General features: G+C 38.4%; 2 protein-coding genes across 3 annotated transcripts; both read right to left on the bottom strand.

Annotated features, from left to right (window-relative positions):
* Positions 1–51426: 51426 nt before the first annotated feature.
* paqr5b (progestin and adipoQ receptor family member Vb) lies at positions 51427–61421 on the bottom strand. The gene is made up of 8 exons (XM_084404256.1): positions 61322–61421; positions 60925–61052; positions 58937–59142; positions 58031–58157; positions 57012–57056; positions 56644–56740; positions 53641–53785; positions 51427–52645 (listed from the first exon to the last, which is right to left on the bottom strand). Exons 1-8 carry the CDS (start codon positions 61373–61375, stop codon positions 52386–52388), a joined length of 1062 nt encoding a protein of 353 aa, XP_084260382.1. The 5' UTR covers positions 61376–61421; the 3' UTR covers positions 51427–52385.
* Positions 61422–68120: 6699 nt separating this feature from the next.
* On the bottom strand, positions 68121–127750 carry glceb (glucuronic acid epimerase b). Of its 2 annotated transcripts, XM_084404255.1 has the most exons (6): positions 127606–127750; positions 91552–91666; positions 81319–81824; positions 76256–76495; positions 76128–76155; positions 68121–72137 (listed from the first exon to the last, which is right to left on the bottom strand). In XM_084404255.1, the coding sequence occupies exons 4-6, from the start codon at positions 76373–76375 to the stop codon at positions 71113–71115; spliced, it is 1173 nt and encodes a 390-aa protein (XP_084260381.1). In that variant the 5' UTR covers positions 76376–76495; positions 81319–81824; positions 91552–91666; positions 127606–127750; the 3' UTR covers positions 68121–71112. The 2 variants fall into 2 exon arrangements, with proteins under 2 accessions (XP_084260381.1, XP_084260380.1); XM_084404254.1 differs by lacking the exon at positions 76128–76155.
* Between the last annotated feature and the right edge of the window lie 16429 nt (positions 127751–144179).

The following is a 144179-nucleotide window of genomic DNA, read 5'->3' as shown; positions in this document are numbered from 1 at the left end:
CCTTGGAATAGTATTCAAGTGTCCAGGAGGTAGAATTAGATTTGATAATCAGTTTTTCAACCACAGATGTATTTGTGAGTAAAAAAGTGTCTAGCGGACGACCTATCAGATATGGAGTTGAATAGGAAGTGGCAGTTGGAGAAAAAGCTTGATAAATGTTATACATTTTTTGTAGGAAAAATGACTGAAAACTTTCACAGAGATCAACAGAGCCAGTAATAGCTACAGAGGATGGTTTGACCAGTTTGTTTATCTCAGAGAAAAGAGCTTTAGGTTTGCACTTGGCTTTGTTGATAACAGTAGAAAGATAGTCAGAACATGCAATGTTAAGTGCTTCTTTATTTTTCACTACTGAATCTGAAAAAGCCATGGCATGGACAAGAAGGGAAGATTTTTTGTAAAGTCTTTCAAGACGCCTACATTTTGTTTTCATAACTCTAAGCTCAGGGGTGAACCAAGGAGAGGAATGGGTAGACGGGACAGTTCTAGTTATTAATGGAGCAAGATCATCCAAAACATTACAAATAGATTCATCATAAGTTGAAACTATCTCATCAGGACTCAGGAGATTGAGTGAAGAAGGAAGAGCAGAAACGGCAATAGTAGCAGAGAAATTGTCAACAGTTATAGATCTCAAGTTATGGTAAGATATAGTAGTTTTAGTTTTTGGTTTTACAAGAGGAAGTGAGAAGTCGAAGACAATTAGTTTATGATCAGAGATGCCAAAATCATGACCCTGAGCATGCACATTGTCAATACCAACAGTACAAAGCAAATCGAGAGTATGAGAGTGAGAATGTGTGGGAAAATCAATTTGATGAGATACTTCAAAATAATCCAAAACAGACATAAAGTCTTTTGCAGCAGTACAATCAGAATCAACATGTATGTTAACGTCACCTAGCATCATGATTCTATCATGCCGGGCACAGGCGAGAGTGAGAAGTTCAGTCAGTTCAGAGAAAAAGGTTGTATTACATCTAGGGGGTTTATAAATCAACAAAATCAGAAGCGGAGCAGGACCAGCAAATTTAAGTGATAGACATTCAAAACATCAAGAACGTCGTATTTAGTCACTTTATAGTTGTTCTTAAAGAGCACAGCCAGACCACCACCTCTGCCACTAAGAGGTTTTGTCAGATAACTATATCCAGGAGGGGTTAAAAGGTTCAGTTCAATGAAATCATCAGGCGTTTGCCAGGTTTCAGTCAGAAATAGTAAATCGAGGTTTCTCTCAGTTGTAATTTCATTCAGCAATGTACCCTTGCCAGTCAAGGAACGAGTGTTCTAGAGCGCAATTGTGTCGATGGGGAACATGCGTTGACGCATAGACCGCATCTCTGGTTAGTGGTATCACTATAGTTAGTGGTATCAATCATAAAACCATCGACGTTTAGCAGACCGATGGATATAACGTGCATGACGTGCAATTCCGAGGGTAGTACACCAATCAAATGTAGAGGTTTCCAGTCGGGAGGGACGATTTAGGTTATACAGTTGCAATGAAGTATAATGAAAATCCATACCGTCAATGAGAAGCAAAACAAGCCCGACAAAGCCCAGGGCCAGCGGTCTCATAGTGCGACCTCTTGCACTTAATGCAACAAATATAATGCTAATAACCAAAGTTATGCCCTTTTTATGAATTCCTATCTTAACTCAAGGGTTGTCAAACTTTTTGATTTGAAATTTGATCACAGAAATTTGTGCCGCATTAAATCAATCCACAGCACTGGGTGAGAGTATCCCTATCGGTCATAGATGGATGTTATGACGATGATTGCCAATTTACAGATGCCTGATTATACTACCCTGTCATGATTCCTTGAAAAATATTATTTATTGTAGCCTTGAGCAAATGTTTAGAAAAATAAAATAGATGCAGACTTGATTCCTTTGCAATCAGTGTTTTTTCAATGATTTGCTGGCAGAAGTGAAACAGAAATGCAGCCAAGGAAGTTTAAGAAGGAAAAGCAATGAAGAATCAAAGGGATTTGTACTGGCTTTGTGGTGATGGTAGGTCATCAGGCAGTCATTGAAAACAGACAGTGCACATGATACAGGCATTTTGCAACAAACAACAGCTGTAATCTGATGGCTCGCTCTCACTATATTTATGCTTCTTTTTTTTTTTTCTGATTCATACATTTTCCCAGTACCACTTTTGCTAATTTGAAAGGTCAAAAGAAAAGAAAATACATTTTATTGTTGTGTTTCTACTGTGGATCCACTGCATGTAGACTGTTCATCTCCCTTTCATTGTTTTATATCTCTCTCTCTTATATTACATTGATGAGGAGAAAGAACAGTTTTGGAGGACGGCGTGATCTGGAGAGAGACTGGAATTCATTAAGAATAAATGATTGCTAGACGATGACTTATTTAATCACAAATGAGCACTTTGGGCCTGGAGTAGCGAAGCAAGAAGAGGAGAGGGAGTGAGAGAGAGATAAAGGGTAGAAGTATTAAACCTCCTAGGCTTTATAGTATTCTGATTTTTATCTCAATTCACGAGCTGGTGTTAGCATTTGAACTTTGCTAAGACTCGTTTGAGTGTTTTATAATTTGTCAGCCAATCAGACCCTTTTTAAATATTTCAGAGCCCTCTGCATGTAATGATGATACTTTAATGTCTTCGGGTTTTTATCGTCGGCTGTTGAATTATTATGCAGCAGGTCTGACTGGCAGAGTGGCCTCCCCTGGTTTTCTGCTCTGGAAGAATTGTTTTCTCTGTTTACCGGAATATCTGAAGACGTCCTCAATCTCTTCCACAGGGCCCCTCTTCACAGTCTTTCTTTATGCGTTTGGCAGAAAGAGTCAGGAGAGCTGGCACCAATCAGACCAGGAACTGAGGATGCGGGAGAGTGGATGCCAGGGTGCCCGGGCCAAGCCACTCACTAGGGCATTGTTTTGTTCTGCCAGAAGATTATTGTGTGTATGTGTGTGCATGCATTTGTACATCAGTGTGTAACTGTGCTGTCAACAGACCTCCTCCTTAACCCTAACACACCCCTGTTGTGTCTGAAAGTGTCCTGTCATACGGATAAAGGGATGCAGGAGGAAGGACAGTCTCAAAAGGCTGACTCTCTTGCCAAACTCTAGTGTATGTGTGCGTGAATAGCTTCCTCTTCTCTTTCTTTACACCTTTTTTGCATCTCTAATAAGATCCTGTCTGTGTTGAAGAAACACCCTCTTGATTCAGCTTGTAAGTGTTTATATATTTCCTGTTTGTTTGTTTTTTTCGCAGAATTGCTTCACAAGTCTTCTTGTGCTTACTTAAAACTTCTAAATTGGTCTGATGTGAATTTGTAACAAATAGCATAAAATAACTAATAAAGTTATTTTAACCCTAATTATGGAAATGTATATATACATGTCAGATATATTAAAGTAAAAATATGATCCTCATACAGTGATGTATGAGATGTTAGTGAGGACATGCATTAGATAGAAAGGTGTTATATGATTGAAATGCATGTCATGTATTTCGGTGTGTGTAGGTTTAGTTTTCTGAGCTGATGAGTGGTTGAGTGAATGAAACCGAATAAGTGGCTTTAAGCGGATCAGACTACAGCATGTCTGACACTCTCATCAGTAGTGTGACTTCAGACTGATATCTCTATTCCTCTTAAACACACACACACACACATTAATCCACACACACTTAAACGCATACATGCGACACAACCCTACATTTATCTCACAAACTCTTACAGATTGTATTTCTGAATTTCAGTTTCAAAATGCTTTATTGCCATGATATATTGTGATACAATATTGTTATAGATACAGAATAAAAGCATGAACAAAAAGAAATGAAATGAAGAAATTATAAAACAATGATTGTAATAATGATATTAATAATAAAATGCAATAAAATAAAATGGACATTATCAATTACAAATAACAATAACAAAGAATGTGATTACAGTAACTGATTTCGATCTGATTTCTGGTTTCTGACAGTGTGTAGCTCAAAAATGAATTTTTCTGCAAAACGAATTATGTTTTCTATGTCCACTTACTCGAGAAATACACACGCTGTAAAAAAAGTAATGTGTAGACAGTTTAGTCTACATTTAATATACACAAGGAGCATACAAAGTGGTCTGAAGAGGTGACCCAGCTAGGAATTGGCGAGGTGGCAGCCTACTAAGTGTAAATCTAGCTGGTGTTAAACTGGGCTGCAAATATGAGGTCCCCTGTTGCTAATGAGGGGGTTTAGGCTGAGAGGTCCTGGCATAGCTGGAAAGCTTTAAACTGCCCTGCTGCTAAAAGGTATTTACCGAGGCAAGGGATCTTATTTTCACACCCGAGACAAACATGACCCTCAGTGTGAGAGAGTGTGTGTGCGTGCGTGCCAGATGCTTTTTCGTGAGGGGCTACAACGTAAGCATATTTCTGGGAACTATGATTGCCGCTGGCGGAGTCCCAGCATGCTACTGGTCGCTCTGATGGAGAGGGGAAGGACACGCTCTCCAACACCAGCTACACACTGCGACTAGGATACTGGCCAGGACTGTGATTTGCACTATGTTTGCTTATGGTTGTGTTTGCGTGGGGTAGGCGTACACGGAGAACATTTGAGCAGGGTATTTACAAGGGTCATAATTAACAGTACATTAGCATTCTTCCGCTCTCATGGTAATGTGGTCAGTGTCCCAAAAGAGTAACACTATCCCGAGCTCACATGAGCGACGTGACACTTTATTACAGAGATGCCCCAACCTCATGAGATGATTTTACTTTTATGTCTAATGGAAAGTCATTGCATTCACCACTTCATTTGAGTATTTTCATCTTTAATCATGTCTCGATACACACAATGGAGCCCTATTTGGACAGTAATTGTTTTATATTGAGAATTGCTGGCAGAATCTGTAAGGGGGGTTTATTTACCCCCAGTGAGAATTTTCCTGGCTGATTTTTTTTGGGCAAACACCAAGGTTGTTCTGTAATTTAATTCCCGTCTGAATCCACGACTCTGAATATAAAGTAAATCTAAAAGTTGCTTTAAAAATAATTTTATGCAAACTCTTGAAATGATGGCAACAAGTATGTCAATTTATGAATATAAATATTATTGTACTCAATATTATTATATACATGCATATTGTACTCCTGTGTTCAGTGTTGTTTTAGTATTATTTTATACTATTGTAGTATTTATTCATATTTTTAATTACCTTTTATTTTCTTCTAGAAAACAGTTTGTTTTTTAGCTTTTATATTTTATTTTATTTCAGCTTTATTTCCATTACTAAAACAATTTTTGGCAGTATTAGTTTTACAATAATGCTTCTAGGGTTATATGCTCATCATACTCCTGTTGTTTACTATGTTAAGCACATTTTCAGGATATTGGGATGACACAACCCAATCTTCCCTTTTAGCTAGTTGTCTTTTGTATATAAACGTTTATCACGGTGCAAGTTTTCTTTTACATATGTCAACCTGAATAGTGCATTTTATCAATATAGATGCATTTTATACAATGGTCATTTCCAGCCTAATTTGATCAATTAATATAATTTAAACTTTTGAGCAAAATTCTTCAAAGTCAGACTTCAGCAATTCTCAGATAAGCAGTATATTATTTATACAGTGCTCTTAAAGAGAAAAGTCATTCAGTGCATATTCAGTCTGTGGCACTTGCCCTTCTATAAATGTTACTTGGATGTGAGTGTAGCAGTAGTTAATGTGGCACATATTGGATGGCTCATGTCTGTGTGAGCTGGTGGAGCCAGCAGGAATAGCATGGCATTTTGCTTAGCATGGAGTAGAGAAAATGGCATTGGAGGACAGACCAAAAAAAAAAAGAAAAAGTGGTGTTGGTAGAGTGTATGGACAAACAGACAGATGGACTAACAGATGGATCAGTGTTTGGTGGTGGTATTTGTATTGCTGTGGTATATCCTCATATCTCACTGCACTCACTGTTTCTTTCTCTTTCTATCGCTCTTTCCCTCAGTCTCTGACAGTAGATACCAGAAGCAGCTGAGGCCGGTGACACATGTCAGCACAGAGATAGTGTATCCTCTCTGTCTGCCGTCCCCCTCTCTCTTTCTCTCTTCTACCTCCACTTCCTTCCCAGTGGATAATAAGTACCATGTTGCTATGCCATCTAGGGACAAACTAGGTCAATACTCACAAACACACACGCACTGACACATTCAGATTGCCTTTAACAGCGTAGGTTTAGACACAGCAACAGTTGAAGCAACCGTAATGGGACATTATGAGTGTTATTGAAGCTAATAGCTTACCAGCGACTAAATATGTGCTGATCTTACTGGGTTTCATTTAGGCTGTGTATTCCTGGCTGCTATAGATATAGTTATAAGTGTGAGCCAAGTGGGCTTTAGAAGTGTGGAAATGACAGTTCAGGGTCTTGACATATACAGCCGGGCCTCCCCAGCCCTTTAATTTAGCCTAAGTGTATTTTGAGAGAGCTCGTTGGCGCTGACACCCAATACCTCGACTGGACAGAGCCGGCCTCAGGAGACTGGGGTCAGGTGACATGCTGACTTTAAGCAATGTCAACACAATCATTCTGACAGCCTTTTATTTCAGCAGCTTCAACACCACCAGCTCAACGCAGACACTCTTTATCTGAAACTGTCTAATGTGTTTACGGGATAATGTGTTCTGTAATGCTGTGGAGAGATGTAACACAAGAGAACACTCATGACCTTCACTATTAAAACATCTCGCTCGCTACATAACACTCAGTATGCTCACATGCACTTTAAATAATAACAATTAAAATGTTATATAAACCTTAGGCAAGGTAGAGGTATCATGGTGAACACTAGGAACACAAGCTCTCGATCTGATCCGATTTCAGTGTCACATGATTCTTCAGAAATAATTCTATTATGCTGATTTGGTGCTCAAGAAACATGTCTTATTATTATTATCAATGGTGAAAACAGTTGTGATGCTTAATATTTTTGTGGAAACCGTATACATTTTTTAGTTTTTTTCAAAGCAGTAGAATCAAACTCCGCTCCTGCATGGAGGGCCACTGTCCTGCCGAGTTAAGCTCCAACTCATCTGCCTGGAAGTTTCTAGTAATCTTAAAGACCTTAGCAGGATCAGATGTGTTTAATTAGGGTTGGAGCTAAACTCAGCCCTGCAGAGTTTGTTACACTATGTAACTTTTTTTTTTCTTTTTTTTTTTATGTAAAAAATGTAGCCTATAATAAGCGATTACATCATGAATCCATCTTCCAAACCGCTTTTTTGTCTTATCCTGAATCACTACGGTACACTTATAATAAGTGTTTATATTCAGACTATTCTAGACTGGCGGGACGACTCGTCATATCCATAAACAGAGAGAAGTGGCTACAATGTTCTTCCGCAAGATGCAGGCAGTTTAGTTTATTATCCGCTATAGAGTGGCAAAGGTTATACCTTTAAGTTCAAAATGCTTTTGATGCTGAACATACTGTCAGACATACACAGTAGTGGTCCAGACAGGACACATCATTCAGTGGCTCGCTGCTAATTGCCTGGTCGTTAGAGTGACGCTATTCCTGGAAACAGAGGAGCTCTGGGAGTTGCGGTTTTGTTTTAATTAGTGAGCAGCCCATGCAGTCAGGCAGGTGAAACTGAGAACTGCGCTTGTTTTCTCCTCTTCTCTCTGTTTGTTCATTTAACTGCCGGCAGCGCTTGTTTTTCACCCCCTCTGTCTCTTTATCTATCTTACCATCTCTCAGTTTTTCTCTTTCTCTCGCTTGGTGTTCCCTGAAAGCACTTTGCAGCTTGTTAGTGCGCAGGAGGGTTGGTGCAGTGCCCTCAGGACTACAGCAGCAAGGTGACATCTATCAATTTAATGTGTTGGCATGCTATAAATACACCTGTCAGCCCTCCCTGCACTCCACCCTCCTTTACTCTCTCTCATGCTCGCACAGCTTGTGACAGCAAAGGGAGGAAACAGCTGAGCTCGGAGGGAGGGTGGGGGAGAGAGGGAGCGAGCAAGAGAGAGTTTTATGTCTCCAGTTCATGCTGTCACTTCCAGAGAGGTCTTAATTACACCGCTACAGCTGTGAGGAAAGGAACACAGACTGCCAGAATCGGCAGCCTCCCGCTATGATACAGTGCTACTGCAGGGCCGCACGCATGCAATCTTACAGTGAATGTGCAACGTAAAATAGTTTGGTAACTTTTTTTGCAATAATATTCATTTTTTTAAACATTAGTTAATGCATAAGGTATCATGGTTCGTGAAATAGTGAACATTTCAAGTTACATTTCATGTATAATGAACTATAATGAATGAACAATGATAGATTCATAAAATTAACTTTAATATTTTATATTCTATTTGCAACTAAAGTAACAAATTTAATAGTTATTGTTAAGTGTTCCCAGTACTTCCTGCAAAACATTTTTGAAATATATAATATATATTATTATTATTATTACATTTGTACATAATAGTTAGATACACATTTTGAGCTTTATGCAGTTGTGTTCTGAAAATATTAATGAATTAAATAGGTTATCATATTTTTGTGAAATAGAAATTCAGCCTATTTTCTATATATTTTTTGGGGGATTGATTCATCCATTTATGTTTACTTTTCTTGGACCATGTAACACTTACTCAAAAGATCATAACCACAACTTCTGACTTGTGATGTATGCTGGACTTCTCCAATCATCAGTCCGCTTAAACCCCGTCCCTTTTTTACAATTGACTTCAAGCTCTAATCTTAAAACACAGTTTTTATAGAGGAAAATAGCAGACGTACAAATCCTTTGGGGCCAATAGATATTTCAATACCATCTCTATTTTAATCACAAAATTGTCACGAATACTTAAAGTGCAATGTTATTCTGTGACTGGCACCCATTCTCTGGAATCCCATGCACTTTTAAGCTTGTGACTCTTAAACTAGAGTGAGGCCCGTTAGCATGTAGTAAATGGTTATTGGAAACCCGCAGTGCCTGATCTCACTGCAAGGTGTGAGCAGCACATTTGACCCAACCCTTCTTTAATGCTTTCTGGGAGAGAAGGGCATTCTGACACGATGGGCCTGCTGAGCTGTGACGTCAGCTGACATTCTGATGACACTCAGAGGGTATTAACAGATGTGTCTTTGTCACAGTCACTGGCATGGTAATAGCTTAGCAGCTGATTGGGTTGCAGGGCTAGTGTTACAGTCGCCCCGAGCACCTGTCTGTTTAGTGAAGGGAGGGGAAGAGCTGAATGGGGTGCTTTTGGCTGCTCTCTTAGGTACTTACGCATTAATGCGCTTCTCTCATTGAGGAGATGAACTCTGCTGTGAGTCATCTCAGCTGATGTAATTCCATAACATTCATTTCCCATAAGTTGTATGTGGCATTTATAAACAGATGCTGGTTAGTGTAATGGTTAAATGTGATCCCTGGCACTTTAGAGTTAGCTGAACAAAAATTCTAAAAGTGATTCCAATGATATCATTCCTCTTATGTTGTTATCATTGTAGTTGTGTGGTGGACTCTTCTTATAGAATTACAGTGGAACGATTATTAAAGCTTTAATCGTTTTAGTTATCGTGCAAATATTGTCTTTCTTTCTTTCATTCTTTCGTTCGTTCGTTCTTTCTTTCTTTCTTTCTTTCTTTCTTTCTTTCTTTCTTTCTTTCTTTCTTTCTTTCTTTCTTTCTTTCTTTCTTTCTTTCTTTCTTTCTTTCTTTCTTTCTTTCTTTCTTTCTTTCTTTCTTTCTTTCTTTCTTTCTTTCTTTCTTTCTTTCTTTTGCGGAACACAAAAGAAGATTGAATGAATATCCGCTTGGGTAATGCTTAAATATTGTAGATAATTTAAATATATATAATTATTTTTAATATGAATTATTATAATAATAATTAGTATTCTATATATTTATTATTATTTATTAATAATAATATTAATTCATTATTATAAAGTATCAAAGAATTACGAAAGTATTATTTCCCTTTTGGGTGAACTATCCCTTTAAGAAGGTGTTTAATAGAATATGCTTATGGATAAACAACCTTTGTTGTTCCTGGAAGCTTCCAAACATAGTCTTAACCCTAACCTTAAAACGATTGGATGAGAGGAATGTTATTCTTGGAACAAAAAAAGGATGCTAATCCAGGAAAGTGTCCTATTTGTGTAAGTCATGTTAAGTGTTCTTAACCTCAAAATGCTCCAGGTGGGCTGATCCTGTAATTAACTCATTTTTCTGGTACAGTATGCTCTCTTGACAATGGACACTAGCCTCTTATGATTCCCTCTTTGTGAGAGTGTTTTGGTGTGTGGTTTCATGAGCGTTTGTCTAAGTTGCTATCTTTGCTCATTATTCCATGTGAAGTGATCAACTGAAGCAGGCTGGAGGAGGGATTCAAAGCGCACTCACCTTATACCTGATTCCGGACAAGCAGATTTCTACCCCAGTCTTATGTTTTCAGCCATAATCAGATGTGGTGAAATGTTTACACCATTCTCAAAGCACAGTTATGGTAATTACAAACCAGTTTTTCCTCATTTATAGGGAGTCATGAGATGTCATCTAAGTGTGGTTGTTTTCTGGTTCTCAGCAAACAAGTACAACAGGTGCTTTACTGTATCTTTTTGTCCCTGTCTTTTGTTATTTTCAGAGGTAAAAGAGAAAGTTCTGAGCAAATATTCAGAACCATATGCATCTTCCATAGATGGTTGTTGTAATAACGTGAGTGGTAATAGCAATAATTATAATATACACACTATTATGTGTCAGTTTTACTCTGCAGAATAAAGCTTTTGGCTCAGACCATGAGTTGGCTCAGAGTATGCATAACAATTCAGTGAAAGTGAGGGAGTAAAAGAGAAAGAGATGTGAGAGTGACTGAGAATGTTAAAATGTGGATAGACGCTGAGGTTTGGGGATTCCTGCCAGGAGCTGTCAGAGGGGAAAAAAAAACATCCAGCAGAATGGTAAGAAAAAAAAAAGCCTCTCTTAACATCAGGAAAAAGGAAAGCTCTATATTTAATATTCTCCTGGCTATATCCTAAGGTGTGTTGTTGTTTGGTTTCAGATAATGTATCCAAACTTTGCTTAGTGAGGGCATTTCTGAAGCCTCAGGAAGCCCCCTAGCAGCATTCACAGAAATACTCTAAACATTGTGGTTTCAGTACACTGCTCATCTCTGAGCTGATGACTGTTTTGCTTTTTTATGGTGTTGTCATGAAAATGCAAATAGTGTCCACAGGCATGTAGTATGGAGAGATTCTTGGAAATAGAAATATACCCACATATGAAGTGTTTTATTTTCTCTTCTTTTTTTGTTCTTTTTTTTTCACGAATGAGCAAGTCATTCTTGAAAACCTATGATAAAACAGTTTCTTTGTAAACAAGTTAAAGTGCCCCTATTGTGGTATTTTAAAGTCTCCTAATTTTGTTTTGGAGGTCTCCTACAACAGGTTTACATGCATCAAAGGTTTCATTTTCATAATATACATTGCACATCACCACATTTTTCAATGATTCTCAAACCACTCGTTGGATGAATCAAATGCTGTGTTCGAAATCGCCCCCCTATACCCTCATTCCCTATTCCCTATTCCCTACATTACTCCACTAATATAGTCCACTTGAAGGAGTGAATGAAAACACTGTGAATTCGGACACTAAGTGCGCCGGAAGGGCTCCTGCTTGCATATTTTGTGCTTTGTTGTTTAATAATTAATTGAAACGTAGCAAACTGGCAGCTCCAGTAGTAATTAAAAGATTTATCCTGAACTCTGCTATGGAAACTAGCATGTATAAACCGTAATTAATTTTAATAATCAATTAAAAAGGAATTTATACCTGTATGATAATACGCTGAACCAGCGCGGTTTGGAAAATGGATGGATGATTGATTCAGCTGAGGCGCCATCTCCTGGCGAGACGTGGGAATTCATTCAGCGCGCGACTCTCACAGTGCATTATGGGTATTCTCTAGCAGTTGAGCGTACATCAGTTGTACAATCGTTATTGCAGTGCATTATGGGATTGAACGAGCTCACTCAATAACGTCCACTATGGTTTTGGACACCACTACAAATGGCTGTCCCCTCAAATGGTGCCCTATTTAAGGGTATAGAGCTGGTAAGTCCCGCCCCTTCCGTAAAACCCCGCTGGACCTCAAAGTTGAAAAACCGTCAATGCAAGTGAATGGGAGAAAATAATTATTTTCTGGTCCCGTTTGAATTGTGCCATGAATGTGAACATATGTTGTCTGTGAATTTTTTATATAATCTTTCATGTTACAAGTTTGACAGTATATGGTATGATTCGTCGGCTAGCAGTTGTGGAAAAGACATAACGAGAAAGACTACATGTCGCCTATGTGACGTCACCCCATAAAGTTGACTTACCCGTGGTTTTCACCAACCTCAACGATTTTGTCCTCTCCCTGAAAGAAGGTGGTGAAGTGCACCAAAGACACAGTCATGTTTAGCGGGATCCGTGAGCTAGTGTCTGTGTGCTAGTGGTGGTGACGTTTCAAACGCGTCGAAAGCAGCGAAGAGTTGTAGTCCACAAAGTGCTTTCACACAAAGTCTAACCGTATCAAACTTCTACCCGCTAAATTGTAGCATTCTTTACACGAAAAGTTCTATAAAAAATTCACAGACAACATATGTTCACATTCATGGCAAAATTCAAACGGGACCAGAAAATAATTATTTTCTCCCATTCACTTGCATTGACGGTTTTTCAACTTTGAGGTCCAGGGGGATTAGCGGAAGGGGCGGGACTTACCAGCTCTATAGGGGGCAATTTCGGACACAGCCAAAGTCTCTAAATCCCTCCTTTCCGAGAGCTTCTCTGCTCTGATTGGCCAGACAGCTCAGTCTGTTGTGATTGGTCTATCGTGCACACCGCATGTCGGAAACCAACACGCCCATTGCTCTATCCGGAGGCTTCCTACCGTAATCTAAAGACAGTAATGAACGATGATGTCGATTTTACCATATCAATCTGAGCGCGAGTCCAAAGATGAAACATTGGAAGAACTTATTCAACCCGAACCTCCATCGCAAGGACGACTTGAGCAGAACGTTTCTCAGTGATATGCTACTCAGTTTGTCGTACATTATGAGATACTGCAACTGTAATTCCTCACCATTAGTATTAACAGTGTATGTCCATCAACAAACTGATGTGTATATTTCGATGAACATGCGGGAACTGTGTCAATAACGGTGCATAGCCTACGCTAGCCGAGCTCTAATGTGAATGACTGATGTAACATAAACGTTGGTAAAACAAATCTTGCTCCATCCTTTATCTTTACTCAAAGTAGTAAGAACAACAGACAATCTGCATTAATACACAGTTTTAGGTAATAGTGGCTCACAGCTGATTAGCAGAAGTATTTCAGTAAGACAGTTAGCAGGAGACTTACACAATATAAAAAACAAAACTATGTATTTTGAACACCTGGTCGAAAATATATACATCAATAATTAGTCATATTTACAGGTTGTGATTCTGAAGAGCAAACTGGTCCAAATAAACCGTACTGACCCATCTTTCTAGAGGAAGCGTTTTGCGAATCCCGCATTGAACTGAGATTTGAGAGGCAGTCGTCAGTAAAATGAAGGGAACACAGCTAAAGCTTGGGATTATACTGCTGTGGTATCGTGGTAAAGATTAATTTTAACCACCGATTCTTCACAGCCTCATCTTTTGGAAGTGAAAATAAATGGAATTTACTTTCACAGCGGAGAGCACAGCGTCTTGACGACATGATATCCACACAAACAAGCTACAGCAAGATGTCCTGTCCACACAGAACGTAGGCGGGCATTATAGTAAGTAGTAAGTGTGAACTATAGATTCAAAATCCATGACTCCGGTATGAACATAAAAGGCGGAACAGTTTTTGACATTTTAGTGCGTGTCTGCAAGCTGCTAAGAACGAGCTGTTGTAAGCTCCACCCACTGTGCCGGGAGCAGCAGCTCATTTGCATTTAAAGGGACACACACAAAACGACGCTCACCCTCAAAAAGGGACCATTTTAACATGCTATAAAAAATTATCTGTGGGGTATTTTGAGCTAAAACTTCACGTACACACTCTGGGGACATCAGAGACTTATTTTACATCTTGTAAAAAGGGGCATTATACCACCCCTTTAAAAGAAAAAAAATACAATACAATCTTACTGCCCCCAGACTTTTGGATGATAGATTAGAAGAATGATAAAATGCAATATAATGTCCAAACTCCTCAATTCCAGTGTGCATTTTTGACTGTTGCTATATGTACCTCAACATGCTATACTGCAAAAGCACTGGTGTCTGCATTTTCCTAACTTGAACTATATAAAAAGCAATCATTGTGCAAAATGATGTTTCAGATTGGCCGTTTTCTGATTGGCTAAAAAAAGTGCAGACCACTCCCCCTGACTATTTAACAATAGGTGTCATTGCTACTGCCAAGGTCTCCCTTTTGCATATCTTGGCACTCTTTAATGCCTGCTGCGTCACCATATTTAGCTCAACATCCATTGAGAGGGCCACACCTGCTCATACAGGTACAGATAAACAGATAATACATAGAAACAGAAAATAGATAATAAAGCAAATTAACAGCAGTGACTAATTCCCACACATTATTTTAGTATCATGCGAAGAGTATGAATCTTTTGTTTGTATGTTAATACAACAATGTGATCTTTGTGCACAGTTTTTATATAAACTAGGAAGTATTAGATGTTAGCATTTGGTTGAGAGCTGTGGAGAGTTACTTCTAGCTGAGTTTGTTAATAAGCTTGTGGTATGTGGCTTACTGCCACTTTGCTTGTGGTGGGACAGATTGGGCAAGCCATGGTGAGGTATGATTGCTGAGGAGACCAAGCGTCACCTGGCAGATGGGCCAACTGTGTGTGTGTGTGTGTGTGTGTGTGTGTTATAGTTGCTCTCTGCTCTTCAGAGCATTAAGAAACACAGCGTCGTATTTCTCCTTGACAGAAAATATAAATACAGTTTAATAAAAAGCCAATTCCTAGAGTCAAAGAAAGTGAAAACTAACTGTTATTGTTAACTACACCTATAAGAATATCAAAAATCATTAATCAAATTTAATCTTAAATAGAATATAAATAAACTTAAAAAAAAATTTGAAATGTTGCATTTCAAAATTATTTTTGAGTACTAAAATTACTAAAACTGAAATTAAAACAAATTATTTGAAGCTAAAAATAAACATTTACATAAAATTACATACAGTAGAACATAAAAACGTAAACTAAAATTAAAATGAACACTTAAAATATAAAAATAAAAGCTAATTTAAAATATCAATAAATACTAAAATAATGTTTGTTTTCCCCAGAAGTGTAAATGCTACACTCTCTGTGGTCACCAGTGAATGAAGTAGCTCTAAATTCAACCATGCACCATTGGGCTTCAGTAATGCTTTACTGAGTGCCACCGACTCAGCTAGTACGCCTGGTGCCGAGTATGCAGTAGAAAGTGGAGTAATATTATACCCTGGCCACAGCTAGCGGCCTACAAAGAGACACTCAGTGTCCAAGAGCATGAAAAGACCATTAAGAAATCCAGGCAGCTGCTGCTGTGGGAGGTGAAGGACAACTGCTGTGGACATCACTCTATTTCCCCCTCATGCCCAAACATGTCCTGCCCTCTTCTCTAGGTCTGGTTTCTACATCGTGCACATCACTTTGTCTGTTGAGGACCCAAACATAAAAATAACTTTCATTGCTAATTTTTCATGTAGTGTGTGTGTGTGTGTGTGTGTGTGTGTGTGTGCGTGCGTGCGTGCGTGCGTGCGTGCACCAATTTTTTTTTTAAATTGTAAAGTTTACGATATCAGTTATGATATCAGGACTGTTGTATCACCCTGAGAATTTTTACTTAAAAAAACATCAAAATAAATTTTACTTCAGAAAATGTTTCTCATAGAAGAGATGTGTTCAAGTTATTGTATATATATTTTTGTGTGTGTGTGTGTTTTCTTAATAAACTCTTGTGACATGACCTATAAATACAAATTACCGGGCAAAACACAACATCAATATATTTGTAGTGTTGTCAATAGAATAATGGATAATAAAATATGTAATATAATATAGTGTATAATCAAATAAGTATTAGGAACATGTTAGTAGAAGTGGTCAGAAATTATGGTTTATTTTTATTTTTAGTTATTTTTAGTGTATTTTTTGGGCTATTATTATGTTGTAATCTGTCCTGTTTGCATCTGCTAGACATGTAAAACACGTCAAACACTAGATAATAGCCTTTCTTGTCAATGTACCATCTGAACCTGAAAAAATATTTCTTATAAGATCTCCCTGTTATATATCCTTAATAATGCTTAAATGTATATAGTCATTGTCTTTGTCGTAATTCTGGCTGCAGAACTAAACAGTTGTACTTGGTTTCTAGCTAAAAGTCTTGCAAGACATGTATTCATCTTATACACTGCCTACACAATTGCACCCCCTGCCTCCATAAATACCATTCTTTGAATGGCAGGTAATGAAAAGTGTTGGCTGGCTAATCCGTGACGGAAGGCAGTTTCATGCTATTTTAGAAGTGATGAGGGTCCGTATCTTTTCTTGCTCCCCAGTCTTGTTGACAGCGATGCCTCTCGCTCTCTCTGATGAAGGAGAGAGAGAAATGTCCCTTATCCCTTATTACGCACAGATGTCTGTTACATATGCCGGTAAAACTGATAAGACATGTCAGTGGCCTGGTGTGTCATTAGTGAGCATTGTTGCGATGGATGACAAGCAGACCGTGGAAGTGATTTGAAGTCAGGACAAGCAAGCAGCAATGATAGAGAAACGTGGGTTGGAGTTCTCTGCTGCATGTTTGTTTGTCTTAGCTTCGATTTATTCTTCTCATACCTCAAAAAACATACAATTTTGGTGAAAATGTAGACTGTTTGTGACAGATAAAGTTATTTATTTTCCAGTTCATTTGATAGGTTGTGCACTAATAATTTCTCTGACACTAAATTTAGGAGAGGACAAAAGCAAGGCATAAACGTTAGACCATTAAGTGGCACATTATGGCCACATATTTCATTTTTAAATGATCAGTGGCAGTGATGCTTTGTCACATAGCATTGATTTGTTTGCAAAAAAGTGTGTGTGTGTGTGGTTCTGGTATACCCTAAATTATGAGGACATAATGACATTTTTTGGTCCCCATGAGAAAAACTGCTTATAAATCACAATTTGATCCACCTGGACACATCATCAGTGATGTTACCTGGGTCATCTGGTGTTTCGGGTCAATGAGACAATCAGACACCTAGGCGACCCAGCCGGGGTTGATCACACCCCGAATTGTGTCCAGGTAGCACTACCCCAGCCACAGCTCTCCTCTCCTGATCCATAGCCATCTTGAAGCGACTTCCGCTGCCTCAGTGGCCGACTTAATGCCACTTTGGCTACTGGTGCCTTTGATGCCCAGCATATTACTGGCCCTGCAGAGAGGCTGGGCTGCGAACCCTCTGCATCCCACCTCAGTGGGCTCGCACCTTGCTTGCCAGCCGTTACTTAGGCACTCTTGTACCAGCTCAATGTACTTGGTCCTCCCAGGGAACTGTAAGTTCTAAGAGGATAATTTGCATGGAGCATTCTGAGATCAGCACCCTATCTGGCCTTATTGATGTTATGGCAACAGTTTCTGGAAACTTAATTTGCTTTGACGTGATTCAGCATCATCAACTGCCATTTCTGCCCTGTCCTGACATGAAACTTTGAGACTTTTGGGTCACAGGACTCACGGTACTGCAGCACCTCCCTAGTGCGGGTCAGCATAAATTCTTCATTTAGGCTGCTGATGGGGAGTTTCAGCTTCTGCTCAGGCTTCAAGGTAGTCCCTACCACTTCTGCAAGAACCTACTTGATCCTTCGCTAAAAGCCCTCCACTGTGGAGATCGGGATGTTAAGTGATGTTAAGATGATACTAAGTGATGTTTTTTGAAAATCTAAAAATGCATAAAGGTTTCTGTGATGGGCAGTTTTAGGGTTAGGGGATAGAATATACAGTTTGTACAGTATACAAATTATGATGTCTATGTGTGTATGTGTGTGTGTGTGTGTGTGTGTGTGTGTGTGTGTGTGTGTGTGTGTGTGTGTGTGTGTGTGTGTGTGTGTGTGTGTGTGTGTGTGTTCAAAAGTTTCAGGTCTGTACGATTTATTTTAAAATAATTTTTTGTTTTCACTAAAAATGTATCATAGCTTCCACAAAAATAATGAGAATAAAGTAATAATAAGAAATGCTTATTGAGCACCAAATCAGTACATGTCATGTGACACTGGAGAGTAATAATGCTGAAAATTCAGCTTAGACATCACAGGAATAAATTATATTTTAAAATATATTTAAAAAAAAAAAGTTATTAAAGAAGAGTTATTTTAAATTGTAATAATATTTTATAATATATCTGTTTTACTGTATTTTTGATCAAATGAAAGACTTCTTACAAAAACATTTAAAATCTTACAACCCCAAACTTTTAAATGGTAGTTTATCTGTGCTGTCCTTTGTTATAAAAAGCTGTTGCACTGTGAACGTCACTGCGATGAAGTGTCAAGCGCTGCTATTCTGACAGTATACTGCAGTACTCTACTCACTTGTTGGAATATTTATAGCTTTATAAGACAGGCAGATGGATTTAAACACCATGATTTTATTGAGATTTGAAGAACACCTGTGTCACATCATGTGGATACTAAATATCACAAATAATGGCACTTATGGACTTATTTTGATAGGGCAGTTTTAAAGAGCTTTTACTAGACTATTTAAAAAAAATCTTTTTGTTGAATCCCATCACAGTCCTCATTTTTTCTCTGGGAATTTTGCGCTATCTTGTGCATCATGCATGTTTTTCAGGCTGTATTAAAGAACTCGCCTGTGTGTCTTGATGGAAGCTAGCTTGCATGTAGCTTGGCAGCCCTTCCAACAGAATAGGTAATACTGAGGGAGACTTGGCTCAAAAGAGTGAGAGCACATTAGCAATTCAAACACAGAAGAGGTGTCTGGAGAGCTAAAAGACTGCAGGATGAAAGTGCTTACATTGTTTTTGCTGGGGATTTGACAGCCAATGGTCACTGCTTTATACAGCAGTGTGTTGTAAAGTCATTCACACTGACAGACATTTCATCGTCCTTTCAGTTCTTTCTTTCATGCATTAGCAACTAAATAACACAGTCTGCCCTTTTCACTATTCAAGATTCAAAAGATGGAGAACATTAGATATGTGATCACAGAGAGCAAATGTTTGTGATAAACAACGACAGTTTCATCAAAGTGTACAAAGCTGCAAAGAGCAGAGGAAACTTAAACTATGATGTGTGTGTGTGTGTGTGTGTGTGTGTGTGTGTGTGTGTGTGTGTGTGTGTTTGTACCATGAAATAGTGGTTAAAGCTAAGGGGCAGAAAGTGGTTGATTGATTTTATGTATCATTTTACAGCAACATGATTTTAGGATCTGAATATGATTGTAAATTGTAATATAGTTAATGAAATACTGAACATGTGTAAGAGTCTCTGGGTGTCTGTACATCTACTACTCTTATTACGGTAGTTTGGCAGCTTACTGTACTGTAAATAACAGGCTCTCCTTTCCAATCAGCAAGTGTCAGCACTAGCCACACAGTTATTAATGAGAAACACATAGGCAGCTTCAGACTCACACGCTCAAAAACATTCACACTTGCACTGCAGAGACATGCGGCACACATACTGCTCCAAGGCTGGAGGAAATGGGTTTATGAACTTTTGAGTTTTAGTTGAACAACAGGAAATTAAACATTTTGCAAATGCTTTAAAGTGCCCCTATTATGCTTTTTAGAATATGACCTTTTTATGCAGTGTGTAATGTAGCTGTCTCTGAATGTAAACAGTCTGCAAAGTTGTAAAGTCAAAAGTACACGATAAATAAATGTATTGTTTCCCAAAAGAAAGAATCAACTCTGAACCGCCTTAGTCAGGAAATCCAGTCTCACTACCATGACCTGCATACGTAACGCAGTAACACGTTTAAATAATGCCCACCTATGGTCTTCATTGGCTGACCGCGAACAGCGTCCCGTCCTCAAACGCTGTAGCTGGTTCATGTTGTGTACATGTGGTGAAGATGCTGTATCCTGTTCTGCAAAAGCAAATTCTCTTTGTAAACACTTACAAAGGATGAGGATGTGAAGGCTGCCAGTGGTTAAAGTTTCACAGCGATACAACAGCAAACCTTCTGACAATTGCTGCTCAAATCTCTGTGAGGTCTAAATGGGATTTACAAAATGCTTATCCATTAAAGATGGGACGGTACCAACTTGCTCCTCAGAATTAATTATGTATTTTCTATGGAGTGTTCAAAATACGTCGTTTTGTGTTTTATATTGTGTAATTCTCCGGGTAACCGGTTAAGTTACTATTGTCTTACTGAAATACTTCTGCTAATCAGCTGTGGGCCACTATACTTAAAATTGTCCATTAATGCAGACTGTCTGTAGTTCCTACTTTGAGTAAAGATAAAGGAGGGAGCAAGATTTGATTTACAAACTTTATTATTACATCAGTCATTCACGTGCTCGGCTAAAGTATGCGCTGTTATTGATACAGTTAATGATACAGTTCCTACATGTGCACCGCAATAAATTAGAAATATACACATAAGTTTGTTGATGGACACACTCTTGCTAATGCTGATGGTGAGGAATTACGGTTTCAACACCTCATAATGTACGACAAACTGAGTAGTGTATCACTGAGAAACGTCCTGCTCAAGTCGTCCTTGCGATGGAGGTTCGGGTTGAATAACTAGTTCTTTCAATGTTTCATCATCGGACTCGCGCTCGGATTGATATGGTAAAATCGTCGCCATCATTACTGTCTTTACAGTGTGTACAATTGCTGAGCTTTATGAAGCCTCCGGAGCTGATGTTCAGTTAGTTATGGTAATGGGCTTTTTGTTTCCGACACGCACTGTAAGCGGTAGACCAATCACAACAGACAGGGCTATCTGGCCAATCAGAGCAGAGCAGGCTCTCAGAAAGGTGGGATTTAGAGAGACTGATTCATCCATCGAGTCATCTGAGAATCATTGAAAAATGTGGTGATGTGTAATGTATATTATGAGAAAATTGAGGATGTAGGCTATATTAATTAATAATGTATATTATGAGAAATCTCCTTCCTGTTATAAGACAAGAGACTTCCAAAACAAAATTAGGACCCTTTAAAATAGCATAATATATTGGGGCACTATAACATTTTAATAACTGTAATGATAAATGACTGAAATATGCTTATTATAGCTTGAAACATTCATTCTCTAAAGTCAGAAAACAGGACTGCTTGTTTCACTTTATACTTTCTAATTGTTTTCTTATAAATGTATTTATAATTTATTTAAATTATGTTTTAATTCATATTACTGCAGAGGGCTCTGCATATATTGTAGTGTTAAAATTCCTTATTTACTCTTTCATATTTTTATATTAAATTTGGATTATATTAAAATATCATTTTAAATGTTTCAATATTTCATATTTAATTAAAAATTCAATTAATATTTAATTATATCAATGTAGTAAATGTATATTGTTTTTATTTTGTTACTATTGATTATTGTTTATATTAATGTAGTGTTATTAGTATTACTCTCCATATATTATTCATGAAATTTAGATAGTCCCCATAGTTTTCACTCACAGTGTGAATCTCTTATTAATTGTGAACTCTGTCATTATAAAACAAAAATGAGTTTCCCTCCAGATTTTTTTAATTACTCTGATATGACTCTAAAAAAATAATATCAAAGGTTGGAACTAAAGCAGTTTTTTTTTTTTTTTTTTTTTTTTTGAGAATGATAATTTGACAGTGGATTTTATCAGTCTGCTTCTTGTTCTATCTCTCTGTTTTTGTCTGGAATTCAAAGAGAAGCTTTGTTTTCTCTGAAGCTAACCACTCAAGTTTTTGCAACATCAATGCAGGTGCACTATCTTAAGCAAGGTTAAAGAGAGCTCACGGATGAAAAGAAAATATCACGCTCACAGTCTGTGGAATGTGATGGTTTGTACGGGCTGCCCGTACAGTCTTTCTCAATAGGAGGTAAATGAGACTGACAGTCAAGACATTTTTTTGTGCTTATGGAGCATTTCTCTGATCAGAGAAGATTAGATCTAAGCAAGCAGCACAAACGTTGCCAACAAACTGAGCAATCCACGTTCACATTTCTCTTTCATCCACATCACGCTTGCACTCCTCCAGTGCATTTTTGCATCTGTGTAATCTTAACATTCTCCAAATCTGCTCAGGAATGAATTTGAAAACACAATTTCCTGAAAATGACTCGCTTCCTGGTGAGCGTGTTTTGTAACGCAGTATGTTTGTTGTACGGGACATGTACCCCCATATCCTCCTCGCCAGCCCAGACTGCTTTCTGATTGGTGCTCAGATAATGCTGTGGTGCTTTAGCAGCCGTGTCCGACCCACACGAAAGACACTCTAATTCAACCACCGTAATCAAAACACCATGAAGGGAAGGAAAGAGTTAGAGATAGTTATCTCGTCTTTCATGATAAAGGTCAGTTTGCTTTGGAAAGTCTCACACCCCCATGTACACAGTCTTGAAAAGGTTCACTTCAAATCAAAACTCCTGTCAGTCACCACAGAGCTGCATTCTAACAGCTTTTCTGCGTGATTTACACAAGGACTTCTGAGAAAACACACGCACATACAGGCTGTGAACCGTGTACTCACTGACCCGTGAACATCACTGTGTGACTGTTAACCTGCCGTTTATTCCCATCGTGTGGGTGCGTTTTCAGTCGACGCTGGGCTTCCTCTCACTCATCTTGGAGTTTTAGCCCTCATAACCTTCAGCACCTGCTCCTGCTCCCCTGCTGTTTGTTTTTGGAGCAGCTGCAGACCTGCTAAAGAGCTAGAAAGAGCGTTTGAGGCTCTTGCTGGCCGTGGGGAAGTCGGTTGAAAACGCAAAGGTCATTTAGGGGTCGAGAGAGAAGAACAGGTGTGGGATGAGGCAGTAATCATATGTCAAAATACCTCATACCAGCACACAAAACAAACAAAGCTGTAAGTCCTAAAGGAAGAGGAACAAGCTGGAAAAGTGAGAACAATCTTCTTGATTTAATAACGCTATAGTTTAACAGCAGTGTGACACTGTTGGTTTAAGCATAACGCTTTTTATTGTTTGTCAGTCTTGTAAACGGGGACTAACACAGTATCAAATTGTGTGTATGTTTTGCTTTTTATTCTCCCACCAGCTAAATTCATAAGAGTAGATATGTAGGCCACCTATCACATTATGTCATTCAAGAGCTGTTGGAAAGATATTTGGCAACTCAGGAATTCTACATACTGATTTAGTGGCATGTGAGGCATTGCCAGACTTAATTTAGTGTGACACCAATCTAACTTGGCTGAAACAAGAAACTGTCACCCTTACCCTGTGAAACCATCCACCTCCTGAGGTTGTGTCAGCTCAGTTGTCTTGACAGACATACCCAGACACACACACACACTTAAGTGGAGGTGTGTGTGTGTGTTTGTGTGTACTTATTCTATCGTCTGCTCAGGAACACGATCACCACATCACTGTCTCAGGTTCACCTTGAAACTTAACATAGAATACAAGCACTGAGGTGTCGATTTGTAGAGCAAGATGTGGTCTCTGGGCGAAGAGCAAGATGTGGGTTTACTTGCACAAAATATTCTACAGAAATTTGCTAAATCTCCAAAAACCTGTTTAAAGTTTGCCAAGATGTCCTCGGGTGTCCCCAAAGGGACACTTTATACTTATTCATTTACTGAATTTATATAGGCTACATATTTTTAATTGTGTTTAAATTCATAAATAAAACTAATGATTTTCTTAATTTTAAAAATGCAAAAAAGTTTTTATTTTAGGTTGGGGTAATTGTCTATGATTGAGTGGATAAAAATATCAAAGAAATGAGTGTGACAGACTCAATTAAACCTTTTGAATAGAATGCAATGTGCCAATCATTCACACTCCCACATTGCATTGGAAAAACACACAAATGTTATTAATGTTTCATCACACTACTTTTCTCCCTATCTCTCTCTTCAGCCTCACACCTTTTTGTCCTTTTTGCTTGTGCAACATTCCACAAATTACAGAAGAGTTGCTCTTTAATTTGTAGAAAGTATGCTTCACTGGCCGAGGCTCTCTCTCACACATACACGCTAGTATGCTATCAAAATAGGGTCAATATATATTCATAATAGCTTTGCAGATGCAGTAGATAGTGCTGGAATATGTAGCTCTTGTAATTCCTGCAGGCTGTAAGGAGGCTTTGATTGACAGTTTGGCTGAGGGGATGTGAGGTCTGTGAGGCCTACAGTCTCATCACTAATGCATGGTCTGGGCCAGCAGCATGCTTTAACTAAACACACACACTCTCAACCTATGTGTGGTGTCAGGCTGCCAGTGCACTACTTTGCTATCTCTTTGCTATCTCTTTGCGTCGTGTGTGTGTGTGTATGTGTGTATGTGTGTGTGTGTGTGTGTGTGTGTGTGTGTGTGTGTGTGTGTGTGTGTGTGTGTGTGTGTGTATATGTGTGTGTGTGTGTGTGTGTGTGTGTATGTATATGTATATGTATATGTATATGTATATGTATATGTATATGTTTATATGTGTGTGTATACAGTGGGGATAATAAGTATTTGATACACTGCCGATTTTGCAGGTTTTCCCACTTACAAAGCATGCAGAAGTCTGTAATTTTTATCATAGGTACTCTTCAACTGTGAGTGACGGAATCTAAAACAAAAATCCAGAAAATCACATTGTATGATTTTTAAGTAATTAATTAGCATTTTATTGCATGACATAACGTTTCGGGTCGTTGTCATGCTGGAAGACCCAGCCACGACCCATCTTCAATGCTCTTACTGAAGGAAGGAGGTTGTTGGCCAAGATCTCGCGATACATGGCCCCATCCATCCGTCCCTCAATACGGTGCAGTCGTCCTGTCCCCTTTGCAGAAAAGCATCCCCAAAGAATGATGTTTCCACCTCCATGCTTCACGGTTGGGATGGTGTTCTTGGGGTTGTACTCATCCTTCTTCTTCCTCCAAACACGGCGAGTGGAGTTTAGACCAAAAAGCTCTATTTTTGTCTCATAAGACCACATGACCTTCTCCCATTCCTCCTCTGGATCATCCAGATGGTCATTGGCAAACTTCAGACGGGCCTGGACATGCGTTGCCTTGAGCAGAGGGACCTTGCGTGCGCTGCAGGATTTTAATCCATGACTAATGGTTTTCTTTGAGACTGTGGTCCCAGCTCTCTTCAGCTCATTGACCAGGTCCTGCCGTGTAGTTCTGGGCTGATCCCTCACCTTCCTCATGATCATTGATGCCCCACGAGGTGAGATCTTGCATGGTACCCGAGACCGAGGGAGATTGACCGTCATCTTGAACTTCTTCCATTTTCTAATAATTGCGCCAACAGTGTTGTTGCCTTCTCACCAAGCTGCTTGCCTATTGTCCTGTAGCTCATCCCAGCCTTGTGCAGGTCTACAATTTTATCCCTGATGTCCTTACACAGCTCTCTGGTCTTGGCCATTGTGGAGAGGTTGGAGTCTGTTTGATTGAGTGTGTGGACAGGTGTCTTTTATACAGGTAACGAGTTCAAACAGGTGCAGTTAATACAGGTAATGAGTGGAGAACAACTGTCTCTCACAGTTGAAGTGTACCTATGATAACAAACAGACCTCTACATGCTTTGTAAGTAGGAAAACCTGCAAAATCGGCAGTGTATCAAATACTTGTTCTCCCCACTGTATGTATGTATGTATGTATGTATGTATATGTCAAATTGATAATATTGTGAAATTGCATTGCAATTTAAAATAAATGTTTTATATTTTAATATATTTTAAAATGTAATTTATTCCTGTGATGACAAAGCTGATTTTTCAGCATCATTACTCCAGTTTTCAGTGTCTCATGATACTTCAGAATTCATTCTAACATGCTGATTTGATTTTCTCATATGTGACCCTGGATCACAAAACCAGTCATAAGTTGCACGGGTATATTTGTGGCAATAGCCAACAAAACATTGTGTCAAAATTATCGATTTTTCTTTTATGCCAAAAATCATTAGGATGTTAAGTAAAGATCACTTTCCGTGAAGATATTTTGTACATTTCCTACTGTAAATATATAAAACATTTATTTTTGTGAGTGAATGCAGCAAAATCGAGAACATAAATGGACAACTTTAAAGGCAATTTTCTCAATGTTTCAATGGAAAGCTTATTTATTCAGAAATAAATATATAATATATAATTTCAAAAAAATGTACCCATGTGACTGATTTTGTGGTACAGGGTCACATATTTATTTAATATTGTTTTTTTATTATTATTAATTTTTTTGTCTCATTTTTGTAGAGCCTTTTTTTCAAGATGGATGATGTAAGTTTGAAAAGAATAGCGTTTATTTGAAATAGATTCCTTTTGTAAAATGTAGAAGTCTTGACTGAGTCTTTACTTTTGATCAATTTATTGCATCCTTGCTGAATAAAAGTATTACTTACTTTCAAAAAAAAAAAAACCTGACCCCAAACCTTTGAACGGCGTGTGTATTTAAGTCAAATTTAAGTGTGCATATCGTCAAATGCGCACATAAAACAGAAACCTGAAACAGAACTTTTTATCGCCCACAGTATCAGGAAGTAACAAATTCCCCTTACAACAAATAAGTTCCTATTGTTCTTTCCCAGATAATTAAATGAACATAGTAAAGTTTTTATTATTACATAATTATTTTCAACAATAATAAAGTAGGTGTACAAACGTTTCGGCCTGTGCCCAAATGAGCTCTTAGGGCAAAACTGTTGGAGTTTTTCCTAAAAGTCAGACTGGTTGGACAACACCTGTATTAAAAACATAGTTCGCCCAAAACTGAAAATGGTCACAACTGTTTGGTTACCAGCATTCTTTAAAATATCTTCTTTTGTGTTCCATAGAAGAAAGAACGTCATACAGGTTTGGAACAAAATTAGGGTCAGTAAAAGATGACTAAATTCAATTTTTTGGGTGAACAATCCCTTTAAAATGACCAAAGAGAACATGGAAAATGTACAGAGCTGTTTCTTTTGGCAGTTTGTGTCTGTGGACTGAGAGTTATTAGAGTGAATGAGAGTTAATTTACAATTTTCTTCCTTAAAAAGCCATCCATGATTAATGAGGGGTAATTTCACGCTCAGAGCTTCAATTTCCCCCTCAAATTATATCAGTTCCCCTATGCTTCATCATCAGAACTGATCAGTGCTAGCCAACTCTTACCAAGCTGACAGGCATGTTTCCCTCTCACCTGACTTTGAGCATTACTATTAGGTTGATCTTGGTGGCATGAAAAATGCAAGAATGGGTTGAAACCTTCCAAACGGGAATTAAACAAGCAAACCAATGGCAGCTAGAGGTTTAGAGTGTTATTATATGTGACCCATAAAACCAGTCACAAATAGCACGGGTATATTTGTGGCAATAGCCAAAAATACATTGTATGGGTCAAAATTATCGATTTTTCTTTTATGCCAAAAATCATTAGGATATTAATTAAAGATCATGTTCCATGAACATATTTTGGAAATTTTCTACCGTAAAGATATAAAACATTTTTGTGAGTGGATGCAGCACAATCGCGAACATAAATGGACAACTTTAAAGGCGATTTTTCAGATTCCTCAGATTCCAGATTTTCAAATAGTTGTATCTCTGCCAAATATTGCCCTATCCTAACAAACCATAGCATCAATGGAAAGCTTATTTATTCAGCTTTCAGATATGTATAAATCTCAATTTAAAAAAATGTACCCATGGGACTGGTTTTGTGGTCCAGGGTCACATATGGTCTGATTAAGAGATCTTTGCTAGGCCGCTGATGCTGTCAACGCCATGTCAAAAATCTGGTTGGGTCTTCATTAATCATGCAAAACCACTGACATTTTCATGACTACTTCTGCTCACTGGAAGAGGAAATGTGGATAGCTGGTGTTTAAACAGAGCGATCCTGAATGAGGCCAACAAAAACAGAGGCTTTTAACTGTGCTCGCTGTTCTGAAAGGTGCCACGCACTCACACACACAAACATCTTTCCGCTGTGCATGGGAAGCCTATGTTTCCACTGATAACTGGTGACTGGAGCTTTCAACATTTAAAATGATGCAAACACAATGTTAAATTAATTATCATATAAGTGGTCCATACGGCTCCTGTACTTATTCCAGGTCTTTTGAAGTCATATAATAGCTTTCTGTGACGAAAAGACAGAAATTTATTTTTGTGAACACTTTGTGAACACTGTGAACAAATCGAGTCAGTGAATTGAACTCAAATCTAATTTTGTAAATTGATTCACTGAACAGATCTGATTTAAAAGAATGATTCTGATGAATTTCAGTGAATAAGGACTTAAATTTTGTTTAGCACCTGTATCTCACAAAAAGCTACCGCATGGCTTCACAAGAAGAATCTTGAGAATTTATTTAAATATTTAAAAAAAAAGTACATATATCTTCTGTGGAATCTCAGGACCAAAAAATGTTCGTCCAATCATTGCATTCGGTCCGAATGGAATAATAGGATGTCCAACCTGCCTGTCAACATATGTATTTCCTCCGCACTCCCTGCTCGCGTAGACATCACACATCATCAGTGCGTTCTGTAAGGCTATGCAGAGTTGTAGACAGACAGTCACTGAGCGCCACAAACAAACAGCAGTCACCTTTTATAGTTCCTCTTGAACCAAAATAACAAGCTTATGCCGAGTTCACGCCATGTCATAATTACAGTCAGAGATGGCAACCCATGATGTTCTTCTCTGAGATGTTCTCAGATTTATGCGTTTCTATGACAACACTATCAACGGCAAAATGAATCTGCAGCAGTACAAGTCAGGTGCACTTTAAAGGGATTGTTCACCCAAAAATGAAAATTAGCCCATGATTTACTCACTCTCAGGGGCGGAGTGGCAATCAGGAGAGTCGGGACTTTTCCCGGTGGGCCGGTAGTGTTTTGAGGCCGTGAGGGTCTGATAATAGTTATACATTGCAAGTTCTTAGCAACACCATCCGGTCAAACTAGCCTCTCTGCTAAACCCATACGGCGGGCCGCATCAGCCTCTTATTTCAATAGAAACACAGGTTAATCAGAAAGCACTAACGAAGTGCAGGTCCAACCATGTCTAGGATTTTCAAAAATATAGGGGGATCAGTGAGCGGCCCCTCCCCAAATGGCATAGCTCTTTTTTTCCTCGCCACGTTTTGGAAGTCTAATGTTAACAGACAGTGTGTGAGTGAGTGGGCTGTTTACACCTGGCCACTTAATGCATTTTCTGTGATCAGATAGCTATCCGATCGTGAAAAGACCAGGTGTAAATGCCCTCCGAAACGCATTTGAGACGGATATGAATCCGAATCCGATCGCAGCTGAGCATCTACTCATCAAGCCAACGTGCAAACTAAGTGAATCAAAGTGAAAGTAAGTCGCAGACACTTAACACAATCATCTTCATTAAAAGTAAAGAACTGAAATGATATTACCACGACTGTAGCCACTCTCTCTTATTGCGGTCTTTGATTTTGACATTTTAGCTAATGATCAATAAAATGCAGTTCATAGGCTATCTGTTGCTTTTGGTGACGTGCACTCCATTAAATCTGCATATAGCGCGGGAATCGAAGATATGATTTATATCCGTTTTGCAAAAACACATTTATGTGACCAGGTGTAAATGGAATCGTTTTGATAAATCAGATAGCTATCCGATCTGAGAAAACGCATGAAGTGGCCAGGTGTAAACAGCCCCAAATGATGGAAAGACAAGAAAGAAAAGAGAAAGGTGGCGCTGAGAAGGTCAGACTCAAAAGGAAAAAAATATGGAGGAGGAGGCAGCAAAATGCTCCAAAATAACGGACATGTTCCGGGCATCAACGAGCAAAGATACTACAGGTGAAATAAGCTAAAGCACCTAAGGTCACAGCTAGGCACAGATGGGAATTAGCACCAGCTACCAGCCAGCCAAAAGCTTGTGAAATTTGAAAGTAGCTCTGTGGTAAATATGAGACAAAAATTAATGGTTTACTATTGAGCGGCTCTCTTTTTCTGTTATTATTGTAGGCTATGTTGTTGTTGACTTCAAGATCTTTTAAATAATAATAATTACACCTGGCATTTCACGTTGTTGTGCAGTCATTTTATTGTAACTTTAGATTTCAGCATTTGCTTATTCACAGGGAACCATTTTCATGAAACCTAAGAAAACTTTACTAAATCGCTAAATCTACTTCTAAATCGCAATTTACAATCGAATACCGATTGTATTCATCTGAAAGAAGAATGTCATATACACCTAGGATGACTTGAGGGTGAGTAAATCATGGGCAAATTTTCATTTTTGGGTGAACAATCCCTTTAAGCTGTTTACGTTCATTATTATTATTATTATTATTATTATTATTATTATTATTATTGTAATGTTATGTGCTTAGACATGAGATAATGTAATGCCGTCTCTCTCATGACGCTCTGCAGACTCTGCTCTAGCTGTGCACGTTCATGTCTTTTGGAGGAGGCCTCAGTTTGGAGACACTCTGAAGGGAGGGTGGGATCTTATAAGAGATGGTCTCATTATTGGGAGATACGAGGGTCCGTGGCTCTACCATTGGAAAAAAACGTAACCGCTAACTTGTATCATGTGTGCCTCGATAACCAATCGCATTACAGCCTTGACGTCATTGAATTTCGGTCAGAGTTGTACAACAGACAGTCACTGTTTGCGGATACCACAGAAATGAATAAGTGCCGTAAACTGAATCATACCTGTTACGCAATTGTCAGTGATTTCTCTTATAAAACAGCATTTTTTTTCTGCTGTAAACTCAATGTTTAACAAATGTTTAAGAGCAAACATGTTGAAGATTAGCCGATGGGCTGTCGATTTATTAAATAAGCTATTTCCTCACAAAAGTGGTTTATTCAGTGTAGTGAAGCTCCATTGACATCCATAAAAATATGGCCTCCTTTACTGCTTACCGCAGCGTTAGCATGCGCTATGCTTTTTCCGGGTTGCAGACTTGCCTTCAAGTGGCTTTGATCTTATGCTTTCAAAGCTAGCTTGCTATTGCTAGCCTCTCTGAAATGGCCTACCCTAATTGTTCATTTAGTATTTAGTGATGGATATCATCGTATCATTGAATTATGATTGGATGAATCCTTTCAGAGTTTACAAAATGCCAAACAGCCTTTAGAACACAATGCGTCTATTGTGGTGTGTTTGTTTATGTGCTGTCAGTTCACAGCAAGTTAAAAACTCTCAGCCATAACTCTGTTTCTCTGCTTGCCAAACACACACATTCTTCACATTATTAATGAAATACATCGATTCCCTCTTTCTGTCTCTCTTTATCTCTCTCACCGTCTCCGCCTTTTCCTAAAAAGCTGAACAAATTCACAACAGCTGCAGCTGAGGCTTAGATCAACATTGTCACTGAAGAGTCAGTTAAGCAAAGGGTTAAACACACTGTCTGTCTTCTCTTTGTTTGTTTTTTTGCGCCTTAGACAAGAAGTGATTAAGATCTCCACAAACATTTCACAACTGCTATCTTTTCTTACGCTTGTTCTTTTATTTACTCCGACTGCACCAAAGTCCAGTTTAGTCCAGATATTTGTTTCCAGTGTCTTTATGGCTCTTGTTTTTTCAAGAGCCTTTCTTAGCAAACAGTTACAATGCAAAGACGCTTCTTGCCTAGAATTTTAGGTATGAAAAGGACGCACAATGACATGCCCTCAGTTGTTCATTGACTTTTCCAAATGTGTTTGTGTATAAATAGAACACATTCACAGGACAAAGCCGAAGACCCAAAAATCCTGGAATCTCTATTGAAGTTTGTCTGAACATGAGCTGGGACGTGTTGACACAACAAAGATGGCAGGAATGTAAGCTAACAATATCCAATGCACACAACTGATAGTTGTAGAAAAGAGGGAATGTCTTTCTTTGTTCTTTGTCAAACAAAGAATCACATCATGAAGAAGCAAGCAGAATGTTTGAGTTCCTTCCCTTTTTTACCCGTCTTTGTTGTTGTTGCCAGGTTTGCCAGGAGCGTACACTTAACACACAGTAACACACATAGCAACTCCTCTCTGTCTGTGTGCTCAGCCAATATTTACTCTGCTGCCAAACACTGCCACTATTGAGTTTGGCCATTTAAAATACTATTTGAAGAGCATTAGAGATACAGTGGAATAACAGCCCTGCCTGGGACTGATCAGAACAGGAAGTGATGTCACAGTGGGCAGGTGTTGCTGTGTGATGCTAGCATTTGAATGTTAACTGTTTCTGAAACTGTGAAATTTTCAGTTACCTGTCTTTATGACTGCTATCGGAACTGATATGAATGAGATGAATTTCTCGAAGAAGGATGGGTAATAATAACCTTGTGAGTGTTTGGATATGATTTTCCACAGACTTGATAACAGTTTATGGCCTTTAATGCTTAACAAGAGGAACTGTACAGTTCAGTATCGTTCTTGATTGAAACTGCCATAAATTTGCGCAAACACTATAATCAGTCTCTTATCAGCTACTGCAGAGCAATGACCAGGATAGTGTGTTCTGGCTGAGATGTTTCTTAATGTTAATAAAGCTATAACTGCTTTATCTGGTCAGGATAAATACTAGGATTGAGACCAGTAGATGGGGTGTGTGTGTGTGTGTGTGTGTGTGTGTGTGTGAGAGAGAGAGAGAGAAACTCTGATAGACAGTACTGCCATCTCCTGGAGAGAGTGAATTTAATGCCCTTTATCTTAACTGATTGTATAACAAAAATCTGCTATCACAATTCATTCACTTCATATCACCTTACATATATCATATGTGTTACACATATCAGAATCATTTGCACACCATTTTTTCTTATCTGAATGAACCATTTGTGAGTTGCAACCATGCAATCATCAAGTTCAAAGTCTTCTCATTGCTATCCTTTACAAGATTATATGAAAAAAACTAAATAATAATATGTAGTTCACTACAGTAATTATCAAATTCAGCTGCAGTTGGAGGGAACAAATGGACAGTCTTCATTGTGTCCTTATTGAAAAAGTCAGCATGTCTTTTCAGTGTTTCCAACAAGCTTCTGCCAATAAAATGCTGAATAAATATTAGAGTTGGCAGCATGCAGCATACGCAGAACACAGGTTGGCACAATAAGAGGCCTCATTGATTGGTTTATGGATTCTTGGGGAAAAAATGACAGAGAGAAAAACAGAGAGCTAAAAGTGAAGTCTGCTCTCCATTAGAATCCACTAGGTGTTTTGGCAAACACGAGGAGCTCTGTGCAAACAGGGTTATTGGAGGAGTCTTCTCAGCCTGGTGTTAGCTCTGCAAACCCAGCTCTGTGCAAACAGCTTCAAAGAATGTGGCCACCTCCTCCTGGCCCTTTGATGTAGGTATCGATTGAGGTGAGGCAGGTAGTAGAATATGGGAGAACGAGAGAGAGAGAGAGACTCTGAGGGGCACCGGCGAGCCAGCGCGAGGGTCTTCACTCCTCTTCTGGAAACAGCAGCTGGCTCTACTGCTGGTGATCAAACAGACCCGGAGCTCCCTCTGCCAAACGCACCCCCTCCTCAAACATACACACACACACCTCATCTGTTTAGCACTATGTATGGGGCATGGTTTTATTACAGTAATGCTACAGAATTACCATAATTACATGTTTTTTTGGATTAGTAGTAACGTGTTGGAAACTAAATTTTATGAAAGCTTCAACTGTTAAAAGTAGTTCTGTAGCCACATTATTGTAGTTTGAAATGTATATGAAAAAAATAGAGGTGATTTTAGTATTGTAAAAAGAATCTATTTTCTGTTATGTGTGCTGCCATAGAAACAACTAATTTTAATGAGGGTGTGAAAGGCTCATTGTAGAATCGTTGTCTTGAAGTTACGGTAATTCAAACAATGCATTTTCCATCCACATTTTCTTCCTTTGCAAAAGGTTTGCTGCAAATTTCAGGAAAGACTATATACTGAATTCGATGAAGTACATTCAGCAAGTATGCACGTGTGTAGTATAAATACATTTCTGGACCCTGAGGATGTAATCCTAACAAATCTCTACTGAATAATGTTAAAATATTAAAGGAGTGGTTCACTTTCAAATGAAAATTAGCCCATTATTTACTCACCCTCAAGCCATCCTGGGTATTTGACTTTCTTCTTTCTGACGAATACAATCGGAGTTATATAAAAAAATATCCTGGCTCTTCCAAGTTTTATAATGGCAGTTGACTTGCGCCTAATGCACAACTTATGCAACTTGTGATGTCGGAAGTAGTGTAGTGCGTCATGGCGTAGTGTAAATATCAGCAGTATGTCGCATTACTCGCATAAGTTGCGCTTTACACTTAAGTGGAATCTGTTTTTTCGTTTGAACTTTATAAACTTTATAAAGTTTTAAATATGAATATTTTTCTTACACAAACTCATCGTTTTGCTTCAGAAAGCCATCTGTTTATGATGGATGGATGCACATTTTTGGGCTTCAATCTGTTGGTTGCAATCCACTGCCATTATAAAACTTGGAAGAGCCAGGATATTTTTTAATATAACTCCGATTGTATTCGTCTGAAAGGAGTCATATACACAGGATGGCTTGAGGGTGAGTAAATCATGAGCTAATTTTCATTTTAAAGTGAACTAATACTTTAAGCAATGTTTTCATTTGAACTATATCATCACACACACACACACACACACACACACACACACACACACACACACACACACACACACACACATATATGTTAACTTGTCATTACCTGCCATTAAGAATGAAATTAGGTCTATGATGGTAAGGTTTAAATACAGTTAGTTAAACATTAATGTTCGTAATATAAACCTGCTGGGAATAGTTTCATCTGGTTTGGATTCAGTCTATACTTGATATTATGCATTATAAAAATTACTGTTGCAAGAAGGTCCAATAAGTTTTCTTGATCAGGTTGTTATTTTAATTTTATTATTTATTTGCAAACATCTATGTTCAAAATATACAAGACATAAACTAATGTAAGGAGTACATTTTTTTTGCTTGTATTCACAAGCTATGCATTTTTACTAAACAGCTTTTTTAAATCGCACGATAGGCCAATAAACATTTATTGCACGACAAGCAATAAACATTTCTTGTTCATGCTCTGTATCAACTATTAAACTTATCATTTGAGAGGAAAGTTTACCATGCAGACACTAAAGCTCACTTGGATTGAACTGTTAGTTGTCGTGTGCATGTTCATTATCTCTCTTCCTCCCAGTCATGCACACATTCTTATCTCGCTTACGCACTCAATCAGTCCGGTTGTACAGCAGCTGTAAAATAGCTGTAAAAAAGAAAGTCATTTTTAAGCTGCCTTAAGTTTCTTTGTGTGCAAAAGCTTTTCTATCTTCCTCTCATACCACCAAAACTAAGGAAATATGATGATTTGCTCTTTTTCACAGATAAATGAGTCACCTATTCAGTTATTAAATTCCAAACACAATCAGCAGGGGATTTCTAGGAACACTAATCCACTGCTCAGGCTCCACTGTGAGCTCCCAGCGCAGGTGCTTGAGCCAAACACATTCCCCAAATACTTCAGGACCACTTGAGTTTCACTGCCCAAATTTTGTGGTAGGCTATAATAGTTACTTGTGAAATGCTAGAAGAGCCAGTAACAGGATTTGACAAATTAAGTTTAGCAGTGCACAGTTGCAAAGGGATAGTTCACCATAAATGATCATTCTGCCATCATTTATTCGCCCTCTCATTCCAAACCTGTTTTTCCCTCTTTGGAGGAACATAAAAGAAGTTCTGAGGAACGTTTTTGTCTGTGCAGTGAAAGTCAGTGGTGTTCAAAACAAATGATTTGCAGAATTGTCATTTTTGGTTTAACTATCTTAAAGGTCAATTCGCTATATGCACGGTTATTTCCTGGTTTTTGATAAGCCAGCTCGGGCATTTCCTGTGAACTGTCAGTTGTCAAGATGTCATTCTATACTCGCTGCCTTCAAGATCTGCCTCGGGTTAACATTTTAATCGATTCAGAAGCGCAGAGCGCACGTGAACTGATCATCTCTTCCCCTTTACTACTAGTTACAGCAGGAATGAACATCAGAAGGTATGTTGGAAGATATACAGTAGACCAACGTCATATAACAATACAGACTTATGAGTGGACAACTTTTAAACAGAAAGACCAACTTATCTTGTGTAGAAACAGATGATCCATTTTATTTATGATCCATCTCTTTCTTTGTTGGTCATCAGTGGGGCAAGGGGGTTAAAACTGATTTTTGCAGAGGAGGAACACTAAAGAGTCGCAACAGTGCTCTGCTCGTTTAACATTTGAACAACTACAGTATACATTAATGCTAGGCCTGACTATTTAACTGACTACATTCTGATTATAAACTAAGTATTACACTATTTGCTGCTGTTAAAGCTACCTTGGAAAATGAAAGAGTCGCAAACAAGTGACTTTTCCCCGGAAGTTTTCCAGCTGACTTATATTATTGCAGAAGTTCATAAGAACGTTCCGTGCATATAGTGAATTAGATGCTAAACTAGAATCCACAACAAATTAAATGAGACATTTGGGGGGGGGGGGAAATGTGTCAAACTTGTTTGTGTGTTTTCTGGGCTTTCTTTTATCATTCCAGTGTTTGTGATGTAATTCAGTGGAGAGCTATGAAGAGAACCAGGGAAAGAAAAATAGGGATAAATCACTGTTACAGTATATGACAAATGTGAAAGAGAAAATAAGAGACAGAGAGAGAGAGAGAGAGAGAGAGGGCTGTAATGATTATCCTCCCAACAATGTGTAGTGAAAACTACCCTTCATTTGTATTGTTTTTGGCAGCTCTGCCATCCTCAACAAAAGGGATCTCGCATAAATTTACACGGCATAAATGTCTTTATCTTTCACAATTCATTACCACAATGGAGTTGCATCACTCTTTGTGTCAGGAAGTCTGACGTCATATATCTGAAGTGCAGGGCATTACTACAAGCCCTCGACTGTAGGATTGTTTATCCACTGAAATCAGCTAAGTCCTGATGCCAGAAAAAAACACAATCGTTTGTTTCATGGCTGTGCGGGTATTAAAGTAAGCCGAACACTCTTTGGCATGGAGCGGGGTGCACGACGGGACAGCTTAGCAAACAAAGACAGATTAACACATTTTGAAGCTGTACATGGCCAGCGCTTTGTGCGAAAGACGGATAGCAGCTCTAATCTATTTGCTGTGAATTGTTGTGCTCTGTCTGCTGCTGAAAACAGGTTAATGCGATTCCCAGGACTACCACAGCAAACATCTAATGCTGGCAAAAGACAGGTACCACCACTGACGTGGACGTCGGCTAAACGAACCACAGACTGTTATTCTCAAATCATGCATGCAAACACCTTTGCACCATTTTTCGAAACACTGCCTCTAGATGCTTTGCTTTCTTTTCTTCTGAAATGACTCTTTTGCATGAGCGCCTTCTAATGGAAATGAAAAAGAAACTCAGATTTTAACACTTCATGTGTCATTTTTGTAATTAAAAAAATACTTTGTCCTCCTAATTCAATGTGCAGAGACAACTTTAAGCTATGTGTTGTTTCATAAGACATTAGTATCCAGGCCTCCTGTCAAGTTCTGAAGTGATCTGTGTTTCAGTGGAAGTTTTCCATTTCTCCAAACACATGCAGTGAGAGTTCATTGGGTGTTTAAATTCAGCAGAAGGTGATTATAAACTTACCATGTGAGATTGTATTCAAATGAATGTTTTACTTCATAAAGCACAGTGATATTCATCAGGATATGTGGTTGGCTGTTATATTCACTTAGTGCTTTTTCCAAACGGAAAAGGTGCCAGGGCCAGGTCACAAACAGTAGTTTGTTTATTACATCAGTTAATTAGACATGACGTTAATTCCCATAGAGCAATTTGAGAGGATGTTAAGTAAAGAAATGTTAGAGCTGTTCACAATGTTCTGTTCAGTGAACAGTGCTGATGCTGTCCATCTTAACAGACAATAAAGCTTGGTATATTGGTATGTTAATTTTATAAATATATATATAATTAGTGCTGTCAATTGATTGAAATAATTAACTAATCGCACATTTTTTTTCTGTAAGTTAATCGCGATTAATCGCACCTATGACATTGACATTTTTATAAATTATTTTAAAATTGTAATACCTTCACACTGAATTTTTATAATGTAGAAACAACATAAAGACGATATATTTTAAATATAATGGCAAAATTAACGCGTTTTGAAAGCCCTAATAATAATGTATTTTAGAGTAAAAATTCAGTAGACTTTTAATTTGCAACTGGTAGTCACCATAAAATGTTACCCAGTGCAGTTAAATATTTTATTAGATGTTTCATTGGATGCTGTTTATTTTAACAGAACATTCCACATAATGATGTTAAATGCTTGGGTTGTGTGATATTACATTAATCTGTAATGAAAGTTACATTAATAGAAGTAATTGCTCTGACAAGCCAACAGGCAAAATACATCCTGCGTTATATTAAAATCAGCAGAGCATTTTATTCAGTGTTGTTAAATACAACAGGGAGATGTTTACTGGGTTTTAAATTTGTAGAATAGTTTGAAAATTATATGAGGTCTCATTGAAACCTGGGAAAGTCATTATGTGTGTGTGTGTGTGCTGCTCTTTTTAGCTTTCTATTCATCAAACAATACTGAACAAAAAATGTATCACTATTTTTTGTGGAAATTGTAAGCGACACAACTGTTTTCAACATTAAGTGTTTCTTGAGCACCAGTGTACACCAGTGTAACTTCTTATATCAGTATATTCATGTGTAAATGTGCAAATAGTTGATACAACCCCCATTCATGCTTAGGTTAACATAGGCAATGTCAATTAAAACTGGTTAATGTTAGTGTAGTGATGCATGTCATACTGTTTAAGATTACAAGGCCAAAAACAAAGCCTACAGTAAGAGGGTGTGGTGATTCGTTACATTTACCGTGAATAGATGAGTTTTGCTAAATTACATTCATCTAATTGAGAGAGCTCACTGGTCCCTACATCATCGTTGTTTTTTCTTGCTCATATACTCACTCACACATATGCAAATACACTGGCTTTGGGAGAGCTTTTGACATATTGAGATGTAGGGCTGTGGGCATTGAGCGTGTGGGTAATGCACTTTCCTGTTGCATTATTTAGTGCGTGGGACCCTAATTGAGTTTTAATGTCAGCGACTGCTCTCCTGTGAGTGTTTGAGTCCACAGTGAAAGTTAAGATCCCGATAGATGATAGCTGGCCGCTCATAAGGTCAGACCTAACAGCGGGTGACCTGCTGTGAACCTCCCTGATGCACATGAACCCACACGCTCTCACGCAACCTCAGAAGTACACCCACACATCTGCACAGAGGTCTGTCCAAATGCCATACTCTTGTCCTGTGAATAGTCTGTTATAAAATAATGATTTAAATAATTGTAATAATGTTTAAAATAAGATATCAAGTCAGTGAACACTAACAGTCAATCAATCCTTTGCTCAATCAGTCTGAGAAAAATCAGTAAATAACATTTTTCCATATTTTTTCCACAAGTTGCCAGTTTAAACATTAGCACACAGACAGGATTTTAAATGTTCACAACAGCAGACATGTTGATATCACTTACAATCCATTTTTATGTAGAACAGATGGATATTGTGCCCAATTTTATTAGAAATTCTAGTGTCAGTTTTTCTTGAGCCAATCCAGTCCCCTCTTATTGTGCGAAGCATCCCATAATCCTCACTCAACCACATCTTAGATAAAGCAGAGCAATAATTCATTTTTTAAAATCCAAGCACTAGCTAATTAACATTGTGAATTCAAGCAGAAAGGTGATGTTTCGCCAGCGAGTTTAATTGTGTTGCGCTCACTGTAATTTAATGGCTTCAAATGAAACGTGGTTTAACTCTAATAATTGCCAGAATTTGTCTGCCATTCTCAAAGACATGTGCTTTTGTATTTAGTTCTAAGAAAACAAGTTGAGCTTTACCGGAGTTCATTTAATCACTTAATAAGCTTGAATAGCTTTTGCTCAATTGCTCCCAAGGCTAATTATGCTGATTATCTTATGTGATGATTGCTTACTGTTCAAATCGTCAAAATGTCTGCATTTGTCCGATTCAAGGGACCTAAACTGTGTCAGACCCCAGGATATAGTTTGAGCACTAAACCCCTTCTGGTGGGTGCCATAATTCTATTTTCCAGGCAAAACGTGTATTTTTCCATTGAGGACTTTTCTCAAGTCACTGTTTATTCTGACAAAACCATATGTTTGCCAAAGATAAATCACAACATATAATACTTTTCTACTAGACCTCCTTATTCACATCACACCACAATAGTCTGCTGTACCCAATGTCTACTACATATGGAAACGAAACGCCATCTAACAAATTTAAAGCACTGATTGAGATTAATTACCAGATGATTTCATTGTACTATATTGTATAAAAACGGAAAATGTACTCCTAATTTTCTGCCAGGACATTATCCAGTACTTTTACGGATATTTCCGTTAACTCTAAAACACAACACAATGCAATGCATAATTCAAAATACAGGTAAAACACCTGTAAAAAAAAAAAAAAAACATCCAGGAAAATTCCTTTATATTTATACAGTACATTGTGCACTTTTTTTTTAACAGACTTTTTTTTTTTTTACAGTTAAGAACATGAGTGCCATAAACTACCTACAGTCTTGTGACCTTGTTCTACAGATTTGTGCTCAGTGGACTGAGAAAGGAAACTTAATGAGCCAAATGATTTTTACCTACAGTCACATGCACACATAAGCACCCACACACATCTAAATGGAGATCACTGAGGAATAAATGCAACTATAAAAGCATAAAGGCACAGAGACTGAGAGAGAGAGGACTTGATAGTGTTTCATTTGAATTTGGTAACCTGAGAAGATTTTTTGAAACATCCAATTGTGGAATGATGGGTGTTATTATTTGGGTCAATGAAAAGGTTTCAAAGGGTAAAACTAAAAGTTATTAAAGATCAAATTAGTCTCAAAGTCCCTGACTTTATACTGTACATTTATGACCATAATATTAGTCCATCTTCAAAGGTTTTAGAGCACACACATAAAGAGAGAGAAAACATGCCGATTAACACATTCATTGATTGAAGTTTCAATTTGTATATGATTTTTTTTTCTGTCAAATTGATCTTATTCTGTCCTGTTTTCTGTGGACTAATAATAGTTTATTTGTTTTCAAGGACAAATAAAGGTAAAGCAACTGCTATTTTGATTTTCTTTTCTCCACATTCACCAGGAAAGAGCGTTTTAAAATACTGAAACAAGAAAACATAGGTGACACCATTAACTAACTACAGATCCACCAAAGGAGGGAGAGCATTTTCACATTTAGCTCCAAAACTCTGGAATAGCCTTCCTGATAGTGTTCGTTGCTCAGACTCGCTCTCCCAGTTTAAAACTAGATTAAAGTCGCATCTCTTCAGCCAGGCATTCATATAATATTTTTAATCTTACAGTTCAAATTACAATCCGGCCTCTAGTTAATAAACACCAGAGGAGAACTGGCCCCCGACTGAGCCTGGGTTCTCCCAAGGTTTTTTTTTTCTCTCCATTAGGTCACCTGATGGAGTTTTAGGACACCATTAGGTCACCTGATGGAGTTTTAGGACACCATTAGGTCACCTGATGGAGTTTTAGGACACCATTAGGTCACCTGATGGAGTTTTAGGACACCATTAGGTCACCTGATGGAGTTTTAGGACACCATTAGGTCACTTGATGGAGTTTTTCGGTTCCTTGCCACTGTTGCCTTTGGCTTGCTCAGTTGGGGATATTCTGGGGATATTTAATTTGATTTTATCAATCAATAAATTCCACTAGAAACAAACCTTGTTGTATTATTTTAATTTAATACTGTGAAGCTGCTTTGATACAATCTGTATTGTGAAAAGCGCTATACAAATATACTTGACTTGACTTGACTTGACCATTACTTTGTTTTACTTTATGTGACCAAATGGCTCAAAGTTTTGATTCTGCATAACATTCATGAATGGTGATGAATTAAATATTTTACATACGAAATGAGAAAAGAAACAGTTTTATTTTTACTTTTCCCTTTTATAAAGAAAAAAACGGTTTCCCTGCCTTTCCTTCTTCCACATGTTTGTGATTGTCTGTAACTGTGGTTGGTCCCTGGGTCATGTGATCTCTCTCTCTCTCAGACGTAGTGTGTGGTCTCCTTAAATGCCATGCTGCTCAAAACCAGTGATGTGAATTGCTGGATTCTGAGAAGGACAAGGACCTGCTTGAGAACTTCAACTTTACTCAGAGCTTGTAAAATATTATCTCTCATCTTTATGAAGAAAACATTTTTCACTATCTGTAAACGATTGGGGGCATAAAACAAAGAAACCATACAACAGCAGTGCTTCTTTAAAATGAGTTCTGCAGGGGTACTGAAATGCTCTCATTCAGTTTTTTTCCGCTCTGAAAGTGTTACTTCTCTGATACGTTTTGTCCAGAGAGGAATCCGGTGTGCAGGTTTGAAATCAGTCTGGCCTTGCAGTTCTGCCAAGTCACAGATGTTAGGATGCTGTGCTGGAACGCCACACTGACGAACCTGTTTGCAGCCTTTTTAAAATGAAAAACAGATGTCGAATATTCAAACCTGGCAGTGCAACAAGGTTGTTGTGGTTTTGACTGTAAGATGTGATATCCACCTGCTTTAGGAAACGCATCTGTATGATTTTTTAACACGCTTTTTAAACTTGTCTATTGAGGTAAAACAGGCCTGAATACGCGGCTGTTTCTCGTCAAATAAAGTGCACCTCAGGAGGAGGGGGTTTATTTTCACTGCGGTATTAGAGGTGAGCTCCTCAATCCCGAGGTAAATTTTTCTTGCCGACAAGGAAAAATAATGTATAAATATTTTCAAGGAAGCTGGCCCCTGGTTGAAAAATAATTGTTGGCTCTCCTTTCCCCCACACCACCGCCAGACATGAAGCACCGGTCCTCTGCTGCCGAACAGACCGACACGATTGTTTATTTTTCCCATGCCTACCACAAATTCTGACATTTCCCCTCTCTGAAAGGATCCATGTGTTCCTAGGCCAAGAAATAGAGAGAGAGGAGGAAGAAAACAGGGGGAGGCCGAGAGGTTGGGCAGGAAAATATCAACAAGTCGTCATTTACATCAGTACAAAAACAAATAAACCGTGAAGAAAAGAGCTGCTAAGGAGTTTGGGCCTTTTTACGAAAAGAATCCATCTCATGTGGTTTAGGCAGCCTGCCAGCGGAATCTAATATGGATTTATATACAAAGAAAGTGCCTAGTTTAACATAATGAATATTCAGTCATGCATGTACCCTATAAAACAATTTCACAGCAGTAACTGAAAGCCAACTTTGTTTATAACAAGATGGTGAGGGAGAAATAAAGAGCTAAACTGTTGACCCATCGGGGCCTGGAAATCTCACGCTGGATTAAGTGTTTATACTGTTGGCTAAATGAGGCTGAATTCCAGCCCTGGATCAGTGAGTTCTGTCCCCAGTGATTGTGTCACTGTGGACTCCCACAACACAGATGCCCTCTTTCCAGCAGCACCATCCGTCCTGACTCGGGCTGCGGGCCCAGTGCAGGATCATTTGAGTCCACCCTCTCAATTTGGAGACCCCCTTCTCACTCTGCATGCCTAGTATATATATATATCACAGTCATCAATTTGCCAGGTTCCGTCAAATTTAGGATATAATCTATAATTCATAAAAACACATTTTCCTTACACCCTGAAAAACGTAAGTGTACGCATCTTACTGCGTGAGAGCATGTGGTTGCTCTTTTCCAAAACCTGGAAAAGTCATGTAATTTTAAAATAGCAATTTCCAGGCCTGGAAAAGTTTTGGAAAAGTCATGTTTAAGTGATAATGTTGGTTAGACAAACTACATTACTTAACGGTGAATTCAGTGAATACTTAACGTTAGGGGAACATTAGAAGATAATGTTATAGGGGAACATTAGATTATAATGTTAGGGAAACGTTAGAATATAACGTTAGGGAAACGTTGCAATAACATTGTACAAACCAAAAACTAAGGTTCTTTTTTGGAAGTTGAAATCACCTAATTGCGATAATGATCTTAAACAGCCACACAAACTAAAATTAGAAAGTGGAGTTCTGAGGGTCAGACACAGTATTTTATCTAACCATCTTACTTGTGTGTCAGCATTATTTAAATGTTTATTTTATATTAAACCACAGCTTGTCATTAATTAGTTAAGATATAATGTGATTTGAAATTTGAACAATGGTAGTACATGTAGCCTAAAAGTTAACATTAACCTGTAGATTAATAAATGCTGTAAAATATTGTTCATTATTAGTTTAGAGTTTATATGTTTAGACAAATGTTAAGAAATTGAACGTTATTGTGAAGTGTTGTCATGCAGTCTTCACTTTTACAGTTAATTGAAATGAACTTCATACTCTGTGATCTACTTTTTCGAATGACTCGTTCATCCACGCAACAATGTAATTTGCAATGTGCACATTTTTCTATTCTGACAAAATATTTAATTACTTTGAAATTAAAAATAAGTATGTTAATTACTTTACTCAAGGTTAGGTTAGCTTTCACTGTCAGTTGGATAAAGACTTCATTAATAGTTTACGCTGACATGGACTTTGTTCAAAATATGAAAAGTCAAAATAAGAGTCATATAGAAACAGATTTCATGGAAAGTACATTTCACTTTAATTATGTAAAATAAAAACAGCTTGTAAGGTTTATTTGGTGACCTTAATAAATCGGCTTAGCGACAGCCTAACAGCTTCATTCACCGCAAATCTGTCCTCCACAATAACATGCGCCACTAATCAAAGATTAATTTAATAACTCTTTAATATTCTCCACAGAGAAGGGAACCTCTGAGTCCACTGCATATATAGGGTCCTTTCACTTCATACTACAGTGTGAATACTACAGTGACCTGATTTTGCCGAGTTAGACGCGTTCCTGGGTCAACATATTTTTTTTGATCCAGAAACAACATTAGCCTAACTCCATCCCTACCTCTAAACATAACCCTACCCATAATTTATCCCTAAAATCAGGGGGAAATTATAGGTGAATAACACTGATGTATAAGCACCAAACCCTGATTGTAAGCCTAAACTTGACATACGTTGTAAACTTGTCCCTTAAATCTGATTGGTTGATTGTAATGTTGTTCCAGGATCAACAAAGATGTTGATCCATGCAGGAACATTTTGTACTTGGTGAAATCAGGTTCTGCTACAGGGACTGCACATTAAAAATGCCAATCACCTCATGTGTGTTCTGTTCAGTGGTTCCAATTTTGGCAAACAATTATTCTTCTGTCACTGAGGTGACGCTTAAACATTTCTAAAGTGTCGTCTTGATTGACTGTGTGCAGTCTCGCAGTATTGTTTCCTGCTATATTTACCTCTCATGTTCATTTTTCTTTTGAACTGTCAGCTTGGATATGTGCTTTATGCTTCAAACATAATTTAGATTGATGTTTTTCATCTAATTTGGCCTTTCCTGTGAATGTCCCACAGTGCTTTGCTGCTCTGTGTGGTCTGTGTCTGGTTTCTGTGTCGTTCTCTCTCACAGCTCTGTCCCCATGTCACTCTGACAGTTAGCGTTGTTGGCTAATTGGTATACTTGGTGGCTTGCCCTATTATGGTTTGCCTCGAAAACCCCAAAGTTTTCATGCTTTTCCTTTTCCCTTTTTTAACAAGCCACTTAAAGCAAACCCTTTCAGAGGTGGTTAAAATAAGACTTGTGGTTTGCCTCACTAGACAAATGACTATGGAAAGCAAGCTATAGGCCTGCCTGATATTAGCTCAAGGATATTCAATATCCAGCAATCAACACAGAGGACAGCACACAACGGCTCTTGGTCAACACATGCCAGCTAAAGGAACAGCCAGCATTGACTCACTCAACAAGAAAATAAACAGAGCGAACCAGAAGTTATAAATGGAGAATTATCTGCTTTTGGTGGTTTCCTGCCCACTAAATAGTCACAGCTGCCTGTGATTGGGGTAAAGATACACAGTGGAGTTCAGAACAGGCAGCCAGTCAGATATCTGTAGCCCAGAGATTTGCTCAAAATTCATTATGATGTGTGATAATACTGTGCCAAGGTAATATGCTCAATACATAGACACACAGCATGCAGAGCCTCTGTCTGGCACTAACCAACACATAATTCATGTACACAGTTATTTGCTATTTAAAAAAAAAAAATTAACTTTAAGTGAGCACTAGATGATGGCAGAGACAGATAAATGTAAAAACTGAGAAAATGAGCATGCACAATTATATTTCTGATACATAAAACTGATTAATAAAAAATCTCTAATATCAGTCTGTACTCAGCATGGTACAAATATATTGTGCATTTCAAATTGTGTATTGCATTTAGAGTGCATTTCTCAAACCCTGTTTATTTTGCATTTACATTTACATTATGTGTATGCATTTGCCAGACACTTTTTATCCAAGCATCTTTTTAAGCACCTTCAATTTCATGGGAATCAAACCCTTTCTGGTGCAAACACCCACTGTTTAAGCTAAAGGAACTACCGGGGGCCTCAAGATGATAAAGCAAGCATTAAAATAGGCTGAAAGAACAAAAAAAATAAAAAAATCCTTAATTATTCAGTAAATCACAAATGACTGAAAGTCATGGGGCTTTTGAATAATGTTGTGGACAACGGGAGTAAAAAAACACCACTGATCTACACTGAATAAGCTACTCAGTCTGCAGTCATTTTCATAACTGTTGTTCCACACTTACGCACACCTGTTCTTTTTGTCGCGCTGGCCCACAGCTGTGACAGTTATCCTGACGGAGCCTGAGAATGAAACATTGCACCAATCACTCATGGGATTTGTTCCATTTAACAGGTGAAAGCAGCCTCTGAATGAGAAGACAGGAAACAAGTCCAACAAAAGCTTCAAAACCTGCTTGTGTACTTTCAAAACATCATGCTGGCTGTACAAACACACACTGTGTAATTAGGAAAAACAGAAAGAGGGCAGGAGAGCGATGGGGATATATTTTCTATCACCGCTGAGTCCTAGGCTTTTATATGAGTAGTGAGCTAAGGGCTAAACAAACACAGTCAAACTGAATCTATCAACGTGTACAAACAGAGCGTCGGGACCAGCAGTGTGGCTTTCTGGAGCAAATCCAGCATATAGTCTACTGGAATGCAAATTACCTGAGTGATACTGATCAAATGGGTCACTCGAAATAATTCAGCTCAAATGAATCCATAGAGTAAGCAATAAAATATGCTAACTCATCTCTTTAGCATTTTACAATTGGTGAGGCAGGGCATGATGAAGGCCTATTATAATCAGTTTAATTATAACCGTTGTTGTTTTGAAATGTCATCCACCACATTATTTATCTGTTGTCTCTGAATTCAGTTCCTAAACCCCTCAAATACATGAGAAATTAAAACACCCAGCTGGCAGACACTGAAGAGTCAATCAGTCATATTTATCACAATGCTTCAGTAGATATTTAAGTGGCCAAATGTGTGTGCTGTGTGCTAACACAAACAGGCAGCACAGGGAGATAAGAGGCTATTTAGGCAGTAATTAGCGAGTGTGAGAGTGAAATGGTGCTGCAGACAGCGGCAGCCCTGTGTGATATTTGCTGGTGCTGTGTTTAAAGGCAGCCTGAGCAAACAGTACAGGGAAAGGTCAATATTATTACAAGGAGGTCCTGGAACAGTGAGACTATGGAGCAGAGGAAGAACTGACAGCTGTTTCCCTGTTCCCTGATCAAACATGACAGGATGTCAGTTCCTACATGTCATGAATAAGGACTTTGAAGATAAATTAGCACCTATTAAAACTGGAGTAAATAGGATATCTTATATCATTGAAGATTTCTAACTGTATTTACTTTTAATTCTAGAGAATTTGCAAAAGTGTACGAGATTATTAATGCTAAAATAAGTACTAATTATGCAGCCTTATTAATTTACTAAACTGATTTTTGGTGCCTACAAGAGAACAAACACTGTCCTATGCTGCCCCCTGCTGATGGGATTTCTAATTACAAAGCCTTTGAAGTCAGATTAATCCTGAGTCCTTGAGGGAATTGCCTTGGTTAGTTTATAAACTATCAATATTCTCTGTCAAGGAAAGTTTTTAAATTTTAATTTTGATCATAATTTTTGGGGGGATTTCCTCACCAGCAAACCATTCACACCATTTTGCACTTGAACAAAACAAACACATACAAATACTGCAATGAAAAGATCTCAAGCTGTCATTTCATCAAGCCTCTTTGAATGCGTGAGAGTGAGAACAGCAGTTAAATCTCCACCAACAAGCCGTTCTTAGTGGGGCACTAAAAATATACTGTCAAATGTGTTTATGTGTGCTTTTGTCAGCATGTGTGTTTGCAATTCACAATTTATTTAGTAATTTTTCATCTTCTGCCAACAAAGCAGAATGCTGAGCAAACAGCATCAGTCAGAGTGTGTGCACAGTAAACCATGTGACAAAAAGAGTATGTGTGGTGTGGTGTGGTGTGGGGTGGAGGGTGACGTGAGGCACATACACGCACACATACACACAAAGGGCAGGTAGATTCCCCTTAATAATGTGCTACATATTCAAAAGCAATCTGTCAAATTATACACACACATCTCAAATCAAGTACTCAAAGTGTGAATCCAAACTGAGCTCTTAAACCAAATAATAAATATACTAACACCTAGCAAACTTCGTAAGCATCTTAGTTGTACATAAAGTTGGACATAGCCTACAAAAAGACAAACAGAACTGTTTAAATTATGAACGACGTGAATTAAATATTCAGTTACTAAATTCTGCTAAAAGATATGCACTGGTCGCCACCTACTGGTAAGGTAAAATAAAGAACGGCTACTGAACAAATCATCAGTGAATACAAAAATTCGAGTCACTGAGATGAATCTAAATAATCAGCTCAACTGTATAATATGTAACAAAGATATGAAGAATACTTTTTATGCCACTACTGGCAATTATTACAACAATTTAATCACATATTGTGTGTCCTCGTTAGATAGATGCAAGGACATTTAGGCCTACTCAGATTTTTGCCGTTTGGGTTTTTTGATTAATGTGCTTTTTAGCTAGACCTTTTTAAGCATTGAAACAAACAGAACTCTGCTTGCCTTGTTACTCTGGCACATCCTTCTCTCATTTTTTCTCAAATTGACTCTGCTATGCTTATTACATATGAAAGCCATCACTTAAACACTTGATCCCCTCCTTAACAGCTTATTTAAATCTTGTTTTACCTCTTTGGCTGTTCTCAGCATTATAAATGCTCGTGTTGTGCCAGTAGCACTGAAAACTACTGCTGTAAACCCAGTTCCAAAAAAGCATAATGTTAAAGCATAACAAAAAAAGCTTAAGATTTTGGTTCTTTATCCATCTTTAACCTTCTTGATCTTAGTGTCGCTTTCGATACTGTCAATCACAACCTTTTAACTGTCTTGAAATTGTCTTTGGTGTTTCTGAGACTGTTTTAACCTGGTTTAGATCTTGCATCTCTGTTTGCCGCCAGTTTGTTTTAATGAGTCTGAATTAGCGCTGTCCATACTGGTGTTCCCCAGGGTTCAATTTTAGGCCCCTTACTTTTTAACATTTATATATTTCCTCTTTGGTTGCTCGTAAGATCACCCAGGCCTAATTATCACTTTTACACAGACTATACTCAGATTTATGTCCACTCAAAGCCTGGTCAAAATGTGGATGTTTCTTTTCTCTCACACTGCATTTCTGAGATAAAAAATATTTAAGACCCAACATTTTCTGTATCTTAAGACTCATAAGACTGAGATTATGCTCATTGGCTCTTCTCCTCATCAGCTTTGTAATGCTGGTTCACTAATATTAAACATGGATGGCTCTGTTTTGGAGTTTCAAACTAAATATATATTTTTTTTTTTGGAATTACACTTGACTATATTTTACTTTTGATCCACATGTGCAAAATTAAGACTTCCTTTTCTAATCTCAAAAATATTGCTAGACTACGCCCTATGCTATCCTTTAATGTGGCTGAAAGGCTTATCAATACTTTTGTTTTTTCTAGCATTGACTACTACAACGCACTTCTTGCAGGGGTCCCTAAAACAACACTTAACAAATTGCCATGTGTGCAAAATTCAGCTACTATGATCCTGGCTGGAGTCAGGACAAATGAGCATATCACTCCAATATTGAAGTCCTTGCACTGGCCCCTGGTCAGGTTCAATGTTGATTTTAAAATTATTATGCTTGCGTATAAGGCATTGCATAGTCTAGCCCCTCTGTCTCTGTCTGCCCTTTTCATTTTATATACTCCCAAGTGTCATTTGCGGCTGGTCTTTTGTCCCACAGATATGCTTGCGATCTGTAGAGTCAGGCCCTGCAGAGCAAATGGGTGGAGCTTATGTCTAGCTCCCCCTTGATAGACGTCCAGTGAGGAGGAGTGTATGTAATTTGGGCCTGATGGGTGGAGCTAGAATATCCAACCACACCCTAATCTTACCCACAACTCTATCCCGCCACCCCATTAGACGTCCAGAGAGGAGGAGCTGGATGTCATTTGACTCTGCAGTGAGCTCTCTCATATACTCCTAGACTCTGGAACACACTTCCTTCTAATATTAGAGATGCACAGAATTTATGCATTTTTAAATCTTATCTAAAAACACATTTTTAGGTTACCTTTTACTTGATTGTTTTAACCTTTTTTATATTCCAGTTTGTTATGTATGCTTTGTATTTTTATCTGTCTGTTCTATTGTGTAAAGTGAAAAAAAAAAAGGCAAATAATGGACTACATTGTGTACTTTAGCCTAGTAAATTTCGGATATATACTGAGAAGGGCTGTTCATTATCAAATGTGTCCCCATTGATAAGCAAATACAGTATGACATCATAAACAAATAGGCCTTTGTTAGTTCCAATACAAATACTTTACTGCCACCACTCCTCCGTTGAACATGGCATTTCGAGCTTTAAATAGATGTATACAGAAACTTAACCTGACAAGCCTGTCACACTTTCTGTCACACATCTCCCTTATCAACTCAGAACGTGTTTATTGCTGCTTGCAGGCTGTAGAGGGCAGTGTATATAAAATATACTTCTCTTTGCATCGCCTTTATAAAAAGAGCTAGGTCACAATTAGGAATAAAAACAGGACTAGGCTGATAAGAAATAAATATTTTATTATAAAGAATCCTGGAAACAATAAATAGTTTCGATTTGGCTACACAAGGTGTGACCTGATGCTATGAAAATATGTAATACACCCCACACTGTTTTTTGTTGATCCCACGTAAAGTATTATGCAAGTTTACAAAAAAGAAATAAGTATGATAAATCATTGTTGTCCCTGTGGTGGACTTTGGCAGATTCGGCACATTGCTACTTTTTTTTTTTTTCTTACAACAGTGTTAGTTCATTTGTTGAGGTCTGTGATCTGGGTATACGAGTGTGTTTGTCTGTACATCATAAAAGAAATGGGACCGAGTTGAACACAGCCTCCCATTGACCTAATATACTGCATGTCCAGAGATTACAACCTAAAACTACGTCACTGTTTTTTAATGTCTAAAAAAAAATAAAAGAAATGCACCCACCTAAATGTTCCTTCTCTCTCATTCCTAAGTCTGATTCATTCTAGTGAAATCGGTTCATTCCAAATGTTCCTCTCTCATATGTATCATAGGAGAGTTTGTTCCATTCTAGTGAATCAGGTCATCCCAACCGATCCTCTCTTTCATATGCAGCTTAGTCCGACAGACAATTCATTTAAATGAACCGATTCACTAAAATTCACCAATTTTAGTCCATGGATTACAGTAGGTTATTTAATCATTTATATACATTAGAATGTTTCTGTTGAATTTACTCTACATTTACATTTTCAAGTTCGATACTGTAAACCTAATCATGATTGTTCACTTATTCAGTGAGTGTATTTCTATACACTATACCCATGACTTATATTGACCCGAGATTTAGTGCCTTCTTTGCTCTCCCCTGAGAAGTAGTGTTCATGCAGTTAACACATTCATTACTCTTTCCGATCTCAGGTTCCATAGCTACAGTAAACAAACAAACCCCTCTTGAGGATTTTAATAATGTAATATCTAGTAAGAGTGTCCTAGATATATTTTATAATAACTTTGGTAACTTGTGCAAGACTGCAATGAATCTTTCAGAGACTCATTGTTTTAAGGAGATTTTTAGTGCTTGCATTTCTTTCCTTCATTCTTTGCTGGGTGTGTATCTGGGTGGCTGTACAGTAGAGGTAGACTATGAAGACATATGATCCCCAGACTGATGCACACACAGACCAGAGCTGCTCCAAATGTGTTGTTAAAGGTAATAGGTGGAGCAGTGACCAGCAGCTGTGACTGTCTAAGCACCATGTCAGTTTCAAGGGCCTTCATCTGGAAGTGTGTTCCAATTATTCCACATATGTGGAACAGCTGATGGCTGTGGCCTGTAGGGGTCAGAAGAGAACCATTCACATGAGAAACACTGAATGAAGATATGCTGATGAAATACCTGTGGACCTGTGTTAAAGAGTAATTTTCTTGAAATAAAGCTGCAATATGTAACTTTTTTTGGTTAACACATAACAAAAATCTGTTATTGAGCAAGTACATACGACATAAGTGTTCAAAACCGTCTCTCTAGCTTACCCTGATTCACAACGGTGAGCTTATAAAAATGATTTATAATTTAAGCTGTCAGGTCTGATTTCGCAGTTTGAGGTCATTTGCCTTTGCGTGGTTACGTCACGTTTTTTTAAATATATATATATATATATATATGATTTATTTATTGAATTTTTCACAACAACATAAACACTCAAAAAAAAACAAAAAAAAAAACAATCAGACATAAAAAATGTAACAAATAAATACATAAATTAAAACCGTCACATCCGTTTACAGAAGAAAAAAAGACCTGAGTACTAAATGGCGTGTGCTGAGGATGCAGTTGTTTCAGATATAAACTTATCATCTAGATGGCTGCTTTTAATAGAAAGGTCTAAACGATAATCATTGTTGACATCTGGTTAATCCTCTGTTGTCAAAATCAAGAAACTGCTAAACAAAACCAAGGGAAAGCGACAGAGCTCGTGCTAAAATGAGGGTAAATACTGGCATGGTTTTTGACTGGATTGCGACAACCAGGGCTGATCATTCCGACAACTTGCAATTTGATGTTTCAAACAGAGATGGCGATAGAGAAGCAAAAAGTCCATACTGCAGCTTTAAGTATGGTTTCTGAATTTTCTTTGTAAACTTTGAAACTTAAACTTGATAATTTAACATTCACTATAATTCAGACTGTCTGTATTCTAAAAACCCTCGGTAATCAATTAGTTCACACCCATAGGGTCTTCTTAAAAGAGATAATGTATGAAATATACACAAATACATAGCACAGATATACGCTGTACAAAATATTTATGTTTTCATCACTTACCTATGTAGTCAAAGCGTCCAGGTGCCAGTCTCTCAGGCAAGTGGGTTGCAAACAGGAAGGCGGTTAGAAATGCAAACAATATATGGGGAACATGAATGGAGTTTGCTTCATTATCAGTGCAACCCTCACCTACACACAGAAACAACTGGAAAGAGGCAACACAAAAATAATTACAGGTCACACCATGAAGTGTATACATATTCACTTTAAACTATAAATTTGTAAGATGCATAAACATCACTTGCACTGTAGTATGTTTAAAAACAGGTAGGCAGAATTATGTACTGTGCAGTATGCTGAAACTTACAGTCTGTGTACTTATACTGTGCAGTATGCTGAAACTTACAGTCTGTACTTGTACTGTGCAGTATGCTGAAACTTACAGCCTGTACTTATACTGTGCAGTATGCTGAAACTTACAGCCTGTACTTGTACTGTGCAGTATGCTGAAACTTACAGTCTGTACTTGTACTGTGCAGTATGCTGAAACTTACAGTCTGTGTACTTATACTGTGCAGTATGCTGAAACTTACAGTCTGTACTTGTACTGTGCAGTATGCTGAAACTTACAGTCTGTGTACTTATACTGTGCAGTATGCTGAAACTTACAGTCTGTACTTGTACTGTGCAGTATGCTGAAACTTACAGCCTGTACTTATACTGTGCAGTATGCTGAAACTTACAGCCTGTACTTATACTGTGCAGTATGCTGAAACTTACAGTCTGTACTTGTACTGTGCAGTATGCTGAAACTTACAGTCTGTGTACTTATACTGTGCAGTATGCTGAAACTTACAGTCTGTGTACTTATACTGTGCAGTATGCTGAAACTTACAGTCTGTACTTGTACTGTGCAGTATGCTGAAACTTACAGTCTGTGTACTTATACTGTGCAGTATGCTGAAACTTACAGTCTGTGTACTTATACTGTGCAGTATGCTGAAACTTACAGTCTGTACTTGTACTGTGCAGTATGCTGAAACTTACAGCCTGTACTTATACTGTGCAGTATGCTGAAACTTACAGTCTGTACTTATACTGTGCAGTATGCTGAAACTTACAGTCTGTACTTATACTGTGCAGTATGCTGAAACTTACAGTCTGTGTACTTATACTGTGCAGTATGCTGAAACTTACAGTCTGTACTTGTACTGTGCAGTATGCTGAAACTTACAGTCTGTACTTATACTGTGCAGTATGCTGAAACTTACAGTCTGTACTTATACTGTGCAGTATGCTGAAACTTACAGTCTGTACTTATACTGTGCAGTATGCTGAAACTTACAGTCTGTACTTGTACTGTGCAGTATGCTGAAACTTACAGCCTGTACTTGTACTGTGCAGTATGCTGAAACTTACAGTCTGTACTTATACTGTGCAGTATGCTGAAACTTACAGTCTGTACTTATACTGTGCAGTATGCTGAAACTTACAGCCTGTACTTGTACTGTGCAGTATGCTGAAACTTACAGTCTGTACTTGTACTGTGCAGTATGCTGAAACTTACAGTCTGTGTACTTATACTGTGCAGTATGCTGAAACTTACAGTCTGTACTTGTACTGTGCAGTATGCTGAAACTTACAGTCTGTGTACTTATACTGTGCAGTATGCTGAAACTTACAGTCTGTACTTGTACTGTGCAGTATGCTGAAACTTACAGCCTGTACTTATACTGTGCAGTATGCTGAAACTTACAGCCTGTACTTATACTGTGCAGTATGCTGAAACTTACAGTCTGTACTTGTACTGTGCAGTATGCTGAAACTTACAGTCTGTGTACTTATACTGTGCAGTATGCTGAAACTTACAGTCTGTGTACTTATACTGTGCAGTATGCTGAAACTTACAGTCTGTACTTGTACTGTGCAGTATGCTGAAACTTACAGTCTGTGTACTTATACTGTGCAGTATGCTGAAACTTACAGTCTGTGTACTTATACTGTGCAGTATGCTGAAACTTACAGTCTGTACTTGTACTGTGCAGTATGCTGAAACTTACAGCCTGTACTTATACTGTGCAGTATGCTGAAACTTACAGTCTGTACTTATACTGTGCAGTATGCTGAAACTTACAGTCTGTACTTATACTGTGCAGTATGCTGAAACTTACAGTCTGTGTACTTATACTGTGCAGTATGCTGAAACTTACAGTCTGTACTTGTACTGTGCAGTATGCTGAAACTTACAGTCTGTACTTATACTGTGCAGTATGCTGAAACTTACAGTCTGTACTTATACTGTGCAGTATGCTGAAACTTACAGTCTGTACTTATACTGTGCAGTATGCTGAAACTTACAGTCTGTACTTGTACTGTGCAGTATGCTGAAACTTACAGCCTGTACTTGTACTGTGCAGTATGCTGAAACTTACAGTCTGTACTTATACTGTGCAGTATGCTGAAACTTACAGTCTGTACTTATACTGTGCAGTATGCTGAAACTTACAGTCTGTACTTGTACTGTGCAGTATGCTGAAACTTACAGCCTGTACTTATACTGTGCAGTATGCTGAAACTTACAGTCTGTACTTATACTGTGCAGTATGCTGAAACTTACAGTCTGTACTTATACTGTGCAGTATGCTGAAACTTACAGTCTGTGTACTTATACTGTGCAGTATGCTGAAACTTACAGTCTGTACTTGTACTGTGCAGTATGCTGAAACTTACAGCCTGTACTTATACTGTGCAGTATGCTGAAACTTACAGTCTGTACTTATACTGTGCAGTATGCTGAAACTTACAGTCTGTACTTATACTGTGCAGTATGCTGAAACTTACAGTCTGTACTTATACTGTGCAGTATGCTGAAACTTACAGTCTGTACTTATACTGTGCAGTATGCTGAAACTTACAGTATGTACTTGTACTGTGCAGTATGCTGAAACTTACAGTCTGTACTTATACTGTGCAGTATGCTGAAACGTACAGTCTGTACTTATACTGTGCAGTATGCTGAAACTTACAGTATGTACTTGTACTGTGCAGTATGCTGAAACTTACCCTGTAGAAGAGAGGAATGTTGTCAAACAGGTAAGGGTAGGCAAAGGCAAGAATTCGAAACACCTTACTCAGCCTTGGGCTCGGTTTCTCAGAGAATCTGAAAGGTTGGAAGTGAAAGACATATTTTTATGTTCACTAATGCTAACATCAGTTTCAGTGTGAGAGGTGAGGTGTTATGTAATTGTTAGTAGCAGACAGAAGTGGGTGATTGTTCATATCAGAATAACACATAACCACATGTGGTGGAAGTGTTTTCCATTGATAATATTATAGAGCATTTGTTTATTGGGTTAGAAGGCATTTAAAGAAAGAGCCAGATTTAGAAAATGCATTAGCGAGCATCAGAGAATTCTGACACATTATGTTACCTTTCATCGATGTCATGGTTATAGTGTAGGAATGGTAGGCCAAGCCTTAGCAAAAAAGTGGAAATTAAAATATTATTAATCTATGAAGCTGCCATATGCTGTATCATGTTTATAACAAGTAACTGTAGCACAGACATAACATGTCGTTATTTAAAATGTAGAAGATTTTCTTTCATGGTGCTATTTGCGTCAGTGTTGGGGAGTTACACTTAAAAGTAGGGTACACCAACTTAACTACAGTAGCATGATTAAGATAACTATTTTCCATTAACAACTTTATCCAACGAGTACCAATGTATGATCAAACGCTACATTGCTAATATCTGATCTGAGGAAAACACTCATCTAAACGGTCCTCTGTCTCAAGTCGATTCATTTTAGGGAAACAGTCCTCTCTAATATATAGGCTGCATGTGAATATGCATACAGCACTGCATACTGCAGTAGGTGAAAAATATGTGGAAAGAGTAGTATGTCCAAATTCATATTCATTAAACAGTGAACAAACAGTCCCCGAATGACCTAATACTTCGGGTCGAGATTTTGAAGTGCGCATCCAGTGGACTTTTTTACTATCCCATGAGGCCACGGGAGAGGAGTTGTGAAAAGCAGTGAAGCGATGCAACTGATGCTGGTTGGTCACATGATAATGACAGCGTAGTTACGAAAAGTACCTGCTCAGAGAGTGAACACTATTCCGGACGCAGTCATTGCGCTTGGAATTGAATCTTTCTAGTGAATCAGTTAGTCAAACAACTCAATTAAATAAACAGATTGACAAAAATGATTCACCAATTATATTTCCTAGTCCCTGCACTATACTAAGTTTTTGAATTCTATATGTAAATTGTGTTATACAAATGAGTGTGTTTTAGTAGTATTCAGGATAAATTTACCCTGAAAGTCACTCTAACTGATGTAAAGATTATTAGAGGTTGTTCCACACCTATACATAACCCGCAATTATGCAAACTGCATTTCTGCATTCAGTGTAACTTGTTAGCAAGGAGGAGCCTTACCTGGAGTAGCAGGCCATGCTGGTTGAGAGGATGGTGTTTAGTACAGCTACAGGAATGTAGTACGAATGAAATGTGCTGTTCACCCACGAGTCAGGGAAAACATATGCAGAGTAACTGATGGCTGAACCTGCATCAACATACAATCAGTCACATAAATACATCTCAGTGTGGAGGGGAGGATTTGGTAATGACGTGTGAAAATGTGTTCATTTGTAGTGTGATTTATTAATACACATAAATACTACTTCCAAATAGTGCAGTCCCAATTTGTCTGTATTGTACTTACTATATGTACTTTACTTACCTATTGAATTTATTCATAGACATATTAAATGAAGATTACTCTGTTCAAAATGATTAGATATGCAAAAAATACAGTATATCAGTACCATACCAGTTATTGGCTGATATTAGAGATTTCTAAATTGATCTGTTTATTTGATTGTGTATTCTCATTTTATCATTTAGATCATTTATGATGATCTTTAAAAACTAATAATTTAAGTGAGCTTTAGATAATAACTATCTATTTTTCCATACTGTGCATTATAACATTGTGATTTAAAATGGTTGATTTTAGTTTCTAGCATTTTTAATTTGTTTTATTTACACAAAACATATTATATTTTTTTACATATTATAATTTTTTTTATAATTATTAGTTTAACTGTGTTGGATGAATTTTTATTATCAGGTCATTCCTGGAAATAATGTACAGAATTGATGTACTTTGTTGTGTAATGTAAATTGTATTTGCGTTAATTGTGTCAACAATCCATTGTGCCTTTTAAATATATGCAGTGCACAACCTTGAAGTTTGAACTTTGTCTTTATGGCAATATTTCCCATAACAAGCCAAGGAACTAATAGTGTTTAAGTGAATGTGTCTGTGTGTTCCTCTCTTACCGAGACTGTACAGGCTGAGTGCTCCATAGTCAAAAAAGTAACAGATATGTCGAGAGCGGGAAGACATGGTACTGAAGGTGTGGGCACAGCTGGAGGCCAGTGGATACACACAGCAGGAGAACAAGAAGACCAGCAGAGGCCATGTGTACTCATTATACCACGCATCCTCCATCAACAACACTGTCATCAACTTCCAAAGAAAATACCTGGCGGAGAGACGGGAGATGGCAGACAATGATGTTGACAGCTCTGCAATGCTGCCACTCACAACAAAAAAAGTGGAAATCAACATTCTACGCATGAGATTTAAAATATACATTTTCAGTCCTTTGACTTTTTCCTCTCTTTTCCACGGACAATTTCTTGCATGGTTTCCACACCAGATAGCTGATATGGAAACTACAGAATCTGTATCTTGGCAAGTGAACAAAAGATTAGGATGACAAAGGCCAGAAAGAAGATTGTATTGAAATATTTAACTTGCCCTGACTTGTTCGCAGAGTTTGTTACTAGGGATATGTCTGACAGGTGGATGCAGAAACAAACTGTCTTATCAGTTTCTATAGGTCTGTAAAGAGCACCGGTAAAGCTTGTTTTTAAGCTATACAGTAAAGATAAGAATTAATACAGATGGCACAGACTCCTTACATTCAGTGTTCCCATGCACCCCAGTCAACTTTTGTCTTGCAGTCATTAGAGATTAAAAATGAACAAATATTGATTGCAGTCACAAAGAGGATTTTTTTATGAAAGAAAAAACATTCACATTTTATTGGTTTGCTATATCCACGTGAACATAACATTCCCTTCACAAAGAGCATCAGAGCATAAGCAATGTCAGCCCTGCCTTGATATTACAAGGTGTCGTACTAAATCTGGGTTTTAAATCTGATGAATTTTACATGTCTGATTTACTCTTGTTTGCTTTAGAGGGATCAAAGAGTTTAATATAACCAAACATTAACACGGAGTCAAGTTACAGATTCCAAGTTTTGTCCTATTGATTTACTGTCAGTTGACTGTGTATTTAACCATTGTGTGGGATCAGAGGATGTGTTAGCTTTGAGATATGGCATACTTTAAATAGACGAGTAATGACAATGTGTTTTTGCTGTGAACTACATTTACATTTAATAATTTTATTCAAAGCAAGTATTTTATCATGCAGGAATTTGCCAGTACGGAGTAGTTATTTAAAAATAATAATAATATACGTTTATAAGATGTATCATTTTTATAATATAAAAATAATATAATATTCATCATTAAATGTGTTCCATTTATTACATGCCCAAGAAAAAGTTAGCATTTGCATGTCTGTGACTTTTTGTAGAGCATTGGTTAACATGAGGCTGGTTGAGACATTTTATGTACAGGTAGAGTGAATAAGGTTTTGAATGATCTTAGTTCCGTTCACAGACCTTGATGGAAGTTGTCTGGAAAAATAAGCAATGCAATGACAACAAGCAGGCATTTATCTAAAATAAAACACTTATAACAGCTTATAACAGACCATTACAGCTAACATAGTAAGTTACCATACCAAAATGTTTACAACAAAGACACATGACACAGGTTAAAGAATCAAAGTTGACATAAGCAGCTCTCGACATGTTTACGTCTGGAGAAAGCTCTGGTGAGAATTACGCCAGGAGCTCATTAACAGTGATGGTAGACCTTCTGTGTTCATCCAGCAAGGTGAACTCTCCTAAGAACGACTCAGCTGGGTTAACCCTCGGTGAGGGACGTGAGAATCCACTGTGGAGGATCTCAATTCAAACTACTGTAAGTCTCAGCACACCGCACATGGATACACACCCATACTGTTGCCATGGAACCCAGGGTTGTATCACTGTAGTTGTGTAAGTTTATACTATGTCTGTGAGTTATGAGATAACAAGTTTTATTGTAAAAGCCATACCGAGAAAGTGGCAAAGAGAGGACGATATGCATACATAGAGAGAAAGCAAGCACGAGAGATAACATACCATGTTGGTAGAAAGTGTGTCCAGACATTGAGAGTCTCATTGGTCAGCTGAAAAAGACTCAACACGCAGTCTGTGGCCGAACTACGAGGGTGTCGATATCCAGAGATGATACCGTCCTCATGAAATGCCTAACATGGGAAAAGAGTCACAGAAAATCCTCATTTAGACAAACCAGCTATTTCTACAGGTAAAATATCAAGCCAACAAAATAACGCAAAGCATTAATATGAATATGATGATATGTTTGGCTACAGACCTTCCAACTGTTGCACATCAGGTTGCACAGTAATAAAAGAAAATACAAATCCAGTGATTCTTTCCTTCTGTTTATCTACACCTTAAACTAGTTAAAATCTCACAATATCAGTTTTGTGTTTTGTTAAATGAATGAACTTACTTTGGGCACCTGGTGGACGGTGAAGACACGCCGTAGTCTGATCAAGCTGAACATGTTTCCCAGATGAATGGCCCTCAGAGAAAGGCAGATACATAAACACACCAGCAGATACAAAAATGCACATACAGACACTCTTCCACTCCACCTGACCAGAGACTGGCCCGGTTAGCCCTGCCCTTGTCATCACACCTACAGACATCAACCTCTATAAACACACACACACACACATACCTGGCACAAACACACACCTGGCACAAACACACACACATACCTGACACACCGGCTAGGTGAGAACGCTCACAAGAACTATTCAGAAGCACACATTGTTTTAGAATCCGAGAGTTTAACTCCTAACATGTACACAACAGTCTCGCATAGAAGTACGTTCAAAAGTTTGGGATCAGTATGATGTTTTGAAAGAAATGTAGTACTTGTATTTAGAACACATTCAGTAAATCAAAAGCTCTAACAAAAGAATCTATTTTAAATCAAATGTTCATCAAAGAATCCTGAAAAAATGTCTCACGATTTCCACAAAAATATAAAGCAACACATACGTGTCTAGTGCAGCAAATCAGCATATTAGAATGATTTCTGAAGGATCATGTGACACTGAATACACTGATTACAGGAATAAATTAACATATTAAAATAGTAAACATTTATTTTAAATTGTAATAATATTTCTCAATAGATGCAGCATATATAAAAGATACATTTAAGGACAAATACAAATATTTAAGAATTATGTCAACAAAAATCCTATTTCCCGCTTTCTCCTTCTTTAGTTCACCTTTCTCACTTTTGAACTCAAGCTAATCATGCATGACTGGCACAAAATAATAAAGATTTGCATTATTATATTTCAAACAGGGTCACTGGATTGCCCCAGTCTACCTATACATGGAAAACTGAGCTTGTTGTGCTGTTCTGGGACATACCCCACTTGCTCATTCAGGGTGGAGTGTTTTAGGCAGTTTCAGTCAGTGCAGGTGAAGGTGTGTAATGAATGGAGGGTGTGCAATAACTTATATTTACAATGCTAATTGTAACATGCTAAAACAGAGTCAATGTCATTCGTCTGTCTGTTCTAATCCAATGACAATGCAGAAACGTTATTTCCATTCAAGAACACGTATCTTAAGCAAACTGTAATTATTGGTAAATCATTTTTTACCTCTTACCTTGGCAGAAGTGAATAGTAGGCCTATGTTAGTGTGGTAAACTAAAATGAACTTGGCTTAGAAGGCAAAGGTGGATAAAGAAGAGAGAGAGAGGGGGTGTGTGTCAGTATCATTAACATCCTAAATGTATTTCTATCTTTTGTTGTCTGCTTTTTTATTTGCTCAGTCCCTAGAATAATAACACAATTACAGCAGGCAAAGGTGGATGGAGAGAGAGAGAGAGAGAGGTGGTGTGTGTGTGTGTGTTGGGGGGGGGGGGGGGGGGTATTCTTGCTACCTCCCAAGAATAATAATTACAGCAAATCAAGTGTGATATTTGGATAAATGTGGTACATAATATACTATCAACCATATCCTGTCAAACGAGTATGGAAATGTGTTTCCATTTAAAAACATATCAACGTGAACATGTTGTGATTTTGGTGTGCAGATTTTGAAATGAAATGATGGTTGACTGTAAAGCAGACATTGCACAATATGTTTAAATATTACAACAGAAGGTGTTTAAATATTACAGTGAAGGTGTGGGTGAAGCAGGTTTAGTGGTTATGCAACAGTTAAACGGCAATGCCAAATGTCACCCCATGATGGCAGCCTTTTCTGATTTATTTTATTTTATATTCATCACATCTCTTATACAGCGTCAAAATTGTGTGTTGCCAAGTTTTGTTTTCGGCTTTGTTTGATTTATGTTTCTTAGATCCTCTCTGAATGTCTCCCTGAACTTTCCTCAACCTTGCTCTTTCATGAAAGAAATGTAACGATACAACTAAAAGTCAGAAACGTTGAGATATGCGGTAAATACAAATTAAATAAAGTAATATAAAATAAAATAAATACAAGGTCTAAACCCCTTAAAAGGGACAGATATATAAGGGTAAAAATAATTGCTCCCTGTTCCACCATTGATGTGAGCTATTTTTAAAGCTTTATTAGCCCTCACTCAAAAAAAAAACCACAAAAAATAAAAAAATAAATAAAAACTGATTAAACTTGACTCAATCATGGACAGTGGATCCACATGATGGAGAACGATGTTACGTCCACTCAAATACTTCATGTGGGATGAACTAAACTGCAGCTAAACTGAATAGTTTAATGAAGTGAACAGCATCATTAGTTATTAAATCAGTCTCTTTCTATATTCTCCAATGAAGAATATAGACTGGTAGGAGCAGAACTGAATGTTTACTGATATGACGTCAGTAATGCTAATATGATATTTAGTTTTTTAATAATGTTGCAGTTTAATGTTATAAGACTGTCGGAAGCACTTTACTCACAGTCCGGTATCACATGAACATACTATGTACTTATTGTAGCAATGACACTGAGTAATAACTGGGTACTAACCCTGAACCTACTACACCTAAACCTTGACTTAACCCGTGTAGTTACATTACACTACTCAGTACTTTTTGTGGTAATACACTGTAAGTACATTGAAAGTGCATGTACTGTAAAATAAAGTGCAACCAGTCTAGATTGAACCTATCAGGAGTTTATCTTTTAAGAAGAGGGTTGCAAATGAATCGAGATGCAAAAGGCTATTTAAGAAACATATCCGCCATAACTCTGGCACTTGTCCAGTGTTCCTAGATTAGCAGAGAAGGACATTTGCTTTATCACTGCAGCAGCTCTCTCATTACCCCTCTCTCTCTCTCTATTCAGCTCAAACACTTTTCTTCTGCTTCATTAAGTGTGTCTGTGTGTTTGTGTGTGTATCGTCTGGAGGGCAAACATGAGATGATGTTTGTGGGAGTAAGCAGGGTTATGTGTGTGCGGCCTTGCTTGCTGCATAATTAAACATCAGCAGCAGCGGTGTGAAGGCCAGATGCAGACAGACCAAATCAAACAGTGCTGCAGAGATGGGCATGGCCTATACGACCCCCCAGACTGGCACAATATGCAAGTGTCAACTCCTGCCTCCACATCTGTCTGTCTCACTCTGCAGCAGGGATATTTTTGTCGCCTCGGACACAGTAAGTGTACCAAGGGTAAAATATATTTGAACATCTCAGATGAGAAGAGTCTGAACTCTGCATAAGCTGAGGTATTAGGTCATAAATGGGAAATGACACAAGCGTGTGTGGGAATCTCTCACAGACACAAAAGCACACATCACTCACTGTGTCCTGTTACAATGGCAAACCAAGCAGACATCGGGGAGGCAGACATGAGTTGAATGTAATGAAACACTCAAGAATAAACTGATATTTGACAGCTCGGTGTTAGTCTGGGAATTGTTTTTCCTGTGCATTGCAGGTTTGGGTGAGCGAGTGTTTCTCTGAACAAGTGGAGTTTTAAAAAGGTACACCACAGGTAAAAACAAAACAGAAAAACACTAATAGACAGTCGATTAACCACCGCAGAACATTAAGATAATAGGTTTAGACATTTGAATGTTATTGAAATACTATGGTTAAATGAGCAAATGAGTCTTATGCACTAATGTGCATAACTTTCCAGAAGATATATACAATTATGAACCTTGGATAAAGCCATTTTCTTCAAATTATTTTTTTTCATTTTGTTAACATATCAGAGTTAAAGGTTTTTACAAAGAGGATTATTGATTTCTCTTTTTTATCACCCCATACATTGGAATGATACAGCCAGAAAAAAACACCACGTTGTTATTAATAAATAAATCAGGCGAATGATATACGAAAAAGAAAAAGAAATCACTCTGTAAAAACCTTCAGAAAATAGATGAGAATACAACTGGAAAGCCTGGTGTAAGTCCTACTGAAGTGGAGAATTCCTAAACAGCTCATATTGTAATTGAAACCCTATTGAAAAAATAAATATACCAAAATGTATTTGAAATACATTTATTTTATGCTGTGTATATTACAAATATATTTACATATTTATGTACTTAATATACAGTGGGGAGAACAAGTATTTGATACACTGCCGATTTTGCAGGTTTTCCCACTTACAAAGCATGCAGAAGTCTGTCATTTTTATCATAGGTACTCTTCAACTGTGAGAGACGGAATCTAAAACAAAAATCCAGAAAATCCCATTGTATGATTTTTAAGTAATTAATTTGTATATTGTATAATTAATGACATAAGTATTTGATACATCAGAAAAGCAGAACTTAATATTTGGTACAGAAACCTTTGTTTGCAGTTACAGAGATCATACGTTTCCTGTAGTTCTTGACCAGGTTTGCACACACTGCTACAGGGATTTTGGCCCACTCCTCCATACAGACCTTCTCCAGATCCTTCAGGTTTCGGGGCTGTCGCTGGGCAATACGGACTTTCAGCTCCCTCCAAATATTTTCTATTGGGTTCAGGTCTGGAGACTGGCTAGGCCACTCCAGGACCTTGAGATGCTTCTTACGGAGCCACTCCTTAGTTGCCCTGGCTGTGTGTTTCGGGTCGTTGTCATGCTGGAAGACCCAGCCACGACCCATCTTCAATGCTCTTACTGAAGGAAGGAGGTTGTTGGCCAAGATCTCACGATACATGGCCCCATCCATCCGTCCCTCAATACGGTGCAGTCGTCCTGTCCCCTTTGCAGAAAAGCATCCCCAAAGAATGATGTTTCCACCTCCATGCTTCACGGTTGGGATGGTGTTCTTGGGGTTGTACTCATCCTTCTTCTTCCTCCAAACACGGCGAGTGGAGTTTAGACCAAAAAGCTCTATTTTTGTCTCATAAGACCACATGACCTTCTCCCATTCCTCCTCTGGATCATCCAGATGGTCATTGGCAAACTTCAGACGGGCCTGGACATGCGTTGCCTTGAGCAGAGGGACCTTGCGTGCGCTGCAGGATTTTAATCCATGACGGCGTAGTGTGTTACTAATGGTTTTCTTTGAGACTGTGGTCCCAGCTCTCTTCAGGTCATTGACCAGGTCCTGCCGTGTAGTTCTGGGCTGATCCCTCACCTTCCTCATGATCATTGATAGCCCACGAGGTGAGATCTTGCATGGTACCCCAGACCGAGGGAGATTGACCGTCATCTTGAACTTCTTCCATTTTCTAATAATTGCGCGAACAGTTGTTGCCTTCTCACCAAGCTGCTTGCCTATTGTCCTGTAGCCCATCCCAGCCTTGTGCAGGTCTACAATTTTATCCCTGATGTCCTTACACAGCTCTCTGGTCTTGGCCATTGTGGAGAGGTTGGAGTCTGTTTGATTGAGTGTGTGGACAGGTGTCTTTTATACAGGTAACAAGTTCAAACATGTGCAGTTAATACAGGTAATGAGTGGAGAACAGGAGGGCTTCTTAAAGAAAAACTAACAGGTCTGTGAGAGCCGGAATTCTTACTGGTTGGTAGGTGATCAAATACTTATGTCATGCAATAAAATGCAAATTAATTATTTAAAAATCATACAATGTAATTTTCTGGATTTTTGTTTTAGATTCCGTCTCTCGAATACTTGTTCTCCCCACTGTAAATACCCTCCAATTGTACTAACTAATTTAGTACTTAATGCACTTTAGTTATCCAGAAATAGTGCTGAGGTCCAACTAAAGATATACTCAAGTATATTTGATCGTGCTAAAGTGGAACTATTCCAAGTATACTTTGGTACACTTTAAATATCTTGCATTTAAAGACTGATATTATACAGAGATCATACTATCCTTATTAGTGGCTTTTTTTTAAACACATTTTAGGCTTAATATTAAGAAATGTGCAATAAATAAGTACTCACACTCCAAATAAAGTTTAATTATAATATTTATATCAGTGTCAAGCGATACGTCAGTAAACACGTTAATGGATTTGTAGTATACTTATTATGAAATAAATGTATTTTGGTATACGGTTTTTCCAATAGGGAATCTACAAATGCAAATAGAAAAAGTGTAAAAAAATAAAAACATGCCTATTTTAGCTTAAACCTATGGTTTTGCCTGTAGTGTATTGCCTTAAAAGACTAAACTGTTGGGTTGGGGGGAAAGATATCTATTTGCCTATTAATCGAGATCTTCATCTGAATTATTTTGATTCTAAAAATCCAGATGCCAAAATGAATCAAACTGAAACCTGTATCATTACGCAGCATTAAAGAGGAGAAGAAGAAAAAAAACACATATAAACCACAGACCACAAGCGTCAGCTGGCTGAGTCTGGGTTAAAACAGTGATAATCTGATCAGACAGTCATTAAAAGATGAGCTCCATGGGGCGCCTTCACCCACAGTCTAGCAGTGGTATGAGCTCAGCTAATGCTGGCTAAAACAACATACAGACTACTGAGAGAGGCAGAGGCAGAGACAGGACAGAAGAATGAGAATGGAGTTTAATGTGCTGGATCAGACCCCAGGCTGCAGCTAGTAATTAAACCACAGTGACCATATGTGTGACTGAGATAGAGAGAATGTCACAGGGATTATAGTGAACAGGGACATCCGAGATAAATGTTTTTGGGGGGTGATGCAGTAGACCCCTAAGGCAGTGTTCAACACCGGTCATTTCTGCTCAGCTAGTGAGGGAGTATGTATGAGTGACCGGATTAGACTTAAAAATGAGATATGGGACTAAATACATTAATAGTTGATTATAAACCACATCCTTTCTAAATAAACGAGCTAAAGTCAAAAATGCTGCTTTATTAAAATAAACACAGTAGACTAATTTATGTATAAAACGAAATGCCTTTATTTATACAACTTTAAAAAAAGCAATTTAAAGCACAAAGACTTTAATAAACATTTGTCCTGCATAAAAACGATCGCATATTGTGCTTCCTTTGCAAAGTCTGTACAACCTCTGGGTGTGCAGCTGTTGCGATCCAGTTCAACCATTTATTGCATACACATGAAGTACACATGTCAATTTATAACTCAAGAATGAAAAATAAGTGACAAAAAAAGAAGAGGGAAAAAGATGTACAATTCTACAATGCAGCAGCTTGCAGAGGAAGGCTTTGCACATTGTCCAGACTGGAAATATATATTAAAAGAGAGAGAGAGATAGAGAGAGAGAGATAGAGAGAGAGAGAGAGAGAGAGAGAGAGAGAGAGAGAGAGAGAGAGAGAGAGAGAGAGAGAGAGAGAGAGAGAGAGAGAGAGAGAGAGAGAGAGAGAGAGAATAAATTAATTCAGAGGGAGAATAAATTAATTCAAGAAACTATAGTTGTGCTTTAACATTGCTTACTCAAAGGAGTTCACTAAAATGCAAACAGCGTTTGGTAAACACAACTCAAAAAGGAGGCTGCTTTGAAACCAGGCTTTCAAGATCAGACATGCTGTTCCAAGTCTCTCTTTTCCCTTTTGAAATATGTAGCGCTGAGCATTAGCTCTACATCAAGATTTGCACACATGCCCATAGATAGCAGTGATTAATTAAATTCCCAGTTCCCTTCTATATTCATTCTATATTATAAAAATCTATACTGGAGATCAAAAAAAAAAAAAAAGAAAAAAAAAAACTGTATCAAAAGGCATTTCTTCAGAGGAGGAAGGCATGTATATACCACCTCAAAATGATCCATTAATAACAATCTTTCCAAACTAAAAAAAGAAGAAAAAAAGACAAATGCTCCATGGCATTCCATATACCACAATACAAAAACTAAAGTTTAAGATAAAAATAACGCAAACTTTAGAGACTTTGGTACAGTATAAATGAAATAGCTCTCTGCCTTTCAACATACATATGTCTGCCCATTCAGCAACAAGTATGAAATGTGCATAGTATTATATGTGAGATCCGTGCCGGTGAAACTACGAGTAACCAGATTTTAATGGGAAAACATGATTTTTAAACCAAAAAGGTCAACACAAAGGTACTGTATGCCACCAGGCTAAAGCACCCATAGTCTCTAAAAGCTATCTCTGCCAAACAAACCAGAAGCTTTGAAATAAAACATTTAGAAATGTCACATTTTTCTTCTCTGACATTTACTTTCTGAAAATCTGAAGCCAAAAGCCCACACTGGAATATGAACATCTGTTTGAGATGGTTCTGAACAGCAGGTTGTCAGATAATGAGATAATATCTCGCCATCTTAAGATCGACAGGATTCAGCCAGGTGGAGGTTTGACTGTTGAGGTCAAGAGGCTGAACGCTCTGAGAAACATTAGGTCCCCAAACTCTTGAACTCGAGAAAATATTCCCATCTGCAGTCTCAAACACTTGGCTGCACTAGTCAGAGGGCTGTATAGTATTATATTGATGTGAGGAGACACTTTTGGATAAAAAAAAAACAAACAAACAGATGCTATAGTCTTACATGCAAATCATTTCACTGTTTTAATGAGGAAGTACTAATAATGTGTTTATTTTAATACATGAAACTGCATCTTTTGCTTGGCTAAGATGCTAATTATTGAACTGGATGTCAAAGAAACATGCTTTTGCTCAACATAATGGCAACTGTGTTTTCGACACTCAAAACAAAGGGAATTAGATGTTACCTAAAAAAAGAGAAATATTACAAGACCTAATACAGTTGTCCAAAAACAATTTGTAGATTAAAAAAAATAAAAAATTGAGGGAAAATTGAGGAAATGGATACATCTACAATAACCTTGCAATCGGCGGTGGAAATTCCCTTATAAAATGATTCACTGCGATCAAGGCATGAGAGAGAAAAAAAACTTGACTGATGTCAGAAATTAAGTCACAATTCATCACATGGTTGTATAAAGGCATCCTCACCACACACGCATGCCACACAAGTAAAGTGCATGACCAGTCTACATGTAGCACAATTCAACTGAGGTTTGACTTCTTACTGGGATGAACACAGGCTACATGACCATTCAGACTCCCTCTGGTTTCTCAAAAAGCAACCAAACTGTATATAATCTAGGCTTTGTGTTTGATAATCTAGGAAAGTGGTGTTTTAATACCTATAGCAATGTTTCCTGAAATCTGTTGTAAACATGAAGCAAGTGACCTACGACCTACTCTCTAAAGCTTTAAGTGCATTATGGGCAGGACTGGGCCGCATTAGTGACAGCTCAATCTGATTGTGGCGAGGTTTTGACAGAGCAAAGGATCATGAAATGCAGATTGAAGGCTGGACAGCAGGTTGAACAAAAGGCGTTGTGTTTCCTTCTAATGTCAAACCGATTAAGTAAACCTTCACTGAAACATAATAATGCTACACTTTTTCATCATTTTTCTCCGTAGCTTGTATGCATTAGTGTTAAGCTCACAGGCTACGAACTTAAATGACTATTGCAGCAAACTTTAGTTTGTTCTCTACGATTTATTTTCCGTATTTTTGCCTGTCTGGTGACTGACTATTTTCTGAGCTTTACTTTGGAAGAAGGTTCTGAAAGCTGTTTTTCGATCCCACATCTTGACTGAAGTAGGCCCAAATGTGGCAAATCTCAGCAGACGTGTTTCTCACTCAAAAAACCTGCAGATCTGGAGCTTTGAATATTAAATACCTAAGCCCTCCCTCTTCCTCATCCAGACACATGCTGCAAGCAGCTGCGTTTGTACCTAATTAAAACCTCAGCACAGACACCAGAAGCACTTCAATTACTGTCTCAAACAGAAAAATCAGAGGACTACCGAAGTGTTCAGCCATTTTTTCCTTCATGCAAGACACAGTGGCCCTCGCAGAGGCAGTCAGGAAGAGGACGTGAGGGTTTAAAGAGATCTTAGAGGTGTGCTCCGCTCTAGTTGTGCTTTGCCCTCCCTCCTTTCAGGTAGCTTTTCCAGCGCTTGATGAAGTCCCTGAAGATGGGCGAGTTGTCAATAGTACCCAGCAGCTGGAGCTGGTTGATGTGCGTTGTATGATAGTCCCAACGGGCCAGGTTGGGCGCCATGCCCAGTATAAAGTGGCGCAGGTCATAGATGGTGCCCGACCCCGTGTCATATAGGGGCAGCATAACTTTCAGAGACTCCATTCCCTTGCTGTACAGCTGACCTGCATCCCGACCGAGTTTCTCACCTGCGGTTTGCGCCAGGTCATACAGGCCTATGAGGGAATAGATGAACCCGTTCAGAACGAAGGAGCTAGGGATTGTGGGATACTCCTCATACCAGTCATACTTATTCATAAACACGGCTTTGACGCCGTGCTGCTCCGATGGCAGTTTGAAAGGTCCGGTGGCACGCAGGGCAGCCTTTAAGTACGTGTCATCTTTTGTCATCAGATAGGCACGCACTAGAGTGGACATGGCCTGCCCCTGCGCCATGGCCGAATACCAACCCGGCTCCAGCGCACGGAAACCTTCCCCAAGTTTACGAGTCACCATGATTGGCCAACCACCACGCTCGTCCTGGTTGCGCACCAACCAGTTGCTGGCGGCGAAAAAAGCCGCCATATGTGAAGTGGTGGAGATTGTGATATTGTCTATCGTCCCGTGGCCGTGCAACAATAACTTTACGACACGTCTGGGCATGGTCTTGGTGGCTTTGACCGCTTTGGTGTTGGAGAGGCCAATGCCTTTGCGGAGATCAGTGAGAAGGTCACGGGTGACCGTGGTCCATGCTGTCCGAGGGCCGATCCCATAGGTGATGTCACGGTCCTTGAAAGAAATGAGCTGGGTAGTGGTGACATAGTGGATAACAAATGGAGGCCCTTTCTCTGTGGTCTCCAAGATGACAGAGACGCTACCATTAGATGTGAACTTCAGGTCAAAAGAGATGATGAAATCTTTAGTGTTGCCAAGAGGAAGTGAGATGCCCTCTGAGTTTTCTAAAACACAAGGAACAGAAAAAGGAAATGTTACAACACATTTAACAGGATGTCTACTAGCAAAATTTTGGCTTTGGTACAACAACAAAAACTCATGGTACTGATACTAAATCGATGCCATAAACAACAAATAATCAACCTTAATGACTATTAAGATTAAACTGAAAATTATACGCACAGTATAAACCATTGCAAGTACAAGGGTTTGTTGCATGTTTTTCCAAGCATTTTAATTTCAATAACCCTTAAACTTTGTTTTCCGTTGTTGTTGTTTTTTTAATTGATTATAAAATGCCACAAGGGTGATTAATTGTTGACAGAATTTTCATTTTTAGATTAATTATTAATATAAAACATGCAGCTCAAACTAAAAAGTTTTCAGAAATTATTAGGTAAGTGTTAATTTGTTGATGAATGTCAACCTGTGTATAGCAGCATATTGGCATGACACGGTATTGTTTGCAGACTGCTGCCATTTGGTTCGCCATTTTAGTTTTGTCTGTGCACAAAAATTCCATATTTCACATTATCACCATGTGCTGCACTTCACACCATGTAAACTACCAAACTGTTGTCTGGTAACAAAATTTGTGCAAGGTTGATATCACATCATTTTGGAAAATTTTTGCATCACAGTATTATTATCGGTATAACACCTACAAAAACGTTCTCCCGTTTCTTTACAGCATCATATGCATAGACACACTTGTTTGTAAAGATTCTCACACACTAAGAGATAGTACTTGGGAATAGTGATGGTACAGGTTGTCTTGAAACCACAAGGTTTCATTTGTCACTTTCTCTTGGGGTTAATTAAACAGACACATTGGTGTCAGAGAGGCAGAAAGTGAAATAACCGTGAAATAACTTTAAAACAATCTATCTGACATTGGACAATGCTAAAACTCATTTCTCCTCCAGGAGACTGTTTGGTACACACTGCAGTGCAACTCACTGCAAAGCGAGCAGATCAGTTACCCAACTCTCAATCAAAGTACTTTATCTCTCTTTTTACAGAAATGCACATTTAACACTACATCCTAAAGTCATCTCTCATTGTTAGTGTCAAATCCCTCTCGCTGCCTCTGTCTGTGTTGCCTTCTGACAAGGTTATGCAGAACAAAAAAGGAAACCTATTCATACCCTCTACTGAGAGGAGAAAAGGAGGCATGAAAGAACAAGAGAAAAAGAATAAGGTTGAAGACTTAAGCAAGAGTAAACACCCAAGACAGAGTAATATCAACAACATAAAAGCAAGACAGATAATGGGACAGGAGAGGGATAAAGGACAAAAGCCAATCAAAGGAAAAGAAAAAAGGCAGTAGAGGGCATTTTGGCTCAAACAGCCCCTATCACTATTTAATGCACTCATAAATCCATTACTTAAGGCAATGCAGAGACTAAGTGGATTTGTACTGTCCTGCTTTGATTACCCTCGCATCAATAGCAGTGATGTGGAGGACGGAGAGAGCGGGAGGGAGGCAGCGCCCTGCTGGAGCCCTGGACCCAGTGTGTCCTAGTTGGCTCCGCTCTAATCAATGCTCTGGGTGATGACACCAATTACTGCCTGCCAGCACGACAGCCCTGCTAATTCTAATGGCTATTGATTAGCTCAATGCTAAAAAGCAGCACGGTGTGTCCAAGACCTCAGAAATGCTGCCTTATCATGCAGTATCCTGAGGGAGGAACAGAATGTACTGTCTACTGTGATGCCTCCATCTGGTCGATTTCTGAAGGCAGCATAGATGTCTCCTTCACTACCTGCGATACCCTATAATCCTGTGTGTGCAATTTGGCAAACAAATGTTGAAAGAAATATGTTTTCTGATGAAAGAAGTTTTTTTTTTTTTCAGCATATGATTCTATTTTTACAGACAAACAAGCATTTTTGTCATTAAATAGCCTGTAAATAGTTGTAAAAGATGACCGTGGTGGCTGAATATATTTATTCATATAGATCCTGTGATGGCAAAGCTGAATTTTCAGCATGATCCTTGAGAAATTCTAATGATCCATTCTTACATTCAATTTGGTTCTCAAGAAACATTTCTTATCATCAATGTTAAAAACTGTTTTGTGGAAATTGTGATTTTTTTATTTTTTTCAGGATTCTTTGATGAATAGAAAATTCAAAACAGCATTTATTTGAAAATAAATTGTTGCATAACATAAATGCATTGACTGTCACTTTTGATCAACTGAATGCCTCCTTTCTGAATAAAAGTAAAAAAATATATAATAATAATAATAGAGTTCAGATGCAAAAGCCTCTAAGTGCCATCTACAATTTCCTTCTAGAATGATCTTTTTTTTATCAAGCTTGTATATTTAAATTCAGTTATTTCACTTAAATGGCAATGAAAATTACCTATTAATTGTCATTTAAGTGAAATTACTGAACTTAAATATATGAGCTTGATAAAAATGATTATTCCATAAGAAGATTTCAGATGGCACTTCGAGGCTTTTGCATCTGAACTCTTCATATATATATTAGGGCTGGGTAAAAAAATACCTATTTCTCGATTTTAATCGATTCTTATTTTACGAACCGATAACGATTCTTAAATCACAAGAATCGATTAGGCTAGTCATCCTGTTTTCAATTGCTGAATGAATGGAACATTGTAGCGCGCATCCCATCCAATAAATCGCAATAATCTTTGTGCTTTGTTACTACTGATATGAAACAAAGTCTCAGAATTCAAATTACGTCCATTTTCTTACGAAATTCAAAAACATAAATACCGTTTTGGCACTCTGGCGTCAGATCGCTCCGGCTCAGCTCAAGCAGCAGAGCACATGATCTTCTATTCCGCCTTAATAATACCAGTTACAGCGCAAAATAAACATGAATGAGCATCTGAAAGTGTGTTAAAAGAGAGTACAACTTATCGAAATCCGTATCATGTCACATGGAATCGCTCAATCAGTGTTTCAACCGTGGAAAGACGTCAGTAAAACAGCTGGTAAACAAATGTCATGTAAGGTCACATTTACCTCAGAAAAACCATATCTAGTGACCATAAACTCATTAGTCAGCTAGAAAAATTAACTCTAGAGGGGAGCATTTTGCTAAACATATGCACCATATTACATATTCATTATAATGTTTAATGTTCTTCAATATTTAATGCATGTTTGAATAAATCTGGCAAGTTTTTATGACAGCCACCATTTAAATGTTTATATTTAATATAACTTTATTATTATAAAAATAAATAAAAGTGTAATTTAAGTGTTTGTATATAAATCAGTTAATTTTTACCTTCAGTATTATAGTAGGCTAAAGAAGCCTACTAGGCTGCCAACAACGGACTCCCAGTTTACAGCATTTGTTAAGAGATTTGGTTTCCTGGATTTGCCAAAATTTGCCATGTATTGTACCTGATATCCAAAATAATCAATATTGAATCGAAATCGAATCGAATTGCAAGCTTGTGAATCGAAATGTCTGAAATGTCAGAGTTATATATATCAATCGAAATTGAATATATATATATATATATATATATATATATATATATATATATATATATATATATATATATATATATATATATATATATATATTTCGATTCACAAGCTTGCAATTTGATTCGATTTCGAATATTGATTATTTTGGATATCAGGTACAATACATGGCAAATATATATATATATATATATATATATATATATATATATATATATATATATATATATATATATATATATATATATATATATATATATATATAACCGATCCCAAAAGTTTGAATAGCAGTGCATGAGGCACCATTAGTTGAGTGTGTTTTGACATTTTGAGGGTGTTTATGTGAATATCCAGTGGAGCAGGACTGTAAGAGGCCATGCAAAGATGCTGATAGAAGAATACAGAAGAGATAAGGAAACAGGTGGGGATGCAAAAAACTGTACTGCTTTGATTTCATCAGACTAAAGTATTTACATGGCATTTAAAAAAGATACTGAAATTGAATTGTAAACATACTAAGTGTGAAGCTGGAGGACAGAGAATCCTACAGAAATAAAAAAACAGAATGCAGTGTATGAAGAACATAAGAATACTAGATCAATGAAATAAATTGCAAACATGTAGTTCAATATCGGTTTCTTTACCGGGAGCGCTGAACTGTCGTACTGATGTGGCTCTGGTCTTGTCGTAGACTCTGATGAGAGAGCAGCCCTTAGGGACTGTCCATGTGCTAGACCTGCTGTCTCTCTCCTCCACTGTATCATACACCTCCATGTGGGGCGGCCGCTCAGTCAGGTTTTTACTGTAATGACTCAGGCCATACTGAGCTATCTGGATGGCATAGAAATACCCTTGAGGGCCCCATTGGGTGGATAAAGGTACTCCTATAGGGAAGAAACAGAAGTAGAGATATGAGAGACCGGGTGTTACACAGAGAAAAGAGAAAAGTAGCAAATTTATATACACCGCCATTCAAAACCTTTTTAAAGGGGTTACAGTTGTAAACATCTGCTGCTAGTAATCACAGTGATATTGCCAACAAACCTATCTCAGAAGTCTAATGTGATGCACATAATAAAGCAAAGTGCCTAAAAGCCACATTAAAAAAACTTTTCGAAAGCGACAACCGCAACATAGACCCAAATACAGCATTGGAATCCAACAAAAAACAACAATAAATAATTATTTCTCTGAGTAATATAGGTTATTAGCCTTTAGACTTCCTTTTTGGTTGCCAAGCAACATTAGCAACTTGCCTTATTAACACAAAATTCAACATTCATAAGTGTACATATACCAACTGTTTAGCTTGACCATTTTAGGCTTCATGTGTGTCTTAAGATGTTTAAACCGTTTTATAATAATAGCTTTACTGTTGAGTCTTTTGTTTTTAACTCGAGTCTGATAATGTGAAGCAGTGGTTTCTGCACTGATGCCATCTTCATTCATTATAAATAAACTTGTTTCTGGTTTCATGACTTCTAAACAATTTTACTGGCAAGTACTGACAAGTGAAAACATAAACCTTCAATTAGCCAGAGATGTACAAACGAGTGGTGAACACTGGGAGGACAAAGCCACTGAAGCAAACAGTCTTCAGTTAGTACCAGTTACCTTGATCTCAAGCATGAAGTTGTGCTGTCAGAGTTAAAGGTCAGCGGGCTTTCATTAACTCTCTCTCTCTATACTTTTTTTCCATTTTACCACAGCTCATCTATTCTACAGCCTGGCATGACAATAATCAAGCCATAGGCAAAACACTGCGACCGCGCTGCTGGTTTATTGCTGGCCTTAAAGCGTCTATTCACAAACATACACATAAAAAACCACATGCAGGGTTAAACACAGACAAAACAAGGCAATATAGATGACAAACACACCAATGAGACTGCCTCCCGCTTTCCAGGACGCACACACACTGGCTCTAAGTGGGACCGGTATCAGGAGGCATATGGGCACTGTGGAGGCGCTCTCTGGCCTAGATACTATTCAGAGCACTCTGATCCTCTGCTAGAGGAGATGCCATCCCTCAAACTGAAGGAGGAGGAAAAAGGATCTCTCTTTCACTGTCACCATCCGTACTCATCTCCTTTTCATTCCTTTTTATTCTCTCTCTCTCTCTCTCTGTCTCTCTCTCTCTCCTTCAGTAGAGACTGATGAGTCTGTCTGCTGTCTCTGATAATAGGCTCTGCTCTAACACACTGCCGCAGGCTCATGTGGGTTATTACCTCGGAGCTCAACACACTGTTTTTGTGTCTCTGATGCCCGGGATGAGAACGAGGGGAACAGAACCTCTAATTAATCTTTGTTTTGTGCATTTGCAACACCTTTCAAAAATGAACATATTTCATACTACAGTGAATTAAATCTGATGAGGAGATTAATACCTCTTTCTGTTGCCGTAATAATTTGGAGCCGGACACTTAAAAAATACATGCTAAGAGAACACTACCTTAGTGAGATCAAAAAATGACAGACAGAGCAGGTTGCACGACCTTCACACCGGCACCATAACATTCCTTATAACACTGGACTCAAGCCTGAGCTTAAATGTTATTTTGCACTTTGAGGCTGCTCTAGCTTTAATTTTCCATGGATACCAGAGGAGATTCAGAGGCAATGCTTTAAACCTCAGATGATTCCCTACAGGCACCTTCATTCCAACACAGTCATTACTGCTACAGAGCTTCTTTGTAGCGTGCAGAACAGAGAGCGGTTCCATGTAAACAGCCTCTGAGTAATGGACAGGCTCTTGGTTATGGAGGAGAGGAACCTAGAAAGAAAACATAAGGGGACTGGTACAAAGTCCATCGTTTTTGAACTGCCACAGACATTGAAGATTTCATCTCTACTTATAGACAACCCAATTTTTCCACCTGACACACAGGAATATGGTATGAATGTGCTTCTTTGCGGTGCTACAAAAAAGGGGGTTCTTTGAATGCGCACATGGAACAAGGTCCACATGTTTTAAAAACTTTCACCAGAAGAGTTGAAAGTGGTTTAATCTTGAATGCTGATCAATAACGTTGCAAAAAGTGAAAGCTTTACAGAGCAGCATGCCTGGATGTGATGCATTTTAACAAAGTACTGCAGAATGCTTTCAGGTTTTTTTTTTTAAGCAAGTGTGCAATGGTTTGTTCACAAGGTTGTCATTGGTTACACCGATGTACACTCGCATATGCAAACACACAGACTCAGTCTGCTTTGTATTTGATTCATTTTCATTTCTTAGAAAATTCTAAAAAACCTTGTTTGCCATCCTGTGAAGCACTGCGAGAGACTTCACCGTCTTTAGTGAATAGTAATGTTGTGGTTTGGAAGGCATTCTTTATACTCCAGTATTGATCAGACCGACCTCATTTTCAATACTTCCTAAAGAAGTGATTACTTCATTACCCAGTCTCATTATAAAGGAACACAGAAGAGTGAAAAGCACAGAATGAATGTCTATTCTCTTCAGAAAGCAATACAAACTTTGTGTTAATAGCTTTGATATGATGGTGGTGGTAGCCTGACGGTCAGAGATCTGAGCTCTTAACACAAAGCCTGCAGGTTCAATTCCAGGTGATCCAAGAAATGTAGTGAGACTGAGATTAACTCTATCACTGTGATGCCTTGAACAGGGCACTTAACCCTGTCTACTGAAGGACGGTCCTTATGAAGAGATAGAGAGATGGAGAGAAGAGTGAGCCAGAAGGAAATGGTTGAAAGTAATCTGTCAGGGAAGAGAAACAGTGATGGATCACTGACACAGTCTCTGAAGAGGCGTAAAGCGCCTCTGAAGGACAAAACCCAGACCACCATAATCAGCTTTTTCTCGTCAAGGAGTGTCATCTCTCAGTTCATTTTGAAATGCTTGTCATTTAGGTTCTTTAACAAAAAAGAAAAATTATTCTGCTTTAATTTGATTTAGCTTTTTCTCATTGAGATTCACTAGAAGACACATGGGAGTCTGAGTGCAAAATTATTCTCCATTACGTCTAAGGTCATCAAATCAGCTCTTGTGATTCAGTTCTTGGCTGAATCAATCCCACTTTCATTTGCTTAATGTAAAGTCCATTGAGGGTGCATTACTCACTAAGAACCAGATGTAGATCATTCAAGCCTGGCTTCCAGGAAACTCCTCTTGGACTGCACTAAATGACTATTAATGGCCACTAACAAGTTGTGTTAGAACTGAGGCAGGTCGCTTTGCCTCTCACTTCTCCCAGTGTGCCACAATTAAGTGCTGCTTTAATGTGACATGCATTTAGGTGAATCTTGATGATGAGGGAGAAAGTAACTGTGATTTTACTGAGACACATTAGGAGAGCCAGTTATGAGTAGGCCCAGGCAGAATATGCTGACTTTTCTCACATTTTCTGCTCTAATTGTGAAGGGTAAAACCAGCAGAACAGATTTAAACATGGTAAAACAGGTATGCTGAGAATACTACACTTTTATTGGTAGCTGAATACATACTGGTGACCGAATGTATAAGGTAATGATACACAGGGCAACTTTTTTGAGCAATGTTGCTGGGCAATGTTGCTCGGGCACTTTCCCATTGAGAAAGGCAACAAATTTCTATCTGGATACTTCAGATCGGTTGTTGGCCCTGTGTCTCACCTGGTTGCCCGTTGACGGCAACATTGGCCAAAAAGTTGCCCTGTGTATCATCACCTATAGCCCAAACAACCGATGGCAACCTAGCCCACTGAATATCTGGCATTAAAGGATTAGTTCATTTTCAAATAACAATTTCCTGATAATTTACTCACCCCCATGTCATCCAAGATGTCCATATCTTTCTTTCTTCAAAGGCTCGACACGATCCCAGTCAAGAAATAAGGGTCTTATCTAGCAAAACGATAAGACCCTTATTTCTCGACTGGGATCGTGTCGAGCCTTTGAAGCTGCATTGAGACTGACATTTGAACCTTCAAACGGTTGGTTGCCATTGAAGTCCATTATATGGAGAAAAATCCTGGAATGTTTTCCTCAAAAACCTTAATTTCTTTTCGACTGAAGAAAGAAAGACATGGACATCTTGGATGACATGGGGGTGAGTAAATTATCAGGAATTTTTTATTTGAAAGTGAACTACTCCTTTAACATCCATCTCAGGTGGTGACATCACATGGGAGCATTCTTAAATACTGATAATGCACCAAAGTTATAAAAAGATTTTTTATACCAATATCAAAAAATAAAGTTTCGGTAATTACATTTGGGTAATTGAACCCAGTATGCTGTTCGGGGTATTGTTTTCTAACGTGATAAATCAAACCAGTCATAGTGAAGTTCTTCAGGAACGACCTGCCTCCTGATATTTCATCCAAACAAATTTTACAAATTGTACTTTTAAATTGCTACTCTACCATAATTTTTGGTGAAGTGTGTTCACACTGTTGACAAGTTGTGTGCATGAAATAGACAATAAAACAGTTAACATTCATCATCACAGAAGTGCTAATTTAACAATCAATTAATTATATGATTTTGGTGCTCCAAAACTTTCATCCGAAACCGAATATTTATTTTTCTGCTGTTTTAGTCAAATATTTAAATCACTATTAAATACAGTTGTAAACAGTGCCTAGTTCATGCATAGGGCCACATTTGACAAATGTTAACAGACACCACAGCATAGCAATTCTAAGAAACCATTATCAGATAAGACCGATCAAATGTGAAAAGGTATCACTATTAAAACAAAACTCACCTTCAACTCCACTAATGCACTTGACTCTGTCACGCACCTCCACGTTATACCCCTCAAAGGACATGAAGACTCCGTTGGGGTGGTACTGCTCTCTCTGGGTGTATACTTTGGAGTAACTGTGTGAAAACTCGAATCGATCGTAGCCGTCGTACTGCACCACCTTCCCGTATACCTCAAAGTACTTCTCCATCCAGCTGAAGGGCAGGTATACCTCACTTCCCTCTCGACGGCCTTTAATGGTGACATCGTCGTTGATCAGGCAGTCAATCTCTTCGTAGCGTACTCCGCCGACCACAGGTGGAGGTTCGGGGGGCTGGGCTTGCTGCGGATGGCTGTCTACTTTCGGGCTGGGAGGGGGCTGGGGGTGCCGGGGCAGGAAGCGCAACGCTTTCTCACTCGTACACTTGTTCCACAGAACGACCGTGAGCAGAGAGAGGAGAGCGCAGATCACTATCAGGGTCTTGTAGTGAACACGGGCTGCCAGACAACGCATCATCACTGCTTACCTACAATGTAAACACAAACGTACATTAACACACATTCTATGAAACACCCATTGCATGAACTGCAATGACAGGCAAACATTCAATAATATACTTACAGTCAGAGGAAATTGTATGCATACCTACATGGAATTAATCAGAGTTTAAAAGGTCCAATCAATATTTTTCCCTCTGCATGAATAATCAAATGCAGCATTAGAGAAATTCAATATCTGTCTGGATGACTGTGTACACGGTTTTGCATATTGCTTTTAGAATTCATAGCAGCAGGGGAAAAGCATTTATTTTTTGTTCTATGTTTGTTTATCGTTATGGGTATAATGTGTAGCCTTCGTCAAAAAAACATTCACAATGGAGACTTTTTCTGGATTTATTGTGCGTCAGAGGCAAATTCTCTTCTGTTGACAATGTTGGCAGCAGTGTTATTTTAAGAACTATTTATATACTATTATAATATTTATCAATATTTTGCATTAGCTTTTATTTTTTTATTCTGTTTTTATTTAAATTTTAGTTTAGGTATTATTAATTCTGTTTTTGATTAGTTTTGTTTTGTTTTCTATTTAGCTTTATTTTTTATTTCAGTTTTTTTTCTTTACAATTTAATTTCAGTTAGTTACCTAGGCAAAATGTAAGTATTGTAAGTTAACGTTATATTTAACGTCATTTATAAAGTTAACATAATATTTGTATTTTATTTTAGCCTTCATTTAAATGAACAAAAATAATTTTAAGTTTGGTTAACAATAACAACTCAGCATCCCTGTCAGTCAACAATGTTTCCATTCAAGAAAATCGTAATATCACAAAAATAATCTGAATAAAGCTTATGAGATGATATACAGTGAGGAAAATAAGTATTTGAACACCCTGCTATTTTGCAAGTTCACCCACTTGGAAATCATGGAGGGGTCTGAAATTGTCATCGTAGGTGCATGTCCACTGTGAGAGACATAATCAAAAAAAAATAATCCAGAAATCACAATGTATGATTTTTTAACTATTTATTTGTATGATACAGCTGCAAATAAGTATTTGAACACCTGAGAAAATCAATGTTAATATTTGGTACAGTAGCCTTTGTTTGCAATTACAGAGGTCAAACGTTTCCTGTAGTTTTTCACCAGGCTTGCACACACTGCAGGAGGGATTTTGGCCCACTCCTCCACACAGATCTTCTCTAGATCAGTCAGGTTTCTGGGCTGTCGCTGAGAAACACGGAGTTTGAGCTCCCTCCAAAGATTCTCTATTGGGTTTAGGTCTGGAGACTGGCTAGGCCACGCCAGAACCTTGATATGCTTCTTACAGAGCCACTCCTTGGTTATCCTGGCTGTGTGATTCGGGTCATTGTCATGTTGGAAGACCCAGTCTCGACCCATCTTCAATGCTCTAACTGAGGGAAGGAGGTTGTTCCCCAAAATCTCGCAATACATGGCCCCGGTCATCCTCTCCTTAATACAGTGCAGTCGCCCTGTCCCATGTGCAGAAAAACACCCCCAAAGCATGATGCTACCACCCCCATGCTTCACAGTAGGGATGGTGCTCTTGGGATGGTACTCATCATTCTTCTTCCTCCAAACACATTTAGTGGAATTATGACCAAAAAGTTCTATTTTGGTCTCATCTGACCACATGACTTTCTCCCATGACTCCTCTGGATCATCCAAATGGTCATTGGCAAACTTAAGACGGGCCTTGACATGTGCTGGTTTAAGCAGGGGAACCTTCCGTGCCATGCATGATTTCAAACCATGACGTCTTAGTGTATTACCAACAGTAACCTTGGAAACGGTGGTCCCAGCTCTTTTCAGGTCATTGACCAGCTCCTCCCGTGTAGTTCTGGGCTGATTTCTCACCTTTCTTAGGATCATTGAGACCCCACGAGGTGAGATCTTGCATGGAGCCCCAGTCCGAGGGAGATTGACAGTCATGTTTAGCTTCTTCCATTTTCTAATGATTGCTCCAACAGTGGACCTTTTTTCACCAAGCTGCTTGGCAATTTCCCCGTAGCCCTTTCCAGCCTTGTGGAGGTGTACAATTTTGTCTCTAGTGTCTTTGGACAGCTCTTTGGTCTTGGCCATGTTAGTAGTTGGATTCTTACTGATTGTATGGGGTGGACAGGTGTCTTTATGCAGCTAACGACCTCAAACAGGTGCATCTAATTTAGGATAATAAATGGAGTGGAGGTGGACATTTTAAAGGCAGACTAACAGGTCTTTGAGGGTCAGAATTCTAGCTGATAGACAGGTGTTCAAATACTTATTTGCAGCTGTATCATACAAATAAATAGTTAAAAAATCATACATTGTGATTTCTGGATTTTTTTTTTTTTTAGATTATGTCTCTCACAGTGGACATGCACCTACGATGACAATTTCAGACCCCTCCATGATTTCCAAGTGGGAGAACTTGCAAAATAGCAGGGTGTTCAAATACTTATTTTCCTCACTGTATAATGATACTGGTCTGACAATATTTTCATTTAAGAATAAATTAATCATTCATGATTTTGTTGTAAAATGTGTTTCCATTTTAGTTTAAGTGGTCTTCTTACAAATAAAAAAAAAATGGTATACATTTCAAGAAAGCATAGAAGTTTTTTTTTTCTTTTTAGATACTTTTCACATTTTGGTTTTTACATGCATCACTTTTTATGTAATATCCCAAATTCTGCATAAAAATATAAGGATGCAAAGCCAAAAGGTAGTTTATTGCAGTGGTTCCCAATTCCAGTCCTCGTGACTCACTGCTCTGCACATTTTGTATGTCTCTCTTATCTGACACACTCAGTTCAGTTCATGGAGTCTCACCTAATGAGCTGATGATCTGGTTCAGGTGTGTCAAATAAGGGAGACATACAAAATGTGCAGAGCAGTGGGTCACGAGGACTGGAATTGGGAACCACTGGTTTATTGTGACTACTGTTCTTGCAATAGTGACAAGTATAACAGGAAAGAAAGAATTCAATATTCTCTACACATCTTTCCTCTTTCACAAACCATATTGTGCTTCTGCGGTTTCTGTACTAGGGAGAGAATCACATTACTTCGTAAACGTAGCTCATAAGGCAAATCAGCAGCCTCTAACTCATATCATCTCTTCCCTCTTTGGCATGTTATCTTCTTCGCAAAGAATAAAAATCAATACACAGAACAGCACTGCCTTTCACTACAGCTAATTACTGTGCTGGGTTTAGCATGGCCAACATGCCAATGCCATCATTAGCAGTCCAGACCACTGTCAAACTACAGCTAAGACTAAGGTCAACAGAGAACGAAAACGCATCAATCCATCAACCCAAACGAAGTGCCAAATATTGCTACACACCATATTTAACGAACCGAGCAAAAAGGACCCAGACGTGATGAATGGTAGCCGTACATATACGCCTTCATCCTGGCCTACATGTGTATTATGTGGAAACCTGATTTCATATAGTTCTGAAATATTCACTGCTAAGGAAGATCAGAGCAACTGAATCATTCTTTCTTCCAATCTTCCCGTTTAATCCTATTTGCAGAGTCTGCACTTGTTTCACAGACCTGCGCTCCATCTCTTTCTCATCTCTTTCTAATCTCTTTCCCCTTTACTTCGTCTTCCCCACGTTGACTCCGCACCCTCTGTTCAGAGCATGCAGAGCAGAGCAGCGTCTGACTGCATCGTGAAAGATAAGCAGCTCATCTTGTTTGCGGAGGCTATAAATAATTTGATCTTTTTGGCTTTCACAGGCAGAGTTCACATGCCGTTACTCTGAGATTCAGGGACATATTCAGAAAGTGCTGTCTGAACCCTACCGCAAAGCACCTGATCAAGCCTGCCTGATGGAGCATCTGGATCAGGCGGCCCAATGCAGTGCAGGGTGCATCTGTGTACAAGGATAATTTGCATTCAAATCCACTAATATGCAGGAGATATGGCTGAGCTCTGTATAATCCAGAGATCAAACTAAAAACAGGAGGAACATGGTTGTAATCCCTTCTCTGAACAAGTGGCATTGCGGACTTAAAGGAAGAGTACACCATGTCCTAGAGAGCATCATACCAAGCTAGATTTAAGAAAATGGCTTTTTGTAGAGGGGCTTACAGCTGGTAATAGGAGTCAGGGATGAACGCGGTTTAACATTGTGCCGTCCCCATAGCCACAGCTGTGGCCGATCGACTCCTTTGAGGAAAACAGAGCTGAGCTGACTTATTAAACGCAGTGCTCTCAAAAACAGAATTCAAAACAAGCACATCCATCTCAGCAGAGCGGTCCCCATTAGAATGCGCTTAGCGCCGTCTCAGTCGCAGCGACAACCTGACGCTGGTCACGCCCCCTCTGAATCCTCATTATGTTGATTCATGTGCTGCTCTTTCATCTAATGCAGGCTGCTATCGATTCTCCGCATCTTCAGTTGTTTCCTGCTACCTGGATCAGGACCTTGACACACACAGCTGCCCTGGTCAATCCAAAAACAGCAGTATAACTGTAATCTCATAATTAATCAATATAATGGTATTAATTAGTGCAAAAGTATGTTTAGATGATGTAACATTTGAGTTCCAAAAAAAACCCAAATAGTTATATTAGCGAACGGAACGGAAATTGGTGGTCTTCTTTTTAATATGTGGCTCCAGCATAGCTAGCAAAGCATAGGCTTGAAGACTCCATATTTAATTTAAGATTAATTCATATGCATCTGGCTCAGAGCGCAAGGTTTCTGTGTGAGACAAATTTTTAGGATCACGAATACGAAAAAACGCATACGAAAATTTCGGACTCAGTGTTCAAGTACCTTTAATAACAAAGTCTTCCTTGTCTTGATCTGTTTCTACATTACTTTGTTTCTTGATCATATGTAGCAGTCTAGCCCACTGATAATATATCTACCACGGTGTGAAAGACAGTGAAATCTCTACTGGTTGACATGTTATATACATGTTATATAGATCGCATGGTATATACAGTCTTACCGCCCAGCCTTAGGCCGCACCATCCCAGGCTGCTGTCCTCTGCTGGCACCTTGAGCTCAGGGAACAGTGGGAGGTATTGTTGACACATGAAAGGCCGTCAGTGAAGGGGGGACAGGGCTGGCACAGGAGAGCTGGGTGCAATGAATACCAAGCTTTCAGCTCATTTGTCACCACAACCCACACAGACCTGCTCCTGAGACTGCACGCCTGTCCTCCCTACTCCGGCCTGCCACAGGCTCTTCATGCAACACCAGACAATGCAGAGAGGAGCTGGAGCCCCACTGATGTTTTTTTGTTTTTTTTCTACATTTATGCTACATGTTATAATGAGTAAGTTATGGTAATCACAATCAATTCTGCTAAAGAGAATGAAAGCTTTAAATGTTGGCTTTAGAATTAGACAATCTTAGAATGGGAAACAAAGTGACAAATCTAACCACAGGGTATATTTACTAATGTGCATGTTTAATCCACTATGAAACTTCTTTCAAACCTGAAAGGTTTTGTGACAAGGGTTTGGCAGTGAAAGAAACAGATAGCGAATCAAAGACCTATTTAAGGAAACTTAATAAGGGTTAAATGGTATCCAACCGCATTTTGAAATGCCACAGGGAATAGGATTTCCTGCTCTATTACACAACATATTAATCACAGAATACCTCAAATATGAGCCACTGCGCTGGCTCGTACATCTCAAACCAAACACAGGAAAGACATTACCTCAAGTCTCCTGAGGTAAGATTTCGATCATACACAATATGGCTTCTGGAAAAGAAGAGCAAGACTCAGAAGGGCTGTTACGCCCATGTTGAAGTCTTTTGTCACTCATTGGCCCGTTGGAGCTGTAGACTACAATTTGCCAACTGCCTGCAAACAGCTGCACAAAATTGTTAGCATAACAGAAATCCCTGGCTAAATTGGCAGTCAGAATCCAGCTCTGGATCATGGCAACCCAACTAGAGGTGAGCGCTTAATGACCCACTTTCTTTCTTCAACCTTTACAACTGAGAACTAGAAAAATGTTAGCTGATGCTTTTTTTTTTTCAGTATAAACAAACCATCATTATTCCCTTTAAGACAACACAAATCTACATATTTATTTAATGCATTTAGCACTAAAAAAAATCAGATTTTTATGCATTTGAGTAATTCATTTTGACAAAACAGCCAGATTTGATCCATCAGGATTTGATTTAATATTTTTGTTGATTCGTTTTTCTCCATCCACGTGTCGATTTAACGACGTTAACACATTTTGATGAAAAAATTATAAAACCATTTCAGAATAATGCACACTGATGAATTGTACACAATAATGTTTGAAGTCAATATGATCAATGTTCATCTTGTCTTTAAGGAAATGTGAAAAAGTGTAGCAAAATTTGCTTCCACTTTACTGTAAAATAAGAATATTCTGCAATGTTCTTGAATAATTTCCTGCAAAACTTACTTCATGGCACAATGGTCAGGGTCAAATGTTGGCATGCTCCTAGTCGAGGGGTCTGATCTGCCAACAACAGCAGAAATATTACAAGTCCAATGCCAAGGAAATGTGTTGCCCTCTGGCCAGCACTGAGAAGAAGCGAGTCATGTGTATGAGCTCAGGTGTGTCAGATCTAACTAAACTCTGGACATTTCAACTCCTCTGAGCTGCTGATCAGCCTGGGGACGAATCAAGGGCAATCAGCAGCTTCAAAAGGAGCTTATTACTGATACCAGACCTGGCAGCTAAAGGATGGGTGAAAATAAATGAAGTAAACCAATGAAACGAAAACACACCGATCCCCTTTGTTCCAGTGCGAAACAGCTACATTATTAGGCTCATTAGAGAAAAAAATACAGCCAGAGGGACACCACAGGGATTCCCCCCTGTGTAACAGATGCAGCCCATAATAAGCACAGTTGACAGGCTAATAATAATGCACTGGATGTAATTTAGTCTAATTCTCATTAGAAAGGGAGCATGGAAGAACTCCCGGCAGTTATAGAGGACACGTACACATAAACGTATACACACACACGGCATCTGGGGTCAAGTCTTAAAATTACACCTTCATATTGGTGTAATATCAGGAAAGTAAGGCTCAAGCGCAGCCAATCAGATGCACTAGGACTGAACCTCATTGCAGGTTTGATCTGATATTAGACAAAGGTACAGTGCCATTTACTCTCTTGCTACGGTGCAAATCCAGAGTTTATAGCTGGAAATGCAAGATGATCAAAGAGCAGATGTTGCAAAGATCTCCTTCTGGCTGTGATTCATGATCTAATCAACACACCTGTTCATCAGCACCATGAAGGCCCTGAGAAAAACAACTTTGGCTAGTACATGAAGTCAATTAACACTGGTTTCTACATGAATGCAATTAAGAGCAACACTAAAGACAGCTTGAAAGAGCTGAGGTGTGCAATTCATGAAGATACCTGACTGACAAGAGAGAGATGGCTCAAAAACTATTATTCCCCTTGTTTACTCTTTTTTTTTTTTTTTTTTTTTTTAACCTTTGAGACTCCAGAAATGCAGATGGGGTCATGGACAATTTTTATGAATCGCATCTTATGTATGCCGTATAAAAAAAAAAATACAAAAACTAAAAAAAGATCTTGAGCTTAATATTCAAACTTAAAATATGCATCTTCTCTTGTGCTCCACATACTGTGAAATGTAGGCGATTGTTGTGAAAAAGAACACTGCAAGGACTATACTCCTGTTCATCCCTGCAGTGTCTCTGAGCACCCTAAAACCACTGCTATTTTTTGCTAGTGTGTGCTAATGAAGCCAATGAGATCCTGAGGAGTATATATCAATTGTATGACCAAGCTTTTCCCCTAATATTTCCATTTAATTTCCAGTTGTCATTTTAAAAAATGATTTAAAACAAGGAGCTTTGTCATAATTATAGCAGAAATACTGGAGGATATGTCTTACCTTATATGGGGGTTAAAGTAAGGCCCCGTTTACACCTGGTATTAAGATGTGTTCATAGGATCATAAGTAGACGAGGAAGACACATCCTTGTTTACAACAGGTGTTTTAATCAGTCTCTTTTGTGCACTTTCAACCACTTCTGTCCTGATTTCTTCGAGAATAGGGGTGTCTATGTGCGGGTAAATGTATGATTTTTTTTCCAGATCTTTCTAATGGTAGAAATGAGCTCAACCGATTTACAAATGAACGTGACCTGATCCGAAAGAAAAAACCCCAGAGCAGCAGTGTGGCAAGCAGTGCGGGGCAGAACCGTGAGAGAGTGGCGCGAGGCTGGTGGCCTGATTGATGATAAGTGCCACCTGCACGCTACACCGGTCTCGTATCTCTTACTGAGGAGCTTCGAAAGCATAAAAGGAGGAGTGACAACAGGAAAGGACGAGAGAGTTAAACTATTTTATGTTAGGCTATGTTCTGTTTATGTGTGTGCTTTTACTTTCGTTTTGTGTTTGTTTATTTTATAATTAAAGTCTTTAGATGTTCGCTGTTTCCCGCATCCTTCTTTCCCTGGACCACCAACCTCGTTACAAGCAGCTTTAATTTCTGCTCTGATTAAAAACCCAGCCGAAAACCCCAATGTAGTCACGGCAATTTTCGTTTTCTTCGCTTAGGGATAAAATGAAGTTCGAAATACAGGACCAGCAATATATACTATAACTGCACATGCTTCTTTAAACAAATTCTAGCTATGAATCTAACCGCTATGGACCAATGGTAGTACAAAGGTATTTACCAGCCTTAAACTTTTCTGGGAAGTTCGCTTAGGCAAGTGGTTTCGAACTAAAAAAAACAGGGTTATTACGGACATTTCCAGGATGACAGCATTTTGGTATATTATGACTGCACATTATTTGGTATCTTTAATTTTTTTTACAGAATACTAAAATAAAAACAAATACCCTCACCAAATCAAATGCACTAGTCAATGGTCTTTAAACCAGTGTTTCAAGGCATATCTCTTCTTGCAGTGGGTGAGCAGAGAAATTGCTTTGAAAGTAATGCCCCTCATCAAATTCATCAGCAGTCAGGGGATTAGAGCTGTTATATTACCAAAAAGCTTACGATCTTACGGCCAACGGAGGGATTAAACACTTCTCATAAAATGAAGACAGGAGAAGCAAACCATCTGACAGAGTCATTATGACCCCATACACAAACAGCACTAGCAAACAGACTGCAGTCAACTTTTAGGGGCTGTTCACACAGAATGTGTTTTTCCATTCCACTGCACTACTTTTCCATTGTTTTTCAATGTAAACACGCTAGACGGGCGTCTTTAACCGTTGTACTCTCATCTGGTGTCTTTTGCAGCATCTCACAATAAACGACTACCAAAATTGCAGACTGGACACAGGCTAGATATAGCCTACTTACATCTATTAGTACAGAGACTGCTACTTCCAGTGATTTAATCACTGTTGGTGTGAACGAGACTTTATGGGTAGAGAGGCTTAAATTTACATCAGATCACCCCACATTTACATATACTTACTTTGGTAAGAAATTAATAGTTTTATTCAGCAAGGATGCATTAAATAAATGTATAATGTTAGAATGAAAAAAAAGTTGTATCACAGGTTATCAAAGGAATCAAATACATTCAGATGTTTTAAATGTTTACTGACCTCAAGCTATTGATCAATAGTGTACTGAAACTATTTAGTGATTTCAACCATTTCATATGGCACAACACTAGAGTGAATAACTGATCATAAGCAGTGTCTAACAAAAGTGAGTGGATAATACAATAGTGATTTAGCCAGTTGCTAACTGTCAGGTTCTTGTTACTTACCCAGCTCCAATCATCAGTGAACGTCTGACTGTGCCGTCATTGTGCTCTATGCCACAGCTAGGATACTCTGCTCCGGTTCATTTAGGGATCTGCTTCACAGAACAGTTTGTCAAACCTGAAACAGATGAAATAGAAACAGAAATAAGGTGAGAAAAATAAGAAAATATTTACAGAATAATTTGACCTTTTACTCAAGAAACTTGTAGCCTAATCCATGAACATTCCTGCAAGCAGGACACAGTTTCTTCTGATCATACTCTAGATCAAGGATCAAAGATCAAGGACATAAGAGTCTGGTTAGAATAAACTATGTCCTGCTTGCAGGAATGTTACTGCTGTATACTGATTGGGACATTTTTACACAGTCCTGTGGTGATGATTTGGATTCACTGGTGGATGTAACATGCTCATATGTTGCTTTTTGCAGGGACACGGAAATTCCCTGTAAACGTGTTAAATTACATTCTAATAACAAACCATGGGTTACTAAATCTGTTAAGTCCAGAAAAAAAAAAAAAAAGAAAAAAAAAAAAAATCGCCTTTAAACAGGGAGCAGCCTCTGATTGCATATGGCTACAAAATAGTTGCCAGCGGCCATGTCACCCTGTAGCCCAAGACTGGTTGCCCACTGAGGCTAAGCAGGATTGAGCCTGGTCAGTACCTGGATAGGAGACCTCCTGGGAAAACCAGGTTGCTGCTAGAAGGTGTGTTAGTGAGGCCAGCAGGGGGCGCTCACCCTGTGGTCTGTGTGGGTCCTAACGCCCCAGTAAAGTGATGGGGACACTATAGGGGCTTTCGTACAGGAGGAGCCTTTTCATAGTTCCTAGAACTATTGGCAGAAGTACCCAAATTTTGGCGCGTTCGCACCGCAGGAACTAGGAACTATTTTAGTTCTAGGGACTTTGAAGGAACTAATTTAGCTCCTACTTCAGAGTAGGGTCTAAACCAGCACTACAGGAACTACCCGTGACATTAGCGTACGCTGATTGGTCGAACGCACGCAAAACAACAGTACCCGCCATTTTAAAAAAGGCTGTGTAAACACACAGATTATAGCCTATATATTTACTCCACAAACTAACTCTACGATCATGGAAAACAGTGATAGATGGGCCTCTTAACCTTTACGCTGAAGATAAAATCCAACGCAACTTTGAGGGGACCAAGTGAAACATGATTATGTATTCAGTAGACTGAGCTCAGCTAGCATTACTGGACATCAACCACACGGTATACACTACTAACTTTTTATTACCGTCTAATTTCTATTTATAGTTCTATCTAATAGTTCTATCAAATAACATATTAGACAGGACTTGTAAACTAATGAACACGGAGAATGCAAGCATTGTTTGTTTGCTCAGGCTCTGGTGTTCTCATCGCCATCAAAATAAAGGTCTGTCACGCCGTCAAAATAAAAGTCACAACAAGCGCGGCTTACGTCACTTCAGAGTTCCTACAGGCGGTGCGAATGCAACCAGAAAATGTTCCTAGGGGAACCATTAGTTCTCTGGGAACAATCACGGTGGTTAGTTCCTAGAACTAAAACTGTCAAAGAGCACCGTCCTTCGGATGAGACTTTAAACCGAGGTCCTGATTCTCTGTGGTCATTAAAAATCCCAGGATGTCCTTCGGAAAAAGAGTAGGGGTTTAACCCCGGCATCCTGACCAAATTTGCCCATTGGCCTCTGTCCATCATGGCCCCCTAATCATCCCCATATATACACAGATTGGCTTCATCACTCGGTCTCCTCTCCACCAATAAGCTGGTGTGTGGTGGGCGTTCTGGCGCAATATGGCAGCCGTCGCATCATCCAGGTGGATGCTGCACATTGGTGGTGGTTGAGGAGATTCCCCCTTCCTTATGTAAAATGCTTTAAATACCTAGAAAAGTGCTATAGAAATGTAACGAATTACAAAAGAGTTGAAGATTGAAAACTAAACAAAACTACAAAGTAGAATTGGAGAAAAAGAAAATTCTGGTTCAGCTTGGGCGAGTATGAAAATTATAGCAGACCTTAACAATTTAAACAGCAGCACTGTTCACTGTTATGTTAGATGGTTTTAACTCAGATATTGCATTTGCAAATGCTCTCAATTGTTTTTTTTATAATTTTGGATTTTAGCAAAGAAATTCAGGAATTGAGTCTTAAACTTATGGATAATCAGCATTTCAACATTGATCTTCAGGATCAATGCTTTTAATTCAGTAAATGTGAACAAAAGCCCTGCTCCTGATAATATCTGTGGCCAGTTACTTAAATCACGTTCAAAAGTCCCCTCTGGAAAGATACTGTGGTTGTATTTCAATCTGGTCACTTTGACTTCAGTTTTAATGAAGATTTCTGAGAAACTGGTCTGGGGCCTCATTTATAAAACTTTGCGTAGGATTTGCGTCAGATGTGGCGTACGGATGAAACATAGGACGTGCGTACGCACAGAAATATTCGGACTTATAAAACCGTGCGCACGCACATCCTACTTAGTTTTCCCTTAATAAATCACAATCAATTCTAAATGTAGCGCAGCTTTTGCGGCTTCATGTCACGCCCATAGTTGCCCATAAATAGTCCGTGAAACGCCCACAAGTTAATATTCATCGATTGCGAAATCATGGCAAACACAGAGAGGAAAACCAAGAAACGTAACTTCACTCAATGTGAAGTAGAAATGATCGTTGGCGAGGGGGAAAAGAGGAGTAAAATGTTGTTTGGAGGGCACAGTGTGGGCATTACTAATGCCAAAAAGGCACTTGAGTGGCAAAAGGTTGCAGACGCCTTTAATGCTGCAGCCTCACAACCTCGGACCGTGGCCGAAATAAAAAAGAAATGGTCGGGCATCAAAGTCTTCTTGCTGTCTGAAGATGCGTTCACTTCGAATCCTTCCATTTGCCACATCTTCTAAGAGCGCAAGATCAGCCATTGTGTGTCATTACGCATTGTGATGGCATCATGGCATTTTATTACCATCCATTTGATTGCATCTGACAAGATGTGTTATGAGGATGAATTGCATAACATGCCAATATTATTGCAGAACATATTTCAATTTTTTTTTGGCAAATATGTGTTAATTTGCATTTCTGTTGTAATCTTCGTTTGATTTGGTTTGTTTTACACTGCAGATCGATCAAACGGGTGTTCGTGTAGGCTGTTAATTGTAAGACTTGCTTTGTGAAGTCATGTTATTTATGAGAGGCAGTATTGCCATTTCTTTTACACAACGGTCTACAGTTTCACACAATTTCACACACTTTCACGTGTTTCTTCCATCTGCCGACGGTGTCGCCATTTCTCATTTCACCCGTTTTTGTGCGTACGCCTGGGTCAGAGTTTGCGTGAAGGACCGCACATTTTCCTGTCAAGTTTGCTTTTTATAAATACCAATTATTGCGTAGAGAGCGGCGTACGCCTTCTTTTGTGCGTACGCAACGTTTATAAATGAGGCCCCAGGTCCGAGATCTTGAGGCAGACTGAACATGCACTGGACCCCTTGCAGTTTGCATAAAATCCACAGAGAAGTGGAAGATGCAATAACATTGCTTAATTTGCTTTTTAGACATTTGGATGGAAATGGGACACATGCCAGACGTCTATTTATAGACTTTTCATCGGCTTTAAATATATTCCAACCCCACATTTTAACCAGAAGGCTCTTACAACAGTTTGAGTTAAGTAATAGTCTGATGGGTTGGATTCTTGACTTTTTAACTAAAGCCGCGTTTCCACCGCAGGAACTTTCCCCAGGAACTAGGAACTTTGGGCTGGTACTCGATGTGTTTACACCGCAGGAACCAGGGTCTAAATGAAGTTCCGGGTAAATATTTCCCCCTCCGATAGTCCCTGCTCATGAGGTAGTACTTTTTCAAAGTTCAGGAACTTTCAGGGGTGGGACTTGTGCGCTGCACAAGCTGATTGGTTGTGTTCACGCCGCATTTTGGTTGGATGACTCCACGCAGCATTTTCTTTATTTTAACCTCCCTTTTAAAAAGTGGCTTCATGCAGTAAAGTTGTCTGTCTGCAAATATGGAATTTAATAAAAAAAAACTGGGGGACTGGCGACGAGTTTCAGGGTTTATTATTTGGGTATTTGTGGAAGAGGAAACTTTCAGCGCGTTCGTCACAGCCATCTCACGGCCAATGTCCGCAATAGCTGATAACATACAATTTTATATCTAACGTTAGCATTACGAGCTCTGAACACGCTTTATCAGTGCTCGTCTCTTTTCTGCCACAGCTTTTAATATTAAGTCATTATGTTTAGCTACACATTGTCATCTATTGCAAGGCAAACCATGTTACAAATTTACTATAACAGGATTGAAATAGCGCATTGAGGTTGGTAACAAACAACTATTTACAAGACTGTCACTATTTATGATTGATAGACGGGGTTCAGGCTTTTTTTAAGCGTATTTGCGCAAAAGGAAATTTTTGCGCGTTCGTCCCAGTCATCTCACAATATACCACCTTGTCATATTTTATACGCATACGAGCTTTCTGAACACGCTTTAGTACCAGTGCTCGTCTATTTTGTTATGTTAATTACCTTGTTAGTAAACCAATAACTGCAGCACAGTTTGAATCTCCTCCATACTTATAAATGTGGCGCTCAAAACTGATTACTGTCCGTCGCAGACTGGGAGGAGCAGTTGCGCGCAGTTTACCTTCCCGGTACTTTAGACTGCGGTGTAAACGCAGAAAGCAACCGGTCTGGGGCAAAAAAGGTTCCTGGGAAAAAAGTTCCTGGGACAAATTGTTCCGGGTAATTTCGGTGGAAAAGCGGCTTAATAGTACACAGAGAGTGAGGGTCAATGGTATTTTGTCTGACCGAAAAAGCTCTTCTATAGGGTCTCCTCAGGAGAACACACAAAGGTGTGTTGTCACCTTTGATATTTATTCTCTACACAAATGTGTGTCAGAGCAGTTATGCCTATGGAACCATCATAAAATATGCAGATGATTCGGTTATTGTTAGTCTGCTTCCGGAGAATGAGATCAGCCAATGCCCAGTTATTGATGATTTTGTACACTGGTGTGAGGAATCTTACCTCCAGCTTAATATATCAAAAACTAAAGATATGGTCATTGATTTTAGTAGGAACAATAGCATGAATGAAACTACTTTAATGAAAGGTCAGACCATTGAGTATGTGCAAACCTTGGTACTATTATTGATGCAAAATTTAACTTTGAAGTTAATAGTGCAGCCGTGTGCAAAAAGGGTAGCCAGCGCTTAAATTGTTTAAGGAAACTATTACACTTTCATATTGACCAAATGATAATGAACATGTTCTATCATGCTTTTTTGGTTTAAATCAGTTTTGTCCTTTTCCTTGGTGGTAATGGTTTGGTCATTCGAAGAAATTCCTTAAACCACATAGTTAAATGGTCTAGTCGAGTTGGTTGGTGAGTCACAGTTGTATCCAGCATCCCTGTATACTAGACAGTCACAGACGATGGCTACTTCTATTTTAAATGTCTCCCATCCTTTGCACAGTGAGTTTCAGCTTCTTCCCTCTGGATGGAGGTTTTTAGTCCCAAGGTGCAGAACAAAGAGGTGTAAAAACAGCTTTCTTCCTGCCGTTTTAACCTTGTTGAATAAGCGGTAGGGGTATTATGTCTGTGTATATATTTGTATATGTATAGGTATACATGTATATGGGCATATATGTATCTAACTAATTTTTTATGATACGTCTTGAGTGGTGGCGTCTTGAGCACACGTATCATGTTATTGTTATTTTGTTGTGATATATTGGGATTTTTATGTGTTTTTGAAAATTGTGAGTCAAGAATGGATGCTATTATCATATAATTTTACTGCAAAACAAATTTACCTGCGGGAACAAATAAAGTACCCAAACCTAACTTACAGGAGCTCACTAAAATATTTTCTGCAACCTGAAGACTAAGTTATCACTGTGTGCTTATCTCTTCTGAGGTGGTGGCCAATTTCAGATATCATCTATTAACACCAGCTAAGCCTGTATACTGGTTGTTCGTTTACGTCGATGGCATATCCACTTCCTGGGATAAACATCTGATTGCAAACAGCTTTAACTGCTTCCACAGGAGGACAAATTCAACCCACAGATTAAATGTACTATCAAATATCATCTGATGGTGTTGGCGGTTGTTTTAGTTGACTAAATGAAAAAAATGGCAAAGCTAATGCTGTTGTAAGATGTTAAGAGGAGATCAACTCCAAGCTAATTGGCCAGTTATCCATAAATGAAATCTGTTGTGAGGGAAAATGAAACTGGCACAGCACATTCGGCCTAGGCGTTAAGTACACTTTCACGTCAAGGAACACTGAGTTACAGTCTTTAAATAGACCATAAATGATGGAGAAGAAACAAATACATATTAGTAATTGCATTCATGATGAATTTACAGGCTTGTCGACAGCCTGGTCGTTAATGTAGTGACGATCCATCAACCACAGTGAGTGGAGAGTGACTGTAACTCTTCACCCCACAATTAATCTCCGCCATAACAGTTTTCCGGCACCCGAGGAGAGGCTTGTTAAATTAAAAACTGCAGTAAATCACACCGTAAAGAAGGTATTGATCATTTTTCATAAAATGGGAATATTGACAAAGCACTTAAATCTGATATTTTCTAGTTTATAACATTATGTTGGATACAAGGCTCATTGGCAGGGCTCCCATCCGTCACAAAGTAAAAATGTTATAGAATATAAAAAATATAAAAATAGATATACCAGTAATGATTAGACATGATGTAGATAATTCATGACGATTCAGCCAAGTAGGGTTTTAAAAGGCTACAAAGCAAGCAACACACATTTTCATGGTAAAATGTATTTAATGCTTCTCTTTGCACTTCACAGATGCTGATCTTTAGGTTGTCTGTCTTGGAGTCAATGCTAGTTAACACCTCATTTACGTGCGGCTGTCTGCTGGGCATTGTCGACGGTTACTATTAAAAGCCTCATCTTTCATGCCTGTTTCTCACCTAAATCACAGAAGCTGAAAGATGAAATCCAAGCAATTTAGAAATTCCTTCATGTCATACTCTGATGGACTAGAAGGAGGAGAGCTACAAACAAAAGAAGCGTGACATCACGTATAAATGAGAACCTTGAGCTAAGCTCAATGTATAAATAAATAAATATTCAATCCCTTAAATATGATGCATTGTCTAATATGTGAAATGAGGGTTTGGATTGGAATGAAACGAGGGTGAGTAAATTACACAATTATTTAGCTCATATTTAATTAGCTCAATACTAGGATTCAACTACCCTTTCAAGTCAGCACAAACAAGAAATTGTGAATGCCGTTTCCTTCCCTGTTGCGGCACATCTGAGTGAAACCACTCAAACGAGAAAAAAAAAACGTAGGGTGGGATTTTGTCCATCAGGAATCAATTGAATTGTCATATTTTCATTTTTATGATCGTTTCATGTGAGAGCCAGGTTGTTAGAGGGGAGGGATTGAAATTTGTCGAGCTATTGGACAACTGTTATGACCAGCCCTTCCGCTAATCTACAAGTCATAAATTGCAATTTTCCATAAAAAAGAAGATTGTCAATTTTGATTTCATGGTGATATTAAAGGGTTAGTTCACCCAAAGATGAAAATTCTGTTATTATTCACACTCAAGTCGTTCAAAACTGTCCCTCCTCTGAAAGTCCAAGCAACCAAAACTTAAGTTCGCAGTACACACTGTATATACATTTTTTTGGGGTTAACTATTCATTTTAACAGGTCAAACTTTTTCCATTGTTTCATCTACACACAAACTTGTTATTCATTCATGTTTGTCAAGATATGAAGGGGAAAAAAACATATCCAAAGTGAATGAATGATGCATTTAAATACAGGTTGTCAACCCTGTCCATGTAGCGTTTCATGGTTTCCATACACCAAATAAGGACGTACTTTAGCTAAAAGCCCTAGAGGGTTAGTTACTGTTCAGAGCACATGCCATATGCTTGAAAAAAAAGAGAGAGAGAAAGAGAAAGAGAAAGAGAAAGAGAAAGAGAAAGAGAAAGAGAGAGAGAGAGAGAGAGAGAGAGAGAGAGAGAGAGAGAGAGAGAGAGAGAGAGAGAGAGAGAGAGAGAGATTTACTCATTTACGTGGCAGCTCCCTCAGGTCACGTCTATCCCTAGAATGAACTGAGGTTCTTCTAAATCCAGCCACCATCACACGTCTGCACGCACAGATACACACTCTTATGAACAAAAGGCAATTAAAAAGCTAACTGAAATTAGTCTGAGACAAATCTCAAAAGAAAAGAGTGGAGTTTAAAAGACTAAGAGAGGAGGAGATTTTGAAGAGTTGAGATGTTGGGGGCAGGGGAAAACAAGAGTTTGAGGTTGAAGAGTTTATTCTGAAGAATACACAACAAGCTTCTTCAATTCTCCTTTTGTAGAGACAGGAAAAATTATCATCAACATTAGGAGTGGGCGATATGACCAAAATCTTACATCACAATATGAGAAATTGTATTTCACGATATATATCACGATACAGTTACTTTCGCTTTAAATAAGGTTTTGATAACATTGAAAATTTCATAATTCTTGTCACCATTTTCAATATCACAAAAAACTAATAAAAAAATATATAAAAAAAAAACTCAATTTTAATGAAGACGAGTAAACAGTGATAAAGAAAGACCAAAGAAACTAATTACAAGCATATAGGAAAACAAACTACATTGGAATACACATGAAATAGACCTACCTGAAAAACTTCAAGCACTAGAAATAAGAAACACTACAAGTAATAAAAAATAAAAAATAAACACTGCATAGTCTTCACTGTGTAAATGATACAATTATTCTTATTAAAGTTACAAAAGTGATTCGGTAAAGAGCAGTGAGAGATTTTCTCTTTTTGTTGTTTGATGAACATTAATAATGACAGGTAAATTGGATGCTGCCACCTTAAAGACCGACTGCACGTATCCGATACTTGTGCGCTTTCTTTCTCAACTGTTTACGTTTACTTAAGACATAAATGACTGTTTACTTGCAAAGACATGGTCACTTTGACACATAAGTATGTGCATTTAATAGTTCAAGCTCAAAGCACTCAATTCAGTCCTCACGCGCTTTAGAAGCGGCGGCTTCATGTTTAGCATGCGCATATAGCGAAATAAGTTGTCTTTCGCTGCTTACTGCGCTTCAACGGTTTAAAATCACTTGTTTTTAAACCGCAATACTTAAAATGCATGCAAAGATGAGCTTTCATGACAGCTTAGCACAGCAACGTCATGTTAGCGTAACAACGATAGAGACCATAGTCCAAATTCTCTACCGGTTGACAAATTTCTACTGGTTAATCGTGTCTACCGGTATATCGCCAAGCCATAACCCCTACTTCCAGCTGCAATATATGTTGAATTTCCCAAACATAGCAATAGAGACTCAGTAGACATGCACTGAATATGAAAACAAAAAACACCTACACACGTCTACTCTATAAAAGCAACTATGATGTTCTTTAGAACAAGGACATATCCAGGAGTTCCTTGTCAAGTACGTTCACAATGTGCAGGAGTGTGGAATCCATTAGGAGCGAAAGTAACGAGAGTCAGCACATGGCTACATTCGGAGGAAATCATCTCACACTTCATCTCCCCAGCTCTGTCTGCGTAGACTGTGTTCGAGAGTAATGGAGGTTTCAGCTTCAGATGATAGAAAGAATAAAAGCGGGGAAGGTGGGAGTGTGGTAGAAAGAAGCTGAAAGAGGAGCGGAGGATAAAATATGGCCAGTTATCAGATGTGCACTTGAAAGCACCCCATTCTTAACTTACTGCAGGCTGGCAGATTCAGAGCCTGTGAGAATAGATTGGACAAGAACATCTTAATATCTGATTCGGAGGAGCCTGGAAGCGGTCAGCCTTTTGTTCAAATAGAAAAAGAGAATAAACACTTTCAAAAACAGTCAGAAACCGACCCCTCCTTGAATATTGCCCAGCATCCCTTTACTTCGTCTTGCCCCATGTATACCACGGACAACATTAAAAACAATAAGAGAGCCAAAACAACAGCTACAAAAGCAACATCAAGTGTCTCAAAAAGGAGAAAGACCTCTTTGTTTGACCCTGTGGACACATACCAGAGCCCCAGCACTTTTTTGTGGCCCTATAAATGGCCCGTGTGATCCGACAGCCCCTCCTCCAGTCAGGCCCTCTCGCAGTGGAAATGCGACCCTCACCGTCACAGTGGATTATGGGAACAAAGAGAAGCTGGGAGTTTGAGTGTCGCAGTAGGGGAGATGTGTGGGGCCTGTCATAGTCTCTCAGGGATATGGTGCTCATCTGTAAAATTCCAATGGCTCTTGAAGAGGCTTTGCATACATTCTCCCGTTATCTCTGCACTGCCTCCTGGGATTCTTAGTCTCATCTCATCGTCTTTCTCAGGGTCCAAAATTAACTTTTTGCCACACATGCTAATAGCGGGTAACTGGCTCTTTTACCAGCTATGAAAATGTAGTTTACATTAATTTAATTAACAATACTAATGTTCAAACGTGTGGGGGCAAGAATTAATGTCTTTAAAAAAACGTATAGCGTCAATAAGATTTTTTAAAGACGTTAATGCTTTTATTCAGCAAGGATGCATTACATTGATCAAAAGTGAGAGTAAAGAAATGTATAATGTTACAAAATATTTCTAATTTCAAATTAAGAATCTTCTATTTAAAGAATCCTGAAATGCATCACGGTTTCCACAAAAAGAATAAGCATCACAATCATTTTTAACTGTGGTAATAGTAGGAAATGTTTCTTGAGCACCAAATCAGCCTATTAGAATGATTTCTGAAAGATAATATATATAAAACATTTTTTTTTTTTACTGACCCTATAATTTTGGTAGTGTATACAAAAAAACAGCAAAGTCAATAAGTAATTCATATAATAATGTAGAAAACATAAATAATAAAAAAACACATTGAAATTTGAAATTTATAGGGGATGTACAAGATCAATGAATGTTAAAATTTCAGTGGCAGTGCAGCACAGACCAAGTGACTTGAAAGAGCAAGTGAATGTTTTGTTAACATGCCTGAAATGCTGTTATTGCTAGTATAGGCCATTGTTATTGTTGTGCCCTGTAATTAGACGGTTTGATTTGTATAGTCACTTATAGAGGGTATGCACGTGACGGAGTGACAGCGGTTACGCCCACTGAGTGGCAGCATTGGTTTTCAGCGTGAATGGCGCAAAAACACAAAACACATCTAAAATGGGAAAGAGCTTTGAGATTGACTGTACAATTGGATTTGACAAGAAATCTGAGGTATATTTGTAGACTGCCGAAAGCTACAGAAAGCAAATGGATCGCTGAAATTCACAGAAACAACTGGACTCCAGGCAGCGAAACATGGATTTGCAGTTATCATTTTGTGTCAATATCTTGAATTTTGGAGTAAAATCAAACCCTATAGATTGCATTGTTATATACTGTATTGACAACTCAATTAAATATTTTTATTTTGCATCATTGGATGTTTTTAAATAAACACTGACAAAAACTATACAAGTTTTAGGGCTGGACAATATGACAAAATACAATTCAAGTCAATTCATACACTGTTGACTTGGGTTCTCTCACTCCATATCGTTCTTTTGTAGCAAAGGATCTGGGTTTTATTCTGGATAGTGGCCTAAAGCTGAACAAACAAATCAATGCTGTTGCCAGTTCCAGCTTTTACCACCTTAGAAGAAAATTAAGCGAAAGTTAAACCCTAGGAGTTTTGAGATTGTAATTCATGCTTTTATTTCATCACGGCTTGATTACTACAATTCGCTGTACCATGGGCTCATCTATTCATTGACTTCAACTGGTCCAAAACGCTGCAAACGGGACCATATTGCGTCTATTTTATGTTCATTGCGCTGGCTACCTATTCATTAACGTGTTGAATTCAAAAATTAGTTGTTAGTATACACAGCGTTAAACAATCTCGCTCCTCAGTTCCTTTCAGAGTTGTTTACTGAACACTATCCAGTCAGATTGCACAGATCACAGACAAGTCATCTACTATAGGTACCCAGATCCAGACTACTACTAGCTGGCCCCAAGTTATGGAAAAATTGCCACTTTCTATCAGAACAGCGACCACAGTGTCTGAGTTTAAAAGTATTTTGATAACCAATTTGCACTCTTGTGCTTTTAACGTCTTGTGAATGTTTATTTTAATTTTGGTGTTAGATCTAGGCAATTTTGTACAGCACTTTGGTCAACCAAGGTTGTTTTAAATGTGCTTTATAAATAAATTAAATTTGAAACTTGCGTGTGTTAATTTTGGACTCTGGTCTTTCTCTTGCCATCTCTCCATAAATGGAGAAGGGAGATCCTCACTCTCGATCGAAGGCCTGCGACACTTTAGCAGCTGCTTCATAAGTGCTTCCCTGCCGAGTGTCTCAAAGATATCTCATGATTTTCAGGAACTCTCTCTCACAACCTCCCCCTCTCATTCATCCATCATTCTTGCCTTCTGCAGATTTTGTGGTAGATGTTTTAACTGTGATCTCTCTTTCCACTCATCATCAAATCTCAGATCCCTGCGAGAGGTAGGCATGGTAAATTAAGCAGCTGCCTTCAAGTGAGAAAAACAGTGGCATAGAATGCAATGGAAATGCATTTTTCCTTTCGTTTCTTGACATCTCGCACTGTCACAATCAAGTTCAGCTGAAGTACAAATCAATTCAAAGCAGAGTCATTCCATATTACAAGAGACCTTTTCCGCAGCACCACTGTGAACTGAAGACCCAAGGCATTCTCCTGAAAGCTCTTGCCATGAAAAATAACACCCTTGAAGGAAACTCTTGGAGTGCTCAAGTGCAGACATGGCTCAAAAGGAAGCTTAAAGGTTACTCACACCAAAAGCAAACGTGGATTGCTGACAAGTGACAACTCATTAGTAACAGAGTGCCAGGGCTCCAGACTAACGTTTTTCTTACTGAAAATGTATAAGGGCACACCTTAAGTCAAGCTGCAACAAAATTATTCACATTTAGAGCTTTGAAGTGCTGGAAAAAGTTGTGTAGAGCTTGAAAGTTTTTGAATTTCACTCTCAAAAGGTTGTACGAACCCTGAATTGAATGTAATTACCAATGGTTACAGTTAGCGTTACTAAATCCATGGTGAATGTTGGTGATTTGTGGACAGGAAAGTCTTCTATATTCATTCATGGCAAAACATTGCTCCTAGTTTCCACGTCACTGCTGTTTGATCTGATATGGTTTATAAAAGAGAATTATGCACTGAATTTGAATGCTTATCAATAGATCTCGCAGCAATATTATTAATTCTGTGGTGAATTCAAATGATTTCTCACTGGATCTCCCAGTGCTATAGTAACAGTGTCGCGTGATCAAAGATCGGCCCACAAGTGAGAGCAATATCCCATAGTCATGTGTTGTACTGAGTGAACCAACTAAATGGGAACAATGAAGTATTTATGAGTAAGTCATTGAATCATTCATTCAAACCATTTTTTTTATTTATAATTCATTCAGATTCATTAAACAATTTAAATAGAGTGCGGCAATTATCATTTTGTCAGAACCTCTAGTAAATTACATGTTATAGAATCTCTATTTGAAAAAAAAAGTGTGATTCTCAATTTATTCAAAATCGTGCAGCTCTACATCAGAGTCACCAAAGCCCCCAAGCCCGGCAAATTAAAAAAGAAAGTACCACCTTTTTAAGCCCAGAATCGATCCCTTACATATTAAACAGTTGCACTGAGGCTGAGATTTCAAAGTTCTGGTTTAAAGGGAGGCGGTTTCATCCTCCTCATAAACCAAAGACGTGGGATCGCACAAACAAAACAAACAGACATTCGGTCAGACGGCTGTGGGCTCATGCCTGGCTGCCGGGATATGCGTGCGATTATTCACTGATGACGAGTTCAGATGGGCTAATGCTTCAGTGACAGCACCGAACAGGCCCACTCGCAACCCACCAGCCCGAGCAGAGTGTTACTCATGGCAGCCTTCTGCCGATTACAGAGATACGAAACACAAAAACACAAAAAGGCACAGGAGCATCTTGTGACCTCTGACCCTTGTGTCAGTCCTGAGAGCGGAAGTATGATACGTCTCCCAGCTGTTAACAAAGAGATAAGCGCCGCATTCTCTGCACCTTGTTTGCTTATGAAAGGAACTTGCATGGAATATTTATCAGCTGATGCTTGAAATCAAAAGCCTTTGAGCGAAGAGTGCTTCAAAAAGCCAGGGCCATATCACAGCATCTCTGTAAGGGTGATATGAGGGCAAGGACAAAATGCACTGCAGCAGGAAAGAGCTTCTGAGGAGCAGACAGGAAGAGGGAGAGGATTATTCATCCATATCTGAACTTTGCATAAGCGCCAGGCATTATTTACTAATCAAAGGCTTGGTATTCATATCAGGATTTATAATTCATACTTCATGAGAAGAGACTGTCACAGTGGGGGGGGGGGGGGAATCAAAGACAGAGAGAGAGAGAGAGAGAGAGAGAGAGAGAGAGAGAGAGAGAGAGAGAGAGAGAGAGAGAGAGAGAGAGAGAGAGAGAGAGAGAGAGAGAGAGAGAGAGAGAGAGAGAGAGAGAGAGAGAGAGATGGGGATGGAAGAAGCAGTTTCATAGATATAGATGATGATGATCTTCAGCGAGCATCTGGAATCAAGTCTTCCCATCAGTCTCTCCAGAGGTCTTTTCAGTGCAGCAAATGGATGTTACCAAGTCTGGGGCTGACACCACACAAATCAAATGCTTGAAACAAAACCCCAAAAGTACAGAAGAACTGTCGAAAATTCCTATTCTTGTCATTGTGACAAAGCTTCTCTGCACAGAGGCTACAAACGACAGCTGGAAGTCTTCTAGCATGTCTGTACTGTTTGTCAGTTTCTTAAAGGGATAGTTCACTTTGAAATAAAATTTTGGTATGTTTTAGCTTACCTCAAGGGCATCCAAGATGTAGGTGTCTTTGTTTCCGCAGTAGTTTCAATTTTGATCTTTTTAGGTCAAACCGTTCTTGACTGTCAGTCATATAATGCAGGTCTATGGTCACCACCTCAAAGAGCATAATTAAACAATTCCCCATCGTAAGTACACATTGATGGCCTAAGACACGAAACGAGCGGTTTGTGTGAGAAAACGAACAGTATTTATATCGTTTTTACCTCTTGTACACATCCACGTCCAAGTGATCTGAGGGTGCGCGGCTTCCTGGTGTGTGACGTACACGCGCGAGAGATCACTTCCGGCGCTTTCTGGCGCTTGCGCAGACAACCCAGAACGCGCGCACACGTCACACACCAGGAAGCGCGCGTGCGCCCTCAGATCACTTGTGCTGCGTTCACGCTCTGCACTTTCTTTTCTCTCGAGGCATCGACAACACAGCTGACACAGGTAAACACACGTGCTAGAAGAGTTTTTGTTTTGTTTGTTTCTGGTCCCGCTACGGATGCCACGATGCCATCAAGCGGTATCTCTGGTCGTAATCAGTCCTTCACTGACCAATCAGCGTTCATTAGCAGAATGCTAGCGTGTTATGGGCAACAACAACTCAACCTGTACGAAATCAAAAGGACATAAGTACTCGTTCATTCAACTTTCGACCTATAACCCATGTTGAACTTGCAAAACCTACAATAAATTCTGAGATTTCTCAACGGCTATCGGGTGAAAGAGACAAATTTAGCCGTCTAGCCCCATAGCCTCCCATTCAGTCTGCGCTCGCCCGCGATCACCTCCAGTGGAATTCTAATGGAACTGCAACCAAGATCGATACAATGGGGCTAATAGGAAGTGCCAAGGCTCTCCGTAGACGGGCTCTGACTGTACGCACCGAATTGTGACATCCATACTAGGGGTGTAACAGTTCAAATAGATCACGGTTTGGTTTGTATCACGGTTTTAGGTTCACGGTTTCTGTACGGTTCGGTATGTGCTATGTTATGTTCAGGGGAAAAAGGACTACTGTCAAATAAAAATAAAGAAAATAAGAACAAATAATCGAACTACAAGCAACAGCACAAATAAATACAATAGAGCAAAGATACTAATAAAATAAACAGTGCATTTCAGGTTTTTCAGGTAGGTCTAACATTAGTTTTCAGGTACATAAATCGAATAAAGTAATCAAATGTAAAATTACATTATATTTGACTGTATAAAATAAAGATTAGGCTAATCCTTATTAAAGTTACAAAAGCTATTCAATCAAGAGGAGTGATTTCCTTGTATTTTGTTTGATTACCATTAAAACAGACAACAGGAATATTAGGCTGCTGTCCCTTTAAGACATAACCCACATATCCAAAATACTGATACTGTTACATATGCTTTGTCTTTCTCAACTGTATAAATTCACTTATGGCATAACGGACTATGTCTGCTGGGATAATCGAGACGGGCATGTTGACATAAGTTTTGTGTGAATTTGTCTGTTCTAGCACAAGACTTGAAAGCGAACTACATATTTGCACGCTATCTGAGGTGTGTCTGCGCGCTTCGGATGAGAACGCGCGCACACGCACACACACACACAGGCTTGCGAGTTCTCTTTAAAGTCTTGCGCTCGAATGTTTAAATTGGCAGGGCTTGAATGAGTTTAGTTTAAACACAGATAGAAACGTGTGATGTTCAGGTCTCACCTGCGTTCGCGCGCTATGAACACCCGGGTGAAGATGACGTAAATGACTGGTCATCTTCGAGCATATACTCTCATTGAACAATGTTTACAAAGAGTGACGGCTTAATTCACATTTTTTTGATTATCGCTGTTGTAATGTATTATTGGTGAGCCATCATGTACATCATTCGAAAGAAACATACATTAGCGGAACAGTCTGTTTTACGCTTTGTTATTTTCAACAAACCATATTATCAGATCTGAGGTGAACCGCGGTGCAAATAACCGTTACACCCTAGTCCATAACGTGAGGGTTCGGAACAAATATACCACTACACCAATCCACTATTTACAATCTACCAACATCAATAGTAGCCTACCAGTACTTTGATCGATGCCAAAACCTAAAATTACACAATGTCAAGTTTAAAATATAAACTAGATTAGTAAACAAGCTAGAAATGCAGAAGAAAAAACATAAATAGGGGTTTTAGTAAGTGCCTTTGTTTATATTATATGTCTTTGTTAAGTCTATAACAAAGAATAATATAACATCTGTAAAATAAAATAACAAAAAAGAGGTTGGTCATACAGAGATAAATGTAGGCTCCTATACAATCATGTGCGTAAATTAATTTGATTAAATATAGGCGGCTTATTTTACATATTAGACCAACACTGATAACAATAAAAAGTTGCATTTATAGGTCAATACTGGTAAATATAGAACACAAATAAAAGGCAAATGTAACAAAAGGCAGCCCTGTAACAGGAGGCTGTTATAACTGCACATTAATATGAGGTTAGGTATATGCAAGAATTCACACATTCAGAGACACAAATGCACAATGTCAAGTATAATATTTTATAATAGGTTCACTGAGTTTTACATTTAAATTAGAGGTGAGATGAATGTGTCACTAAAATCATCCCCAATTCTCATCATAAAGCCAATAGAACCCAGAGGAAAATGAAATGGCAGCTCAGACTGAGCTTTTTTAACCGATGTAGAATCAGGAAAGAGTTCAGACACAGCCGTTCAGAGGACCGCCACGGCTTGATTAGCCAAGCTTATCTAACAGCGACAAAAAGAAAAACTACTGAACAAAGAAAGTCCTTTCTGATGGATAAGATGAAGCGCGTGACAGAGGGTGACATTTAGGAATTAACTTTAATCCCATAGCAGGGACTTGCAACACTATAGCCTAGACGTTTCAGAGCTTTTCCCAGTGTTTTCAGAGCTTACTCAAACAACCATTATGACTAGTCAGAACCACTCAGAGACATTAATTAGAGACGACAAACTAGCAAACAAAACAGAATTAAACAGTGCTGACACATCGGAGTCTATATAAAGTCTTTAGTATGCGTTCAGACAGCAGCATATGGCAAGTTCTCAGAGGCCGAACATGAGTGACTGTGACAGAAAGCATGAGCACAAATGCAAAAACATCAACGCATGGAGGCTAAATCTGCATTATACTTAGTTCAATCTCATCAAACTCTCACAAAAACACTCCCTACATGAAATGTATATAAATATTCACTTTATTCAGGTTTTCTTTCTGCAAGCTTGATTCATGTTTCAGATTTTTATACTTGCCAATGCCAACATTTTCAAATGGCCCAACCCTCTACAATGTGAGTAAATCACTCGCATATGCGAGTGATTCACTCTGGGCGACTAAGTAATGTCTATCATTAGCCATTGGCTAATAAATTCTTAGATTTTACTCGCCAGTGTGTGTGTTAGAGGATAAATAGAAGTTTATATTTTCACTTGCTGAACACCCAGACTGAGCGCTTGAGAGTTTTGCTCTCAGTCAAGCGATCTGTAGCCTACTATTTCTATTCAGCTCAATGGATGTGTACAGCGTACCTGTATTTGACAGACAGTACACTCTAGTTTGAAGGTGCACAACTCACGGTCGATTTGCTGAGAGCGCTGGGTTTCTCTCACACACGCAAAGAGAAAGAGCGAGAGCCTTACATACCACGCAGAATCGACGCGCTACATGTAAACGATATTCTTTGTTGTATTCTCCTGTCAAAATAACGGAGTTCATTTTGAATTTATTCAGCTTTTAAGAACAAGCGGAAGATATTAGTGATGGGTCGTTCGCCAATGAGCCGGCTCTTGTAGGTGAACGTCGGGAGCAGGGTCGCATATCGCATAAGAGCCCACTCTATTTAAAAAAAATATAGCCTATAGAAATTAAACATTATGTAATAATGAAATAATGAATAATTAAATTATTTAAAATAATTGACTAGTTCAAAGAACAACAAAAAAAATTATGATATAGGCCTAAAGGCGCACACACATTCGTTTCGACTGTCTGATCAGCCTCACATTCTGTTCCTGTCAATCATACACGCGGTGTCAACCAATTATACTGCATGGAGGAGGGCCAAGCCAACTCTCTCTCACACACACACAGTCAGACGAGTAGTCGAAACTCAGTGGAGAGGAAAAACAGCTGTGAAAACAAAAGCAGGAAAAGGAGTCGGAAGCACTGCAGCATTTGGAATAATTTTAATGATGTAGACAATGTTAAAGCACAGTGTAGAATTTGCCAAAACAAAATCTCATATACAGCCGGTTCTACGCACAACCTACAACGGCATATGCAAATTCTGCACCCAACTGTGAAGCTAGCGGAGCTTTGAGAAACTAGCAGTCCCACTAGTGATGGTGGTGGAGCGACTGGAGCCAGCACCTCCACACGTGGAGATGTATCCACTCAGTCAAGTAGGCCTACTCCGCGACCCACAGTTTATGCAAAAGTCAATGTCTGTAGCAAAACAAGGCCAAATTGATAATGCATTGGCTAAAATGTTTGCCACCGATTTCCAGCCATTTTCGATCATGGAGGACAGAGGTTTTAGAAATTATAGCAGTAGTCTAAATCCAGTGTACACAATTCGATGCAGGAAAGTAATTTCAAAATCACTTATTCCACACCTGTATGAGAGCACAAGGGTTTCAGTACAAGAAAGAGTCAAAAAAGCTACTGCAGTTTGCCTTGCCACTGACTGCTGGACATCAAGGATAACCACTAATTACATGTCAGTACATGTCACTTCATTGAAGATTTTTCTTCTGGAACTGTTGAGAGTGGCAAAAGAATGGCACATAGATGGAAAAGTGGTCTGTTGTGTTAGTGACAATGCAGCTAACATAACCAAAGCCGTGAAAATTTTAAAGTGGACCCATCATCCATGTCTTGCCCACACAATCAACCTGATTGTAAGAGATGCTCTGAAGGTGATGAAGCCCACTGTGGACAAAGTGAAAGCAGCTGTGGAATACTTCCACAGGAGCACAGTAGGTGCTGAAAAACTGAAGTCTACACAACGCCAGATGGGAATGCCTGAGCGAAGGCCTAAACAAGACTGCACTACAAGTTGGAATTCAACATTTTATATGTTGAAACGGTTTCTTGAGTCAAAGGATGCCATCATCTCTACCCTGGCCATTGTCAATCCACCTGTTGATCCTCTGACCCAAGAGGAATGGGAGGTGGTGGAGGAGGTGTGCAGAGTCCTGGAGCCCTTTGAGCGGGTTACTTTGGAGATCAGTGGAGAGAGGTACAGTAAGCAGGTATTTCTACATTTTATCCTGTATTTTATATATATATATATATATCCTCACCTTAGTTGAGTTAAAATGACAAATATGTTCAAAAATAACTGATACATGGTAACCAAGTTTTACTTCTAATTACTAAAGTTCTATCATTAAATAGTGCTTGATTATCATAATATAATGCTTGATTGACTAATGTTAAGAGTGTATGTTCAGATAGTACATAAACTGATTTGGCGAATCATATATATATATATATATATATATATACATTATACATACAGTGAGGAAAATAAGTATTTGAACACACTGCTATTTTGCAAGTTCTCCCACTTGGAAATCATGGAGGGGTCTGAAATTGTCATCGTAGGTGCATGTCCACTGTGAGAGACATAATCTAAAAAAAAAAATCCAGAAATCACAATATATGATTTTTTAACTATTCATTTGTATGATACAGCTGCAAATAAGTATTTGAACACCTGTCTATCAGCTAGAATTCTGACCCTCAAAGACCTGTTAGTCTGCCTTTAAAATGTCCACCTCCACTCCATTTATTATCCTAAATTAGATGCACCTGTTTGAGGTCGTTAGCTGCATAAAGACACCTGTCCACCCCATACAATCAGTAAGAATCCAACTACTAACATGGCCAAGACCAAAGAGCTGTCCAAAGACACTAGAGACAAAATTGTACACCTCCACAAGGCTGGAAAGGGCTACGGGGAAATTGCCAAGCAGCTTGGTGAAAAAAGGTCCACTGTTGGAGCAATCATTAGAAAATGGAAGAAGCTAAACATGACTGTCAATCTCCCTCGGACTGGGGCTCCATGCAAGATCTCATCTCGTGGGGTCTCAATGATCCTAAGAAAGGTGAGAAATCAGCCCAGAACTACACGGGAGGAGCTGGTCAATGACCTGAAAAGAGCTGGGACCACCGTTTCCAAGGTTACTGTTGGCAATACACTAAGACGTCATGGTTTGAAATCATGCATGGCACGGAAGGTTCCCCTGCTTAAACCAGCACATGTCAAGGCCCGTCTTAAGTTTGCCAATGACCATTTGGATGATCCAGAGGAGTCATGGGAGAAAGTCATGTGGTCAGATGAGACCAAAATAGAACTTTTTGGTCATAATTCCACTAAACGTGTTTGGAGGAAGAAGAATGATGAGTACCAAAGTACCATGAATTATTTCTTATTTAAAACATTGAATATTTTATATACAATAATTTATTTGTAATTAGCAATAACAACAAGCTATTTCACACCCATAAATGAAACTCAATGCCAGCTATAAATTTATGAACTATAATTTAATGGAAAACTTCGTTATGTGGTGCCAAAAATGGCCTATTTATTTATAATCAAATATTTCTGATACTTGCATGACTACAACTCATTCTCATACTCAAAAACAAAAACTATGACAGTCTAGAAGATCATGTAAACTTTTTACAACAAAACTATTAAAAAATTGTTTCATGTGTTCCAGATGTCTTGGTTAATAAAACCACAGTAAATGATTAACAAAATCACAGTTACGCAAGTACAGTGAGTTGAGCTACAGCTCCGTCAACTGGGGCCAATTGCATAAACAGACTGTGTCCTAAGAACTAGTCTGACCAACTAGAAATTAGCCAAGGGGCAAGCAGTCTTACAGTATCAAATTAGACCAATCTACATTTTTATATAACTGAATAGTTAAAAAGTTTATGAACAGTCTAACAGAAAATTAATTTGATGACTAACTTGTAAGACTAGTCTTGGAAGTTTTTGCCACCGGCCCCTGGTATGAAAGCTGATATTAGTTTTGATATTAACAAGGAGATGCTACAAAACATTCATGAATATTCATAAAACAGAATGCAGATTTCTTCTTTCTGTTTGTCTCTGGAGCAGCAAAAGGTGATCTAAGGAAGCCGCTTGACTTCTCAACCATACTCGTCTTCTAAACCTTCTGATAAAAGTCCCCCACCCCCCAATTGCTGAGCTCCCTACCTGGCATCATGACAGTCAACAGGGAGAAAAATCCTCTTACTGAGCATGTGAACAACTCTGTTCCCTAGTGAGAGAGCCCACACTGGGCTCCCCAGCCCCCACTCTCCAAACAGGCTGAAATATTCCACAGGCCTGCAGGGAGAGAGACAACTAACTAGGTGCAATGGGTTTCTGAGAGCGTGTGTGTGCCTGCAGTACAGCACTATGAGGAGCAAAGTGAAGAATTTTAGTGCATGACTGAAATACCGTGGGTCATTTTAAGGTGAAAATGTGCTTTAGCCCCTCTGAGTCTGAACCTGGAATAAACTGGCACGGTACAAAATCCAATACTCACTCTTGTCTGCACCTAACTGCAAATTAGAAAGACAGTGCCAATATTGATTATTAAAACAATTCTGACATGATGAAATCTAATCCTGAAAAATCTCAGCTGTATTTTAAGGGCACTTAACGGGAGAGCACAAGCACAGTACAGCAAAGTAATCATCCACCAATATGAGTCATATCATCCTGCGTCCACAGAGAGCTTTTTCAGATTTCAGAGCGTTCTTTGATGTACACTGCTGGAACTGAATCTAAACTTCCTATGGAAATGACATGTTTCAGTCAGAGGGCTTTCAGGGCACTCAACACATTAACAGATTTCTAAGCTGTTGCTCCTCTTCAAAGCGAGCACAAAAACGTATTTGCAAGGTTTACGATTACCATGCCCGTGTATATGAGTGTTTCTCTGCAAAATATCTGAAGACAGGATGCACAGCAGGGGTTATTCAAGGCTGTCTGCTTGGAAAGTACTTCCTGGTGAAAACCCTCAGTTTTCTCAACAACTTTGTTTCTTGCCAAAGAAAAAGACAACAGGCTTATTTTGAAAGCAATCATCAAATAGAGACAATTCCGTTTCCGATCATTATCGCAGCTGGTAACTTTGCAAACTTGTTTGAGAGTTGTTGTTTTTAGAAAGAGGTGATACAGGACGTCTTCCCACAAAGTCTTAAAGTGGTCATAGAATGAGAATTCACATGTTCCTTGATCCTTTGACAGTTAAGAGTTCGTTATACTATAAAAAATACCCTGTAAGTTTCAAAACTTTCTTGTTATTCCAAAAACTGCTTTTATTGAAATCAAGGCCAGCAAACGACAGGATCTAAAAAGTGGAGACTTGTGACGTCACACTTCAGCTTTGGCCCCGCCCACTGGAGCGTTAGTGAACAGTGACATGAGAACGAGAAAAGATCGATACAGGATCACCTTCCAAACGATCCTAATGCCAGGGTAGTGGGGTTTTTTTCCCAACAATGTGAATGTCTCAGCAGTGCATTGTTTATTTGTATTCGGTGTATTTCACTGTGGATTATTTGGTAAATTTCGGCGGAGGCTTTGCAGACAGACTTTTACGATATGGATCTGCCAGCAACACCACAAACAAGTAGTCATGTTTATTCTAATGCCTGATCTGTGATCAGTGATTTCTGATGTAATTATTCAAGTTCAGACAGATTATCTCTCAAAATATCATTCAATACTGTTTATGCATCAGTAAATCAAGCCAGTGACTAAACAATCAACTTTACGTAATTTCTCTAAAATAATCTTATTTAAACTGTGATTAAATTATATAAAGAAAGCGATCAAAGAACATTCCATTTCCAATTGCCCAAGCTGTCAATCAAACAGCGCGAGTTTAGCCTATCTGGACACTTGCCAAAACTTGTTGAAATCAATCATCACAAAATCATGACGCTGTTACAATGTACAGTACAACCCAAAGCTCTTACTGTATTTTTACATCGTGTTTGCAATGTTATTTGGTGAAAGCCAGAGGTGTCATTTCATACGCGATCAACAGAATGAAAGCATTAAAATAGAACACACTATGGCCTGGTTTCACAGACAGGGCTTAGACTAAGCCAGGATTAGACCATAGATCAATTAGGACATTTAAGTAATTTTTATAAACATGCTTAGAAAAAAACATTACCGATGTGCATCTTAAAACTAAAAAGGCACTAATATATTTTTAAGATCAGTCAGTGCAAGTTTATTTCAGTGGAAACAGCTCAGACTTACATTTTAGTCTAGGACTAGTCTTAAGCCCTGTCTGTGAAACCAGGGGTAAATTTGAATATAGAGGCAAATTCAATCTTGTTAGATTAAAATAAGTGGCTTTACTCTTTGGTTTTGCATTCAGAAAGCATGTTAGAAGCGAACCACACCACACTTTCGCTTCACTTACAGCAAACCATACTCAGACCACTGCTTGAAATTGTCAGGTCAGATCATTTTTTATTTAGTTTGAAGCATTCAAGTGAGTAAAAGTTCATATGAACTGCTCTAAGGGATACAACAAACCGACGCCAAAGAACTAGCACTGATGAAAGCCGTGGCGTTGTCTCGCGTCAGGGCAAAAAAGCTGAGCTTGCACACACCGCACAGACTACAGCCGATGGCCAACTAACATGTACATTCTGCGCCTATGCGAACGGATATAACTCTCCCATACCAGCAGGTGGCAGTAGTCTGTATTCAGCATTCAAAAAGAGAAACGGGAAGAGCTAGAATTGTGGATATACAAAGCAAGCAGTGCTTGTTTTTACCATTGTTTACAGCAGTCTCGTTCATTACAGATGGATTCGTGTAGCTTCGACATCTTGATTCCAAAAAGCCATGTTATTATTAAAAACACCTTTTAAATGAGATGAAATGACAAGACTGACAAGTGTACTGTGTTCTCTCTTTACTCCGTCTTTTGTTTGCTTTCGTCAATTCCGTTTTTTTCTCGTGCGCTGATTGGCTAAGGTGAACAGCCAATCAGAGTGATCTCTCTCACTGACAAGCTCCACCGCCGATTCATCCGACTATAGCCAACGCTGCAGAACACTAAGCCGACCGACACTCAAAAATGGCCTGGACATTGCCCAACGCCCTTTAGACCCTTAGAGCTAAATGTTCCTCTTCTCTGCAACAGACCGAAGGCTTGCAAGCAGGCCAATACATGGACCTCATGAAACAGGACTTTCTTTTAGGCAGGCAGCAGGCTCAGGGATCCATTTAAGCATAGCTTCAAAGTGCTGGCTAAATGTGCTTTTCAAGAACACTCCTATAGGTTTCACTAAAGGCGGCCTGATAAATAGTGGTTCTCTTGACCTCAAAGCACTCCATCAGCCAAAGACGACAAAGCAGCACAAAGGATGCTTAAAAAAAAGAGCTATTATGCATGCAGAGAGATGGGCAAATAAGTGCAGACGATTGAGCTGTGCACTTTGAAGGGATTTTTCCGAAAGCCCCTGTGAGGCACTGTAAAAAAAGCATTACTTCTCCCTGTGGAAAAAGTCTGTTTAACTGCCAAACTTTAGAAATAGAAGTTTAGAAACAAGGACACCTGAATTCATATGAAATCATTATCAATTATCATAAGACAGTCTTATTGCAGACACTGAGGGACTCAGGAAATGATAAATAGATTTTTGAGATCAATATCTTTATGCTAAATGTGATCTTATGTCTATTCAATGCACTAATATCTTGGATAATGTCATCAGTTCTTGTAGACGTTTTTTTGTATTTTTGTTGTTGCCAAGAACAGAATTGCTTGATATAGTTGTGGTTGAATAGTTTGCCTGTTAAAAATGTAAAATGGATTTTTTTTATAGAAACTAACTATATTTAACTGACTCTCTAAATGAATTGGTTCAAGAGGTGTTTGTGAGACCTAAACAGTGTGTGGAGATCCTTTATCTACGTTCTGCATCCCTTAAATAACACTATAAGACTTCAAAAGCTTTCCTCCAGTACTCTTTATTGCTGTAGTCTGTTAATTATATGGCTAGAACTATAAAGGACAAATAAGTATCATCCAGAGGATAGATAATATAGGAAGGAAGGGAGTTTTCTTGCTACTGTTACTGGGGGTTTAAAGCATTGATCTTTCTAAATCTGCTTTCAGAAAACATGCATTGTTAAAAAGGTGCAATAACAAAATTGGATTTACAATGCCTAGCAGTGTCTGGACAGAACTGTCCTTTTCAAAAATGCAGCCTTTTCAGTCAAAACAGGCCAACATCAAATCTAGCACATCAAAATTGCATAACAGATTTGTGAAACTTTCTTTGTATTATCTGAAATCAAAGGGTTCATGCTTGTCATAGACACCGAAGCTCTCATGTGACAAGCCTTTGATGGATTTTAAGAAGCTTCAAGATAATCACCAGCACAATATTTGCTGAAGATCAAGGCAAAGCTCTACAGCTGCACCTTGTCTTTCATATAGACATTCGCATTCTTATTCTCTTCATACCTGCAGACTATTGAGAGGCGACATGGCGTGAAAGTAGATCCTTGTAGGAGGTCCGAGGACAACATATCTTGGCTGAAAATTGGAAAACAACAGGAAAAGTACAATGTTTTCAAAAAAAAAAAAAAACTCTTCAAATCTTCAGGCCTCTTTTAAGTGATAGCCTATACTTTGGTTTCAAAACAGCAAATTTTGTCCAAAAAAACAACAGCTGTGCAGCGACTAGCTCGATCAGGCATACACTATTGGCTGCAAAGATGAAGTTGACGTTGCTGACTCGTCATCTCCGCAGTATAGTGAACGCACACATGCGCCTATAGAGATATTTGCACTTTTCATTTCGATACATAATCAGAGAGAATTTGTTTTCGATTCAAATTGGTTCATTTAAAAGACATTTCAAGCTTTATATATGCCTATTTCTCATTTCTGTGAGGCAAGAAGCCTATATGCAGAGTTTCGGTTCATTTGTGACGTGCTCCAGTTCTTCCAGCAGTCGAAGACTTTCTGCTCTTAAGTTTATTAGTTGAGTACTTAATCAGATTTGTCGTGTTGCCGGTCTTGGCAGTAATTATCTTGTCGCAAATATTGCATTGCACGCTGTTGGCATCGAGTCTGGTGAAATGTAGCCACACTTTTGATCTTTTTCACATCTTTTACATCTATGGGGCTTGGGACGCTTACACACTACAGCCTCACATGTGAGCAACGTCTCTGGGCGTAACCGGCGTAAACTAGTGTTTTGCTTGATGCCTCGCCACAGCCAATCATGCTGCATGCTTATTGGCTCACTGACGAGATTAACCCCTTAGGTATTGGAATTTGGTACTGAACCACAAGAGATTTTTTGATACTCGATGGTATTGAGGCAATTCGGTCGGGGCCTAAAAAGTATTGAACTTGATACCGAGCCCTAGATGGGAATCAAAAATGTATTCTAATTTTGGTACTGGACACGTAAGGTCAAGAATCGAATACTTGTTATAAAATACAAATTTTGATTCTGCTTATCGATTCCTGTATGTATTTTAATGTTATTTTCTTTAAGCACAAGATGTGAGAGAAAACTCACTGTACTCGCGCTCCGTTTTCTGTGCTGTACACTTTGGTGCGTAGAGAGAGACGCCTCTCATAAAGTGCGCAAATACTTAGTCTTCTTGTGCTTGAACGGACAAATACACACAAAATTATATCAAAATATCACCGTAAACACAGTCGACTTTGTCTAAGGTGAACATATATATTAGGGCTGAACGATTAATCACAACAAAAACGCACGCGATTTGCGATTATTTTGTGCGCAGCTTGTCAGTGGCGTGCGGTTGATTGGTAGTAAATACTGCCCCATTTGAATGCCAGAGGGCGCTCTCATGCAAACACGATAAATATGCCCCGCCGCAGAAGTACAATAATGCCCATCATTCCAGGAAATCCCTATCACTGTAGCTGAATAAACAGAAGATTGAAACGCTTTGATTAAACATGACTTATAAATACACGACTGCCTTATTCTGTGTAAGAGAAGGCACATCATCTCACAGAAGGAGAAGCTCAGCTGTCGTTATGAAGTGAGTTTGGAGTAAATACATGTTATTAAATGTTGTCTCTTGTTGGACGAGGTTCATAAATGCTTCTCATGTTTTGGAAAGATGTTTGACGCGTGTTGTTGTTTTTTCAACTGCACGTGATAAGTGACTCACAGTGCTTTCAGATAGAGCAGCGTTTACAGAGCCGTACATCAATGACAAACTGCGCATAAAAAATAAATAATCGCAGCCTTTGCGATTTGACCCATAACCTTAATAAATGAGGTTGTGACACCAAAAACTACTAGCCTAACTCATAAAAATAGAAAATATTGTTAAAGAAAAGTAAACTGTCAGTAATAAAATATGAACAAATCATAAAAATTACGAGCAATAGCACAAATACAATTGAACAAACATAAAAATAAAATAAACACTGATTTTCAGTTTTTCAGGTCTAACAGTAATTTTCAGGTAGAGAAAATGAATAATCAAATGTAACACAGCACTGCCTAGTCTTCGCTGTATAAATGATATAGATTAATCTAGGGCTAGAACGATGCGTCAACGTAATCGATGGCGTAGATTTACGTGGAATGCGTCGATTCATCACACTGTTTATGTTCCACAATGATGGTGGCTCCCGGGCATGCTAAAAATCATCCGTTATGATTATGTAACGTTTTACCGTATAAAAGGTGCATTTCTCTCTAAAGGCGCGTCCACAGGCTACTGTGGAGATGACGAGTCAGCATCGTCAACGTCTTCTTTGCAGCCAACGCTGACTCAGAAAACACTAGATTAATAAACAATTTAAATGTCTCCTTGCTATTTTTTCAGACACATTCATAATCATTACTTTTGCCAGTGCTTTGCGGCAATATTTCTGAGTGCGCTTGAGCGCAAGGCATAGGCCTATATTCCAATATTTAAGTAATTAAATTACTATAAACGTGCGATTAGCCGACTAATTACAATCGAGGATTTTTAAAAATCCAGTATTCGAATTTACTCTAGGAATCGTGACAGCCCTAATATTTTTTACACATCACCCAGCCATATGGATCACTAAAGAGAGTAAAGAATTAGAAGCTTGGGAAGGGTCCAGACCCTTGCATCTGATCTCAGCTGGGTGGCAGAGCAGAGCAGGTGGGGTGTGACATGTCCAACAGTCATGTCAATAGCTTGACAGCTTATTGGACAGCAGGAAACATAGCAGGCCAATGAGAACTCCTCAATCAAAACCCAGTGTGTGCAGTCTGATCACTTCCATAACTCTGACAACATCACAAAGCTGGCACGCACTTATAAAGTCTGGCTTGTGGCTGCTTTGCCAAATAAAAATTGCTAGACTGGACCCCCCGACACCCCCTCCGTTTGCTTTGTTCATTCAGCAGCTAAAACAATAGATAAGAGAAAGAACAACACCAGCTGTATTGTTATTAAAATACTGTTTTTCTTGATGAGTAGACAGGGCCCAAATTCTGTTGCATGGCTGGTGGGATTTGAACTATTGAGGTTAGGACAGTCTGGCATTACTCAAATATGAATGGGTGCGTTTGTGAAGCGAACTGGGCTAGAGGTGCCCCGGGTGACACAGCAAGGGGCTCAACTGCCAGGATAAACAAACCCCCTCTAATGATCCACATGGACCATGAATGACATTTACATACTGTATGTAATGTAGCACAAAATATGAGATGTCTACAGTCCCTCTGCAAGCTCAGCTCACAACACAAACTTTTTGTTATTATTTATTTAGGCTACAAAGCAGAAAACCAAAAGAAAAACTTGCAGAGCATGTTTATTTTAAAATAAACAAAGAAAAAAATGCCTTGTTTTACACTTGAGCAGCAATTTAGTCAGGAATCTAACAACCAATTTGTGGTCTACAGAAGACAGTAGGCTATTTCAAAGAGAAGCAAAATAGATCTGAAAGAAAAAAACAAGGCAGCATTGCACTAAAACGGCTTCATTAAAGGCCTCCGACATACAGAGCTTAAAAGACTTTTAAGAACAGACCTTAAGGTATGAGATGAATGTAATTTACCAAACAGACAGAAATTATCCAGCATTGACTGCTAACACTGGCTGTAGAGCTAAAAGGACAAAAGACGGCCCAAGAGAAATACTAAGATCAAGGCTTGTCAATGCATATTTGAAAAGGGGATATGAGAGTGAGGGCTAGTCAAGACGAAGTTTATTGTTCTTGCTGACCAGAGTAAGAGAAGAAATGAAACCCAGTTCCCCCAGTGACAGTACTTTTAATTAAGCAACAGCATTGTTCTGTCCGTTTAAGAATACATTAAACAATGTGTCTATCAGAGAAAGCTCACAATGGTACGGCCAACAGTAGCCCATTAATGTGTATACATGCCTGATGAAGCCAAACTACAGTCCCATTATTTAGGTCTGATATTCCAAATTCGCAAAAAATTAACAGATATGATTTCAGTCCAACCATAGGCTGGAGTAGACTCCATGACTTTTAAAACCAATTTTAAACACAATATGGGCTAGATTTACTAACACCTTGCGCTAGCGCAATCCCTTTTTGGCATAAAAAAATAAAACTTCTGTCAGGATTTACTAAAGACACGCAGTGAAATAACATTGCTGAAAAGGTGTGGACAGGGTTATTTTTTGCGGCTGACCTTATTGCATATGCATGTGTAGGAGTTGCCCTTTCAGACGCAAAATTTATGGGAGAAGAGTATTTAAATGAATAATGCAAGGTGATTTACTAAGGTTTTGCGCTAGTCAATTTACTGGTATTTGCTCCATTATTTAACGCCCCAAAAAAGCATGTCTTAAACCAGACGCTAATCTGCGCTGCTCTTGGTAGATTGCATTGGTCATTATATATGACACTTGGTTATTATAAACTAAACTACTGAGTATCACACACTACCAGACTTTCAAGATGTAGAAACGTTCAAGAAACATATGCCTCATTTCTAGGAGACGTGCAAATGAAAACAATGTGTTCTAAAACCATATTGAAATATTAAACGTGTTTGATATCGTGCGACTAAACGAAAACAGAGTCTGTGCCCAACTGCCCATCATACACTATGCTATTTTCTGTAGAATCATTCAATCTTAGACTGCTCTAAATCTGCACACTGGCTCTGACTTTCAGCAATAACTAGAGTCAGCTTGTCTAGACTGAAGAAAAAATCTGGCCAAAAGCGGTGTAGTGTATTCCAGCCTTATATCATTTGAAGCTCAAAAAGACAAATTACTTTCGTCAGACAAAATTTTTACTTTAAAAGTCTAAACACAGTGCGCTTATTGGTGCAAAAGATACAAAACAATGAAAAGAATTGAGCATCTCACTATACAAAACACACAATCTGTACATACAGCAAATGAAAAAGCTATTAAGAAAGTGGATTCATCTTTTAAAAGCGGCCCCTACTTCAAAATACACACCCTCTGTAAAAATAATGGATATTATCTTTCATAGGAAACAAACAGAAGAACATACACACTGCTGAAGTACAACCTTCTATTCCTCAATTGAGAAAAACATCAATTTCAAAGCAAGCAACACAGTTAGCATATTGGTTACAAGAAAGCCATAAACCTTTTCTGTCTCCTGGTGTTATTGATCTCGGATGCCTGAAATCCATTAGCGCCCTTTACATACTCAGTGTTTTCTGTCCCAGTTCGGTAGAGCAAGCTTTCGCTCGAGTTTCCTTTAAACCTTCCTGTGTGGGGGGAGAGCGGCAGCGGTGGATTAGCGATGCTGGCAGAGGGCCTGCACCAGAACTATTCCTTGGCCAGCTTTCCAGTCATCAAGAGCATCCAAGTGATCCAAATTACGAGTGCCCCCTGTGTCCAAGGGCTCAGGAAGTGTCCAGCCAAGGGCCAAGTGGGACCGACTTCCCATATTTGACTGTTATTAGTCCCCACAGGAGGCCCTGGCCATGTGCTTGCTTACAACAGTATCACAGAGAACCATACATTAACGGACTCTGACAGCTTGAGTATGGCACACACAATGCCTTCCAAATCAACATACTACTTTTTTTTATAACAGGTGAATAGTGCCTTTTCATGTTGAAGCCTGAATACTACTAATAGTAGTGAATAGTAGCCTGAAAGCATTCTCTGCAGTGACTTTATGTAGACACTTCCCATGATGACTATGACAGTGCTTTATTGTTATGAACAGCTGAAGGTCTTCTTCCTCCACCCACATAACAATGCAGCCACAGAAGCTGAACACCAACATAGTCTCAGCGGCCTTTCGAAAACCAGGACTCATAATGAGTTCGAGCTCTTGCCAATTTACTTGTCCTCTTTTCTTACTACACTCTTTTGTGCTCCAAATTTCCCCCTTGGCCAAAATCAGCTAGAATTCTCCCATGTACCTTCCACTATAATTAGTGTGACAGAATATCATATGCCTCTTAATCAAACTGAACTATAGGGGGTTTGAAGTAATCTCGTTAAGTTGTGATAAAAGGTTGATAAAAAAAAAAAGACAAGTAAGGCAAGAGATCAGGAAAATTGAAGGTGGTGTTTTGTTATCAGAGGAGACCGACTTGAATTCAGAAAATGAATTTAGATTGTTTTAATTCATTTCTTTGTGCAAAAGTGCTGCATGTGATAAAGCTGATCAGAGACAGTGGAACGTGACAGAGCCATTGAGAATTGTTTGCCTCAGTTACAGGTTACAGTACAGACACATTATCAAAGTCAGGGACACTCTCCCTCCCTATTAGTGTTGCACAATTAATTGAAATGAAAACAAAATCGTGATATGGCTTAGTGTGATTATCAAATAAAGGCTGTGAATTAATAAATAAATAAATAAATAAATATATATATGTAGCCTACTGTGTAACATCTCAGAGCAACTTTATCTTTGAATCAGCTCTGAGTTTGGGTTGCTTATAACGTGCATTGACGCAGTCACGCAACTGGGAACGTTGGGAACGCAACTTGCGCCAACCATCTTTGGCCAAATTGTGCAGCCCTACAAACAAGCACAGCAAACCTGGAGCTTTTCTTCCCTCACAATTATTATCACTAAATAACTTATTTAGTTTTTAACACACTACTGCTACTAGCCTACACAAATGCAGACATCATTCTAGAGAAACATTTCAAAGTTCGTTGAAAAACACAACATCACAAATTAACCACCCCAACGTTTACATCACATACTTGTGAAATGAAGACTTCACCTACTTTTTACTGCCCCATTGACACCCGAGGGGTGAGTCCAGACTCTCTACTTGAAGAAGAGCAGCACAGAATAGGCTATCTATTTGTTTCTTTCTGGAGACAGACAGCAGAGCTGGCACAACCTAGAACTAAAAAAAATAGTTCCACAAATCTTATCTTGGTGGACTCTTTTCTGCAAGTGAGGCTATCAGATGGACAATTTGCCAATTCCACACAGCCCAAAAATGATGACTCCGTTCTGTCCAGTTTGAACACCTGATCCCTGAAACTATAACCGATTCATGTAGCCATTTCAGATAGCACTTAGCTAATGTAAAGCCCATACCGCAGCCAAGTTGTTACAGCTCCAGGTGACTGCCATGCACAAATGAGAGTGTTAGCCCAGCATGCATACTCACAAATTGGGTGCTAGTTGCTATTATAGTAGCAATCTGAAACAATTCACAGAACTATTCATAACATTCCTGCTATAAAAGTCCTTCACTACAACACCTGACTCCTTTCAACAGAATGGTTTTGCACTTTATGGACCATTTTCAGGTTGAAAGGCTTAAGTATATAACTACAGAAGTCTAAAATTCTATAGATTTACAATGGAGACTATAGCAAATAGCCTATTATTATTCCCATTCCCTCCAAAAGCAAAAAAAAAGTTACCATTGCATTTCCTCGGAAGGAAATAATAAAGAGAGAGATGGGTTATACCTGTGAGAAGAGAGGAGGATGCCAAATTTACAGTCATTGTTCAGTAGCTGTTTTACAAACCTCACGCCAGCAGTGTTGACTGTTTTTGTAATTTAATGCCAGACAGAGTAATATAACACAAAGTATAGTGTTACGTTTATAAAAATAAAAAAATTTGTGCAAATATATTTTTAAAAGTTGTTCTATTTACGATGCAATTTTTTGTGGAAATGCATTGAAATAAAACATAAATATTATATAGATGGGAATTTTTTTTAGAAAATTAGAAATGTTGCCTGTAGGATGTAGAAAATGTAGGAAACTAACAATAAGTGCAAGTTGAAGTACTAAAATATCTATTTTAATAGTTAAATGATTAATAATATAAATATTAAAAAAAAAAAATCTTATAGAAATAAGGACCTAAAAATAGCTACTAATAGTTAATTAAAAATATAAATTAAAATAAAATTAAAAATATAAATATAAATAAAGGCTAGTTTAAAATCGCAATAGTATATCAATATATATAAGTACGAGAGGCTGTGCTTTATCGTGAATAAGTAACGGCTGAAGGGCGTTGAAATAGGCACGACGCGAAGCGCCTGCAACCCCTTCAGCCGTTACTTATTCACGATACAGCACTTGCCTCGAGTACCTTATTGCTTTTATAAAACGGTTACCACACAATATTAAAGTAAAAAAAAAAAAAAAGCTGCCTAACAAGAGATACTTTTTTTATTGTTGTTTATTTAAATTTATTTGAACATCTCCGTTTATTATGCACGCATTAAATATTTGTCTCAATATCAATCGCCTCCACTTTGGTGATATTTAACGCGGTTCTCTTGGGGCTCAGCAGTGTTTCCTGTTGCAGCAAGAATGTCGCTCCAGTGCTTTCTTTGTTTTAAGTTTGGCCTCCAGTAGCGCTGTAGTAAACTTTCACACTTATACTCACAGAAAATTTTTTTTTGTCTATGCATATGTTTATGTTGATACGTGTGTTTGCTAAGGGTGTTGCTAAGGGCGCAGTGATAAATTGAACCGTTGGGTGAAGCGGTCATAGTGTTTTATCGTGAATAAAGCACAGCTATTGACCAATCAGAATCAAGGATTGGAACTAACCGTTTTAAAATGGAAAATATCTCACCGCAATTGACCAATCAGACTTAAGTATTTCACAGAGCCATCATGTAATAAATAAAGAAGACGTATTATTAATGTGGTAGTTGCTATGATGTTATCAACTGGAGCTGCTCTTGTGATGTCCCCTCATGGTGAATGCATGTTGACGTAGAATACATTTTTTTGTGTGTGTGGAAAAGACTGATCTTGAGTCTAGGTCTAAAGTCTTTATCTCATATGTACACGTAAGGTTAGTTAGATTTATTGACTAAACTTTTTTTTTAAATTATAAAAACAGTACAGTGCACACCTTTATAATACAATAGTAATGTTAATCAAATAATAATAGTAATTTCATTTTCAGGTATCTGCTCATTCAACATGTAAGTTAACGTTAATCTCTGCACTATGCCAAGGACCACTTCAGCTGATAAAAGCACAAATAACTGTTGTCATTTCGGTGAAAAGCAGATAGTCAAACAAAACGTGCTTATCAATGTATCAAGTTATACTATCTTGTAAACAAAACCATATGGCAAAACGAGGCAATTGTGCAAAGATTCATTATCAGTGAGAGAGCACTGTCCGATCACTGATATAGTAGAGCACAAGCCACGTACACGCAAGACAAACACTGACAGACCCTGTAGAGATAACGTTAGAAGAGCTCAGTTCTGTTGTCCTGTCAATGTTACGGAACTGTCATCACACAAATGTGAGCTTTAACTCTGTTTATTGCACACTAGCACTGATTAGCAAGGGTAACTTACAGGAACTTTACATTCCCCGAGAGTCGCAAGGACATGCTGTCAAAGGGACGAGTACAGTGATGTTGCTATGGGAACTAGAGTTGGTCATTTATTGATTTTCAGTAATTAAGAGTTTAACGAACTAGAATGACTGAGACTAGCTGCTAGCAGTCCTGCTCCTGGTGCTCAACTGAAAGGCACCGCACTGTCGACATGTTAGCACTGCAACTAAATGAGCAAAAACACTCCTATTCTCAAAGAAGCAGAGAAGCAGTAATCACTTACCTTTGAAACATTCAAGCACACTGTTCCTCGGGCCCTTCAAAAGTTAAAAGGCAGTGTAAACAGCCTCAATGTCTCGGGTTGCAGTTCGCTTGAGAGAGAGACGGTGGCTCCACTGGCAGTCAAGCACCCACACTCAGCCCGCTACAGCGCTGCAGCGAGAGAACATATGCCTGAAATATCGCGATATCACAACACTACTGACGGCGCTGAACTGACCAATCATACTCAAGAAACGTCGTCCAATAAGAAAGCGGGGGTAAGACATGTTCGGCATTTTTGGTCAGTTCGATATGATTGACATCCTCAACATCTAAAGTAATTTAGAGCTCAATCTTCTGTTCTAATTTGTTTGCAAGGTTGAGGAGACTCTGAGGGAACTGCAGTGTGTAATATGTCAAAGAGTTTTGCCAAACCAAACACAGGAATGCCGAAAAGCAGATATGAGACATTTTCAGACTTTACAACCATGTATGACAGGCCAGAGTGCGTTGTTGTGCAAGCCCAACTCATAACTCAGACTCTTACCTATATTAGCTATTACTATTAACTATTAACTAAATGAAATAATAGTCCGAAAAATCTTCTTCTTTTTTTTTAAGGAACAGTTTATAGAACCTTTAGACCAGGGGTTCCCAAACTTTTTCGTTCTAGGACCCACCTAGACAAGTATAATCAATCGCAAGACCCACTTGCACTGGTGCTACCAACTTTATCAGTTGGTCGCACCAGCATGATTTGGTCGCACTTTTTTTTTCTACATGCAATGGGATTAATCAATGCATGCTGATGGTCTTAATCTGCATTCCCTAGTTTTGCACTGATGTAAAAAGACTGACAGTGACAAGCCTTCATGTTAGCAAAATATTTTAAACTTTTAACTCTTAAAAAAACTTTTAAAAACATGTATGTTCTTTAATGTTTGATTATAATTTTACCGTCTTCACATAGGGATGGGAAATGATAAGATTTTATCAATAATAATAATGCCACTGACGATTCTGATTATCGATCCGATTCTTTAACGATTCTCTTATCGATTCTTGATAGCACTGTGTGGAAAAATGTAGTCATATGGTTTTCAAATAAAAACAAGGGGTTTTATTTATTTTAAAGCTTAAGCTTGAGTAAGCAAACTGTACTTTTTATGTAATTTATGTAATAAATAGAACTTTATTGTAAAGTGTTACTGATTCAGACGTCTCCTGAGTTCACTGTTGGAAAGATTAGTTGTTTTATCCATTCATTAAAATGAATCGTTCAAAGGAGTCATTAGTTCGCGAATTGGACGTGTCATGCGCGTTGTGTGATTATCCCAGCAGTTAGGACATGGACATCCAAGATTTGTGTCAACACAGAAAACATTTCATCACTGGATAGTTTTTTTTTCGTTTAATTGAAGTGTTGTTTTATGTCAGCTGAATGTCTGGGACGCTTTTCAGAGAAGATAAGGCAACAACTTATTTAGCACAATTCACACCCAGCGGTAATTGAGGAAGAAAAAAAAAATCTCCGAATGCTCCACATGAAACTTTGGTCTTCCGACCTTTTACCACCGTGTCGATTTATTTTGATTAATATGTGCGACAGTGCGAGGGAGAGAGAGCAAGACAGCGCTTAGTTTGGAGACGGTGAAGTCTTTTTTACACTTTCGCCTGGCTCCGAAGAGAGAGAGTGTGCGCGCGCGCGACCGAGTAGCCTACTCTCTCTGCTCGTTCTTTCAGTTAAACATGCACTGTGACTCTGTCACAAGCGCAGCAGTTCATCTACATTACTCAGCGATCAAATAACACTTTGGCGGGCGCTAAAACTCATAGTCGTTTGGTCATTAATCGGACTGGTTTTGTTTCACTCATCGTAACGTAAATTTAGCTGCAGCTAAGTGCCTTTGTGCGACCCACCTTTTCTCACTGTGTGACCCACAAGTGGGTCGCGACCCACAGTTTGAAAACCACTGCTTTAGACAATATATATATGTACATTTCCCCCCTGTCATCTCAATGGCAAAAAAAAGTTTTACAATCAACCTGAATTCACCCTAAATTTTATACAAATAAAAAAAAGTTTGCATATAATTTTCTTTTGGCCTATATTTGATACATCAGGCTTTTATGGCTCATATAGTATGATATTGTGAAAATATGGAGCTCACATGCAAGAAGTGAATTCAGAGGCCCAAACTGAGCAAAAAATATCATATTTGGTTCAGTTGTTTTTATTTGTTTTTTTATTTATGTGGCCAAGCTGTGGCAGAGCTCTGTAATTTGAATCGAGGGCAAAACATATGATGCAATGCAATACAAAAATGATGGATGGCTACAATACAATTGTAAGATGTACAATAAAAGTTCCTCAAAAGCATGTTGCAAGCAAAAACATAATAAATGGATTATGAATCACATAAAGATTTGTCAGTCCAGTGTTCATCTTGAAATGTACTAACAATATAAAGGTATTATATATGTTTATAAAAACAATTTAAACAATTCACAATAGAAAGACACTTTTTTCTCTTCAAAAAAAAAAAAAGAACTCAGTCAGAGGACTGAAGGCATAGATTTTATGCAAAATGTTTTGATCTTGTTGATAATTAAGAGGCCTTAGGAATTAACGTACTGAACATTACATTAGGCTTTATTTGGCTAAAGTATGTGGAATCTTCTAAATAGCTTAAGGGACTTAAACGTATACTTGAAATTCATGAGGAGGCTGATTTAAGGTGTCAAATGTCTAGAGCGCTATCTGCTAAAGTACCAAGAGCTTTATCAGAACAAACACACACAAATACACATAGCTTCAAATATGTCGCTACTTAATTTGCTAAACTAATGTTTCATATAAAAATACTTTCAAATCGGTTGCTTATTTGATTTGTTTTAATACATCTGAATTGTTCCCCTGTCACGATCTGTGTGTTTAGTTTCATTTTCATGGATTTTTAGTTTGTATTCCTCAATTAGACCTACCTGTTTCATGTGTTTCATGTGTTCCTGTTTCCCGCCAGTCAGTAGTTGCCATGGACACTAATTATTTTGTCATCATCACTTGTATATTCAATGCTGCCTTCACATTTCCTCCTATTTCTGAAGTGGTGATTACGAGCACATCGCATTCAAAATTTGACTTGAAAGGCAGGGGTGTGAAGTAACGAATTACAAATACTCACGTTACTGTAATTAAGTCGTTTTTTTCAGAAATTGTACTTTTTTGAGTAGTTTAAAAATTGTGTAATTTTACTTTTACTTGAGTAGGCCTATATTTTAAGTGATGTATCGGTACTTTTACTCCGCTATTTTCCTTCTGTTTGTGGTCGTTACTCATGCTGGTTTTAATTTTATTTTTATCCATCAACGTGATTGGATCGAGTAATCGGTCTCGTGACTGTCATCAAATCAAATTAAGCATAGAAAACTTTAACGGCCTATTCCTGCTGTTACTTGTGACTGCTGTGGAAGTGCATTCTTCCAGCATCAATTCAATCCAGATATCAGCGTCTTCCTCTAATATGCTAAGGTACATTTCATATTTCTGCTTACTATATTTATATAGGCTGGCCTTCATACAGGGCCTAACATTTGGTGTGAGGTTGGGGGTATTGCGTGACGAGTTCATAATGCGGTGAATTTCCCATTTACTTCACAATCACATTATAGAGAGTACGCGCGTCACGATCTGTGCACTGCCGCGTCTCGCGCTCGTTTAAATTGTAACATATTTAATGTCATGGAATTACAGTGTAATTAGTGTTAGCCTACTATCTTAGCCTTTTTCAGTGCATTAGGTGAGGTAATCTGATCATATTAGTGATTCTCATTTATCAAAACACTAAAATTGGTAGCCTACCGTTTTGGAGAGAAATTGGGTATTTTTTAATCTCTCTATTTAACCCATCTCATGGTGTGTGATGCTGAGCTATGATATGAGTATCTAAAGGTTTTTGAATTCTTTGCACAGTTATGAATATTGATCTTTTATGTGCAACAATAGCATGCTCAGTGGCCTATCGCCTAATTTTAAATGTTTTAAAAAAAAATATATATATAATATGATTTAAATGGTGATGAGTGTAGGCCTACTGATTTGATGCATTTTAAAAAGATGGATGATAGATATTCTTCAATCTTTCTGTCAAAGAACAAAATATAATGTGAATTACAGTATGTGCAATTTTCTTAAATTGATTAATTGTAGTGCACAGTGTTTATTATAAGGGGGTGGAATCCGCAGCTCAGTACTCACTACTCACTACTTATGAGTACTTTTAAATTAGCTACTTTTTTACTCTTACTCAAGTAGTTTTTTGGACAAGTACTTTTTACTCTACTCACACTACATTTTTTGGAATGTAATGGTACTTTTACTTGAGTATGTTTTTTCAGTACTCTTTCCACCACTGTTGAAAGGGCGTTCATGTCCAATTTTTTAACTAAAACTAGTTTTTACAATAATTACGATAGCACATGAAGGCAGCATAAATTCCACTTTGTGCTCCATTCAGTTTTTCAGTCCGGTATTGTTTTGTTCTACACGCTGTCATGGTGCCTTTCTTCATGTGGATTACTAGAGTTTGTTTTATTGAACCTTTTTCAATGGTAATGAAGAAAGCTATTGTGAATATCCCATAATACTACGGCAATATTTATGACTTTTTAGGAATATTCCAAGTTCAAGACAACATTCAACAAATAAGTAGCATTAGTGGCAAGTTGATTAATCCAGAAAATTAAACAACTTTTTTTATTATTAATATTTATGTGCTTCAAAACAGTTTTTTTTTTTTTTAACTGCTTCCTCTGTGGAAAGTTTGACCTAAGAGAGAGACCCATTATTAGAGACACTTCCGTCTCTCTTGCTAGAACATGTGCATGTGCCAACACATTCTCACTCCCAACTCGTCACATAGGCTATTGACACTTGGCCAGGACCTCTTGGCGTCTCTGTTTAACGCACTGGGTACACCTTTGGCGTCATGTTTCAACGTGCAGGTAGACGTCAGCACACCGCAGCCCGTTGCTGTGAATGGCTCGAGACTATTAATAAAATAAAAAGGAATTGGCTACAATTAGGGCTGGGCGATTTAAATCGTGAGATTGTTATGCGCATCTGGTCAGTAAAGCCGGTTCCTTGATTAGTAGTAAATTGCCATCACCTGCTTTCAGATGGAGCGGCATTTACTACAAAGAGCCGTAGTTAACTGACAAGCTGAGCCATATCGCATTAAAATCGCGGACATATCGCCAGCGATAATTAATGCGATATGGCTCAGCTTGTCAGTGAACTACGGCTCTTTGTAGTAAATGCCGCTCCATCTGAAAGCAGGTGATGGCGATTTACTACTAATCAAGGAACCGGCTTTACTGACCAGATGCGCATAACAATGTCACGTTTTAAATCGCCCAGCCCTAGCTACAATAAATGATTTATGCCAGGGCTAGTCAAATGGCGGCCCCCAGATCATCCTTATCTGGCCCTCCAACTGGTTTTTGATGTTAAAAATCCCTCGCAATATGATATCAAAGTTTAGCGTTCATAGGCAACAGCATTCAGATGTGAGTTTAACAACGCTCCACGGCGCGTGCAAGTAGGCCTAAGCAGTTTGGTAAGGCTTTAACTAGAGGTGATGCATCCTGGATAACGTATTTTTATCGGAGGTTGGTTGATGTTGATAAATATATAGGCTATTATGTTACGATTGTGTTCGATTAATCAAAGTTTTGTTTATTTATTTATATTCATAAAATCCTCTAGTCTAGACGTCATTGTATGGGGCGATTCCAAGGTCCATTGCGATTCTCCACTCGGTAAGTAAAAGAGTTAAATAAAAGACATGGAGACAATTCTTAAATTTACACAACAAAAAATGTTGACTCATGACTAGAAGTTGTGTTTAGAACCTTTAAGGTGGTGATGATACACAGGGCAACTTTATTTTGCAATGTTGCCGTCAACGGGCAACCAGGTGAGACACAGGGCCCACGACCGATCTAAATGATCCAGATAGAAACGTATTGCCCATTTTCAATGGGAAAGTGCCCAAGCAACAATCGCTCGGCAAGATTGCCCAGCAACATTGCTCAAAAAGTTGCCCTGTGTATCATCACCTTTAGTGTTCTAAATGTAAGGTGGCAATTTCTTATGACGGGAAATGATAGAAGACATTATAAAAATATCTTGCTGCACCGAATGTGCAGGGTTTTTTTGCATATAATCATGCAAGGTACAATCATAGGGCGGGGAATGTAAGATTTTCAATATTAAATTAGCTCAGAACTATTAAGCCACTTCAGCCAAAATTATAAATGTTCAGAAGAAGAACAGTGTTGCCAGAATGATTTGTTTTCCAGCCCAGTAATTGTTTCAAATCCACACAAAATTATATTATAAACACCCAAATATAATCTATAATAACAATACAAATAAAATCATAACAACAACATTATTGTGGCTCATCGCAATTTTTTTTAATGAAATAAAACAATTCATGTGTATAATTAATAAGTAATGTTGTCATAACTTATTGACTGATTCATATAATTTTTAGCAGTTCTGCTGTGGCTTTGTTTGGAACATTCATTATCAACGATTTTTGTCTAGGTTTTATAATATTTGTCTGAAATGTAATTAACAATATTAACTTTTTGTTTATTGAACTGTATAAAATCAATTTCACATACAGATATTTTGCTATTTTGAAGATTATGAGTGTATCAAATCAAGGAATACACGTTTAGCTTAATATGTCAGGGAAACAATCAAATCAGAACCAATCATTTGATTTTTGACATAGATTTATTAAAGATGTCACTAGTCTTGGATTAAGTGAAGAGACACATTAAGGTTAATATGACATTTGTGTGTAAATCAGTATAAACTACAAAATTAGCGCATACATTTTTTTTTTAAATTGTGGGCTGTAATGACATTGTCAATATTATGGTTATAAAATGTGCTAGCCTGGTTATCATCATACTAAATATCTTGCAAGTTATTGGTCTTGGCAAGGCTGTGTTTGAAACAGTTTGTTCTTCAGAGTGTGTTGTCAATGGCCAGTCAACTTGTTTCTTTTTAATTTGCTTCTATATAAGCATTCCTATTTGCTGTCATCATCTATATGACACATCATAGGCAGATAACCGACAGTAATTGGACTGTCCACGTTAGGGTTTGGGAAATAAACGGTGTACTAGACTCTTTTTTTTTTTTAGCTATATGTCAAGCCGTGAGCTTGCACCATTTCAGGCTGGTAACCACCAGGCTAAAAATGTGCCACTAGCCTTGGGACAAGTTGGATATTTAAAAGTTATAAATGTTGATTTGTGTTGTTTTTATCCTCTACAGCTGATCACATTCGGAACACTGGTCCTCTCTTCAATGCTCCTGACACTAACTGGAGCACACGACAAAGTCTCTTTTAAGAGAGGTGGAGGGCAAAGAGTGCCCGTCTGGTGCGGCACAAGAAAATGTGGCAACACACATCTGCCAACAGTGTGGGAGAAATCCAGCTGCTGTCCGGTGTTGTGACTGTCGACCACGTCCCTTCTTCTGTACTGAATGTGACATCAACATCCACAACAGAGATGCCATGGCTACTGGATTCTTCCAGCCATTGCCTCCAACAACTTTCGTGGTGGATAAGGCTCTTTCCCATTGTGGGAAGTTCTGGTTTGTGTGTGTACAACATATATATCATTCTCAGAATAGTTAAGCTCTTTTTTTTCTCTTATTGTTGTAGAATACTCTGTCAGTCAGCTTTTTGAGCATATCTTGTGTACTTTTTCAGCAATGTGCATCATTACCATTGATCCATTTCAATCTTATATCACTCAGTCAATACAAATGATCATAATTCACATGTACTGCATCATCTTTTTCAGTGCAGCTTATACCTGTGCAGATGCCTGACAAAATCTGTGGTTGTTCACCGGAGTCATTGAGGGTCAATCCAGGAAAGACTGTTGCTGTGGTCACAATGAATGGTAAGAATGTGAAGAACTTTATTTTGTCCTGTTTGAGAAGCATCTTAAAAATAAATATCTATCCATATGCGACTCTGAAAACTGACTCATTGTGTTAGTTTTCAGAGTGAAGGGTACACTGTCACTGTACTGCATCACTACCCACGAGCCTTCTGGAAGCAATCCTAATGACCAGCCCCATGACCCTTATGAGTTCCCCAGCAAAAGCATGTCAAGCTGCGCCATCAGTCACAAAATGTTGCGATTATGCACCCACACACTGTTCCACCACAGAGGGCTGTGATGTTGAATTAACTACTTCCTTTTAAAATATGCTAAAGTTAAGAAACAAAAGCCTTTAGAACAACTTTAAAAGCCTAATCTTCTATCTTGACAGCTCTCTCGGGGAAGAGTGGGAGTCTTTTTAGTCTTTTTATATCTGTGTTCAGCTGTATTAGGTAGACATGACATGTCATCCTAGCTACTACAAATAAATTGCCTGAGCTATTGTACTAGTTGTTTTTAGTTTTTTACATGTTATTATTATGAAATAAAATATAACTTTTATAACAATACAACTTTTTTTTTTTTTTTTTTTTTATGAACTATGGTATAGTCCATGGCTTATTTACCTGTTGGACTCTAGTCATGCAGCTGCAAATTAGAATATAATTTCTATGAAATCTGTTTCCCTCTATCCATTTGTTGAATGCCAAAAACAGTCTTGAAGACAGGGCAGTCTTGGGTCTGGAAAATGGTCCATTCAGAGTCTTCTTGAGCCATCACAGTCAGTGTAATCCTCGGGGACTGCAGTTTCTTTGCTCCTCCACAGCTGCAGAAGAATTACAAGTGAAAGGAAAAAAGCAGTTTGGAAATGCTCAACACAAAGATGGCTGATGTTATCTTAGTGTGTGTGTGCAAGTGTGCGCGCGCGTGTGTGTGAGGAAAATAGTGCATTGTTCTTGAGGTATTTGTAGTTTCAGTAATTCAGCAAAGAAGACTGAATGACAGAGATAAGGTAGACCCTGGATATTTATAGCCCACGTCAGCTTCTCATTTCCTCTCAGAGAATGATGAGGCTCTCTTTTGATGCTCTGATGTCCTTTTGTGATTATCACCTTAATGGAAAAGAAAAACATTCAACTTAGAAAAAGAGAGGATTGTGGATAGAAATGATTGAAGGCAATAAATCCAATAACATTCAAACACATCAAAGAAAATGAGACATTTCCAGAATATTGTACATTTTGAATCTGTAATTCTCTCAGCGGGATAGTCCACCCAATATGAAATGTTGTAATCATACTCACCCTCATGAAAAAATTACCATTGACTTTCATTCTATGGACAAAAAAACATGAAGACATTTCTCAAATAATCTTCTTTTATGTTCCACAGAAGAAATAAAGTCATACAGGTTTTGAACAATATGAGATTGATTTGTGGGTGAACTATTCCTTTAAATATAATAATTACAGTAGTGGCCAAAAGTGATGTTCGGCCTAGTGTTACACCTGCAAGCTGTAGTGGCCATGATGACCACCGGAGGGCACTCCTTCCATCTGTTTTACCGCTTCATGAATACATTTCCCATAACCCATTGCCTGGACACATTATGTACGGATTACTGCCACCTGTTTGTCATTATCTCGCTTATGTTTGCCAATTTAAACGCTGTGTGTTCTTTGGCTCACTGTGAAGTCTTGCTGGTGTTATGCTGCATTTCTGAGTGCTACTTCTGGTTTTTGTGTCATGGTCATGATCTCTTGCCTGTCTCCCTGGATTTCCCTGTTTGCCTTTGCCTTGGACTTTTATTATTATATGGATGGTTTGCTCTGTGGTTTTGACCTTATGCCTGTTTTATAGATAACGATTATGGATTGTCTGCCTAGATTTTCCTGTCTGCCGAGATACGACCACGGACCATTGGCTGAACGGCGGATGTGGAACACTTTAACTGGGAACCCTTCAGGATTTTCAAAGTGGTCATCTGACTGGTCAAATTCTACAGGATGTCCAGGAGACGTGTTTGTTGCGTTCTTTAACGGTCGGCCTGGAAACAAAGCCATTGTAACGGCAAACCCCCTTGTGGAAGAAGAAAGCTGTTCTGTTTACAACTGTGGCAATGAGCGCTTACCAGGCTCCATTGTTACAGTAAACTTGCAAAATGTTCTTGAATTAATAATTTTTTTGATGCATGCCAGTCTGTTATCGTAAAGATATTGACTTTACATTTTACACGACCCTGAACATGACGCTGAACAAAACGAGCTGTGATTGGTTGCGTTACATGTCAGCCAAATGTCCTATTGGGCGATCCTTGGCGATGGATTCCAGACCTTCTGGTTCTGCTGAGTTTATCTGACTGTCTCAGGAGCGTTTGGACTGAGCATCGACTCTGACGTGGTGGCAATGACAGCTGAGGACTCTGGCATGGCGGTCATGGTGTATAGAGGCTCTGGCGTGGTGGACATGACAGCTGGTTTCCGTGGCATGGTCTTGATCTTTTGCCCGTCTCCCTGGATTTCCTGTTTACATTTGCCTTGGACTTTTGTTATGGATGGTTTATTATCTGGTTTTGACCTTATGCCTGTTTTATGGATTACACTCAAAGCTGCATTTGGATCTGGATTCATGTAACCCCTAAAATTCACATCTTCACTTTTTTTTTTTGGATTAAATTTGTTAAAGATTTTTGCAAGCACATTGTGTAGTCAGTTCTGCTATTTGTAATTAACACAATGAAACATGCCAAATTTGCAGACATGGCTAATCTTTGGCCAGGCTGTCACTGAAATTATGGACGCATGCAAACAAAAGGGAACCAACAAAATATTAATAACTGATTAATGTGTGCTTTGTTCTGTGAGCCTTGTTTTCCATGCAGTTTCTTCTTTTTTTTTCTTTTTTTTTAAATGCTAAAATTAAAACCTTAATTTGTCAAATAATTTTGTGAATACCATAACTAAGTTTAGTGCTGTGTTCTTTCCTCCATATTTAAAATGCATCAAATATTTTCCACATTTTTATGGTCTAATCAAATTTGTATGGTCTTTAAAAACAAACATCCCCCTGGACATCACTTTTTGCCAATTCTGTGTCAAAATACCACACTATTTAAATAATGGCCCCATGAAATCATTTAAAAAAGTACAGATGTATTTTCTGTTGACAAATTAACTATTGAATTAGGAGATTTGGGCAAAACCTACCAAAGTGCTGATTTAAAAATATTTTTTGATGTATTTGTTTCTAAGAGAAAGACTGTTGATTTAAATTAAATGAAAGTTATTAAAATTTTAAATATGTTCTAAAACTAAATCAAGTTTAGTCAGTTTTATCTTATAATATGCCTCAACGCATAGAATAAATGACTAATTCTGTTTTGATTTAATCACAAAATTAAAACGCTACTTTTTTTATCAACAATTAAACGCGTTCAATTTATTTTTAGCGCATATATTTTACTACTAGTATAATCCACACAATTAGCCAAATCCAGCTCTTAAACATTTTGTTTTCTTTCACAAGATCTTTTCAGATGGTACATCCTGTTGGGGGGAGTGAAGGGGGCTGACAGCTGATTGATTTCAGGGTTGCTGTGTGTGCTTGCTGCAATCCTTTGTTGTCTTTTATTGTCGTTGACCTCCAAAGCATATAAAAGATTCATGCAGAATGCTTACTGTGTTTGTTAATGTACTTCAATGCGCTGCACCACCAAGCCAGAAAACATCAGCCGCCCCTTCATAAATATTTACTACGCCTGGCCTCTTCCTTCTGCTTTCCTCTTCTCTGTATTTCTTTGCTTATTGCTGTCACACTCTTTCTGAGATCACGCTGCCACGAAGAGGCCAAAGTGACACTGGCTGAAAACTAGGCAATCTGAAAGGATGTAATGATGACAGCATGGAAAGAATGCCAGCTTATTTTTTAGGATGGGTATTGTTGGGTATTTCTCATAAGTAGGTTAGAGATTTGATCAGTGGCTAAACATACACACTTAAATACACCCAGCATGCTTATTTGTCAATGAGAAATAAATAAGCATAGACGTGCACCCACCAAACGCACACACACACACTGTTTACAAAACTCCTAAAGGAAAGTGAGTAATTAAAGGGATACTCCACTTTTTTCGGAAATATGCTCATTTTACATCTCCCCCAGAGTTAAACAGTTGAGTTTTACCGTTTTAGAATCCATTCAGCCGAACTCCGGGTCTGACGGTACCACTTTTAGCATAGCTTAGCACAGATCATTGATTCTGATGAGTCCAGTAGCATTTCTTTCAAAATGACCAAAGAGTTTCAATATTTTTCCTATTTAAAACTTGACTCTTCTGTAGTTAAACCGTGTACTAAGATCGACGGAAAATGAAAAGTTGCGATTTTCTAAGCCTATATGACTAGGAACTACTCTCATTCCGGCGTAATAATCAAGGAACTGTGCGGCTGTACCATGGGTGCAGCAGGCGTAATGATATGACGCAGCGCCTGAAAATAGGTCTAATAGGTTAGACAAACTTAGTCCCGGTCACGTTGGAAGAAGTTACCGAGCTGGGGACTATTTTCAGGCGCTGCGTCATATCATTACGCCTGCTGCACCCATGGTACAGCCACATAGTTCCTTGATTATTACGCCGGAATGAGAGTAGTTCCTAGCCATATAGGCTTAGAAAATCGCAACTTTTCATTTTCCGTCGATCTTAGTACACGGTTTAACTACAGAAGAGTCAAGTTTTAAATAGGAAAAATATTGAAACTCTTTGGTCATTTTGAAAGAAATGCTACTGGACTCATCAGAATCAATGATCTGTGCTAAGCTATGCTAAAAGTGGTACCGTCAGACCCGGAGTTCGGCTGAATGGATTCTAAAACGGTAAAACTCAACTGTTTAACTCTGGGGGAGATGTAAAATGAGCTTATTTCCGAAAAAAGTGGAGTATCCCTTTAAGACAGCTGCGGGTCACTGCATGAGTCATGCTTGTTGAACTCTATAGGCAACCGACCTGTCACATCTGCTTGAACAAGACTGACATCACCATGACACCAGCAATAACAGACCAAGCACTCATGGCAATGCTCTTTTCATCATCAAATCCACTACTGGTGTTACTGAAGCATGTCATTCAGTGGATGTTGACAGATATTCAAACTTAGCATAATGCACAATACAGTTTATATATTTTCCACTTATAAACAATTAAATGTATTCATTTTAATTAAAGGGTTAGTTCACCCAAAAATTCTGTTAGTAATTACTCACCCTCATGTTGTTCCAACCCCTTAAGACTTTTGTTCATCTTCGGAACACAAATTAAGATATTTTTGATGAAATCTGAGAGCTGTCTCACTCCTTCATAGGCTTCTCTGTTATTGAAACTTGCCGGCCCAGAAAGTTAGTGAAGACAATGTTTAAAATAGTCCAAGTGACTACAGTGGCTCAACCATAAGTCTATCAAGCGACGAGAATACTTTTTGTGCACAAAAACCCCCCAAAAATAACTACTTTATTCAACTATTCATTTTCTTCTGTGTGGGTCTCTGACGTGAGTTCACGTAGTGTAACAGCGCAGCGCAACGTCAGAACGTAGGCTCACTATTGGCCGACGCTGGTCATGTGTGTGATGCTGGCCATTAATGAGCCTACGTTCTGACGTTGCGCTGCGCTGTTACACTACGTGAACTCACGTCAGAGGCCCACACAGAAGAAAATGAATAGTTGCATTTGGGGGGGGGGGGGGGGGGGGGGGGGGGGGTTTGCGGGGTTTGCGCACAAAAAGTATTCTCGTCGCTTGATAAACTTATGGTTGAGCCACTGTAGTCACTGTTTCAATAACAGAGAAGCCTATGAAGGAGTGAGACAGCTCTCAGATTTCATCAAAAATATCTTAATTTGTGCTCCGAAGATGAACTCCGATGGACTCCGAAGAAGTCTTACGGGGTTGGAACAACATGAGGGTGAGTGCAACAACAGAATTTTCATTTTTGGGTGAACTAACCCTTTAATGCAAAGTGACATTGTACAACCCCAAACCAAGAAAAGTTGGGACATTTTGTAAAATGCAATAAAATCAAGAATGTGTGACTTGTTAATTCTCTTTCAGCTTTATTTAACTGACAAGAGTACACTGTAAAAAAAATTCTAACCTCCCTAACTCAAAATTTTCTAGTGACTGATAACATCTACATTTTTCAATTGGCCCAAGTGAAATTCTGTAAATTATAAAATTTAATTTACAGATTTTCACTTGTTTCACTTTTCAACAAATTTAGATGTTATCAGTCACTAGAAAATTTTGAGTTAGGGAGGCTAGAATTTTTTTACAGTGTACAATATATACTGTATATATATATTTCCAATGTTTTCACTGAAAAACGTCATTTTATTTAGTAAATATAAACAAATTTTGATGGCTGCAACACACTTCAAAGAAGTTGGGACTGAGGCAAAATAAAAGTGAAAAGATTATATACAGTATTATACAAGTTAATCTCTTTTGAAACAGTCCACAATAAGTAGGTGACCTGGTATAGGCGAGGAATTGTCAATCATTTCAAAAATCACATTTCTCAATGCAAGATTGCAGAAAAAGGTATTTCGCCATCTACCATACATAATATTGTGAAAAGATTCAGGGAATCCAGAGAAATCTCAGTCTGTGGGAGTACTTTGGAAAACCATTGTCATTTAACACAGTTTGACACTGTATCAAGAAATGCAACATCAATCTCTGTAATGCAAGGAGAAAGCTATGCATCAGTTCTATACAGAGATGCCACCGAGTTGTCTGGGCCCAAACTCATCTCATGGTCTAAGACAGTGGAAATGTGTGCTGTGGTCAGATGAGTCCACGTTTCAGCTTGTTTTTGGGAAAAACGGATAACCATTAACCATGACGAAAGGGACCATCCAGACTTTCATCACCGACAGGTACAAAAGTAAACATCTGTCACGGTATGGGGGTGCATCAGTGCAAATGGTGCAACAATTAGTATCCTAGATTCCCAAACTATTAAAAAGTGTAATTAAAAGGAAAGGTGATGTAACCCAGTGGTAACAAAATATTTTATATTTACAAAATACAATTAAGTTGTTCAGTGAAACCATTGGAAATAATTTCTTTGTACTTTTGTCAGTTTTAACAAGAGAATGAACAAATCACAGATTCTTGATTTAATTGCATTTTACAAAATGTCCCAACTTTTCTTGATTTGGGTTTGTATTCAAATAATATATAATAATAATAATAATAATAATAATAAAAATAATAATAAAAAGATTCTGAATTTGTTAAACAAGGAACAAGTTCTTGAATGAGTTATCTGGCTTTATTTTATATAATCAGCTTTGTATGTTATTATTTATAATTCTGTCTTTCTTTTTTTTTCTTCATTATTTTGGTTTGTGTTACCCTGATTATGTTTTGTTTTTGTGTATGACCCTGGATGGCTTACTGTGATTTACTACCTGTATGGTTATCTGCACGTTTTAAGGTGCATGCAGGTTTTGGAAGTCCAAGTAGATTGGTATAAAAACATTATATCACTTAATGTAATGAAATATAAGTTTATAAGTTGTAAAATACACAGGCATCCCTTATAAATGGCATCCCACTGGCCAGCTGAGCACTGAAGAGTGGGTGTCTAAAGTAATGAAAGGGGGTGATGACGTAACACAAAGTATCCCCAGCTAGAAAAAAAATATGTGGCCCATTCAGATATTTGTCAGACCGTAAATAAACCTGTCGCTACTACAACTATGAAAAAAGCTACATATATATATATATTATATACATGTATATATAAAAAATACATATGACAGGGCATTAAATAATATTAGGCTACATAAAACAAAAAGGAAAATTGCCTATTGGCCAACATATTCAAAAACTTGACCCATCAATATCCATGAAATAAACACATTTTAGATCACCAGATATAAATACTTCATAATTTGAGTGGTTTTACCATGATTACCATGGTACCACCACCACCAAAAGCAATTAACTGTCTGCTTTACTTTATAAAACACCTCTTCACTAACGTACACTCATTGCGACCCGTTTAACGGATGCATAATTTGATGGTAAGTGAGAACAGCCTGAACTGCAACTGATGACAAACAATAACAATACAGTGAAATAATCAACGTCGACAAATTATCTAGCCCTCTAAACATGAAAAAAAGATTTCATTACACCTTTAGCCTACTCATTAGAGCTGCATTCTTCGTGGCGCGGGGACACACACTTCGTTCGTGTGTCAAATGTGCCAATCAAAATGTGACTTTCTGAAGCAGACTGTCCTTAACTAAAATGTTGCTATAAGAGCCTAATGATAGAAAGCTTATGCCCTTGGCAGTTTTCTTGGCAAAATAGTCTATTATTTCATCATTAAAATGCATTTTCTCATTAATTCAGATTTTTGTCTATAGCCTACATTTAACAGGATAATTTTAACAGTGAATGTAAACATTTTATCAATTCAGACCCCTTTCTATAAAACAGGCTGTCTGCAATATGCCACACTGGAGCAAACTGCATCCTCACCAGTCACTGTGTGGTTGTGTATATCTGCTGCATGTTAAGCAGATGTGCATTCCTCTCATGGGTGACACACA

Source organism: Rutilus rutilus (genome assembly GCF_951802725.1).
Source record: "Rutilus rutilus genome assembly, chromosome: 3".
Classification (NCBI taxonomy): Eukaryota; Metazoa; Chordata; class Actinopteri; order Cypriniformes; family Leuciscidae; genus Rutilus; species Rutilus rutilus.
Note: the sequence above shows the minus strand (reverse complement) of the source record. Positions and strands in the feature narration are given on the sequence as shown.

What these genes read in the sequence shown, in the direction of transcription:
- paqr5b (XM_084404256.1), bottom strand. Translation starts at nt 61,375, where the DNA reads ATGTTCAGCTTGATCAGACTACGGCGTGTCTTCACCGTCCACCAGGTG. An exon ending in ACACACTTTCTACCAACATG is followed by an intron (nt 59,143 to 60,924) that starts GTATGTTATCTC and finishes TCTCTCCGCCAG; the next exon opens with GTATTTTCTTTGGAAGTTGA. An exon ending in AGCATGGCCTGCTACTCCAG is followed by an intron (nt 57,057 to 58,030) that starts GTAAGGCTCCTC and finishes TTTTTTGCTAAG; the next exon opens with GCTTGGCCTACCATTCCTAC.
- glceb (XM_084404254.1), bottom strand. Translation starts at nt 81,814, where the DNA reads ATGATGCGTTGTCTGGCAGCCCGTGTTCACTACAAGACCCTGATAGTG. An exon ending in GTGCATTAGTGGAGTTGAAG is followed by an intron (nt 76,496 to 81,318) that starts GTGAGTTTTGTT and finishes TCTTCCCTATAG; the next exon opens with GAGTACCTTTATCCACCCAA. An exon ending in ACGACAGTTCAGCGCTCCCG is followed by an intron (nt 72,138 to 76,255) that starts GTAAAGAAACCG and finishes CTTGTGTTTTAG; the next exon opens with AAAACTCAGAGGGCATCTCA.